Genomic DNA, 121,896 nt, shown 5'->3' on the forward strand with positions numbered 1-121,896 from the left:
GTCACACATTTTTCTTGTAAAACAAAGGAGGGCCCAGCAAAAAAAGTTTGGGAACCACTGCCCTAGAACATGATAGGTTGAATCAAGTTTGAATAATTAAGGGAACAATTAATGAACATAATAGGTTATAGAGGCGTAGCAGGGAGAGGTGTTGTGTTTATCCTTTACAGGAGATTCCAGAACCAGAGGAAAATCACGGAGGGGTTGGCGAGAATCTAGGAAGGATCAGACCGATAACAGGATAAAGTTAATTATATCTGATTGAATTTTACCGTGAGCATTTAGGGAAGTCAGGCTGTGTGAAAATATAAACGGACCCAAGATGCAGACTGCGTAGTTGTGAGCGAGCTTTAAAAACCAAAGGGGTGGAGTACCACACAAAGCAGGGGTGGCGAGAAACAGAACTGAAAATACTCTAAACTGGGAAAAACTAGAACTTAAACAACAAAACCAGAACATGAATGAGAGTACCTTTGCAGGGAGAAAGTCCAGGAAGACGGAGGAACAAACACAGGAAGACGGAGGGGAATAACACAGACGAACCAGCAACGTAAGACAGAAGACACGACTTAAAAACACTCAGAGAACACAGGGAGATTACACACAGCTGGGAGTGATTAACGTGACGAGACTAGGGAGGCAAACTGAAAACACTCACATAAGACGCAGACCTTCACAATAAAACAGGAACTTACACATGCAAGAACACAGACTAAGAAACGCGGACTAGATACAGGAACACACGGGCAGAACAGAGTAAACACTAAACAGAGGAAGAACAGAACCAACAATCACACTAAAAGAAAACACAAAACGCTGGGTCAAAAGGACCCAGGACCATGACATAAATGGTCGGGCAAGTGAAAGGTTTCATGTGGTTTGGCATAATCACTTTTGTTATACCGTAGCTTTTTTCACATGCAAGTAAAATTAATGGGATGAATTAGGAATTATGTTGTGTTTCTTGGGGAAACACAAAAAGGGGGTGAACTGTCATGTATTTAATATATTTTCTTAGTCTTATTGTATGATTATATTGTTTTATTTATTTTAATAAGAAAGGCCTTTAGAAACTAAGCTCAGACGAGACAAAACTAGGTTAAGGGTGACAAGTTGCAAAATAAAAATTAAAACCACCTGAAGCTGCACCGCCTACCTGGAGGAGATTAGGAACCGGGAGACCTGGTGCCAGGAGAATAACCTCCTCCTAAACGTCAGCAAGACTAAGGAGCTGATCGTGGACTTCACTACAAAGCAGGCGAGGAATTACAAGCCCCTCATCATCAGTGGCACGCCAGTGGAGAGAGTGGACAGTTTCCGATACCTGGGTGTCCACATCACTCAGGACCTGTCATGGTCCTGTCACAGCACCAAGCAGGACGGATGAGATCTTCAAAGAGTGGTGCGCTCGGCCGAACGCATCATTCAATCAGAGCTCCCTGACCTGCTGTCCATCTACACCAAGCGGTGCAAGTCCAAAGCTAGGAAGATTATGATGGACCTCTCCCATCCCAACAATGGACTCTTCTCACTGTTGAGGTCTGGGAAGCGCTTCTGCTCCCTTAAGGCCAAAACAGAGAGAATGAGGAGGAGCTTCTTCCCCCAGGCTATTCGGGCCCTGAACCAGGTGTAGGACTGCAGGGAACTGCATACAGGGTGATCCCTGGTTTGATATCAGTGGGCACACGAGATTGAAGAGCAGTCTCTCTTCAGTAGTGGGACCCACACGGTTTTCCTGTCATGAGGGATACACTCAGTCGCCGGCTCCTTGTTCTCAGAAAATGCTCCTATGTTCTTTTCCATCAGCTGGTCGGCCTCCACCTACATGCCCCCCAACCCCAATCTCCCCCAAAGAAGAGGATTCAGGAACTAGCTAGTGCTCATCATCAGTGGTGATGCAGTCAGCCTCTCTGACCAGATCATATAGACAGTGCTTGAAGCAGTTATGACCTTCTTGCCATATTGGCAGAATAAATGACCTGGAAGCTGTTGCACTGTCTGCACCTGTAAACTCCAGGACACGTTTACAAACAATTTTCGTTGTTATTTGCGCTGCAGCTGCAGGTTAAGGTGGAGTTACTGTGTGTGTGTTTACAAGTAGTTTTAAACCTTGTGATCCACAAAACAGCATAACAGTAAAAGAAGAATTGACTGCGTTACAGTCAATGCGGCAGCGGTGGCTTTGCTCGTGCGCGATTCATTTGCAGTTTGGACGCACGTGAACATCTCCTGCCCTGATAGCGGCTGGAGGAGGACTATCCTCCGCCTGTGAGTGCTTTGGCACGAGCGAGGTGCCCACGGCAGCACCCGCTGCTTGTTGAGAGCAACAAGCGCTTTCACGTCAAAAGTCGTCATAAATAAGTCTCCAATAACACCAGAAAAAGTCGCCAGATTTGTCGCAAGTCGCTTTTTAGAAAAAAAAAACGACGCTAAGGGGGGTTTGAAAACTCCCTAAATATAGCGACAAAATCGCTAAGTTGGAAACACTGTTTGGACTGTTTTCAGGGTATTTAAAAAAATTCAAAACAAAACAAAACCGTGCGTCACAATGGGTATTCTCTGAGTATGCGCAGAATTACGCACAGCTGTCATGTGATCCTGTGATCGAACAAAGGATCAAAGGCTCAAAGAGCGCTGACGTCAAATTCGAAGCCACGAAAGTCTATAAATAGCCCCTCTTCACCTTTGCAAACACAGTTTTACTTGGAACATTTTCAGAAACAGCGAGTAGTGTTTAGCAAACCAGAAACCTTTCAGAAAGGGACTATTTTTAAACTTAAACAATTAAGCAAATATTTTTTCTTGTCGACACTTTGCATTAAGAGTTTAAAGAAATGTCAAACGAAGCATTTAATAATTCACAGTCTGACGGAGAGATTCGAGAGGAATCACAAAGACTGTATGGGTTGATGGAGACAGAAATACCTGACCCTATGGAGCTTCAAATGAAAATTCAACAACTCCAGTTGGAGTTGAGCACCCTAAAGCTCAAAAAGAATTATTATAAAGATAATTTCCATCAGTCAAGAGATGAGCTTAAACACATGAAGGCTCAGGCTGAAAAAAATCAGACACAGGTGGAATCTCTGGAGGCTAAACTCCAGGAACAGGAAAAGAACGTTCAGACAATGCACCATGACTTTTTGGAAAAGACGGAATCTCTCACTGAGCAGAACAGTAGCATTGCTGCTCAGTTGTCTCAGATTGAACGTGAGAGAAACGAGCAAAAAAAAGAGAACGCAGATCTCAAGGACTCTTTAGAGAGACTTGAGCAGCAAGTGGGAGAAGCTCACCATGAAACAATAAAAAAAGAAGAGATAATAGAAAAACAATATAGGGAAATATTTCGGAAGACAGAACTCACAGTTGAGCTGAAAAGAGAAATTTGTACTCTTCAGCGTCAGGTGAGACAGGCACAGTCACAGGTGGAATCTCTGGAGGCTAAAATGCAGGAACAGGTTAGCACCATTCAGAGGATGTGCCGTGACTTTCACAAAAAAGAGGAATATCTCCTTAAGGAGAACAGCAGCATTGCTGCTGAGATAAACAAATTAAAAACAGCGAACACAAATCTCAAGAAATGTTTAGAAAATCTTGAGCATCAAGAAAAGACAACAGAAAGTCTGACACTGCAAATATTTTGGCTGGAAGAAAAAGTCAAAAAGCAAAGTTTCAAGATTGTTCATAACGAAGATCTCATAGATGAACTTTATGAACATCTTAAAATGAAAAGAGAAATAATTAATAATCTTAAGGATGAGCTGAGAAGGGAGGAGGAAGAAGAAATATTAGCTGCTGTTCACAACATCACTGGTGAACCTCTGCAGCTTGAGAATTTTGCTCCTGAACCCGAGGAGCTTGTTTCTCCTGTCTCAGAACCATCTCCTGACGTGGTTCCGACTAGTAGTGGTTCATGGCGTCATGGTGCCAAACGCCTACTTAAAATAGGTTTAGGTGTTGCCGCAGTAGGCCTTATTATACCTGCAGCTTACTGGGGCTTTTCAATGCTTAACAGTGATTGCCTATTTAACTCTGTCTATGGCCTCCTTGAGCCATATTGCCACCTTGGCGATGGATTAGTTCCCTTTTAAAGACTAGTAATGATGGACTGCTTTTCAGCCACAGTCCAGAAAACCATACGTTGTTCATGTTAGCTAAATGTTGCTCATGTTCTCTAACTTGTGCTCTCATTTTTCTTTTCTTTTGCCTCTCACCCCCCAACCAGTCGCGACAGATGGCTGCCCCTTCCTGAGCCTGGTTCTGTCAAAGGTTTCTTCCTGTTTAAAGGGAGTTTTTCCTTTCCACCGTGCCTAGTGCTTGCTCACAGGGGATCATTTGATTGTTGGGGTTTAATTTGTTAAAAAACATAACAAATTAGGTGAGGGGTTCACATAATAGAGAGCACAACAAAAACTACAAATTTTTAAAAAATTTGTTAGTTGCAAATCAAAATAAAGACAACAGTTTCTGAAAAACATCTCTTACGGCTCTGTTTATTTGCTTAAATGAATACTTGTATTTTTTTTCATAGAAGAATATACATTGTCTTAAGTATTTAATAATTTTAAATTTAGCCCGCGTGAGATAAACTGAGATGAGATAAACACAGACGGCTGTCGGCCTGGCGAGGGAAAGTTCCTCTTCAACCTCCAAACTGAACCCAGTTTGTTACTCGCAGCATCGCAAAATTAGACACAGCAATTTCTTAGAGTCTGGTTTAAGTCCTGAAATGACATCTCCTTACATGTCACGATTCTGGGTCAGTTTGACCCAGTATTTTGAGTTGTTATGTTTTGGTGTGTTTTTGCATTATGGATAGTTTTCTTATTCTCTTGTGGTGCTTTTGTTGGTTATGATGATGGTGATGGTGATTATTAATCTATGTTTTAGTTATTCTTGTTTAGGGATTAGTTCTTAGGTTTTGTGTTCTCATGTTTTTTGCTGGTTTAGTTCAGTGTCTAGTCTGTCTCTCTCTGTCCGTGTCTTAGTTTAGTGTGTATTGTTTCCTGTTTTATTTTGAAGGATTGTGTCTTATGTCAGTGTGTCCAGCTTCGATCCCCTGACTCGTTAGCCCCAATCTCTCCCAGCTGTGTCTCCCTCCTGTTTTCCATTCCCTGATTACTTCCCTGTGTATATTAGCCCTGTGTTTGCCCTTGCTCAGTGCTGCATCGTACCGTCGGATTATGCCTGTGTGTTTTATACTGTGTTCAGTATTTTCGTGTTCACTACCCTTGTTCAGTTCATGTTTTAATTTCTCCAGCAATAAAGCTGAGGTTTTGAGTTACAATTCTGTGTTTGATAGTGATGGGCAGATGAAGCCCCATGAAGCACTGAAGCTTTTCATCCAATTGGTTCACCCCAACGCGAAGCTTCAAGAAGCTTCATTTGCTCTAGCAGGACACCTACTGGACTTTTACGGCATCAATTTGAAGAGTGTGGCATTATGCACACAGCCTGTAAATGTCAACAACAAAAGGAGTGTGTAAAACATGTATATTGTAGTGATGGCAGTATACTGTGTATATTTATACTGGCAGTATGGAAAATGATTATTTGGAAATGCTTGAAATGGAAATGATCATTTACTGTGAGGTGAGGTGTGGTTGGGGTGTGGACAGTAGTTGTGCTTTTGTAACGTTGAGGTATGGACAGCTACACACTGAGGCTTTGAGCTTCAGTCCTGCCTGTTCACATTTTATTCTGTAAAAACTAAATTTTCACTGCTTTTACGACCTTTTTAGTGGGGAGAACATAGCTAGGATTTAATGATTTAACAAATCTTTTGAATCCTTTGTCCTCCACAATGCTAAATGGCTGTGAGTCCTCAATCACCATGCTGACCAGGTCTTCATCTATTTGAGATTGTTCTCCTCAGGAAAGACAATAAAGATAAAGCACAAATATAAATATCACACACGTAACTTATAACAGTTGTATAATATTGTTATATCATTTAGTAACATTACTGCATCCTATATTATCATTGCATTTGATGGCTCACCTGGTCTTGCTCCACAATCGGTGTTCCTCTTATTCTCATGCAAAGCTCTGTAGTGCCTAAGCATGGATGAGGTGTTGTTGTTATATCCCAGCTCCCTGGCACATAGCAAACACTTCACCTTGTACAAAAGTCAAGACAGCTCAACATAAATTGTATTGCACCATCAGTATCATGAAAATACATCTTCTGTAGAAATTTACATACCTTGTTGGGAGGAATAAGATCAAAATGTTCCCACACAGGGGAGGACATCCTCCTCTTCTTAGCTGGCTCCATTCTCTCCTGACTTTCCTCACTCTCATAAACCTCCAAACGGTCTCCAAACTCTCACTAACCGCAACTCTCCATCAAACACCCACATTTTTGAATGAAGTCTGAGGGGTTTATATCGCTGTCATATCTCGCGGCAAAGTTCGAACCACTTCATGAACCAGTCACGTGGTACAGCCGGGCAGCGAGGCTTCGGACGTCATCATTTTCAGCTCCTCCCATAAATGAAGCAAGCCTCGATACGCGCTTCGCGGAAACGCCCCCTCCATTACTCGACACACGCTCCGAAGCCTCGATACAGAACGTCCCATCACTAGTGTTTGAGTCCTGCATTTGGATCCTCATCTCCGCCTGCCCGCACACAGAGCCCTGTATTTAAAATCCAACTCTTACCTGAACTCTGCTGCCTTTCTGTCTCTCTTGCTGCCTTGTAACGCACCATCCCCCTTTTGACATTAGATAATGGTACATCAAACCTGCACTGCAGAGAGGTTGGCATGACAGGAAGTCGAGATGATAACGATAGACCAGCCTTCAAACTAAGACGCGTGATGTATAAAAGTCTTTCTACTGAGTAAAGGACAGTTAGAGTTTCCTGCTGGCACCATGCACTGTCTTCACAAGTTTCTTCTTTGTTTTCTACCATGTCTACAAGGCATCAGTGTGAACATCAAATATATCTGATTTATCTTACGGCTGTAAACGGCACACTAACTTTATCATCTTCTTTTTTTTTTAATTTACCAGAGTTTTCAACAGGAATTATTCATGGAACAAAAGCTCCGGACAACTCGATACCCTACATGGGATCAGTTCAGAATAACAAGGGTCAACATGTCTGTGGAGAATTCCTCATCACTGAAGACTTTGTGCTCACTGCTGCACACTGTGACCGGTTGTGAGTTGGATTTCCTGTTCATGAAGTTCATCCAAAAACAAACTTTTTCAAACTTGTGTTTATTGATCAGATCACTCTAAGTTATTGATAAGGCAGATGTTATTTCGAGGGAAAATAAAACACAATTAAGTGCAATAGCATCAAATAAAAATGACCTTTGACTTCTGACAGCCGTTGGTTACAGCAATGCTGACATTAACCTGCTTGTGACGATTGCCTAATGAGAAATAAAGATATCAGTTTAAAATTGTTGACATTTTTAATTCCCTCTCAATGATTACTCACACAGTGACCGCACACACTGATCATCCCAAAATAAAGATTGAGAGAAAATGAAATCCATGAAGGATACCAAAACACTGAACATGCTAATGACATCATTGAAAGCAGCATCAGTTTCATGTGATGTATTTGTAGAATAATTATATTTTTAAAAGAGTTTTTACATGAAAATGTGTTTCTATTTTTTACTTCATGTTGTGTCTCCAGTTGTGTGTGAACGTTCGATTAGTTCACAGAGTACAAACAATTCAGCCTCCACGTGCTGAAATAAACCTAAAAGAAAATCAAGTGTTTCTGGTGGCGAACCTGTTGATGAGCCGACGGTGGTGGACGTGTCTGTCATCGAACCAAAGGTCTGTAAGAAACACTGGCCTGGTCTTCCTGCCAGTGTTTCCTGTGCAGGTGGATATGGAACAACCAAAGGATTCTGTCAGGTATGTTTTCTGTGATTTCAGTGGAAACTTGTGTTCTGTTGACAAATGTATAAAAAATATATATATATAATCTGACATATTAAAATCCTCACAGGGTGAGGTAATACCAGGATGCTCTGTAGAATCCTGACCACTTTTTCATGGGAATTGATCGGCTGCTGACCGCAAGGCACTGCAGCGGGTGATATAAACAGCCCAATTATTCCACCATTTATACTGGCCTTATCTGTATTTATACATGTAAATGGTAAACGGCAAATGTACTGGTTCTTATAGAGCTACTCTTTCTACTGTTCTTTACACAACTTGTGCATTCACCCATTCGCACAAGCACATTTTTCTAGGTGCTTTCTAAGTAACATTCACACACACTCTGTGTGAATGTCAGAGATGATCTGCTCTACCACCTGAGCTACAGCCACCCCGTGTGTGTTGACAATAAACTGAAATCCTAATCCTAAAATGTGGGTCGTGTTTTGGGTCTGCCACTTGAGGATACACAGAAATAAGCCATGCTGAACAGATTTCCACATCTTTTCATCTCATCACAAATGCCTCCAAGATACCTGAAAAGCTTCTGTTTCATTTTATATGGAGAAATAAAAGCTAATATTTACAAACAGTATTTTGTTTAATGTTAAAAGAATCTGGTGGTTTGGAAGTTTAAAGTTTGAGACATTAAAGTTACACGGTTAACTACTGTAAGGAACAAAAAGACACTGTTAGAAACTCTTTCTTCAAACATATCCTTCATTTGATACATTAAATGATGCATGAATTCTACTAATTCTATTCTACTACATCAGTCATGCGTGATAAGCACTGTTGATGATTCACCAGCAGGATCGTTTTACGCTGAAATCATTTTGAAATCAGGACGGTGTGTGGCCACAAAATAAATGATTCATATCAAATGTGTTAAACCTAAAGTAAGAAGCTCATTTTGGAAATGTGAGGGGGGAGAAAGTGGAGACGTTTGACTTCAGATGTTTGGTGTAAAAACAAAGCTCTCAGGAGACTCCTCGAATACTGTAACTCTGTGAGTACAGTAATGGAGTATTTTTACTTTGTTACATCATTGATTAACATCAGTCAGCCTTTTAATATCATTTATTTAAAAAGACGTTTGTCTGTCTGTGTGCGTGATGCTCTGCGAAGCGTCCTGCATTAGAAACAATGGAAAACTATCCACATCTCTCATTTTCAGCGACTCGTTTGATTTCTGATGCAGTACGCTCATTTGGCCACACAGCGGCGCTGCTGACTTGTTAAATAGCTCAGCAGAAACATTTCAAATTATTTCATTCAGCATTCGTTTCGTGTCTCACTATGAAAAGGCCTCATGCGTGACCTCATCAGAAGCTCAAATGCCATTACAGCAGCCATAAGTGACGCCCATGTCAGGAGCGACAAGTTTCTGGTCACCTTCTGGTGTGCTGTATACAAAAGCCAGCCGGCCCTCATAGATCCAGTTAAAATTTTTATTTTATCTTAAAAGCTGGAGCTGCTTTTATTTGAACTCATTTATCACAAAAGAGAAAACACATTAATAGAGGAAAGGGGAGGACGAGTCACAGATATCCTCGGTCCTGCTATGTTTTCTGAAGCGTCTCATTCTGTGGCTTGGAGCCACTGCTGGATGAAACACGAGTCGACTTTTCAGGAATGGAAGAGAACCTGCTTTAATTTTGCAGCTGTAACTTGGAGTGTTTTACAACAATTTGCAAGCAGCTCCACAGCGACAGTCGGGCTCCCTGGCTGCATAAAAGTCACTTTTTTTTTTTTTGCCTTTTTTAGGTTGTAATTTGTACTCACACTGCTGCTTGGCTAAAGTAGCAGCTAACAGAAAAGACACACACACACACATTTTGTTGCTGTTTCTCCCTCTCATGTTAACTTTGGGCAGAAAAAACAGGCTATGTGGTCAATCAAATTTAACTTTCAGTTGATCTCCAGTGATTAACAAGGCAAAAAAAACTTTAGATAAAATGATCATAATGCAACATTTTGTTTTATTATGCTGTTAGTGGTTTGTCTTTCAGTGCACCGTTTCCTAGCTGCACTTCCTGCCGGGCTGTAGAAGGTTTGCTATAGAAACTAATAGTGTCAGTTGAATTATGATTATGGTACAAAAATTCCCTTGTCAGAGGAAACTTTCAATAAATCTGACTTTTGTCCAACAAATTACTATTTTTCATCCATCTCACCCTATCTCTAGCATCCTCCCACATCACACCAACCCTCTGTCCTCCTTCATTCACAAACCTCCTCTGAGGTTGTCTTCTTTTACTCCTGCCTGGCAGCTCCATCTTCAACATCCTTTGACAATCCTTCCTCTGCACATGTACAAACAAGCTCAACTTTGCCTCTCTAACTTTGTCTCCAAACCGCTCAACCTGAGCTGTCAATTTACTTGCAACCTCCAGCTCCTACAGTGATGGTGATAACTTTAGTTTGATCTTTTCTTACAGGTACCAGAATAATAACATGATTTTCCATTGCAGATGTAACCATGATCATTCCATACACATTGCAGTTTGTTGCTTATTCTAGAGTTGTGCTCAAGGTAATTAAAGGTTAAAAGCTACAGCCAGCGCGAGTCTGGCTGATCTATGGAGGGCAAAGGCTTTGAGCTTGGAAGGCCGCACGCGCTTACACAGCACTTATAAGATGTTATTCTTGGTGATTTTGTGCTTAGTCATGTTTTAATATGTTTTAAGTAGAAGTAGCTGATCCAGCAATATTCATTTAATATTATATACTTGATTTAGAGCAATACACACTGATGGTCTTAACAAATGAAAGAGTCCTTGTAGCTGCCATGTTGTGTCTTAGCAGGGTACAGACGGTTCCAGGAGCAGTCAGCGTCTGTCTAATATATCTATCTATATCTATCTATCTATCTATCTATCCTTCCCGAGGGCAGACGCTGACTGCTCCTGGAACCGTCTGTACCCTGCTAAGACACAACATGGCAGCTACATATATATCCACATATATATCCACAGTTCCTCCGCACACACGCGTTAGTTCCACAGCAAAATACACACAGGGGATTCTTTCGAAACTGCCACGGTTCAACGTTCCAGCGGTGAGCTGCTCAGTGCCACTGCCTTAAATAGCAGCTGGGGAAATCAGCCAGATCAGCAGCAGGTGGACACAATCACACAGGTGCGTGGGCCAAGAGCGAGAGCCCGTAACGAGCTCCACCCAGGCAGAGAGGAGGAGGAGAGACAAAGAAAACAAAAACTAACAACAACAAAACCAGGGGTCCGTTCTTCGTACCTCGCTCACCACATCCAAGATCAAATCATCGCGCTAACTTTGAGCTCGCTATTCTGGTTCTCCGAACACACCTGTTGTTGACGATTAGTATAGCTGGATGAAGTAATGTGAGATCACTGGGTGGCTTAACAGGGGCTACGCATCGATAGTAGAAACATTGATCGGCAACCCTCTGATTGGTCGGCGAAAATGTCGAAGGAGCGCGCTTGGTATTTCTCGGCAGCAGAGCAAGAACTCTTGAGTGAGGGATTTCAGGAGTTTCAGAGTTTAATTAAAACTCAAGGGAACACTGCAAAGGCTGCAAAAGCAAGGAGGGCTTGCAGAAAGTTGCTGACAAATTAAACTTGTAAGTAATTTAATAATAATAATGATAATGGAGTGGATTGATATAGCGCTTTTCAAGGCACCCAAAGCGCTTTACAATGCTACTATTCATTCACTCTCACATTCACACACTGGTGGAAGCAGCTACGGTTGTAGCCACAGCTGCCCTGGGGCAGACTGACTGAAGCCAGGCTACCATATCGCGTCATCGGCCCCTCTGGCCAACACCAGTAGGCGGTAGGGTAAATTTATTATATTATATTATATTACATTATATCCTCTTTCACATTAGAGCCACGACAGGACCCACTAGAACATGGGAACAAATAAAAGTGAAATATAAGAATATTCTACAGAATGGTAATATTTATCACTTATATTGCTTTTAGTCTCTTGGAAAGAGACCCTGAAATAATCTGTTTGTTTGTTTATAACAGCAACCAAGAAAAGGGCAGAGCAAAAAAAGACAGGTGGTGGTCCTGCACCCCCTCGTCAACAAGTTGGTTAGGTAAATAATACCCTCACGGGAAAACCGATATCTCTCTATGAGCACACTGTCGCGCTGAGCTAAAGGATCCTGTCTATCCCGCAATATACGCTGAATTCTGAGGACTCTCCTTATCAATCTTGCACCTTCCGCAATGGGTTGCTCGCGTATACGGACAGGACATGGCTGCAACAGGCTTCCCAAATCCACCTTCACTTTTATAGCCGTGGTCTCCCATCTTGATTACACAAAGTAATTTGCAATTACTACTCTGAAATATGAATTACATCTGAAATAATCAAATACATGTAATAGAATAATTAATAGTACATTTCCCTTTTTTTAGGAAATGACCTGTATGTATCTGTATGGAATCAATAAAAAGGATCAAGTGCTGCATTATCTTTAGTTACATTGATGTTATTTATTTATGGAAAAACAGTGGTCAAATATCGCTGTTGCTTTCGTATACATGAAGCGGACATGTCTGAGTGGCCGCGATCTAATCTTGTTTACATAAAGTAAACCTGCTCCCGAGCAGGTTTACGCTTACGGATCTGTTGCTATGACAGCAAGTCCCGGATGAGCTTCGGAGAACCGAACGATCCAAGATCACGCGAAATCGTCAACAATCTAATCCAGCTAACTTACTTAGCGAGGTACGAAGAACGGGCCCCTGTAGCCAGCGTGGGCCAACCAGAGAGACACGGGGACCGTGACAAGATCTTTCAGATAAGATGTGCCTACAATAAAAAACCCGTCAGCCTCCCCCACCAACAAATTGGCTGGAGAGGTGGTCAGAGACAAAGGAATGTCTTTGATCCTATAGTTTCAACTAAGATTTACAAATTTAAGTAGCACAATGACAACATTTAACAATTTGACTCCAACACAGTCTAAAAGAGCTTCATCTGCATCTGACAACAATATCAATATAACTCTTTGGAATTCTGTTTATGATCATCTGGAACTGAGAACATTTCGATACACAGACCATAATGTTCTAGACTTAGAAAAGGATATAGACCCAGAAAATAATTTCTTCTACAACATCAGCAATAACTGCTGCTGCTTCACCGATGAACAGTTTAATTATAAAAAGTGTAAGGAAGCAAATAAAGGTCCCTATATATATGAATAACAGAAATCCTTAAATATATATAATTTTGAGGACCCTGATTTTAAAAATTCAATGCGAAGATAAGTTTAGCCGCTTTTGGAAGAGGCGAACGTTTCAGTCCGATTGAGTGTTACAGACACCCGTGCACCCACGCGTCCTCGGATGAGCTGAATACTGATTCACGGAGCCGGGCCACGCAGTGACCACGGCGTGGCACATGACTTTAAATCAGAAGGCATGTGGATGTAAACGTCGTTACATGAAGAGCGTTTTAGGCACAACAGTTTCAGCTTTCAGGAGGATTATCGGCACCCGCTGCCACTTTGTGCTTAATGGACAAAAGGAGGGAACGATCAGGGTGGGGGGGCTGGTGGCAGGCAGTGGAGGTATGTGGTCAGGTCAGCTGGGATCCTGTTGGAGGATTTATTAATACATTTTCAGGTCTTGCATCTTTTGATTCTGTCCACATTTTTTGGCAGTTCTTGGGATTCGTGCTGGGGTGGTTTGCTTCCCGCTCACTTGAAAGATCAAAGTCACACAGGAACTCGGAGCACTGAGGTGCAGCGCTCTGTCTGCGTCCATTTATTATTCGGTAAACGCCTTCCACCCACGCTTCAAGAAACATCTCCAGAGATGACAGAAGAGCGGGAACTGTCTGCAATCAGTCCTCAGTCCCAGATGTTCAGTTAGGCCACAGCCTGAGCGGCCTCGGGTACGAGGGAGGAGAAGAAGGTTTTGAAGAAAACCCAGGCCGTCCAGCTGCTGGTTCATCCTGCTGTCTGTCGGCGTGCTCACCTGCCTGAGGAGACACACACACACGTCACACATCAGCCTGCAGCACTTAATTCACCCACTACAGCAAACATCAGGGCCTGTGTGCAGGTTAGAGACTCGACCTGACCCTGGTCTCTCTGCTAGCTCATTTCAAAAACATTCAGTCTTTTCTCAGTGTGCAGCATTTAGCTGGAGTTTCATCAAATGTAGGGAAAAGTGGACAAGAGAGAAAAATGATGAGTTTCTTACTGGATTCAGGTTTGGGTTCCTGTTCTGGTTCTGCTGGTTCTCGGGGGGCTGCAGCTGGTTGGGTTCTGGGACCTGCACTCTCCTTCTGAAGGGAAACCAGCCGACGGTGTGTCTGGAAAACAAGGCAGGAAATTCAGGGGTTACAAGGAAAAGCTAACTATCTATAATCCTGAAAGAAGCTCCAAAGGTTTGTAACGTCACATCGTGGTTGGATCTTCCTGCACCGTGATGCCCACATAGAGCAGCCAGTATAATGTATATAGTTACATTTTAATCTACACTCATCAATTTGTTTGCTAGAACAAATCACATCCAGCTTAAACAAACCTGGATCTGATTTTATTCTGTTTACAAAGTAGCTGTACAAGCTGTACAAACTCAGCATCAAACGGTCCATTTCAAAGAAACTGGGACGTACCATTTTGTCTGTAAAGACTTTGTGTTCGCACTCTGATGATGACGACAAGCTCCTCTATTCGTGCCTGCAACGCTCCAAGGCTGCCATCAGTTTGATCACTTTCTAAGTGAGAGGAATATTAATCAGAACACAGGATGAGTAACAGTCACCAAACTACAGTGGACTCTGTAATCACTGACTTGATGACATTCATTATATGACATCTGGAGCCTGCATGTGCTGCATTATCATTAGATAACAAGTATGTTGGTGTTCAGGTTTATAAAACCAACTAGTACGACATCATTTCAACCCAGGTTCTATCCAATTTGATGAAACGCAACAACTCTGCCATAAATTCTGCTTTTACAAGGCTTATTTTTCATTGTTTGTTGACACTGTCGTAATTCTACCTTAAGTTCTTTAATGAGGCCATGGTGGGTCCTGTTGTTATACACGAGTGCATTATATTGAGACTCACCTTCAGCCCATTTCTACACATCGGCCACCCATTGCTGCAGTGTGTCGTCTTCTACACCCAGCTCATTTCTGGTCGCATTCAGGCTCTCCACTTGTTCTCTAAGGATCCTTATGATCTAAGAATACATTAATAAATGTCATTCATATTGACATTAAAAGAGTACGGGTGTTTTTCCCCCATTACCCCACACATTAAAATGGTTTTTGAAAAGAAATCACCTTTAGATATCTCTGGCTCAAAGTGCAGCCCAGTTGTTCCACTTTCCTTTTGTTCCAGCCCAAAGCCAGGAGGGTCAGCATGTCTGTTCGCCCTGCATTTCAGTTAGTATACAAATAAGAATGAATGAGCAGGAGACTGAGTGGAATCTCACACACAGACACATACCTAATTTAGACATGTACTTCGTTGTGATGGCCGCCCTAGACAGGAAACTGTTTACTTGTTCCACCTCTTCTCCAACTGTTGAACCGGCCCCATCCTCAAACGCACCTCCCCATTTGATCTATAGAAAGGAGGTCACAATACATGACTGCTGAATTCATTCAACCTTATAACAAAATGTCTCAAACTAATCCAAAATTACAAGCTGCAGTATACCTCGCATTTCCAAGTGTGAGCCTTTGCATGCATGACGGAGAGAAAAGGACGCATTGACAAGAGGTTCCTCAGCTCAGGGCACTGCTGAGCCACCTTGGTTAAATAGGGGAAATATTTACAGGCCACATCGGAGCAAAGGAACGTAATATGTCCTGGGAAGCTAGCTGCCAACTTCCTCTGGAGAAAAAGAGGGTAAGCAAAGATCTCCCCTCGAAACATGTTCAATGCAGCTAAGAGGACTCCGTGGTGACAAACAGCTATTTCCACGCCCTCTTCATCCAACTTCCCAGTGGACTTTTTGGACGACTCCTTTGCTGCAGTCCAAGATGAAGATCCGCACAACCCTTTCCCTGGGACCTATACACCCAAAGATTTTACCATAAAAGACTCGGCATGATTAAGCCCTATCAGGGACAAACTTTTTAAAACAAATGCATAACAATTAGCTGAATTAGCCTTAAGTTACACGAGACCTCATATCTCCCCAGGACAGCACTGACAACACAAAATAAAAATCATGTTGTTGTTTTTTTTTTTTAAATACACATGGTGACAAAATTAAGTACACATTAAGATAAAGTAAAGTAAACAGTATTACGACAACACTAAGAGAAAAATAAAATAAATATCCACCCATCCATATATGTATACACACACACACACACACACACACACACACACGTATGTGTATATGGTTATGGCATTAACGTCATTTTAACAAGATTAACGCTAACAGCACTAATATACATGTGTATCTTACATGATTTGTGTGTCTCTGGATGTATTTCACAAACTCAGAATCTTCCTCATCTTTTTCAATGAAGACACCTTCAAAGTTCCCCTGCTCTGAAGTGCTGAACGAACACAGTGACAGTTGTTTGAAAAGAAACATTAAAATACATTTTTCTACAAATCCATATTTGACTTATGTACACAATGCATAACGTACCTTGCATTAGACTGAAAGCGATAAAGCTTGCGGTTTCCATCAACTGAGACGGCAAGCATGTCTGCAGTGCAGGCAGGGCAGCTAAAGCATGGCTCCTTGCACATCCTGTCCACCTCAAACTTTACAGCACTCCACTCCAAGAAACTTTTACTGAAGGCATCAGCTGATATTCGGCCAGTCTTTTACATAGAGGACATACAACAGAATATTCAAGGACAGTCATCATAAACATTGATTTACACAATTTCCTTAAACTTGGCAAATTTAGAAACTCACCCTTCCAAAATGGCTGTTCGTTCATCCAGCACTTTGACAAATGCCTTAAGTGACATCCCTGGTGCAGCCTTCTTAATGTCATAGAAAGACTGAAAGACATCCATTGAAAACAGGGTGCAGAAATTTAAGGTGCCAGGCCAATATCCACTACCCAGGATGTCCTTAACTGAGGGGGACCACATTAGGCCACAGCTGGTGCAGCTCACCACTGGCAGTGCAAGGTTATAACGGCCTTTAGAAAGGATCAGGATAAATTCAGTCATGGCTCAAAGCATTCATTTTTTTCATGTTGTTTTCAAATCGGTCTGGTAAATCCAAATGACCTTTGACAGGTGCCCACATATACTGCGGGCCGAGGGTAATTCAAACCAAGATAGCAATGCACAATTTGCAATAAAACCTCCAAACTAGGGCTGCCACAAACGATTATTTTGATAGTCGACTAGTCACCGATTATTTTTGCGATTAGTCGACTAATCAGATCATCATCCATTGGACGTAAAGCGTACAGCTTATTGCACCAGCAGCGTCTGCTCTTATATAACTATCATTAGCTTACAGCTTTAAGTGTTTAAGGTACGTGCTAACTAAAAATAAAGACAAGATGATAGTTTATTAAATTTTAATGAAATTAGCAGATTGTCTCGGTGGAGTTTAATAAACTCCTTGCTATCTAAAATATAACAGGACACCGGAGTAAATTCTCGAGCATCTCACATAGGGCTGGGTATCGTCACTGATTTCTAGAATCGATTCAATTCCGATTCACAAGGTCCCGAATCGATTCGATCCACGATTCGATTTAATTCGATTCTATTTAAATCTGGGAAATTTTGACAGTCAGAAATATTATAATTCAGATCAGTACATTTACATATTTTTGTATCAATAAAAAGGAAGCTGACACACGCAAGACTTTATCACAGGTGTGAGCGTCACAGCAGAGGCCTTTGTGTCAAAGTAGCTGAAGATAAAACAGAAAAACATGAAGGTGATTTTCCTGGCCTGGGATTTTATAAAAATATTCTGCAGTACATCAAAAACGAAAGAAAACCATTAATCAATATATGAACATTACCTCTGAAGTTACAGCGGTTTTATTAGAGACACGGTTAAGCGTTTTGCATTTTGAATAATTTTAAAAAGTTTAAATTTGTTCAGTATTGAACGGCAGAAATTAGGTTTTCTTTTCGGAAAATGTAAAAGGGAAAAAAAACAGCGGCTGACAGCGCTGTAAACAACAGTAGACTGGTGTGTAACAAGCAAGCCAATAATGAAGAAAGGGAAACTGTTCTTGAAGTACAGAGAGAGAGAGAGAGGGAGAGAGAGCTGCGCATCGCGGTGGAAGCAAAACAGTGAAAGTCAGAGTGAATTCATGACGATGTTTATGTAAAGCGTTTGGATCTTCTTTTGCTGCTGGTTCGGTCAATATTGTTTGGAGAGAGATCAAACTAACAGCTTTAGAATCGGCTCATTAAGGGCGTGAACACAAAGCGCGATTCAAAGAATCAGCGCGCTGTCGGCTTTCACCCCCACCGTGAGAAAGGCAACATCTAACTGATTCTGATCCGCGGGTCGCGCTGTGTGTTTAAGTCTATGTGCAGAATCCGTGTACCTGCTCTCATTTACTGTCTTAGCTGTTTGGTGGTTCTTGAAATTTTGTGAGATGTCACCAGAGATTCTGGCATTTCGGGCAAAATAAATTTATATTAAAAAAATCGATTCAGGATTTTAATGAATCGATTTTACGTTATCCAAGCCAGAATCGATTTTAATCGATGAATCGATTATAAAAACCCACCCCTAATCTCACACTTCTGATAATCAGCTGTCTGCTTGATGTTTATTCAGCTGTGTAAAAACTATAACTTTAATCTCAGCCAAACCGATTTACTCAGGAACAAATAAAATACTGAAAAAAGCCAAATAGCATTTGGAAGTTATCCACCAAGTGACTTCTATATCATGTTTAACCTGAGTAGCGAAATTTGCCGGGAGTCCGGTGTTCTCACGGCTCTTGAGCCTAGCCCCCGGTTAGCTATCGAGCTAGTGGGTAACAGACGTCTCCGAAAACGTAGGAGCGCTTTTGAAAATATGTGGTGTCTTGATAAACTGAGCAGATATTTGAGGCTTACACAGCTACATTCTCGCCTGAAAATATGTTAAACGTTTATTTTGTGACCCAGAAAGAATAATAAGAGTAATATTAAAACTAACTAGCTGCCGCCATTGTTGGAAACTGAGCTGGGCCGCGCTATGAATTCTGGGACACAGCTTCTTCTTCTTCTTCGGGGTTTAACGGCAGCTGGCATCCTTGTACATGCAGTGCTGCCATCTTCTGTTTCAGTCCGTTATTACACTCTTAAATCCTACTACTTATACCTGCGTCTTTTGGGATCTTACAAAGCTTCAAACGACGCGTCGACTATTAAATCAGTCGTCGACGATTTTGATAGTCGACGTAATCGTGACTAGTTGACTAATCGTGGCAGCCATACTCCAAACACATCTATTGTGTATGTAGTGTGTGACAAAAGGGCAACTTACCATTTATGGTTACAAGAGCCACAATTGCGCCGCGTGAAACCTCAACGTTACCTGCTGGGCAGCAGTGTTGGTCAAGTTACTTGAAAAAAGTAATCAGTAACTAATTACTGATTACTCCCCCCAAAAAGTAATCCCGTTACTTTACTGATTACTTATTTTCAAAAGTAATTAATTACTTAGTTACTTAGTTACTTTTTAAAAACACGATTTACAACCTGAAGAGGTGATAAAGTGATAGATCTTTCAGCCCAATTCTACTTTTTCTACATAATCCATCATACAAAATGTAATCAAATGGAAAAGTCTCTTTTTTTAACTTGTTTTATCAGTTTTAATCTTTTAACTTTATGCATCAAGCAAAACATTTAATTATATGCAACATTCTCTGACTTGAATAAATTAGTTTAACATTTAAACCTATTTTCTACACATTCCAGCACATAAAATAAAATATTTTTTGTGTTTTCACTCACTCTTTCAAACAGACGCAAGTAAAACACACCAGAAAATAAATAAATTCAAAGACTCAGCGGTCCTTTTGCTCTATTTTCACCTGTAAAGCAGGAGCAGGGTAGGCGGAGGGTTACCCTGGTGTAGGTGTGCTGCGGTCAGTTGAAGAAGCCGCGCGAGTGTCTCTGTGAGTTTCCCATTACGTCATAGCGCACTCGGTGCTTGCTCGGAAGTTTAGGGGGTTTTTCGCTGTAAAAAGAAGTTTTCTTCCCACGCACGATGGACGCTAATGTTTTTGTCACTTTTTATGGAATCAAACTCAAAGTAAGGTCAGTACTTCCACACTTTAAACGCTGCACGCTCATACTCTCTCCCGCACTCGATATATTATCCATTGTTGATCTGCACACAGCTGCTGTCACCAACGTCGCACTTGCTTACGTCACTGTCATGAGACATTCTCGCAAAAAAAATCACGGTTTTAGTAACGCAGTACTGCAGCGTTCCTACGGGAAAGTAACGGTAATCTAATTACCGATTTTGCAATAGTAATCCCTTACTTTACTCGTTACTTGAAAAAAGTAATCAGATTACAGTAACGCGTTACAAGTAACGCGTTACTGCCCATCTCTGCTGGGCAGTCACACACATGTTCTGGCCTTTGCACAGGCAACAGCCGAACTAACATTAAAACACACACAATATATATAAAAAGGAATTGGAAATTAACTGATACACAACAAATATACAATAACAGCACCCACTCATAGTACATAGCAAGAAATGCATAAGACTTAAAAACCGTACCTAAACTGTGATGAAGGCTGCAAAAACCCTCCTGTTACTGCCTCTCTGTTGTGCAGGACAAAGCGTGTGTGAACTGCAATATCACAGTCAGCACAAAGGAATGGGAGAGGCAGGCAGTCCAGACACCTCACAACTACTTGTTTGCCACACTGACACACACGGTGTGACTGTGGATCCAGAGTAGCTAACATATTATCTATAAGACAAGGCCTGGCCTCTTTCCACTTTTGCGAGGACACCATATTTCTGATCGCCCAGTGAGTAGCAGCTGACTCAGACGACGTCTCACAAGTCATGGCTGCGTCCTCTTCTCCATCCTCCAACAACTGAAGGAGCTCCTGACGAAGCACCTCAGTTCCATACACTAACAGAAAAAAAATAAAGGAAGAAACTCTTCCACAAAGTGAAAAACACTCTAGGCAGTATGTTTCTTAGGACTGCACAAAAGCCCTGCCTAACTCAACTATAACAACAAATATAAAAGTAAACAGAAATCACAACATATACAAGAAGGTAAAGTACCTTTTGTTGGGTTGACACTGGCAACATAACTAGGTTCTTCACGTGGACATTGATGCTGCTCTCTGGACACTGGGAGGAAAAAAAGAGATTGAAGAATATTTACTTACTGAAATTCTTTGGTGAAAACAAGTTGTGAGATAAAATCATTGGTTGTGTGAACACTGACCACGTGGCATGCAACTAGTACATCGACTGGTTGATGGTCTTTGAGGAATAAAATCTCCCTGTCTGTCTGTCACGTGTTTTCCAGCGCACTGGTCTTGGCTGAGGTTCACTCTGTGCATCATTCTACGCAATTAACAAGGAAAAAAGGGAACACCTAAAATACAGTCCATAAAGCAAAGATTATCAAACATCTTAAGTTAACCAACTTAATTTGACAAACTTATATATACACATATATAAAAAAAATTTCAAATAATATAACGTTTACTCCGTACAAAATATTAGACAAGCGTGTTCCCTCTTTAACAACTGTTTCCACTAAAAATATTACCTGCATATCTTGAAGGAGTTCGTCAGCAGCCTGAAGCTCTTCCTCCAGCTCGGGATCCTCTGAATCGCTCATTTTCAAGCTAAAGAGGAAAGAGATTTTTGCAGAACTCTGTGACATAAACGCATAACTAACGCAACTCAAATGATTTTCAGTCTTGGCGCTCCAGTTAACGTTAGCAATTAACGTTAGCATCATCAGTTTATAAAAAGCTAGCAGAACTCTAACGCAAAAACTGCTTTACGCACCATGTGAGGGTATTTTGCAGCACACAAGTCCTTTAACGTTTGTAATAGATTTAATCCATCATCGTTGGATTAAATGGCTAATGCTGCAGTAGCCACGTGTAGTCGTTACCTAGCAAGCATGCTGACGGTAGCTGTAGTCATTTTTAAATGCATTAAACCGTTTCGAGATCAGTCACCTCTGTTTGTTTGAAGCTTTTATGAAAAACAAACTTTGAAACACACATCAAGATCCATCCATCCATCCACCCATCCATTCGCTTCCGCTTATCCTTTTCAGGGTCGCGGGGGGCGCTGGAGCCTATCCCAGCTGACATAGGGCGAAAGGCGGGATACACCCTGGACAGGTCGCCAGTCTGTCGCAGGGCTAACACATAGGGACAGACAACCATTCACACTCACATTCACACCTAGTGGCAATTTGGATTATCCAATTAACCTATCCCCACAAGCTGCATGTCTTTGGACGGTGGGAGGAAGCCGGAGTACCCAGAGGGAACCCACGCAAACACGGGGAGAACTTGCAAACTCCACACAGAAAGACCCCAGCCTGATGGTGGAATTGAACTCAGGACCTTCTTGCTGTGCGGCAACAGTGCTAACCACCGTGCTGCCCTATTACTTTAAATATGTATTTTTTACATACCTGCATTAGAATCAATCAGTTCCGCCTCATTTTCTTATTCTTATAAATGGGTCTCTCCATTCTCCCATCATCCTTTGCTTACACAGGTTGCATCTGATTGGTTGGAGCCGAGCACATCCAAAACTAACAGGAGTGGTGGATGAATCTATAAATGTGTTTTACGTGTGAAATGAAAATAATAAACCTAACAAAGGGTTAAATCTGAGCACTTTCAGCTCGTGAATCAGTTTGGAAAACACTGTGTGATGGCCACAACATGAAGCGATTTTATTGTTGCATTATCAGTGATACTTTCATGTGTTTTTGTTGAGAAATGTTAACGATGTCCATTAAAAGAAAGCATTAAATTAGGGAGAAAAACCCGTTCGCGGAGAGGGTCCCCGGTTCTCCAGTTAGATTGTGCTTCACAGCGTCATGTTTCGCTGTGACGGGATTATTATTGGAGTAAATGGATGGCTGGAGCCTCTGCTCTAAGCGTCTCTGATCGCGCGAGCGGGTTCATATTGGAATGAATTGACAACCCACAGCGTCACATAAAAACGTGGAAGGATACCTTTAGCGTCAGCATGAGAAGTTAAGGGACGCGACAAATCATCATTATTTTACGTGTCGGGAGTGAGAACGGGTTGCTCCAAGCCACAGAATGAGACGCTTCAGAAAACATAGCAGGACCGAGGATATCTGTGACTCGTCCTCCCCTTTCCTCTATTAATGTGTTTTCTCTTTTGTGATAAATGAGTTCAAATAAAAGCAGCTCCAGCTTTTAAGATAAAATAAAAATTTTAACTGGATCTATGAGGGCCGGCTGGCTTTTGTATACAGCACACCAGAAGGTGACCAGAAACTTGTCGCTCCTGACATGGGCGTCACTTATGGCTGCTGTAATGGCATTTGAGCTTCTGATGAGGTCACGCATGAGGCCTTTTCATAGTGAGACACGAAACGAATGCTGAATGAAATAATTTGAAATGTTTCTGCTGAGCTATTTAACAAGTCAGCAGCGCCGCTGTGTGGCCAAATGAGCGTACTGCATCAGAAATCAAACGAGTCGCTGAAAATGAGAGATGTGGATAGTTTTCCATTGTTTCTAATGCAGGACGCTTCGCAGAGCATCACGCACACAGACAGACAAACGTCTTTTTAAATAAATGATATTAAAAGGCTGACTGATGTTAATCAATGATGTAACAAAGTAAAAATACTCCATTACTGTACTCACAGAGTTACAGTATTCGAGGAGTCTCCTGAGAGCTTTGTTTTTACACCAAACATCTGAAGTCAAACGTCTCCACTTTCTCCCCCCTCACATTTCCAAAATGAGCTTCTTACTTTAGGTTTAACACATTTGATATGAATCATTTATTTTGTGGCCACACACCGTCCTGATTTCAAAATGATTTCAGAGTAAAACGATCCTGCTGGTGAATCATCAACAGTGCTTATCACGCATGACTGATGTAGTAGAATAGAATTAGTAGAATTCATGCATCATTTAATGTATCAAATGAAGGATATGTTTGAAGAAAGAGTTTCTAACAGTGTCTTTTTGTTCCTTACAGTAGTTAACCGTGTAACTTTAATGTCTCAAACTTTAAACTTCCAAACCACCAGATTCTTTTAACATTAAACAAAATACTGTTTGTAAATATTAGCTTTTATTTCTCCATATAAAATGAAACAGAAGCTTTTCAGGTATCTTGGAGGCATTTGTGATGAGATGAAAAGATGTGGAAATCTGTTCAGCATGGCTTATTTCTGTGTATCCTCAAGTGGCAGACCCAAAACATGACCCACATTTTAGGATTAGGATTTTCAGTTTATTGTCAACACACACGGGGTGGCTGTAGCTCAGGTGGTAGAGCAGATCATCTCTGACATTCACACAGAGTGTGTGTGAATGTTACTTAGAAAGCACCTAGAAAAATGTGCTTGTGCAAATGGGTGAATGCACAAGTTGTGTAAAGAACAGTAGAAAGAGTAGCTCTATAAGAACCAGTACATTTGCCGTTTACCATTTACATGTATAAATACAGATAAGGCCAGTATAAATGGTGGAATAATTGGGCTGTTTATATCACCCGCTGCAGTGCCTTGCGGTCAGCAGCCGATCAATTCCCATGAAAAAGTGGTCAGGATTCTACAGAGCATCCTGGTATTACCTCACCCTGTGAGGATTTTAATATGTCAGATTATATATATATATTTTTTATACATTTGTCAACAGAACACAAGTTTCCACTGAAATCACAGAAAACATACCTGACAGAATCCTTTGGTTGTTCCATATCCACCTGCACAGGAAACACTGGCAGGAAGACCAGGCCAGTGTTTCTTACAGACCTTTGGTTCGATGACAGACACGTCCACCACCGTCGGCTCATCAACAGGTTCGCCACCTGAAACACTTGATTTTCTTTTAGGTTTATTTCAGCACGTGGAGGCTGAATTGTTTGTACTCTGTGAACTAATCGAACGTTCACACACAACTGGAGACACAACATGAAGTAAAAAATAGAAACACATTTTCATGTAAAAACTCTTTTAAAAATATAATTATTCTACAAATACATCACATGAAACTGATGCTGCTTTCAATGATGTCATTAGCATGTTCAGTGTTTTTGTATCCTTCATGGATTTCATTTTCTCTCAATCTTTATTTTGGGATGATCAGTGTGTGCGGTCACTGTGTGAGTAATCATTGAGAGGGAATTAAAAATGTCAACAATTTTAAACTGATATCTTTATTTCTCATTAGGCAATCGTCACAAGCAGGTTAATGTCAGCATTGCTGTAACCAACGGCTGTCAGAAGTCAAAGGTCATTTTTATTTGATGCTATTGCACTTAATTGTGTTTTATTTTCCCTCGAAATAACATCTGCCTTATCAATAACTTAGAGTGATCTGATCAATAAACACAAGTTTGAAAAAGTTTGTTTTTGGATGAACTTCATGAACAGGAAATCTAACTCACAACCGGTTACAGTGTGCAGCAGTGAGCACAAAGTCTTCAGTGATGAGGAATTCTCCACAGACATGTTGACCCTTGTTATTCTGAACTGATCCCATGTAGGGTATCGAGTTGTCCGGAGCTTTTGTTCCATGAATAATTCCTGTTGAAAACTCTGGTAAATTAAAAAAAAAGAAGATGATAAAGTTAGTGTGCCGTTTACAGCCGTAAGATAAATCAGATATATTTGATGTTCACACTGATGCCTTGTAGACATGGTAGAAAACAAAGAAGAAACTTGTGAAGACAGTGCATGGTGCCAGCAGGAAACTCAAACTGTCCTTTACTCAGTAGAAAGACTTTTATACATCACGCGTCTTAGTTTGAAGGCTGGTCTATCGTTATCATCTCGACTTCCTGTCATGCCAACCTCTCTGCAGTGCAGGTTTGATGTACCATTATCTAATGTCAAAAGGGGGATGGTGCGTTACAAAGCAGCGAGAGAGACAGAAAGGCAGCAGAGTTCAGGTAAGAGTTGGATTTTAAATACAGGGCTCTGTGTGCGGGCAGGCGGAGATGAGGATCCAAATGCAGGACTCAAACACAGAATTGTAACTCAAAACCTCAGCTTTATTGCTGGAGAAATTAAAACATGAACTGAACAAGGGTAGTGAACACGAAAATACTGAACACAGTATAAAACACAAAGGCATAATCCGACGGTACGATGCAGCACTGAGCAAGGGCAAACACAGGGCTAATATACACAAGGAAGTAATCAGGGAATTGAAAACAGGAGGGAGACACAGCTGGGAGAGATTGGGGCTAACGAGTCAGGGGATCGAAGCTGGACACACTGACATAAGACACAATCCTTCAAAATAAAACAGGAAACAATACACACTAAACTAAGACACGGACAGAGAGAGACAGACTAGACACTGAACTAAACCAGCAAAAAACATGAGAACACAAAACCTAAGAACTAATCCCTAAACAAGAAGAACTAAAACATAGATTAATAATCATCATCATCATAACCAACAAAAGCACCACAAGAGAATAAGAAAACTATCCATAATGCAAAAACACACCAAAACATAACAACTCAAAATACTGGGTCAAACTGACCCAGAATCGTGACAGGTAAGGAGATGTCATTTCAGGACTTAAACCAGACTCTAAGAAATTGCTGTGTCTAATTTTGCGATGCTGTGAGTAACAAACTGGGTTCAGTTTGGAGGTTGAAGAGGAACTTTCCCTCGCCAGGCCTCGACAGCCGTCTGTGTTTATCTCATCTCAGTTTATCTCATGCAGCGCAGGGCTAAATTTAAAATTATTAAATACTTAAGACAATGTATATTCTTCTATGAAAAAAAATACAAGTATTCATTTAAGCAAATAAACAGAGCCGTAAGAGATGTTTTTCAGAAACTGTTGTCTTTATTTTGATTTGCAACTAACAAATTTTTTAAAAATTTGTAGTTTTTGTTGTGCTCTCTATTATGTGAACCCCTCACCTAATTTCTTATGTTTTTTAACAAATTAAACCCCAACAATCAAATGATCCCCTGTGAGCAAGCACTAGGCACGGTGGAAAGGAAAAACTCCCTTTAAACAGGAAGAAACCTTTGACAGAACCAGGCTCAGGAAGGGGCAGCCATCTGTCGCGACTGGTTGGGGGGTGAGAGGCAAAAGAAAAGAAAAATGAGAGCACAAGTTAGCTAAATGTTGCTTATGTTGTCTGATATGAACAACGTATGGTTTTCTGGACTGTGGATGAAAAGCAGTCCATCATTACTAGTCTTTAAAAAGGGACTAATCGATCACCAAGGTGGCAATATGGCTCAACGAGGCCATAGACAGAGTTAAATAGGCAATCACTGTTAAGCACTGAAAAGCCCCAGTAACCTGCAGCTATAATAAGGCCTACTGCGGCAACACCTAAACCTATTTTAAGTAGGCGTTTGGCACCATGACGCCATGAACCACTAGTCGGAACCACGTCAGGAGATGGTTCTGAGACAGGAGAATCAAGCTCCTCAGGTTGAAGACCAAGATTCTCCTGTGTCGGAACCACGTCAGGAGGTGGTTCCAAAGCAGGAAAAAAAAGCTCCTCGGGTTCAGGAGCAAAATTCTCCTGTGTCAGGACCACAGGTGGTTCCAAGGCAGGAAAAAAAAGCTCCTCGGGTTCAGGAGCAAAATTCTCCTGTGTCAGGACCACAGGTGGTTCCAAGGCAGGAAAAAAAAGCTCCTCAGGTTCAGGAGCAAAATTCTCCAGCTGCAGAGCCTCCAGAGATTCCACCTGTGACTGTTGTTCTTGGTACTCAAGAGGCTCTAAAGTTTTCTTGAGTTCGTCTCTCTCCCTTTCAATAAGTGACAACTGAGCAGCAATGCTGCTGTTCTGTCTAAGGAGATATTCTTCCTTTTCCAGAAAGTCACGGTGCATCATTTGAACGGTGTTAACCTGTTCCTGCAATTTAGCCTCCAGAGAATCCACCCTTGACTGTTTTTCATCCAGAGCCTGTCTCATCCGACGCTGAAGAACACATATTTCTTTTTTCAGCTCAATTATTTGTTCAGTCTTGTGATCTATTTCTCTATTCTGTTTTTCTATTATCTCTTCTTTTTTTGTTATTTTGTGGTGAGCTTCTCCCACTTGGTGCTCAAGTCTCACTAACGCTTCCTTGAGATGTGCGTTCTCTTTCTTCTGTTCATTTCTCTCCCTTTCAATCTGAGACAACTCAGCAACAATGTTGCTGTTCTGCTCAAGCAGAGATGCTTCCTTTTCCTGAAATTCATGGAGCATCATCCGAAAGGTTCTAACCTCTGCTTGCAAATTTTTATTCTCTGCAACAATTAGAGCTTGGATGTTATCTGACTGTTGAGTCACTTCTTCAAGCTCAACCATGCTTTCCCTAAAGTGGACATTCCTGTCATGCACATCTCTACTCATTTGTTCACGCTCATTTTTAAAGCGATAGTAATTCTTTTTGTAATATTTCTTTTTGCGCTTTAGGGTGCTTAACTCCAACTGGAGTTCTTGTATTTTCATTTGAAGGTCCCTAGGCTCCGATATTTCTCTCTCCACTAACCCACATAGTTCGATTGATTCCGCTGGAATCGCTCTGTCAGACTGTGAATTATTGACTATTTCTCGTGACATTTCTTTAAAAGCTTAATGCAACGTGTCGAAAGAAAAATACGTGTGCTTAATTATTTAACTTTAAAATAGTCCCTTTCTGAAAGGTTTCTGGTTTGCTAAACACAACTCGCTGTTTCTGAAAATGTTCCAAGTAAAACTGTGTTTGCAAAGGTGAAGAGGGGCTATTTATAGACTTTCGTGGCAGCGAATTTGACGTCAGCGCTCTTTGAGCCTTTGATCCTTTGTTCGATCACAGGATCACATGACAGCTGTGCGTAATTCTGCGCATACTCAGAGAATACCCATTGTGACGCACGGTTTTGTTTTGTTTTGAATTTTTTTAAATACCCTGAAAACAGTCCAAACAGTGTTGCCAACTTAGCGATTTTGTCGCTATATTTAGGGAGTTTTCAAACCCCCCCTTAGCGTCGTTTTTTTTTTTTTTCTAAAAAGCGACTAGCGACAAATCTGGCGGCTTTTTCTGGTGTTATTGGAGGCTTATTTATGACGACTTTTGACGTGAAAGCGTTGTTACTCTCAACAAGCAGCGGGTGCTGCCGTGGGCACATCGCTCGTGCCAAAGCGCTCACAGGCGGAGGATAGTCCTCCTCCAGCCGCTATCAGGGCAGGAGATGTTCACGTGCGTCCAAACTGCAAATGAATCGCGCACGAGCAAAGCCGCCGCTCCCGCATTGACTGTAACGCAGTCATTTCTTCTTTTACTGTTATGCTGTTTTGTGGATCACAAGGTTTAAAACTACTTGTAAACACACACACAGTAACTCCACCCTAACCTGCAGCTGCAGCGCAAATAACAACGAAAATTGTTTGTAAACGTGTCCTGGAGTTTACAGGTGCAGACAGTGCAACAGCTTCCAGGTCATTTATTCTGCCAATATGGCAAGAAGGTCATAACTGCTTCAAGCACTGTCTATATCAGGGGTAGGCAACGCCAGGCCTCGAGGGCCGGTGTCCTGCAGGTTTTAGATCTCACCCTGGGTCAACACACCTGAATCAAATGATTAGTTCATTACCAGCCCCCTGGAGAACTTCAAGACATGTTGAGGAGGTAATTTAGCCATTTGAATCAGCTGTGTTGGTTCAAGGACACATCTAAAACCTGCAGGACACCAGCACTCGAGGCCTGGAGTTGCCTACCCCTGGTCGTACACAATGTCCATGATATTGTTTAATTATGATTTCAAATTAACAGTTTAAATCATGTGAATTGTTTTATAGACATTAAAGCTTTAATATGAAAGGAACAACTCTTTTTATCTAGCTGTAGTGTCACTTTTCAAGAAAATCTCACATGGTCAGGTGGGAGACATTTGATGAGCTGACACTGAATGACCTTTGTACCCTTCCTCAGTTCTGCACTCAGTTCTCCAACTTTTGTTATGGTTCAGTCTGGTTTGCACTTTTCTGTGAAAGGAGTAGTAAACTCTACTCTTCTAATATAGCAAATATTTTAGTCTTATACTTTAGAGTATATTAATTGGTTTTCTTTTAAGAATACACAAGAAGTAGACTGTATTGTTATATTTACATTTACCTTTGGGGCAGAAGCTTAAGCTTTTAGTCTTATATTAGTGGATCCATCTAATTTCTGACTCATTGTCCAGTTTGGGGTTGTGTTGGAGCTCTGCTCAGATTCCTAGATCAGCAGAGAAAACCATTCACACCTTTGACCAGTTTATTATCACTCTGTATATTTTATTTTATTATTTTAAATATTCTACTTATTGTTTACTCTATTTAATTTGTAAATATGTGTACACACACACACACACGTAGAAAAATATTTAGTATACACATCCAGAAATGCATATACTATTATATATTGTACATATATTTATTAGTTTCAGATGTAGCCATTAAGTTTTTGGACTGTGGGAGGAAGTCTGAGTATGCAGAGAGACCACACAGTTTTAGGGTGAACATGCAAAAGAACAAGAACATGACACTAATCACGCTTGTGTTTGCTCTGCTCTTTGTGTCCAGCTCCACTCATGAAAAGAAAAGCAGAACTAATATTACTGTTATACAGGGCCAAGTCTACCTGAGGCACAACACGCTGTCAGAGGATGCCCCCATCACCATCATATTGAAGGTAGGGATGATTTTTTTTATTTTTTTTACAGAGGACTGATCCTCACTGCAGGCATCACTGTCTGGTATGGGAACATCACACAGGCAGAGAGGAAGGCTCTGAAAAGAGTCATAAAGACTGCAGAGAGATCACAGGGACAAAACTTCCTTCCATGTAATCTGTATGTACAATGCTGCCGAAAAAGAGCAGAGGGAATTATCTGGGACTCACCATCCAGCTCACTCTCTGCTGAGACACAAAAACTGTACAAAGTGAGACACAACAGAGCGGACCGGATCATTACACACAGAACAAGGTTTTTCAACAGCTTCTTCCCCGCCACAGTCAGACTGATGGCAAAACAAAACACTGGACGCGTGAAATAATACAACACTACCTCACCTCACTTCGAATGTACAATGTGATAAATCACTGTCTGTTTAATGTACAATATGCTTACTGAAACTGATTTGAGAAACAGGTGCAATATTAGGTAAAATATTCTAAATATCAAAAGGTGCAATACTATGTGTGAAATACCCAGAATGCTATTTGGATTCTCGCCAGCAAATACGTGCATTACCACCCTCTCTGTACAGAGTTGTCATGTAGGAAATACTATTAGTAGATTGCTCTATTTTTCGCTTTATGTCTACTTTTTACTTGCTTTATTTCCACCTCTCAAAAATGTAACTTGTAACTTACCCACAGAACTTGTGAACTGTTCAGAAAATATAACCCACAGGATTTGAGAGAAAAGGGACCAGTAAGTGCAAAATGCAAACTTATTTCAGGCATTTCAGGTTTGTTCCTGCAGCACTTTCTAGAAGCACATATGTAGCCTAGGGTTGCTTACTGTGCCCATTCTTAGATGGGTCTTTAAACCACCGTAAAACTACACTCATACATGAAGAATACAAAACTCAAACGTCATTAAAAACCTAGAAAGGATATGATGCAAGGGACAAAAAGTTAAAAGGAGGGACATAAAGCAATAAACAGCAATAAACTCAAAGAAATCTTTTTGACTTTTGATCTTCACCTTCTTGCTGAGTGTTATAAGAGCACTGCTGCCTCTCATGTTTGTGCAGGACATCTGAAGCTACAGCCAGTGTTTGGCTGGCTTATCGTAGCACAGAGGAGGCCTCTACGTGCTAGTAGTGCTGATTTTCTAACACTGGAAAATAACTCAAAATGTTAGAAATATTCCAGTGTTAGAAAATCAGCACTGCTCAGTGTTAGCCATTGTTAATCTTCAAAACTGACTAGGTTACTTTTAAACATATAACACTGTCAAAAGTGTTACAGGTTTTTTTTTTGTTTTTTTGTTTTTTACAGCCACTAGGACACATTTCTCAATACTTAGGTCACTTTTGCAAAACTCTTCACACAACTCCTCTAACTGACCTTCAGCTTGGCAAAGCAGTTCATTTCACATTCAAAATGCACTACAACTACCAAAACACTTTATTCAGGTCTCAAATAAACTCATTCTTCCAGAACACTAGCAAAGGTTGACAGCCGACAAACACACTTTGTCACCCACAAAACAATGACCTAAAAAACACTAACAACATGTAGCATTACACAGTGTTTTCTTGTGTAAAACAAGGACACATCTCTGTTTATAATTTCAATATATGTTACTGGAATGAATCAGACATGTATTTATGTTTATGTTTATGTATTTTTATTTTTTTGCACTAAGTAATCCCAAAATACAAGAATTTGTATACACACCATCCACTGATACACATACAATAGTAATGCTAATCTACTCTGTCTTCTCCATTTGGCCACAGGTTCTCATCCACATCACATCTTATGTCATCTAGGGCGATACACCTAGGAAAGAATCTCCTGGCATGCCTGATCCATCCCTGGCAATCTTCTGCTGATATTTCCAGGCATCCAGCATTCATTGCATCCAGGAGGGACATTTGATCATGTGGATGATGGTGGTAAAGCTTACACCGCCATGAGGAAAAGAATTCCTCTATGGGGTTGAGGAATGGAGAGTAAGGTGGGAGGAAAAGAGACTCCATTCTGGGATGGGCTGCAAACCACTTGGTGACTGCACGGGAGTGATGAAATGCCACGTTGTCCCATACAATTATAAATGTTGGCTGATTCCTTCTCTCTGCATCCCTTTCCTCACCTAGCACAACCCGTCCATAGAGATCATGCAGGAACGCAAGGAGCCGTTCAGTGTTGTATGGCCCAATTAGTGGTCTGTGTAACAGCAGTCCATCGGTGGATATTGCTGCGCACATTGTGATGTTGGCACCCCTCTGGCCTGGGACAGTCACTGTGGCTCTCTTCCCAATCACATTCCTCCCTCGTCGCCGTGCTTTGGCCAAGTTGAAACCTGCCTCATCCACAAAGATGAAAATGTGGTGCGTTTGCCTGCCTTCAATCTCCATGACTCTCTAACATAAATCCACAAGGCAACATAAGCTGTTACAGTAGTAAATTTGTAAAAATTGTCTTTGTGTGTGTTTGGTTTTGTTCAAAAACAGATCTGTATTTTATTGTGATCTTACCTGGACATACTGGTTCCTGAGTTGCTTGACATGTTCAGAGTTCCTCTCAAAAGGCACAGTATACAACTGTTTCATCCTGACCTGATGTTTTTTCTGGACTTTAGAAATTGTTGTTATGCTTACACTGTGAATATTTGCGAAAGTAACGTTGTCTGCCAAGACTCTGTCTAATTTCAGTGAGTTTTATCCCATTGTTTCTGATGACCATATCAACAATGGCAGTTTCCTGCACATCAGTGAACATCCGTCCTCTCCCTCCTATGTGAGGTAACTGTTGAGTCCTAAGCAGAAATGCAACAAAAATTACACAAAAGCTTATTTACTTCTGAAATGTGCAAATGCCCCTGCAGAATACAAGTTACCTGTTGGTTTGCCGGAAAACTCTAACAATAGATGCCACTGTAGAGCGTTGCAGATTTGGCTGCACTCTCTGACCAGCCTCTCTCATTGAGTGACCATGATTTACTACATGATCAATTACAGTAGCTCTGATCTTATCTGAGACTACAGCTCTTGATCTTCCTCTTATTCTTCTTCCACCACGCATACCTCGCCCCCTCCCAGCCACTCTTCTTCCTCTTTCAGCCACTTCTCCATTTCTGGCTGGGTCCATGTTTACATCACAAAACAAACCTATTCAGCAGTTGTCTCCTTTTGTAATGAAATTGAAGGCGTAACACCTGTGTAGATGTTCATCTACAATGAGAATCAGCTGTTGCTGGTTAAACTGCACTTTTAGATTTAAAATATGTTTCAATAAAATATTGCTGTTGAATTTTGCTGTCTTATTCAGTTTTGCATTATGTTATTGTTTTGACCATAAGTTTAAGTTTTGAAAACAGTATGTAAGTACATGCAAAATGTCCTGTACGTACAAAGATTTTTGGCAGTTGTGTCTGAGTGAGAAAATAATTCATGAAATTTGAGAGATGTAGTCATTGAATGCATTTTGTGCCAAAACAATGATAACTGATCCTCAGTTTAGCCCACATAGACTTCTGTTGTGCTCACTGTGTGAGGAGTTTTGCAAAAGTGACGTAAGTATTGAGAAATTTGTCCTAGCGGCTATAAAAAAACTGTAATTTAACACTCAACAGTGTTGTATTTAACACTCAGAGGTGTGGACCCATATATAGACACTCTATAGTGTTAATTTAACACTGGAGATTTTGCTGTGTGCTTCCACAGCTAATTTAGAAACTTATTCTCATTCTCATGTTTGTGTGACCTGCTGCTCACCAAAAGGATCATAAAAGCAGGAAGCTTACCACACAAGAAACAGATCTGTCATGGCTACTGAATGGACTCACGCGCAGACAGTTCTTTCTCAGAGAACAAAAGGAGATTTATTTACAACAGGGATCACCTCAGTGCTATATATATGTACAGTGAGTTGGGAGGGGGGTCCAGCGCTCCAAGGAGAGAAGGAGGGGGGAAATCCACACACACGCTTCCTCTTCCACACAGTCACCGCCACAGCTCCTCCGCACACTCGCTCCAAAACTCCACACACGCTGCCACACCCGGGCATGTAGTGATGGGTCGTTCTGTATCGAGGCTTCGGAGCGTGTGTCGAGTAATGGAGGGGGCGTTTCCGCGAAGCGCGTATCGAGGCTGCAGTATACCTCGCATTTCCAAGTGTGAGCCTTTGCATGCATGACGGAGAGAAAAGGACGCATTGACAAGAGGTTCCTCAGCTCAGGGCACTGCTGAGCCACCTTGGTTAAATAGGGGGAAATATTTACAGGCCACATCGGAGCAAAGGAACGTAATATGTCCTGGGAAGCTAGCTGCCAACTTCCTCTGGAGAAAAAGAGGGTAAGCAAAGATCTCCCCTCGAAACATGTTCAATGCAGCTAAGAGGACTCCGTGGTGACAAACAGCTATTTCCACGCCCTCTTCATCCAACTTCCCAGTGGACTTTTTGGACGACTCCTTTGCTGCAGTCCAAGATGAAGATCCGCACAACCCTTTCCCTGGGACCTATACACCCAAAGATTTTAACATAAAAGACTCGGCATGATTAAGCCCTATCAGGGACAAACTTTTTAAAACAAATGCATAACAATTAGCTGAATTAGCCTTAAGTTACACGAGACCTCATATCTCCCCAGGACAGCACTGACAACACAAAATAAAAATCATGTTGTTGTTGTTGTTTTTTTTTTTTTTAAATACACATGGTGACAAAATTAAGTACACATTAAGATAAAGTAAATAGTATTACGACAACACTAAGAGAAAAATAAAATAAATATCCACCCATCCATATATGTATACACACACAGACACACACACACACACACACACACACACACACACACACACCTTTCTACAAATCCATATTTGACTTATGTACACAATGCATAACGTACCTTGCATTAGACTGAAAGCGATAAAGCTTGCGGTTTCCATCAACTGAGACGGCAAGCATGTCTGGAGTGCAGGCAGGGCAGCTAAAGCATGGCTCCTTGCACATCCTGTCCACCTCAAACTTTACAGCACTCCACTCCAAGAAACTTTTACTGAAGGCATCAGCTGATATTCGGCCAGTCTTTTACATAGAGGACATACAACAGAATATTCAAGGACAGTCATCATAAACATTGATTTACACAATTTCCTTAAACTTGGCAAATTTAGAAACTCACCCTTCCAAAATGGCTGTTCGTTCATCCAGCACTTTGACAAATGCCTTAAGTGACATCCCTGGTGCAGCCTTCTTAATGTCATAGAAAGACTGAAAGACATCCATTGAAAACAGGGTGCAGAAATTTAAGGTGCCAGGCCAATATCCACTACCCAGGATGTCCTTAACTGAGGGGGACCACATTAGGCCACAGCTGGTGCAGCTCACCACTGGCAGTGCAAGGTTATAACGGCCTTTAGAAAGGATCAGGATAAATTCAGTCATGGCTCAAAGCATTCATTTTTTTCATGTTGTTTTCAAATCGGTCTGGTAAATCCAAATGACCTTTGACAGGTGCCCACATATACTGCGGGCCGAGGGTAATTCAAACCAAGATAGCAATGCACAATTTGCAATAAAACCTCCAAACACATCTATTGTGTATGTAGTGTGTGACAAAAGGGCAACTTACCATTTATGGTTACAAGAGCCACAATTGCGCCGCGTGAAACCTCAACGTTACCTGCTGGGCAGTCACACACATGTTCTGGCCTTTGCACAGGCAACAGCCGAACTAACATTAAAACACACAATATATATATATAAAAAGGAATTGGAAATTAACTGATACACAACAAATATACAATAACAGCACCCACTCATAGTACATAGCAAGAAATGCATAAGACTTAAAAACCGTACCTAAACTGTGATGAAGGCTGCAAAAACCCTCCTGTTACTGCCTCTCTGTTGTGCAGGACAAAGCGTGTGTGAACTGCAATATCACAGTCAGCACAAAGGAATGGGAGAGGCAGGCAGTCCAGACACCTCACAACTACTTGTTTGCCACACTGACACACACGGTGTGACTGTGGATCCAGAGTAGCTAACATATTATCTATAAGACAAGGCCTGGCCTCTTTCCACTTTTGCGAGGACACCATATTTCTGATCGCCCAGTGAGTAGCAGCTGACTCAGACGACGTCTCACAAGTCATGGCTGCGTCCTCTTCTCCATCCTCCAACAACTGAAGGAGCTCCTGACGAAGCACCTCAGTTCCATACACTAACAGAAAAAAAATAAAGGAAGAAACTCTTCCACAAAGTGAAAAACACTCTAGGCAGTATGTTTCTTAGGACTGCACAAAAGCCCTGCCTAACTCAACTATAACAACAAATATAAAAGTAAACAGAAATCACAACATATACAAGAAGGTAAAGTACCTTTTGTTGGGTTGACACTGGCAACATAACTAGGTTCTTCACGTGGACATTGATGCTGCTCTCTGGACACTGGGAGGAAAAAAAGAGATTGAAGAATATTTACTTACTGAAATTCTTTGGTGAAAACAAGTTGTGAGATAAAATCATTGGTTGTGTGAACACTGACCACGTGGCATGCAACTAGTACATCGACTGGTTGATGGTCTTTGAGGAATAAAATCTCCCTGTCTGTCTGTCACGTGTTTTCCAGCGCACTGGTCTTGGCTGAGGTTCACTCTGTGCATCATTCTACGCAATTAACAAGGAAAAAAGGGAACACCTAAAATACAGTCCATAAAGCAAAGATTATCAAACATCTTAAGTTAACCAACTTAATTTGACAAACTTATATATACACATATATAAAAAAAAATTTCAAATAATATAACGTTTACTCCGTACAAAATATTAGACAAGCGTGTTCCCTCTTTAACAACTGTTTCCACTAAAAATATTACCTGCATATCTTGAAGGAGTTCGTCAGCAGCCTGAAGCTCTTCCTCCAGCTCGGGATCCTCTGAATCGCTCATTTTCAAGCTAAAGAGGAAAGAGATTTTTGCAGAACTCTGTGACATAAACGCATAACTAACGCAACTCAAATGATTTTCAGTCTTGGCGCTCCAGTTAACGTTAGCAATTAACGTTAGCATCATCAGTTTATAAAAAGCTAGCAGAACTCTAACGCAAAAACTGCTTTACGCACCATGTGAGGGTATTTTGCAGCACACAAGTCCTTTAACGTTTGTAATAGATTTAATCCATCATCGTTGGATTAAATGGCTAATGCTGCAGTAGCCACGTGTAGTCGTTACCTAGCAAGCATGCTGACGGTAGCTGTAGTCATTTTTAAATGCATTAAACCGTTTCGAGATCAGTCACCTCTGTTTGTTTGAAGCTTTTATGAAAAACAAACTTTGAAACACACATCAAGATCCATCCATCCATCCACCCATCCATTCGCTTCCGCTTATCCTTTTCAGGGTCGCGGGGGGCGCTGGAGCCTATCCCAGCTGACATAGGGCGAAAGGCGGGATACACCCTGGACAGGTCGCCAGTCTGTCGCAGGGCTAACACATAGGGACAGACAACCATTCACACTCACATTCACACCTAGTGGCAATTTGGATTATCCAATTAACCTATCCCCACAAGCTGCATGTCTTTGGACGGTGGGAGGAAGCCGGAGTACCCAGAGGGAACCCACGCAAACACGGGGAGAACTTGCAAACTCCACACAGAAAGACCCCAGCCTGATGGTGGAATTGAACTCAGGACCTTCTTGCTGTGCGGCAACAGTGCTAACCACCGTGCTGCCCTATTACTTTAAATATGTATTTTTTACATACCTGCATTAGAATCAATCAGTTCCGCCTCATTTTCTTATTCTTATAAATGGGTCTCTCCATTCTCCCATCATCCTTTGCTTACACAGGTTGCATCTGATTGGTTGGAGCCGAGCACATCCAAAACTAACAGGAGTGGTGGATGAATCTATAAATGTGTTTTACGTGTGAAATGAAAATAATAAACCTAACAAAGGATTATGTACGTTAAATCTGAGCACTTTCAGCTCGTGAATCAGTTTGGAAAACACTGTGTGATGGCCACAACATGAAGCGATTTTATTGTTGCATTATCAGTGATACTTTCATGTGTTTTTGTTGAGAAATGTTAACGATGTCCATTAAAAGAAAGCATTAAATTAGGGAGAAAAACCCGTTCGCGGAGAGGGTCCCCGGTTCTCCAGTTAGATTGTGCTTCACAGCGTCATGTTTCGCTGTGACGGGATTATTATTGGAGTAAATGGATGGCTGGAGCCTCTGCTCGAAGCGTCTCTGATCGCGCGAGCGGGTTCATATTGGAATGAATTGACAACCCACAGCGTCACATAAAAACGTGGAAGGATACCTTTAGCGTCAGCATGAGAAGTTAAGGGACGCGACAAATCATCATTATTTTACGTGTCGGGAGTGAGAACGGGTTGCTCCAAGCCACAGAATGAGACGCTTCAGAAAACATAGCAGGACCGAGGATATCTGTGACTCGTCCTCCCCTTTCCTCTATTAATGTGTTTTCTCTTTTGTGATAAATGAGTTCAAATAAAAGCAGCTCCAGCTTTTCAGATATTTTAAGATAAAATTAAAAATTTTAACTGGATCTATGAGGGCCGGCTGGCTTTTGTATACAGCACACCAGAAGGTGACCAGAAACTTGTCGCTCCTGACATGGGCGTCACTTATGGCTGCTGTAATGGCATTTGAGCTTCTGATGAGGTCACGCATGAGGCCTTTTCATAGTGAGACACGAAACGAATGCTGAATGAAATAATTTGAAATGTTTCTGCTGAGCTATTTAACAAGTCAGCAGCGCCGCTGTGTGGCCAAATGAGCGTACTGCATCAGAAATCAAACGAGTCGCTGAAAATGAGAGATGTGGATAGTTTTCCATTGTTTCTAATGCAGGACGCTTCGCAGAGCATCACGCACACAGACAGACAAACGTCTTTTTAAATAAATGATATTAAAAGGCTGACTGATGTTAATCAATGATGTAACAAAGTAAAAATACTCCATTACTGTACTCACAGAGTTACAGTATTCGAGGAGTCTCCTGAGAGCTTTGTTTTTACACCAAACATCTGAAGTCAAACGTCTCCACTTTCTCCCCCCTCACATTTCCAAAATGAGCTTCTTACTTTAGGTTTAACACATTTGATATGAATCATTTATTTTGTGGCCACACACCGTCCTGATTTCAAAATGATTTCAGAGTAAAACGATCCTGCTGGTGAATCATCAACAGTGCTTATCACGCATGACTGATGTAGTAGAATAGAATTAGTAGAATTCATGCATCATTTAATGTATCAAATGAAGGATATGTTTGAAGAAAGAGTTTCTAACAGTGTCTTTTTGTTCCTTACAGTAGTTAACCGTGTAACTTTAATGTCTCAAACTTTAAACTTCCAAACCACCAGATTCTTTTAACATTAAACAAAATACTGTTTGTAAATATTAGCTTTTATTTCTCCATATAAAATGAAACAGAAGCTTTTCAGGTATCTTGGAGGCATTTGTGATGAGATGAAAAGATGTGGAAATCTGTTCAGCATGGCTTATTTCTGTGTATCCTCAAGTGGCAGACCCAAAACATGACCCACATTTTAGGATTAGGATTTTCAGTTTATTGTCAACACACACGGGGTGGCTGTAGCTCAGGTGGTAGAGCAGATCATCTCTGACATTCACACAGAGTGTGTGTGAATGTTACTTAGAAAGCACCTAGAAAAATGTGCTTGTGCAAATGGGTGAATGCACAAGTTGTGTAAAGAACAGTAGAAAGAGTAGCTCTATAAGAACCAGTACATTTGCCGTTTACCATTTACATGTATAAATACAGATAAGGCCAGTATAAATGGTGGAATAATTGGGCTGTTTATATCACCCGCTGCAGTGCCTTGCGGTCAGCAGCCGATCAATTCCCATGAAAAAGTGGTCAGGATTCTACAGAGCATCCTGGTATTACCTCACCCTGTGAGGATTTTAATATGTCAGATTATATATATTTTTTTTTTATACATTTGTCAACAGAACACAAGTTTCCACTGAAATCACAGAAAACATACCTGACAGAATCCTTTGGTTGTTCCATATCCACCTGCACAGGAAACACTGGCAGGAAGACCAGGCCAGTGTTTCTTACAGACCTTTGGTTCAATGACAGACACGTCCACCACCGTCGGCTCATCAACAGGTTCGCCACCTGAAACACTTGATTTTCTTTTAGGTTTATTTCAGCACGTGGAGGCTGAATTGTTTGTACTCTGTGAACTAATCGAACGTTCACACACAACTGGAGACACAACATGAAGTAAAAAATAGAAACACATTTTCATGTAACCAACGGCTGTCAGAAGTCAAAGGTCATTTTTATTTGATGCTATTGCACTTAATTGTGTTTTATTTTCCCTCGAAATAACATCTGCCTTATCAATAACTTAGAGTGATCTGATCAATAAACACAAGTTTGAAAAAGTTTGTTTTTGGATGAACTTCATGAACAGGAAATCTAACTCACAACCGGTCACAGTGTGCAGCAGTGAGCACAAAGTCTTCAGTGATGAGGAATTCTCCACAGACATGCTGACCCTTGTTATTCTGAACTGATCCCATGTAGGGTATCGAGTTGTCCGGAGCTTTTGTTCCATGAATAATTCCTGTTGAAAACTCTGGTAAATTAAAAAAAAAAAGAAGATGATAAAGTTAGTGTGCCGTTTACAGCCGTAAGATAAATCAGATATATTTGATGTTCACACTGATGCCTTGTAGACATGGTAGAAAACAAAGAAGAAACTTGTGAAGACAGTGCATGGTGCCAGCAGGAAACTCAAACTGCCCTTTACTCAGTAGAAAGACTTTTATACATCACGCGTCTTAGTTTGAAGGCTGGTCTATCGTTATCATCTCGACTTCCTGTCATGCCAACCTCTCTGCAGTGCAGGTTTGATGTACCATTATCTAATGTCAAAAGGGGGATGGTGCGTTACAAAGCAGCGAGAGAGACAGAAAGGCAGGAGAGTTCAGGTAAGAGTTGGATTTTAAATACAGGGCTCTGTGTGCGGGCAGGCGGAGATGAGGATCCAAATGCAGGACTCAAACACAGAATTGTAACTCAAAACCTCAGCTTTATTGCTGGAGAAATTAAAACATGAACTGAACAAGGGTAGTGAACACGAAAATACTGAACACAGTATAAAACACAAAGGCATAATCCGACGGTACGATGCAGCACTGAGCAAGGGCAAACACAGGGCTAATATACACAGGGAAGTAATCAGGGAATGGAAAACAGGAGGGAGACACAGCTGGGAGAGATTGGGGCTAACGAGTCAGGGGATCGAAGCTGGACACACTGACATAAGACACAATCCTTCAAAATAAAACAGGAAACAATACACACTAAACTAAGACACGGACAGAGAGAGACAGACTAGACACTGAACTAAACCAGCAAAAAACATGAGAACACAAAACCTAAGAACTAATCCCTAAACAAGAAGAACTAAAACATAGATTAATAATCATCATCATCATAACCAACAAAAGCACCACAAGAGAATAAGAAAACTATCCATAATGCAAAAACACACCAAAACATAACAACTCAAAATACTGGGTCAAACTGACCCAGAATCGTGACAGGTAAGGAGATGTCATTTCAGGACTTAAACCAGACTCTAAGAAATTGCTGTGTCTAATTTTGCGATGCTGCGAGTAACAAACTGGGTTCAGTTTGGAGGTTGAAGAGGAACTTTCCCTCGCCAGGCCTCGACAGCCGTCTGTGTTTATCTCATCTCAGTTTATCTCATGCAGCGCAGGGCTAAATTTAAAATTATTAAATACTTAAGACAATGTATATTCTTCTATGAAAAAAAATACAAGTATTCATTTAAGCAAATAAACAGAGCCGTAAGAGATGTTTTTCAGAAACTGTTGTCTTTATTTTGATTTGCAACTAACAAATTTTTTAAAAATTTGTAGTTTTTGTTGTGCTCTCTATTATGTGAACCCCTCACCTAATTTCTTATGTTTTTTAACAAATTAAACCCCAACAATCAAATGATCCCCTGTGAGCAAGCACTAGGCACGGTGGAAAGGAAAAACTCCCTTTAAACAGGAAGAAACCTTTGACAGAACCAGGCTCAGGAAGGGGCAGCCATCTGTCGCGACTGGCTGGGGGGTGAGAGGCAAAAGAAAAGAAAAATGAGAGCACAAGTTAGCTAAATGTTGCATATGTTGTCTGATATGAACAACGTATGGTTTTCTGGACTGTGGATGAAAAGCAGTCCATCATTACTAGTCTTTAAAAAGGGACTAATCGATCACCAAGGTGGCAATATGGCTCAACGAGGCCATAGACAGAGTTAAATAGGCAATCACTGTTAAGCACTGAAAAGCCCCAGTAACCTGCAGCTATAATAAGGCCTACTGCGGCAACACCTAAACCTATTTTAAGTAGGCGTTTGGCACCATGACGCCATGAACCACTAGTCGGAGCCACGTCAGGAGATGGTTCTGAGACAGGAGAATCAAGCTCCTCAGGTTGAAGACCAAGATTCTCCTGTGTCGGAACCACGTCAGGAGGTGGTTCCAAAGCAGGAAAAAAAAGCTCCTCGGGTTCAGGAGCAAAATTCTCCTGTGTCAGGACCACAGGTGGTTCCAAGGCAGGAAAAAAAAGCTCCTCGGGTTCAGGAGCAAAATTCTCCTGTGTCAGGACCACAGGTGGTTCCAAGGCAGGAAAAAAAAGCTCCTCAGGTTCAGGAGCAAAATTCTCCAGCTGCAGAGCCTCCAGAGATTCCACCTGTGACTGTTGTTCTTGGTACTCAAGAGGCTCTAAAGTTTTCTTGAGTTCGTCTCTCTCCCTTTCAATAAGTGACAACTGAGCAGCAATGCTGCTGTTCTGTCTAAGGAGATATTCTTCCTTTTCCAGAAAGTCACGGTGCATCATTTGAACGGTGTTAACCTGTTCCTGCAATTTAGCCTCCAGAGAATCCACCCTTGACTGTTTTTCATCCAGAGCCTGTCTCACCCGACGCTGAAGAACACATATTTCTTTTTTCAGCTCAATTATTTGTTCAGTCTTGTGATCTATTTCTCTATTCTGTTTTTCTATTATCTCTTCTTTTTTTGTTATTTTGTGGTGAGCTTCTCCCACTTGGTGCTCAAGTCTCTCTAACTCTGCCTTGACATCACGGTGCATCGTACTAATTTGTTCTTGTATTTTCATTTGAAGGTCTCTATACGATATTTCTCTCTCCACTAACCCATATAGTTCGTTTGATTCCGCTGGAATCGCTCTGTCAGACTGTGAATTATTGACTATTTCTCGTGACATTTCTTTAAAAGCTTAATGCAACGTGTCGAAAGAAAAATACGTGTGCTTAATTATTTAACTTTAAAATAGTCCCTTTCTGAAAGGTTTCTGGTTTGCTAAACACAACTCGCTGTTTCTGAAAATGTTCCAAGTAAAACTGTGTTTGCAAAGGTGAAGAGGGGCTATTTATAGACTTTTGTGGCAGCGAATTTGACGTCAGCGCTCTTTGAGCCTTTGATCCTTTGTTTCATCACAGGATCACATGACAGCTGTGCGTAATTCTGCGCATACTCAGAGAATACCCATTGTGACGCACGGTTTTGTTTTGAATTTTTTTAAATACCCTGAAAACACTCCAAACAGTGTTGCCAACTTAGCGATTTTGTCGCTATATTTAGGGAGTTTTCAAACCCCCCTTAGCGTCGTTTTTTTTTTTTCTAAAAAGCGACTAGCGACAAATCTGGCGGCTTTTTCTGGTGTTATTGGAGGCTTATTTATGACGACTTTTGACGTGAAAGCGTTGTTACTCTCAACAAGCAGCGGGTGCTGCCGTGGGCACATCGCTCGTGCCAAAGCGCTCACAGGCGGAGGATAGTCCTCCTCCAGCCGCTATCAGGGCAGGAGATGTTCACGTGCGTCCAAACTGCAAATGAATCGCGCACGAGCAAAGCCGCCGCTCCCGCATTGACTGTAACGCAGTCATTTCTTCTTTTACTGTTATGCTGTTTTGTGGATCACAAGGTTTAAAACTACTTGTAAACACACACACAGTAACTCCACCCTAACCTGCAGCTGCAGCGCAAATAACAACGAAAATTGTTTGTAAACGTGTCCTGGAGTTTACAGGTGCAGACAGTGCAACAGCTTCCAGGTCATTTATTCTGCCAATATGGCAAGAAGGTCATAACTGCTTCAAGCACTGTCTATATCAGGGGTAGGCAACGCCAGGCCTCGAGGGCCGGTGTCCTGCAGGTTTTAGATCTCACCCTGGGTCAACACACCTGAATCAAATGATTAGTTCATTACCAGCCCCCTGGAGAACTTCAAGACATGTTGAGGAGGTAATTTAGCCATTTGAATCAGCTGTGTTGGTTCAAGGACACATCTAAAACCTGCAGGACACCAGCACTCGAGGCCTGGAGTTGCCTACCCCTGGTCGTACACAATGTCCATGATATTGTTTAATTATGATTTCAAATTAACAGTTTAAATCATGTGAATTGTTTTATAGACATTAAAGCTTTAATATGAAAGGAACAACTCTTTTTATCTAGCTGTAGTGTCACTTTTCAAGAAAATCTCACATGGTCAGGTGGGAGACATTTGATGAGCTGACACTGAATGACCTTTGTACCCTTCCTCAGTTCTGCACTCAGTTCTCCAACTTTTGTTATGGTTCAGTCTGGTTTGCACTTTTCTGTGAAAGGAGTAGTAAACTCTACTCTTCTAATATAGCAAATATTTTAGTCTTATACTTTAGAGTATATTAATTGGTTTTCTTTTAAGAATACACAAGAAGTAGACTGTATTGTTATATTTACATTTACCTTTGGGGCAGAAGCTTAAGCTTTTAGTCTTATATTAGTGGATCCATCTAATTTCTGACTCATTGTCCAGTTTGGGGTTGTGTTGGAGCTCTGCTCAGATTCCTAGATCAGCAGAGAAAACCATTCACACCTTTGACCAGTTTATTATCACTCTGTATATTTTATTTTATTATTTTAAATATTCTACTTATTGTTTACTCTATTTAATTTGTAAATATGTGTACACACACACACACACGTAGAAAAATATTTAGTATACACATCCAGAAATGCATATACTATTATATATTGTACATATATTTATTAGTTTCAGATGTAGCCATTAAGTTTTTGGACTGTGGGAGGAAGTCTGAGTATGCAGAGAGACCACACAGTTTTAGGGTGAACATGCAAAAGAACAAGAACATGACACTAATCACGCTTGTGTTTGCTCTGCTCTTTGTGTCCAGCTCCACTCATGAAAAGAAAAGCAGAACTAATATTACTGTTATACAGGGCCAAGTCTACCTGAGGCACAACACGCTGTCAGAGGATGCCCCCATCACCATCATATTGAAGGTAGGGATGATTTTTTTTATTTTTTTTACAGAGGACTGATCCTCACTGCAGGCATCACTGTCTGGTATGGGAACATCACACAGGCAGAGAGGAAGGCTCTGAAAAGAGTCATAAAGACTGCAGAGAGATCACAGGGACAAAACTTCCTTCCATGTAATCTGTATGTACAATGCTGCCGAAAAAGAGCAGAGGGAATTATCTGGGACTCACCATCCAGCTCACTCTCTGCTGAGACACAAAAACTGTACAAAGTGAGACACAACAGAGCGGACCGGATCATTACACACAGAACAAGGTTTTTCAACAGCTTCTTCCCCGCCACAGTCAGACTGATGGCAAAACAAAACACTGGACGCGTGAAATAATACAACACTACCTCACCTCACTTCGAATGTACAATGTGATAAATCACTGTCTGTTTAATGTACAATATGCTTACTGAAACTGATTTGAGAAACAGGTGCAATATTAGGTAAAATATTCTAAATATCAAAAGGTGCAATACTATGTGTGAAATACCCAGAATGCTATTTGGATTCTCGCCAGCAAATACGTGCATTACCACCCTCTCTGTACAGAGTTGTCATGTAGGAAATACTATTAGTAGATTGCTCTATTTTTCGCTTTATGTCTACTTTTTACTTGCTTTATTTCCACCTCTCAAAAATGTAACTTGTAACTTACCCACAGAACTTGTGAACTGTTCAGAAAATATAACCCACAGGATTTGAGAGAAAAGGGACCAGTAAGTGCAAAATGCAAACTTATTTCAGGCATTTCAGGTTTGTTCCTGCAGCACTTTCTAGAAGCACATATGTAGCCTAGGGTTGCTTACTGTGCCCATTCTTAGATGGGTCTTTAAACCACCGTAAAACTACACTCATACATGAAGAATACAAAACTCAAACGTCATTAAAAACCTAGAAAGGATATGATGCAAGGGACAAAAAGTTAAAAGGAGGGACATAAAGCAATAAACAGCAATAAACTCAAAGAAATCTTTTTGACTTTTGATCTTCACCTTCTTGCTGAGTGTTATAAGAGCACTGCTGCCTCTCATGTTTGTGCAGGACATCTGAAGCTACAGCCAGTGTTTGGCTGGCTTATCGTAGCACAGAGGAGGCCTCTACGTGCTAGTAGTGCTGATTTTCTAACACTGGAAAATAACTCAAAATGTTAGAAATATTCCAGTGTTAGAAAATCAGCACTGCTCAGTGTTAGCCATTGTTAATCTTCAAAACTGACTAGGTTACTTTTAAACATATAACACTGTCAAAAGTGTTACAGGTTTTTTTTTTGTTTTTTTGTTTTTTACAGCCACTAGGACACATTTCTCAATACTTAGGTCACTTTTGCAAAACTCTTCACACAACTCCTCTAACTGACCTTCAGCTTGGCAAAGCAGTTCATTTCACATTCAAAATGCACTACAACTACCAAAACACTTTATTCAGGTCTCAAATAAACTCATTCTTCCAGAACACTAGCAAAGGTTGACAGCCGACAAACACACTTTGTCACCCACAAAACAATGACCTAAAAAACACTAACAACATGTAGCATTACACAGTGTTTTCTTGTGTAAAACAAGGACACATCTCTGTTTATAATTTCAATATATGTTACTGGAATGAATCAGACATGTATTTATGTTTATGTTTATGTATTTTTATTTTTTTGCACTAAGTAATCCCAAAATACAAGAATTTGTATACACACCATCCACTGATACACATACAATAGTAATGCTAATCTACTCTGTCTTCTCCATTTGGCCACAGGTTCTCATCCACATCACATCTTATGTCATCTAGGGCGATACACCTAGGAAAGAATCTCCTGGCATGCCTGATCCATCCCTGGCAATCTTCTGCTGATATTTCCAGGCATCCAGCATTCATTGCATCCAGGAGGGACATTTGATCATGTGGATGATGGTGGTAAAGCTTACACCGCCATGAGGAAAAGAATTCCTCTATGGGGTTGAGGAATGGAGAGTAAGGTGGGAGGAAAAGAGACTCCATTCTGGGATGGGCTGCAAACCACTTGGTGACTGCACGGGAGTGATGAAATGCCACGTTGTCCCATACAATTATAAATGTTGGCTGATTCCTTCTCTCTGCATCCCTTTCCTCACCTAGCACAACCCGTCCATAGAGATCATGCAGGAACGCAAGGAGCCGTTCAGTGTTGTATGGCCCAATTAGTGGTCTGTGTAACAGCAGTCCATCGGTGGATATTGCTGCGCACATTGTGATGTTGGCACCCCTCTGGCCTGGGACAGTCACTGTGGCTCTCTTCCCAATCACATTCCTCCCTCGTCGCCGTGCTTTGGCCAAGTTGAAACCTGCCTCATCCACAAAGATGAAAATGTGGTGCGTTTGCCTGCCTTCAATCTCCATGACTCTCTAACATAAATCCACAAGGCAACATAAGCTGTTACAGTAGTAAATTTGTAAAAATTGTCTTTGTGTGTGTTTGGTTTTGTTCAAAAACAGATCTGTATTTTATTGTGATCTTACCTGGACATACTGGTTCCTGAGTTGCTTGACATGTTCAGAGTTCCTCTCAAAAGGCACAGTATACAACTGTTTCATCCTGACCTGATGTTTTTTCTGGACTTTAGAAATTGTTGTTATGCTTACACTGTGAATATTTGCGAAAGTAACGTTGTCTGCCAAGACTCTGTCTAATTTCAGTGAGTTTTATCCCATTGTTTCTGATGACCATATCAACAATGGCAGTTTCCTGCACATCAGTGAACATCCGTCCTCTCCCTCCTATGTGAGGTAACTGTTGAGTCCTAAGCAGAAATGCAACAAAAATTACACAAAAGCTTATTTACTTCTGAAATGTGCAAATGCCCCTGCAGAATACAAGTTACCTGTTGGTTTGCCGGAAAACTCTAACAATAGATGCCACTGTAGAGCGTTGCAGATTTGGCTGCACTCTCTGACCAGCCTCTCTCATTGAGTGACCATGATTTACTACATGATCAATTACAGTAGCTCTGATCTTATCTGAGACTACAGCTCTTGATCTTCCTCTTATTCTTCTTCCACCACGCATACCTCGCCCCCTCCCAGCCACTCTTCTTCCTCTTTCAGCCACTTCTCCATTTCTGGCTGGGTCCATGTTTACATCACAAAACAAACCTATTCAGCAGTTGTCTCCTTTTGTAATGAAATTGAAGGCGTAACACCTGTGTAGATGTTCATCTACAATGAGAATCAGCTGTTGCTGGTTAAACTGCACTTTTAGATTTAAAATATGTTTCAATAAAATATTGCTGTTGAATTTTGCTGTCTTATTCAGTTTTGCATTATGTTATTGTTTTGACCATAAGTTTAAGTTTTGAAAACAGTATGTAAGTACATGCAAAATGTCCTGTACGTACAAAGATTTTTGGCAGTTGTGTCTGAGTGAGAAAATAATTCATGAAATTTGAGAGATGTAGTCATTGAATGCATTTTGTGCCAAAACAATGATAACTGGTCCTCAGTTTAGCCCACATAGACTTCTGTTGTGCTCACTGTGTGAGGAGTTTTGCAAAAGTGACGTAAGTATTGAGAAATTTGTCCTAGCGGCTATAAAAAAACTGTAATTTAACACTCAACAGTGTTGTATTTAACACTCAGAGGTGTGGACCCATATATAGACACTCTATAGTGTTAATTTAACACTGGAGATTTTGCTGTGTGCTTCCACAGCCAATTTAGAAACTTATTCTCATTCTCATGTTTGTGTGACCTGCTGCTCACCAAAAGGATCATAAAAGCAGGAAGCTTACCACACAAGAAACAGATCTGTCATGGCTACTGAATGGACTCACGCGCAGACAGTTCTTTCTCAGAGAACAAAAGGAGATTTATTTACAACAGGGATCACCTCAGTGCTATATATATGTACAGTGAGTTGGGAGGGGGGTCCAGCGCTCCAAGGAGAGAAGGAGGGGGGAAATCCACACACACACTTCCTCTTCCACACAGTCACCGCCACAGCTCCTCCGCACACTCGCTCCAAAACTCCACACACGCTGCCACACCCGGGCAGGTAGTGATGGGTCGTTCTGTATCGAGGCTTCGGAGCGTGTGTCGAGTAATGGAGGGGGCGTTTCCGCGAAGCGCGTATCGAGGCTGCAGTATACCTCGCATTTCCAAGTGTGAGCCTTTGCATGCATGACGGAGAGAAAAGGACGCATTGACAAGAGGTTCCTCAGCTCAGGGCACTGCTGAGCCACCTTGGTTAAATAGGGGAAATATTTACAGGCCACATCGGAGCAAAGGAACGTAATATGTCCTGGGAAGCTAGCTGCCAACTTCCTCTGGAGAAAAAGAGGGTAAGCAAAGATCTCCCCTCGAAACATGTTCAATGCAGCTAAGAGGACTCCGTGGTGACAAACAGCTATTTCCACGCCCTCTTCATCCAACTTCCCAGTGGACTTTTTGGACGACTCCTTTGCTGCAGTCCAAGATGAAGATCCGCACAACCCTTTCCCTGGGACCTATACACCCAAAGATTTTAACATAAAAGACTCGGCATGATTAAGCCCTATCAGGGACAAACTTTTTAAAACAAATGCATAACAATTAGCTGAATTAGCCTTAAGTTACACGAGACCTCATATCTCCCCAGGACAGCACTGACAACACAAAATAAAAATCATGTTGTTGTTTTTTTTTTTTTAAATACACATGGTGACAAAATTAAGTACACATTAAGATAAAGTAAATAGTATTACGACAACACTAAGAGAAAAATAAAATAAATATCCACCCATCCATATATGTACACACACACACACACACACACACACACGTATGTGTATATGGTTATGGCATTAACGTCATTTTAACAAGATTAACGCTAACAGCACTAATATACATGTGTATCTTACATGATTTGTGTGTCTCTGGATGTATTTCACAAACTCAGAATCTTCCTCATCTTTTTCAATGAAGACACCTTCAAAGTTCCCCTGCTCTGAAGTGCTGAACGAACACAGTGACAGTTGTTTGAAAAGAAACATTAAAATACATTTTTCTACAAATCCATATTTGACTTATGTACACAATGCATAACGTACCTTGCATTAGACTGAAAGCGATAAAGCTTGCGGTTTCCATCAACTGAGACGGCAAGCATGTCTGGAGTGCAGGCAGGGCAGCTAAAGCATGGCTCCTTGCACATCCTGTCCACAAACTTTACAGCACTCCACTCCAAGAAACTTTTACTGAAGGCATCAGCTGATATTCGGCCAGTCTTTTACATAGAGGACATACAACAGAATATTCAAGGACAGTCATCATAAACATTGATTTACACAATTTCCTTAAACTTGGCAAATTTAGAAACTCACCCTTCCAAAATGGCTGTTCGTTCATCCAGCACTTCGACAAATGCCTTAAGTGACATCCCTGGTGCAGCCTTCTTAATGTCATAGAAAGACTGAAAGACATCCATTGAAAACAGGGTGCAGAAATTTAAGGTGCCAGGCCAATATCCACTACCCAGGATGTCCTTAACTGAGGGGGACCACATTAGGCCACAGCTGGTGCAGCTCACCACTGGCAGTGCAAGGTTATAACGGCCTTTAGAAAGGATCAGGATAAATTCAGTCATGGCTCAAAGCATTCATTTTTTTCATGTTGTTTTCAAATCGGTCTGGTAAATCCAAATGACCTTTGACAGGTGCCCACATATACTGCGGGCCGAGGGTAATTCAAACCAAGATAGCAATGCACAATTTGCAATAAAACCTCCAAACTAGGGCTGCCACAAACGATTATTTTGATAGTCGACTAGTCACCGATTATTTTTGCGATTAGTCGACTAATCAGATCATCATCCATTGGACGTAAAGCGTACAGCTTATTGCACCAGCAGCGTCTGCTCTTATATAACTATCATTAGCTTACAGCTTTAAGTGTTTAAGGTACGTGCTAACTAAAAATAAAGACAAGATGATAGTTTATTAAATTTTAATGAAATTAGCAGATTGTCTCGGTGGAGTTTAATAAACTCCTTGCTATCTAAAATATAACAGGACACCGGAGTAAATTCTCGAGCATCTCACATAGGGCTGGGTATCGTCACTGATTTCTAGAATCGATTCAATTCCGATTCACAAGGTCCCGAATCGATTCGATCCACGATTCGATTTAATTCGATTCTATTTAAATCTGGGAAATTTTGACAGTCAGAAATATTATAATTCAGATCAGTACATTTACATATTTTTGTATCAATAAAAAGGAAGCTGACACACGCAAGACTTTATCACAGGTGTGAGCGTCACAGCAGAGGCCTTTGTGTCAAAGTAGCTGAAGATAAAACAGAAAAACATGAAGGTGATTTTCCTGGCCTGGGATTTTATAAAAATATTCTGCAGTACATCAAAAACGAAAGAAAACCATCAATCAATATATGAACATTACCTCTGAAGTTACAGCGGTTTTATTAGAGACACGGTTAAGCGTTTTGCATTTTGAATAATTTTAAAAAGTTTAAATTTGTTCAGTATTGAACGGCAGAAATTAGGTTTTCTTTTCGGAAAATGTAAAAGGGAAAAAAAACAGCGGCTGACAGCGCTGTAAACAACAGTAGACTGGTGTGTAACAAGCAAGCCAATAATGAAGAAAGGGAAACTGTTCTTGAAGTACAGAGAGAGAGAGAGAGGGAGAGAGAGCTGCGCATCGCGGTGGAAGCAAAACAGTGAAAGTCAGAGTGAATTCATGACGATGTTTATGTAAAGCGTTTGGATCTTCTTTTGCTGCTGGTTCGGTCAATATTGTTTGGAGAGAGATCAAAATAACAGCTTTAGAATCGGCTCATTAAGGGCGTGAACACAAAGCGCGATTCAAAGAATCAGCGCGCTGTCGGCTTTCACCCCCACCGTGAGAAAGGCAACATCTAACTGATTCTGATCCGCGGGTCGCGCTGTGTGTTTAAGTCTATGTGCAGAATCCGTGTACCTGCTCTCATTTACTGTCTTAGCTGTTTGGTGGTTCTTGAAATTTTGTGAGATGTCACCAGAGATTCTGGCATTTCGGGCAAAATACATTTATATTAAAAAAATCGATTCAGGATTTTAATGAATCGATTTTACGTTATCCAAGCCAGAATCGATTTTAATCGATGAATCGATTATAAAAACCCACCCCTAATCTCACACTTCTGATAATCAGCTGTCTGCTTGATGTTTATTCAGCTGTGTAAAAACTATAACTTTAATCTCAGCCAAACCGATTTACTCAGGAACAAATAAAATACTGAAAAAAGCCAAATAGCATTTGGAAGTTATCCACCAAGTGACTTCTATATCATGTTTAACCTGAGTAGCGAAATTTGCCGGGAGTCCGGTGTTCTCACGGCTCTTGAGCCTAGCCCCCGGTTAGCTATCGAGCTAGTGGGTAACAGACGTCTCCGAAAACGTAGGAGCGCTTTTGAAAATATGTGGTGTCTTGATAAACTGAGCAGATATTTGAGGTTTACACAGCTACATTCTCGCCTGAAAATATGTTAAACGTTTATTTTGTGACCCAGAAAGAATAATAAGAGTAATATTAAAACTAACTAGCTGCCGCCATTGTTGGAAACTGAGCTGGGCCGCGCTATGAATTCTGGGACACAGCTTCTTCTTCTTCTTCGGGGTTTAACGGCAGCTGGCATCCTTGTACATGCAGTGCTGCCATCTTCTGTTTCAGTCCGTTATTACACTCTTAAATCCTACTACTTACACTGAAAAAAAGGGACTGGCCATCTCTTGGATTTATGTAAGCATCTTGCATGCATTTAACACAATTGCCTCATGTTTTAAAGTTAAATGTAACTATATAGTGTAAAAACTACATGATATGCAGAAAGGGTGTATTAAATTGTTCATATCATGTTCAGGTGACGTAAGTCAATAAGATAGCAACGTTAAATCTCGTGAAACCACGCGTGATTTCATCTCGCGGGCTTTGGATCGTGGTTTAAAAAAGGCATCCATCTCAGTCAAGTCGAGCAGCCAACTCTACGTTTTTGGTATGTCTTGATTTTTTTAATTCATTTTTACCATAATTCAGCCAAATGTAGTTAAACGTCTAGAGTGTCGCCATGTAACATGCTAAAAAAGAGCCGTTAGCTTATTTGCTGTTTTATCTGTTGTCAAAGAATTGGCGCTTTTTCATTTGAATTTGTCTTTGGCACAAGAGCCGTAATATCACATTAAACCTAATTACGAGGCACTCATAACATAATTTGGTTTTCTGTGTGAATAGATTTGTCAACTGACTCTTCAGTTACATTGTGTATTTACTGCACCGTGGTGTTAGTGAGATTTTGGACATTGAACAGCTTTAGCTAATATCATCAGCGGCATTATGCTAGCTTACATCCCTACCCCTCCTGCCCTCACCTGCTGTCCTTTTGTTTTTGTTTTTTTTTGCTGCACATTGAGAGATTACCTCTATTCTGCATTTCACCAGGAGTCAGCTGATGGATTGTGGGTTCAAGGTGTTATGGTAAGAAAGTATATTCTATTTTCGTTTCTGTAACTTAATTATAATAGGTTTTTTATAATTATTAGGTGCATGCATACTCACCCTATTAATACAACTGAGAGATCCAAAATCTGCCATAGGTTTAACTTATACCTGTATGTATTGCCAGAAAGGTGATTACTGGACTCACATTAATGCACACTTGAACTGAAATGAGGTTGTAACTTGTGGGTTGTTGGGTTGCAAATCAGAAACAAACATCTTTGGATTTTTTTTAATCCCATAAGATCTGGAAACACAGTTTTTATTCAACAAAACATTACTGATTATTAACCAAGCACAGTGCCTGCTGTTATTTCAAAATAATTTTATGTCATTTCAGATAAAATGCAGCATTCCAGTGCATCCCAACCATGCCTTTACAGTCAAGGTTTCTGACGGAGCTGAGTTTTTCTCTGACAGTCTGCTGAAAGTGTTTGCAAAGTGATCGGGGGAACAGGGCACAAAGCTAAAGGATGTAGCTGCCATAATGACAGTAAGAACTTTAAAATTCTTGAACTACAAAGTGTATATGTATTGCATTAGGTCAGTAAAAGATTTTTATGCTACATCCATTGAAACAGTCAACTATTACCTGTGAGTAATGATTCCACTAAAAGGATGCCATAATTTTCGTCATGCATTTACTGGCCCACTGAGAAAAAATTATCTTTTTTTAAAAATAAATGTTCTGGAAACTATATATCCATAAAGTTGATGTCAAACAGGAACTTTTGATATTGCTTTGTAGATGCTGGTGTTGCATGTTGACTGGTTTAAGTTTTGGTCTGGGATCATTTTCTTCTGTGCTACTGAAAAGTTCACAAATCTCTGTTTTCTTTGTTATAATAGTCAAGGATGACATTAATGCTCGGAGTCCCTCATCAAAGTGCTCCGCATCTGTGTGAAAGACAATTGCAACATCTTGGTGCAGGAGTTCATGGTGAGTGTTTTATGAGTAGATTGTGGCTTTGCAACATTTAAAAATGCATTTAGTTATCCACTTGATCCTCATTGGACCAGTTAGGACCAGTAGTCCTCTTTAATAATTTGAAGTTCACATGAGGCCTGGTAGTGAACTCGGCCGCCGGCCCTTGAGGCCCCATCCCCACCCCTGTATTAGGGGTCACATCAGTGTGAAAAAACTTTAAATTTGTCATTCTAATGAACAAAGGAAAATCCCACCAATATTTATATTAGCTTTTGTTTGAAAAAATGACCAACTGACCAACAGCTAACCAAATTGTGGGGCTGAAAGTCTAAATTCTAACATCTTCTGAGTGACATAACCTGGATTTCTGATGGGCCGGTGTCTTTCTAACAAAAACTAATGTAAAGCATTTGAAATTATGTTTTTCACCCTCTCTTAGAAACTCTGTTAGACCATGAATGGCAGCATGGCAGGCCACTCTTTGGCTATAGCTATTTACTATGTTGCTTGCATTGGTTTAAATTACTCTAACATTAGAACTGGTAGATTCAAAAGAGATGAGTTTAAAAAGGAATCTTAAAGAAATGTTTTGTGTTTAACCAGGACTTGACTGAGGCCACTGCACAGATTGAGAAAACCACAATGAACATCTGTCTCCAGAGGATGCGGCAGGCAATGACTTTTCTGATGTTGTTCTTCAAGATCTGGATAACGTGACCTTTGCAGTAGCCATGCTGTTTGGACCTTTTTTATTCCTTCAACATGAGTTACCCATCACAACTCTGCTACACTTTTGAGGTGATTCAATGGGTGGTAATGGAGTTGGATGCAACTCAGCTCTCAAGAAAAGCTCACAACTAAGACAAAACTGCTCCTGCAACGAAGCTCACTGTTATGCATGTGAGGTGACCAGCTCTAGGTGAGAGGACATTTAAATCTCACACTTGTTCTGCTGCATTTTTGAAGCTCAATTCCAGGAACAGATCGCAGGGTTCATTTTTATATACTCTGCAACTGCCATGAGGACGAGCCGTTTTTTGTTGTTGTTTGTTTTTCCTTTTGCTCTGTACAAGTTCTGTTTGTCTGTTTGGCAGCATTTTTAAATTTCTCTTTGTATTTTTTCTTTCTTTTACTAGTGAAGAGATGTAGCGTGAACAGTTATACAGTCTAAATATCCCATATGGGTCGTGTGAAATGGTATTTTCAGTTTCATTCAGTTGAAGTAAAGAACGTTGAATATTTCTAAGTGTGCTGTTTTGAACCAAGATGTCACAGTATGATCAGTGCTGTAATTTTTGACAGTCACTGTATCAATGTTATTTTTGCGTCTCTTGAATAAAGGTTTTGACCTGCAAGTGCTAATTTCTTTAGTTATTGGGGTAAAATGGGTAGTGTTAATAGGAAGGTGTTTGCCAATTCAGTAACCTAATTTAATGTTAATGGAAACTAACATTACCTCAAATTGTTTAGTTATAATTGTTGTTTAACTGAATCTTGACGTTAGAGGCCTTAAATAGAATGTTTTGTATTGTTCTTTCCCAACATTTTTCAAAAGAAACAGTCCAATTTCTTTGCTGTGATTGATTCCAGAGAACACGGAAGAACTGACATTATTTAACTGTTGATTTATATAGATTCAGTAGTGGAGTAATGTCAGTTTAATTCTTTACCTACTGTCAATGCAGTGAAATTAGACATTTTGTTTTGAAAGGTTACTGGTGGATGCCAGCAACCATCTTGGAAGAGAACAATACAATCTGTTATAAGGCCTCCATTTGAAAATTGTGTATTTGATACTAGAATATAATAGCAAAATGTAATTTGAAGATAACATGTAGTATTTAAGTGACCAAGTAGTATTGGGTAAAAGTTATTGAATCGTGTTGGGATAACGTGAGAAAATTGTGAAGGATTAAAATATTCCAAGAGCTCAAATTACTTCATCAAAACATGTTTAAGTCACATTTTATCAACACAAATTGCACAAGTTTATTGAACATGAATAAATTGTGTTAATTTAACTCAATTGTTTAAGTTGCTGCCAAAGCAAAACATCTGTGTGCAACAAATGTCCACCATTGAATTAAGTAAATCCAACAACATATTTTTTTCAGTGTATACCTGCGTCTTTTGGGATCTTACAAAGCTTCAAACGACGCGTCGACTATTAAATCAGTCGTCGACGATTTTGATAGTCGACGTAATCGTGACTAGTTGACTAATCGTGGCAGCCATACTCCAAACACATCTATTGTGTATGTAGTGTGTGACAAAAGGGCAACTTACCATTTATGGTTACAAGAGCCACAATTGCGCCGCGTGAAACCTCAACGTTACCTGCTGGGCAGTCACACACATGTTCTGGCCTTTGCACAGGCAACAGCCGAACTAACATTAAAACACACAATATATATATAAAAAGGAATTGGAAATTAACTGATACACAACAAATATACAATAACAGCACCCACTCATAGTACATAGCAAGAAATGCATAAGACTTAAAAACCGTACCTAAACTGTGATGAAGGCTGCAAAAACCCTCCTATTACTGCCTCTCTGTTGTGCAGGACAAAGCGTGTGTGAACTGCAATATCACAGTCAGCACAAAGGAATGGGAGAGGCAGGCAGTCCAGACACCTCACAACTACTTGTTTGCCACACTGACACACACGGTGTGACTGTGGATCCAGAGTAGCTAACATATTATCTATAAGACAAGGCCTGGCCTCTTTCCACTTTTGCGAGGACACCATATTTCTGATCGCCCAGTGAGTAGCAGCTGACTCAGACGACGTCTCACAAGTCATGGCTGCGTCCTCTTCTCCATCCTCCAACAACTGAAGGAGCTCCTGACGAAGCACCTCAGTTCCATACACTAACAGAAAAAAAATAAAGGAAGAAACTCTTCCACAAAGTGAAAAACACTCTAGGCAGTATGTTTCTTAGGACTGCACAAAAGCCCTGCCTAACTCAACTATAACAACAAATATAAAAGTAAACAGAAATCACAACATATACAAGAAGGTAAAGTACCTTTTGTTGGGTTGACACTGGCAACATAACTAGGTTCTTCACGTGGACATTGATGCTGCTCTCTGGACACTGGGAGGAAAAAAAGAGATTGAAGAATATTTACTTACTGAAATTCTTTGGTGAAAACAAGTTGTGAGATAAAATCATTGGTTGTGTGAACACTGACCACGTGGCATGCAACTAGTACATCGACTGGTTGATGGTCTTTGAGGAATAAAATCTCCCTGTCTGTCTGTCACGTGTTTTCCAGCGCACTGGTCTTGGCTGAGGTTCACTCTGTGCATCATTCTACGCAATTAACAAGGAAAAAAGGGAACACCTAAAATACAGTCCATAAAGCAAAGATTATCAAACATCTTAAGTTAACCAACTTAATTTGACAAACTTATATATACACATATATTAAAATAAATTTCAAATAATATAACGTTTACTCCGTACAAAATATTAGACAAGCGTGTTCCCTCTTTAACAACTGTTTCCACTAAAAATATTACCTGCATATCTTGAAGGAGTTCGTCAGCAGCCTGAAGCTCTTCCTCCAGCTCGGGATCCTCTGAATCGCTCATTTTCAAGCTAAAGAGGAAAGAGATTTTTGCAGAACTCTGTGACATAAACGCATAACTAACGCAACTCAAATGATTTTCAGTCTTGGCGCTCCAGTTAACGTTAGCAATTAACGTTAGCATCATCAGTTTATAAAAAGCTAGCAGAACTCTAATGCAAAAACTGCTTTACGCACCATGTGAGGGTATTTTGCAGCACACAAGTCCTTTAACGTTTGTAATAGATTTAATCCATCATCGTTGGATTAAATGGCTAATGCTGCAGTAGCCACGTGTAGTCGTTACCTAGCAAGCATGCTGACGGTAGCTGTAGTCATTTTTAAATGCATTAAACCGTTTCGAGATCAGTCACCTCTGTTTGTTTGAAGCTTTTATGAAAAACAAACTTTGAAACACACATCAAGATCCATCCATCCATCCACCCATCCATTCGCTTCCGCTTATCCTTTTCAGGGTCGCGGGGGGCGCTGGAGCCTATCCCAGCTGACATAGGGCGAAAGGCGGGATACACCCTGGACAGGTCGCCAGTCTGTCGCAGGGCTAACACATAGGGACAGACAACCATTCACACTCACACCTAGTGGCAATTTGGATTATCCAATTAACCTATCCCCACAAGCTGCATGTCTTTGGACGGTGGGAGGAAGCCGGAGTACCCAGAGGGAACCCACGCAAACACGGGGAGAACTTGCAAACTCCACACAGAAAGACCCCAGCCTGATGGTGGAATTGAACTCAGGACCTTCTTGCTGTGCGGCAACAGTGCTAACCACCGTGCTGCCCTATTACTTTAAATATGTATTTTTTACATACCTGCATTAGAATCAATCAGTTCCGCCTCATTTTCTTATTCTTATAAATGGGTCTCTCCATTCTCCCATCATCCTTTGCTTACACAGGTTGCATCTGATTGGTTGGAGCCGAGCACATCCAAAACTAACAGGAGTGGTGGATGAATCTATAAATGTGTTTTACGTGTGAAATGAAAATAATAAACCTAACAAAGGATTATGTACGTTAAATCTGAGCACTTTCAGCTCGTGAATCAGTTTGGAAAACACTGTGTGATGGCCACAACATGAAGCGATTTTATTGTTGCATTATCAGTGATACTTTCATGTGTTTTTGTTGAGAAATGTTAACGATGTCCATTAAAAGAAAGCATTAAATTAGGGAGAAAAACCCGTTCGCGGAGAGGGTCCCCGGTTCTCCAGTTAGATTGTGCTTCACAGCGTCATGTTTCGCTGTGACGGGATTATTATTGGAGTAAATGGATGGCTGGAGCCTCTGCTCGAAGCGTCTCTGATCGCGCGAGCGGGTTCATATTGGAATGAATTGACAACCCACAGCGTCACATAAAAACGTGGAAGGATACCTTTAGCGTCAGCATGAGAAGTTAAGGGACGCGACAAATCATCATTATTTTACGTGTCGGGAGTGAGAACGGGTTGCTCCAAGCCACAGAATGAGACGCTTCAGAAAACATAGCAGGACCGAGGATATCTGTGACTCGTCCTCCCCTTTCCTCTATTAATGTGTTTTCTCTTTTGTGATAAATGAGTTCAAATAAAAGCAGCTCCAGCTTTTAAGATAAAATAAAAATTTTAACTGGATCTATGAGGGCCGGCTGGCTTTTGTATACAGCACACCAGAAGGTGACCAGAAACTTGTCGCTCCTGACATGGGCGTCACTTATGGCTGCTGTAATGGCATTTGAGCTTCTGATGAGGTCACGCATGAGGCCTTTTCATAGTGAGACACGAAACGAATGCTGAATGAAATAATTTGAAATGTTTCTGCTGAGCTATTTAACAAGTCAGCAGCGCCGCTGTGTGGCCAAATGAGCGTACTGCATCAGAAATCAAACGAGTCGCTGAAAATGAGAGATGTGGATAGTTTTCCATTGTTTCTAATGCAGGACGCTTCGCAGAGCATCACGCACACAGACAGACAAACGTCTTTTTAAATAAATGATATTAAAAGGCTGACTGATGTTAATCAATGATGTAACAAAGTAAAAATACTCCATTACTGTACTCACAGAGTTACAGTATTCGAGGAGTCTCCTGAGAGCTTTGTTTTTACACCAAACATCTGAAGTCAAACGTCTCCACTTTCTCCCCCCTCACATTTCCAAAATGAGCTTCTTACTTTAGGTTTAACACATTTGATATGAATCATTTATTTTGTGGCCACACACCGTCCTGATTTCAAAATGATTTCAGCGTAAAACGATCCTGCTGGTGAATCATCAACAGTGCTTATCACGCATGACTGATGTAGTAGAATAGAATTAGTAGAATTCATGCATCATTTAATGTATCAAATGAAGGATATGTTTGAAGAAAGAGTTTCTAACAGTGTCTTTTTGTTCCTTACAGTAGTTAACCGTGTAACTTTAATGTCTCAAACTTTAAACTTCCAAACCACCAGATTCTTTTAACATTAAACAAAATACTGTTTGTAAATATTAGTTTTTATTTCTCCATATAAAATGAAACAGAAGCTTTTCAGGTATCTTGGAGGCATTTGTGATGAGATGAAAAGATGTGGAAATCTGTTCAGCATGGCTTATTTCTGTGTATCCTCAAGTGGCAGACCCAAAACATGACCCACATTTTAGGATTAGGATTTTCAGTTTATTGTCAACACACACGGGGTGGCTGTAGCTCAGGTGGTAGAGCAGATCATCTCTGACATTCACACAGAGTGTGTGTGAATGTTACTTAGAAAGCACCTAGAAAAATGTGCTTGTGCAAATGGGTGAATGCACAAGTTGTGTAAAGAACAGTAGAAAGAGTAGCTCTATAAGAACCAGTACATTTGCCGTTTACCATTTACATGTATAAATACAGATAAGGCCAGTATAAATGGTGGAATAATTGGGCTGTTTATATCACCCGCTGCAGTGCCTTGCGGTCAGCAGCCGATCAATTCCCATGAAAAAGTGGTCAGGATTCTACAGAGCATCCTGGTATTACCTCACCCTGTGAGGATTTTAATATGTCAGATTATATATATATATTTTTTATACATTTGTCAACAGAACACAAGTTTCCACTGAAATCACAGAAAACATACCTGACAGAATCCTTTGGTTGTTCCATATCCACCTGCACAGGAAACACTGGCAGGAAGACCAGGCCAGTGTTTCTTACAGACCTTTGGTTCGATGACAGACACGTCCACCACCGTCGGCTCATCAACAGGTTCGCCACCTGAAACACTTGATTTTCTTTTAGGTTTATTTCAGCACGTGGAGGCTGAATTGTTTGTACTCTGTGAACTAATCGAACGTTCACACACAACTGGAGACACAACATGAAGTAAAAAATAGAAACACATTTTCATGTAAAAACTCTTTTAAAAATATAATTATTCTACAAATACATCACATGAAACTGATGCTGCTTTCAATGATGTCATTAGCATGTTCAGTGTTTTTGTATCCTTCATGGATTTCATTTTCTCTCAATCTTTATTTTGGGATGATCAGTGTGTGCGGTCACTGTGTGAGTAATCATTGAGAGGGAATTAAAAATGTCAACAATTTTAAACTGATATCTTTATTTCTCATTAGGCAATCGTCACAAGCAGGTTAATGTCAGCATTGCTGTAACCAACGGCTGTCAGAAGTCAAAGGTCATTTTTATTTGATGCTATTGCACTTAATTGTGTTTTATTTTCCCTCGAAATAACATCTGCCTTATCAATAACTTAGAGTGATCTGATCAATAAACACAAGTTTGAAAAAGTTTGTTTTTGGATGAACTTCATGAACAGGAAATCTAACTCACAACCGGTCACAGTGTGCAGCAGTGAGCACAAAGTCTTCAGTGATGAGGAATTCTCCACAGACATGTTGACCCTTGTTATTCTGAACTGATCCCATGTAGGGTATCGAGTTGTCCGGAGCTTTTGTTCCATGAATAATTCCTGTTGAAAACTCTGGTAAATTAAAAAAAAAAAGAAGATGATAAAGTTAGTGTGCCGTTTACAGCCGTAAGATAAATCAGATATATTTGATGTTCACACTGATGCCTTGTAGACATGGTAGAAAACAAAGAAGAAACTTGTGAAGACAGTGCATGGTGCCAGCAGGAAACTCAAACTGTCCTTTACTCAGTAGAAAGACTTTGATACATCACGCGTCTTAGTTTGAAGGCTGGTCTATCGTTATCATCTCGACTTCCTGTTATGCCAACCTCTCTGCAGTGCAGGTTTGATTTACCATTATCTAATGTCAAAAGGGGGATGGTGCGTTACAAAGCAGCGAGAGAGACAGAAAGGCAGCAGAGTTCAGGTAAGAGTTGGATTTTAAATACAGGGCTCTGTGTGCGGGCAGGCGGAGATGAGGATCCAAATGCAGGACTCAAACACAGAATTGTAACTCAAAACCTCAGCTTTATTGCTGGAGAAATTAAAACATGAACTGAACAAGGGTAGTGAACACGAAAATACTGAACACAGTATAAAACACACAGGCATAATCCGACGGTACGATGCAGCACTGAGCAAGGGCAAACACAGGGCTAATATACACAGGGAAGTAATCAGGGAATGGAAAACAGGAGGGAGACACAGCTGGGAGAGATTGGGGCTAACGAGTCAGGGGATCGAAGCTGGACACACTGACATAAGACACAATCCTTCAAAATAAAACAGGAAACAATACACACTAAACTAAGACACGGACAGAGAGAGACAGACTAGACACTGAACTAAACCAGCAAAAAACATGAGAACACAAAACCTAAGAACTAATCCCTAAACAAGAAGAACTAAAACATAGATTAATCATCATCATCATCATAACCAACAAAAGCACCACAAGAGAATAAGAAAACTATCCATAATGCAAAAACACACCAAAACATAACAACTCAAAATACTGGGTCAAACTGACCCAGAATCGTGACAGGTAATGAGATGTCATTTCAGGACTTAAACCAGACTCTAAGAAATTGCTGTGTCTAATTTTGCGATGCTGCGAGTAACAAACTGGGTTCAGTTTGGAGGTTGAAGAGGAACTTTCCCTCGCCAGGCCTCGACAGCCGTCTGTGTTTATCTCATCTCAGTTTATCTCATGCAGCGCAGGGCTAAATTTAAAATTATTAAATACTTAAGACAATGTATATTCTTCTATGAAAAAAAATACAAGTATTCATTTAAGCAAATAAACAGAGCCGTAAGAGATGTTTTTCAGAAACTGTTGTCTTTATTTTGATTTGCAACTAACAAATTTTTTAAAAATTTGTAGTTTTTGTTGTGCTCTCTATTATGTGAACCCCTCACCTAATTTGTTATGTTTTTTAACAAATTAAACCCCAACAATCAAATGATCCCCTGTGAGCAAGCACTAGGCACGGTGGAAAGGAAAAACTCCCTTTAAACAGGAAGAAACCTTTGACAGAACCAGGCTCAGGAAGGGGCAGCCATCTGTCGCGACTGGTTGGGGGGTGAGAGGCAAAAGAAAAGAAAAATGAGAGCACAAGTTAGCTAAATGTTGCTTATGTTGTCTGATATGAACAACGTATGGTTTTCTGGACTGTGGATGAAAAGCAGTCCATCATTACTAGTCTTTAAAAAGGGACTAATCGATCACCAAGGTGGCAATATGGCTCAACGAGGCCATAGACAGAGTTAAATAGGCAATCACTGTTAAGCACTGAAAAGCCCCAGTAACCTGCAGCTATAATAAGGCCTACTGCGGCAACACCTAAACCTATTTTAAGTAGGCGTTTGGCACCATGACGCCATGAACCACTACTAGTCGGAGCCACGTCAGGAGATGGTTCTGAGACAGGAGAATCAAGCTCCTCAGGTTGAAGACCAAGATTCTCCTGTGTCGGAACCACGTCAGGAGATGGTTCCAAAGCAGGAAAAAAAAGCTCCTCGGGTTCAGGAGCAAAATTCTCCTGTGTCAGGACCACAGGTGGTTCCAAGGCAGGAAAAAAAAGCTCCTCGGGTTCAGGAGCAAAATTCTCCTGTGTCAGGACCACAGGTGGTTCCAAGGCAGGAAAAAAAAGCTCCTCGGGTTCAGGAGCAAAATTCTCCTGTGTCAGGACCACAGGTGGTTCCAAGGCAGGAAAAAAAAGCTCCTCAGGTTCAGGAGCAAGATTCTCCAGCTGCAGAGCCTCCAGAGATTCCACCTGTGACTGTTGTTCTTGGTACTCAAGAGGCTCTAAAGTTTTCTTGAGTTCGTCTCTCTCCCTTTCAATAAGTGACAACTGAGCAGCAATGCTGCTGTTCTGTCTAAGGAGATATTCTTCCTTTTCCAGAAAGTCACGGTGCATCATTTGAACGGTGTTAACCTGTTCCTGCAATTTAGCCTCCAGAGAATCCACCCTTGACTGTTTTTCATCCAGAGCCTGTCTCATCCGACGCTGAAGAACACATATTTCTTTTTTCAGCTCAATTATTTGTTCAGTCTTGTGATCTATTTCTCTATTCTGTTTTTCTATTATCTCTTCTTTTTTTGTTATTTTGTGGTGAGCTTCTCCCACTTGGTGCTCAAGTCTCTCTAACTCTTCCTTGACATCACGGTGCATCGTACTAATTTGTTCTTGTATTTTCATTTGAAGGTCTCTATCCGATATTTCTCTCTCCACTAACCCATATAGTCTTTGTGATTCCGCTGGAATCGCTCTGTCAGACTGTGAATTATTGACTATTTCTCGTGACATTTCTTTAAAAGCTTAATGCAACGTGTCGAAAGAAAAATACGTGTGCTTAATTATTTAACTTTAAAATAGTCCCTTTCTGAAAGGTTTCTGGTTTGCTAAACACAACTCGCTGTTTCTGAAAATGTTCCAAGTAAAACTGTGTTTGCAAAGGTGAAGAGGGGCTATTTATAGACTTTTGTGGCAGCGAATTTGACGTCAGCGCTCTTTGAGCCTTTGATCCTTTGTTTGGTCACAGGATCACATGACAGCTGTGCGTAATTCTGCGCATGCTCAGAGAATACCCATTGTGACGCACGGTTTTGTTTTGAATTTTTTTAAATACCCTGAAAACAGTCCAAACAGTGTTGCCAACTTAGCGATTTTGTCGCTATATTTAGGGAGTTTTCAAACCCCCCCTTAGCGTCGTTTTTTTTTTTTTCTAAAAAGCGACTTGCGACAAATCTGGCGGCTTTTTCTGGTGTTATTGGAGGCTTATTTATGACGACTTTTGACGTGAAAGCGTTGTTACTCTCAACAAGCAGCGGGTGCTTCCGTGGGCACATCGCTCGTGCCAAAGCGCTCACAGGCGGAGGATAGTCCTCCTCCAGCCGCTGTCAGGGCAGGAGATGTTCACGTGTGTCCAAACTGCAAATGAATCGCGCACGAGCAAAGCCGCCGCTCCCGCACTGACTGTAACGCAGTCAATTCTTCTTTTACTGTTATGCTGTTTTGTGGATCACAAGGTTTAAAACTACTTGTAAACACACACACATACAGTAACTCCACCCTAACCTGCAGCTGCAGCGCAAATAACAACGAAAATTGTTTGTAAACGTGTCCTGGAGTTTACAGGTGCAGACAGTGCAACAGCTTCCAGGTCATTTATTCTGCCAATATGGCAAGAAGGTAGTGATGGCCCGCTTGAAGCTGACGCTCCGGAGCGTGTGTCGAAAAAAACAACACACTGGTTCAGAAGCACTGTGTCGAGGCTTGCTTCGTTTGGCAAAAGTCACGTGACCAGTGACGTCCGAAGCTTCATTACGCACGTAACTGCTTCGGTACCTGATTCAAACGGATATAAGGAAGTGAATCATCCACGGGATTCGTGGAGTGTGTTGATGGTGACAGAGAGCGAAGAGGTGATCATTCCACTGACAGATATTATTGAAAGGGAGAGAGACGAACTCAAGAAAACTTTAGAGCCTCTTGAGTACCAAGAACAACAGTCACAGGTGGAATCTCTGGAGGCTCTGCAGGAGAACGCACAGCTTAGAAAAGACAATGCAGAACTCAAGGAAACTGTGGAGACCCATACTTGGTGGTGTAAAGTAGGCTTGGGTGTTGCCACAGTGGCCATTGTTGTTCCTACAGCTTGCTCGGCCATCTCAAACCTCTTTGGCTGAGTGAATGTCCCGCTCTGTGGGGTCATGATTATTATCAGGGGTGCACATAAGTGGTCCGCATGCGCTGTCAAAATAAAAGACGCGCACCAGATAAGAATTTGCAATGCGTGTTTGATCTCCTCAAGATCGCATGTGCACCTGCGGACCACTTATGTGCACCCCTGATAATAATCTGATCTTATAAAAATTTTTATAAAACTTTATCTTATAAATACGCTGTGCTCTCCTTTATGTTTGATTTTATTTTGCCCCTCACCCCCCAACCAGTCATGGCAGAAGACCGTTGTGAGGTTTAACCTGAGATGCTGGCGTTTCAGGCATAATAACGTTAATTTACAAATCGACAGGGGATTTTAATGAATCAATATCACTTTATTCAATTTAGCATGGATTGTAATCAGAAAGGCGATAATCAAAACCCACCCCTAATCAAGAACTTGCAAAGTAAAAACATGCTCTATGTCAGGTAGCCCTTTTGTTATTTACATTTAAAAAGAGGATTAGTGTTACTGTGCGCTGGCTGAGTCTGTTTCGTTTCTTAGAAATAGTTTCTCCTGCCCTGGAGAAAATCCACTTGCATGGAACAGAAGAGGCTGTGGAGTGCAGGAACTACACTGCAAGCTGGTAGATATGCAGGTATTCCTGGGTCCTGCAGACTATCACCTAAAAACAATAAACAAAATGATTTTCTAAACTGTGTAGCAATGTAATGTACGTATAGTGTCAAATACATTTTTGTAGTCTTCATTAGCTTTAATTCACATGGAAGTGTGGGAGCGGCGGCTTTGCTCGTGCGCGATTCATTTGCAGTTTGGACGCACGTGAACATCTCCTGCCCTGACAGCGGCTGGAGGAGGACTATCCTCCGCCTGTGAGCGCTTTGGCACGAGCGAGGTGCCCACGGCAGCACCCGCTGCTTGTTGAGAGCAACAAGCGCTTTCACGTCAAAAGTCGTCATAAATAAGCCTCCAATAACACCAGAAAAAGCCGCCAGATTTGTCGCAAGTCGCTTTTTAGAAAAAAAAAAAAAAAACGACGCTAAGGGGGGTTTGAAAACTCCCTAAATATAGCGACAAAATCGCTAAGTTGGAAACACTGTTTGGACTGTTTTCAGGGTATTTAAAAAAAATTCAAAACAAAACCGTGCGTCACAATGGGTATTCTCTGAGCATGCGCAGAATTACGCACAGCTGTCATGTGATCCTGTGACCGAACAAAGGATCAAAGGCTCAAAGAGCGCTGACGTCAAATTCGCTGCCACAAAAGTCTATAAATAGCCCCTCCTCACCTTTGCAAACACAGTTTTACTTGGAACATTTTCAGAAACAGCGAGTTGTGTTTAGCAAACCAGACCTTCAGAAAGGGACTATTTTAAAGTTAAATAATTAAGCACACGTATTTTTCTTTCGACACGTTGCATTAAGCTTTTAAAGAAATGTCACGAGAAATAGTCAATAATTCACAGTCTGACAGAGCGATTCCAGCGGAATCACAAAGACTATATGGGTTAGTGGAGAGAGAAATATCGGATAGAGACCTTCAAATGAAAATACAAGAACAAATTAGTACGATGCACCGTGATGTCAAGGCAGAGTTAGAGAGACTTGAGCACCAAGTGGGAGAAGCTCACCACAAAATAACAAAAAAAGAAGAGATAATAGAAAAACAGAATAGAGAAATAGATCACAAGACTGAACAAATAATTGAGCTGAAAAAAGAAATATGTGTTCTTCAGCGTCGGATGAGACAGGCTCTGGATGAAAAACAGTCAAGGGTGGATTCTCTGGAGGCCAAATTGCAGGAACAGGTTAACACCGTTCAAATGATGCACCGTGACTTTCTGGAAAAGGAAGAATATCTCCTTAGACAGAACAGCAGCATTGCTGCTCAGTTGTCACTTATTGAAAGGGAGAGAGACGAACTCAAGAAAACCTTAGAGCCTCTTGAGTACCAAGAACAACAGTCACAGGTGGAATCTCTGGAGGCTCTGCAGCTGGAGAATTTTGCTCCTGAACCTGAGGAGCTTTTTTTTCCTGCCTTGGAACCACCTGTGGTCCTGACACAGGAGAATTTTGCTCCTGAACCCGAGGAGCTTTTTTTTCCTGCCTTGGAACCACCTGTGGTCCTGACACAGGAGAATTTTGCTCCTGAACCCGAGGAGCTTTTTTTTCCTGCTTTGGAACCACCTCCTGACGTGGTTCCGACACAGGAGAATCTTGGTCTTCAACCTGAGGAGCTTGATTCTCCTGTCTCAGAACCATCTCCTGACGTGGCTCCGACTAGTAGTGGTTCATGGCGTCATGGTGCCAAACGCCTACTTAAAATAGGTTTAGGTGTTGCCGCAGTAGGCCTTATTATAGCTGCAGCTTACTGGGGCTTTTCAATGCTTAACAGTGATTGCCTATTTAACTCTGTCTATGGCCTCGTTGAGCCATATTGCCACCTTGGTGATCGATTAGTTCCCTTTTAAAGACTAGTAATGATGGACTGCTTTTCAGCCACAGTCCAGAAAACCATACGTTGTTCATGTTAGCTAAATGTTGCTCATGTTCTCTAACTTGTGCTCTCATTTTTCTTTTCTTTTGCCTCTCACCCCCCAACCAGTCGCGACAGATGGCTGCCCCTTCCTGAGCCTGGTTCTGTCAAAGGTTTCTTCCTGTTTAAAGGGAGTTTTTCCTTTCCACCGTGCCTAGTGCTTGCTCACAGGGGATCATTTGATTGTTGGGGTTTAATTTGTTAAAAAACATAACAAATTAGGTGAGGGGTTCACATAATAGAGAGCACAACAAAAACTACAAATTTTTAAAAAATTTGTTAGTTGCAAATCAAAATAAAGACAACAATTTCTGAAAAACATCTCTTACGGCTCTGTTTATTTGCTTAAATGAATACTTGTATTTTTTGTCATAGAAGAATATACATTGTCTTAAGTATTTAATAATTTTAAATTTAGCCCTGCGCTGCATGAGATAAACACAGACGGCTGTCGAGGCCTGGCAAGGGAAAGTTCCTCTTCAACCTCCAAACTCAACCCAGTTTGTTACTCGCAGCATCGCAAAATTAGACACAGCAATTTCTTAGAGTCTGGTTTAAGTCCTGAAATGACATCTCCTTACCTGTCACGGTTCTGGGTCAGTTTGACCCAGTATTTTGAGTTGTTATGTTTTGGTGTGTTTTTGCATTATGGATTTTTTTCTTATTCTCTTGTGGTGCTTGTGTTGGTTATGATGATGATGATGATGATTATTAATCTATGTTTTAGTTATTCTTGTTTAGGGATTAGTTCTTAGGTTTTGTGTTCTCATGTTTTTTGCTGGTTTAGTTCAGTGTCTAGTCTGTCTCTCTCTGTCCGTGTCTTAGTTTAGTGTGTATTGTTTCCTGTTTTATTTTGAAGGATTGTGTCTTATGTCAGTGTGTCCAGCTTCGATCCCCTGACTCGTTAGCCCCAATCTCTCCCAGCTGTGTCTCCCTCCTGTTTTCCATTCCCTGATTACTTCCCTGTGTATATTAGCCCTGTGTTTTCCATTGCTCAGTGTTGCGTCGTACAGGTTATATCTGTGTGTTTTTGTGTTCAGTACTTTCATGTTCAGTACCCTTGTTCAGTTCATGTTTTGTTTTCTCCAGCAATAAAGTTGAGGTTTTAAGTTACAATTTTGTGTTCGAGTCCTGCATTTGGATCCTCATCTCTGCCTGCCCGCACACAAAGCCCTGACATTTCCAGCATAGAAGCATTCACAGTCATTACACTGTATGTACACTATATGTTGAAAAAAAGAAGAAAAACAGAAAGCCAAATAAGAAATACTTCTAAGCAGTAGAAGGTTGTTGACAGTAGCAAGCTACAGGTCTCTCAATATCTTACTGTTTAACTTTTGTGTTAACTAGATTGACATTATTGAAGTCAAGGTTAAATTTTAGTAATGGTGGTTTCAAAAATAGTTTCAATGCACTGAAAGGTGATCCAGAAGTAGAAGAGTCATCAGTGAATAATGAAACTGGAGATGTCACTTCTAGAGCAGGACATCTGACTTAAGTCTAATGAACCACGTGCCATTCATTCTTCTTAAATATTTATTACAGTAGTTCATTAAAGAAAACCCGAGAGTGCGAGAGAGAGAGAATATGAACTTAAATTAAATAAATGACTCCAATAAGTAAGAAAGGAAACATTCTAAAGTCTCATTGTACTGTCGCCTCTGTCAGTGCGCCCTAGGGTGGCTGTGGCTACAATGTAGCTTGCCATCACCAGTGTGTGAATGTGTGTGTGAATGGGTGGATGACTGGATATGGAAAGCGCTTTGGGGTCCTTAGGGACTAGTAAAGCGCTATACAAATACAGGCCATTTACCATTTTTTGCATCGCACAGTTACTTTTTTTGTGACGCAATTGTGAGTAACTGTGCGTCACAATACAATATTATATGACGTAATTTTTAAAAAGTAGAACGATACAGTCCTTTTGAGTTACAGAGTCGGAACGCTTTTCTTGGTTCCGGTCGTACGGACGTTTTAGAGTGCGACACAAAGGAGTCACGCTTGCACGATATCAACACTGACAGTTGGTACAGGTTTTTGTGTGTTTGCTGTTAAGCAGTGGAGTAAACCATGGAGGTCCTGGGAGGACAGTTTAGCGACATGACCCCACTGGAGCTGGCGGCTCCTGTCAACACTGTAGCTGTGAGTATGAAGACCGGAAAGGACCGAAAGTCTAGCAGCACGAGCACAGAGATGCTAACGCTAGCGTGGAGGCTGTTAGCTCATAGAGATGCAGAGTGAAGGGGAACGTCCTGTGTCCCAGTTTGTTGTTTCTGATAGATATTGTTTCTAGTGTACAATTTGGAGAAAGTGCATAAGTATGGACACAGTTCGAATAGTTTTCGCGTTATGAATAAAAACGGACTTGTTGTTTATTTGCTCGTTTTCCCTTTTTAACAGGAAAAATGGAAGTTGTTACCAGCCTTCCTGAAGGTAACAGAACACAACAGCCCTTACACACTTTTACTAAATTTTAATGCTGCTTGATTAAAATATGTTTAAAGTATGGTAGAAACTATAATAGTGTGCTGTCATGTTTATAAAAACAGTTTGAGGTGAGCTGAGCTCTGTGAGATGGTGCGTTACCCTGCTGGAAGCAGCCATACTGTGGTTAGCACTAATGCTTAGCAAGCCTTGGTGTTTAAATGGTGCTTAGTCAACTGGGGACCGAAGTGTGAGAAGATAATGTCCCCCAACCCATTTATACCACCACAACCAGCAGCCCCATGCTTTCATGATTTTCACACCAAATTCTGAAATCAAAACTCATTAGACCAGAAAACCTTTTTCCAATCTTATATTGCTGAGTCTGTGCAAAATGTAGCCTCAGTTTCGTGTAGTGGTGTAGTAGTAATTTGACTTACTGTTTCCTTCCTATCACTCCAAAGCAGTCAGACAATAACAAGGACATCTTTATTTAAATAGTACAGGTCATTACATAGAATAGAATTCAACTTTATTGTCACTGGTCAAAGGAGCTTGCAAAGAAAAGCGTCTGGACTTCTTTAAGTTGCTTGAAGACGTTTCACCTCTCATCCGAGAAGCTTCTTCAGTTCTAAGGTCAAATGGTGGAGAGTCCCAGATATAAACCTAGTGGGAGTAACCCCCCACAGAGGGACAAAAGGACCCCCTGATGATACTCTAATCGCCTGAGCCAAGGTGTGAAACTGGGCGTGGGTCCCAATCAGCCAGGGTTTTGGGTGTGTTCATTGTGAAACCTGGCCCCACCTTATCATGCGAATTCCTGAGGTCAGATGGCCCAGGATGTGAGTGGGCGTTAAGGCGTCTGGGAAGGGATCTCAAAACTGGATTATATAAACTGGATTGTGAAGTGGCTGTTTGGTCTCTCCAAACAGCCACTTCACAAGCGCATGGCACAACACAGAAGAGCCACCTCCACAGGACAAGACTCAGCAGTCCATCTGCATCTTAAGGATAAAGGACACTCTTTCAAGGATACCAATGTTCACATTTTAGACAGAGAGGACAGATGGTTTGAAAGAGGAGTGAAAGAAGCCATCTATGTCCACTGTGAGCGACCATCTTTGAACAGAGGCGGGGGTTTACGACACCAACTCTCTGCCATCTATAATCCAGTTTTGAGATCCCTTCCCAGATGCCTTAACGCCCACTCACATTGGGCCATCTGACCTCAGGAATTCGCATGATAAGGTGGGGCCAGGTTTCACAATGAACACACCCGAAACTCTGGCCGATTGGGACCCACGCCCAGTTTCCCACCTTGGCTCAGGCGATTAGAGTATCATCAGGGGGTCCTTTTGTCCCTCTGTGGGGGGATACTCCCACTAGGTTTATATCTGGGACTCTCCACCATTTGACCTTAGAACTGAAGAAGCTTCTCGGATGAGAGGTAAAACGTCTTCAAGCAACTTAAAGAAGTCCAGACGCTTTTCTTTGCAAGCTCCTTTGACTACGATGACCTGGATGACTGAGAAATTATCGTATTTTACAGAATGATTATTTATACAGAATTACATGACAGCTGAAAAAAACCCTTTGTAGGTTTATGATGTCTTAAGGCATTAGAAACAATAAAATAAAACAACAGCATCTATTACCTGTGGGCCTGTGTGGCTAAAAAGGTTTTGAGTCTGTTTTTCAATGTACACTGAGATGTAACTGATCTTAGGTCAGCAGCGTGCTCCAAGGAACAGAGCCAGAATATCTGAAAGTACCCTCAACACACTAAGATATGATTTTGAGAACAGATCTGAAACTGATGACCTGAGATGTCTGTACTGGGTACCAAATCATCAAAAGCTTTGTGATTTCTGTGTACCTGTAAGGATTCCAAGGCTAGATTTTAAATGAGTAAGGGAAATCCAACTGATGATTTGGGGAGTCCTGAAACTAGAGCACTGCAATAAACTAACCTTCCTTGACATCCAATTTCTCAGTCAGTTTGAGATAGGGATTTTCTAACCTTTTTTTAAGTTACATAAAGCAGTTTTGGTAAGCTTATTGATGTGGTTATTTGGTCATTTTTCTTCTGATTCCTTAGCAAGATATTTTTGGCCAAAGAAAAACATTTAGTAAAAAGTGAAACATTTGAGTCCAGTATGGCCATGAAATAATGAAATATTGCCATAATGACCAAATATACCGCATACAGCGTGTCTTGTTCTTTTACCCTGTTAAAGTTTTAAGTCATGGACCTTCTTTAAATTACTTTTTTTTTGGTCATCAAATATCAAAGTATCCTCCTGTGTAATGATGAGAGAACAGTTGGTGGGTCTACATCTGTGTGAGTAATATTATTTGGGAGAGTAAACATGTATATCACGTTGTGTGTTTTGCAGGTGAAAGGTTTGGTAAAGCAGCACATCGACTCATTCAACTATTTCATTAATGTAGAGGTAAAACACGAGCATGTCTTTGTCCGTTGCTGCTTTTTCATGTACATTTGGATTTTGAGCATCGATGTCTCATTTGTTCTGCTTCTAGATCAAAAAAATTATGAAGGCAAATGAGAAAATCACAAGTGATGCTGATCCAATGTGGTACCTCAAGTAAGTCACTGTGTGCATCTACCATCACTGACTTTAACACTGCAGACATGCACAACAAGTTGTTTTTTTTATTTTTATTTTTTTTTATTAAAAGAGGAAATAATGGATTTTTAAATATTTGCAGATACCTCAATATCTATGTTGGCATGCCGGATGTGGAAGAAAGTTTCAATGTGACCAGACCAGTCTCTCCCCACGAGGTGAGAGTAGTCTGTGTTTCTGCTGTTAAGTATGAACCATTGTTTACTGTGCTTTAATTAAAGTTGAATAAAGCTTTAGAGTAATCAAATACACAGCTTTAAATTAGTTAAAATAAGTAAATTAAAAAAAAAAAAAAAAAAAATATATATATATATATATATATATATATATATATATATATATATATATATATATATATATATATATATATATATATATATATATATATATATATATATATATATATATATATATATATATATATATATATATATATATATATATATGAGCACATTAATTCTCTACACTTTGGACAGATAATCACACATTAAATACAGAGGGAACATGTGTCACTCAGGCATCTCTAGACTCAGTTGGCATTTAGTTGTAGCCCTCATAGAGGTATTTCTTAATTAATTATTTTTGTTACTTATATTTGAATGCCTACACCTCCAATACTTTCCTTTAAAGATGATGAGATATAGCTGAGAGTCATCTGTTTCATCCCAAAGTGTCGTCTCAGAGATATGACCTACTCTGCGCCCATCACGGTGGATATAGAGTACACCCGTGGCAGTCAGAGGATAATTCGCAATGCGCTGCCCATCGGAAGGTATCTTTTTTTTTTTTTTTTTTTCCCCCTCCCCTGATACAGACATATTTATGTTACATCTATATCAAATCTACAAATTTAAAACCTCTCCAGCAAAGCTCAGTAAGCCAACAAGTGCTAAAAAAAGATTTAGCTTTTGTGATTTTTAAGCTTTGTTTGCTGATAAACTGACCTCCTTCACTCATTTGTGCTGACGCATTCTGCTTTATAACAACACTGAAGCAATATTCATATTTTATTAATGAAGATAACTCTGCTTTTCTCAGGATGCCCATCATGCTGCGAAGCTCGAATTGCGTTCTCACGGGAAAGACGCCCATGGAGTTTTCAAAACTCAACGAATGTCCCCTGGATCCAGGCACGTAACCATAGCACTCTCATTTTAACTCTTTCCCCCTGAAGGGCCTCACCTGAACCCTTAATGATGAGTTTTGGCATCTCAGTATATATATATCAGTAAAATGTTTGATGACCATTTAGGGCTCTAGAGTGCGACTAATTTGGTCGCAAATATGACCAAATTTTTCAGTGGTGTGACTAAAAAAAATATTTAGTCGCACCAGTGCGACCAACTGTTCGGGTAACAAAAAAAAAATCGGCAACTCTCCGTGTGGTCAACAACAGACACACAGTATGCCCCTATCGTGGACTAAACCAATCAGAGATAGTCAGGGGCGGGACCTCTCTGATTGGCCGTGGTCCAGTTGAAAGTGCAGGTGGAAGTGGGAGGTGAGTAGCTTGAATAAAACGATATCGATTCATTAAATCCTGAATCGACTTTTAAATAGAACTGTGTTTTGCCAGAAACGCCAGATTCTCCGATTAAAGCCCACAAAACTAATTCAACAACCACCAAACAGCAAATGAGAGCAGGTACATGGATTCCACACAAAGACGTAAACACAGAGCGGACTCGACGCATCAGAATCAGCTTTCTCTTTCTCGGCTTTCTCACCTGATGGCCCGAACACGGACACACTGTCGGAGCTCACCGATTCTGATGCGTTGGGTCCGCTCTGTGTTTACGTCTTTTTGCGCTGATTCTGAGCTGCAGGTTTTGTTTTGAACCGAGCCAGCAGCAAAAGAAGCAGCAAACTACGCTTCACATTTGATAAATGTCGTCATGAATTCCCTCTTTTCACTTAAATGACCTCGGACAAGAAAGCCTAATTTCTGCTGTTCAATACTGAAGAAACTAAAACTTTTTAAAATTATGCAAAATTGGAGAATATTTTTAAGGTTATCTGCTATAAAAATCCAGGCAGAAAAATCTCCTTCATGTTTTTCTGTTTTATTCTCAGTTACTTTGACACAAAGGCATCTGCTGTGATGTTCACAATTCTGATGAAGTCTCACATGTATCAGTACTGATAAATGATCAGAATTATAATATTTCTGACTGTCTGAGGCTAAATTGAATCAAATCAGGACTTTGAGAACCAGAATCGAATGGATTATAGAAATCAGTGATGATACCCAGCCCTAGTGAGTAGCCTAGGCCTGACAGAATAATAATAATACATTTTATTTAAAAATGGCGCCTTTCAAAGCACCCAAGGACACTGTACAACAGATAAAAACACAAAAACTGGAAATATACACAATGATAAGAATAACAGATAAAAGTTAAGAGCATACAGAGGTTTAAACATAAGCAATTTTAAACAGATGAGTTTTGAGGGTGGACTTAAAAAGAGGGAATGAACTAATATTTCTGAGGTCAGGGGGTAAGGAATTCCAAAGTCAAGGGGCAGAGCAACTAAAAGCCCTGCCCCCCAATGTAATCAGACGAGCGGAAGGAACAGAGAGAGAAAGAGAAGATGAAGATCTGAGGCACCAGGATGGGAAGTTCATCTGTACTAAATCGGAGAGGTATGGTGGAGAGAGAGAATGAATAGCCTTAAATGTATAAAGGATTATTTTAAAATGGATGCGAAATTTAACCGGGAGCCAGTGAAGCTGCTTCAGGATTGGGGAGATGTGGTGGGTAGAGGAAGTCCTAGTAATAATACGGGCAGCAGAATTCTGGACACGTTGGAGCTTGTTAATGGATTTTTGTGTAAGGCCAAATAATCGTGAGTTACAGTAATCAATTCGAGAGATAACAAGATTATGGACGAGAATGGCAGTGGCATGAGGAGTGAGGAAAGGGCGGAGGCGATTGATATTACAGAGTTGAAAATATGCTGCACGTGTGACATTATTGATATGTGAATTAAAAGATAATGTGCTATCAAGAATGACACCCAAGCTTTTCACAGAGAAAGAGATAGGGACCAACGAATTATTGATAGTGAGAGAGAAATTGTTAATTCTGGATAGCAATCGTTTAGTGCCGACCAGGAGAAGTTCTGATTTATTGCTGTTGAGTTTAAGAAAGTTGGAGGAGAACCAGGAATTGAGTTCAGCTAAGCAGAGGGTGAGGGATGTGGAGGAAGAGTAGAATCAGGTTTGGTAGAGAGGTAAAGCTGGGTGTCATCGGCATAGCAGTGGAACTGAATGTTATATTTACGAAAAATATGTCAGAGTGGAAGAAGGTAAATGATGAAAGGAAGGGGCCCGAGGACAGATCCCTGGGGCACCTCAGTAGATAGAGGAGAAGGCTGAGAAGTGAAGGATTTTAATTGAATGAACTGAGTGCGGTCAGACAGGTATAAATGGTAAATGGCCTGTATTTGTATAGCGCTTTACTAGTCCCTAAGGACCCCAAAGCGCTTTACACAACCTGTCATCCACCCATTCACACACACATTCACACACTGGTGATGGCAAGCTACATTGTAGCCACAGCCACCCTGGGGCGCACTGACAGAGGCGAGGCTGCCGGACGCTGGCGCCACCGGGCCCTCTGACCACCACCAGTAGGCAACGGGTGAAGTGTCTCGCCCAAGGACACAACGACCGAGACTGTCCAAGCCGGGGCTCGAACCGGCAACCTTCCGATTACAAGGCAAACTCCCAACTCTTGAGCCACGATTGCCCCTTAAAGGTATGATTTAAACCAGGCTAATGGAGTATGAGAGAGACCAATAGAAGCTAATCTGCTAAGAAGAATGGGATGATGGTGTCAAAGGCTGCACTCAGATCAAGGAGAATAAGGATGGAGAAGAGACCAGAATCAGCTGCCATAAGAAGATCGTTTGTTATTTTTATAAGAGCAGTTTCAGTGCTATGCAGAGGACGGAAACCAGACTGGAACTGTTCGTAAAGGTTATTATCAGTAAGGTGTAGATGGACTTGTGAAGCAACTATTTTTTTCAAGAATTTTTGAGAGGAATGGTAGATGGGGTTAGGGGTTAGGGCTGTACAGGCAGTGATCACCCTCACTAATGTCTGATGCACATTCAGAAAAGTTGTACTATAAGCAGGTCTGAAATATGACAGAAACGGCTCATTACTGAAAAGAGTTTCAAGGAGTAAAGAATTAAAACTTCCTTTACACACTCTGAGAGTAATTAAGTAAAAGAAAATGACTTGTCATCAGGTTCTCCAGTTAAATTGATCCGTGTCCCTTGTTTTGTTTTCTCCACAGGGGGTTATTTCATTGTAAAAGGTCAGGAGAAAGTCATTCTGATCCAAGAACAGCTGTCCAAGAACCGAATCATTGTGGAGCAGGACAGGAAGGGTGCAGTTGGAGCATCAGTTACCAGGTACTGTAACAACCTATCCATTAGCAGCTGTTCATCCATGATTTTAAAGTCGCCTTCTTGGCAGACATGTAAAGAAAAAATCAGCTGTTTCTTTTCAGTAGCTGTCTTGTTTGACCATCTTAACCTTTTCCTTTTATTGGCTTCTTCTTTGCGATTCTGCCCAGAAGCGCAGAAGTGTGGAGACGACTCAACAGTGTGGATGCTGTGACTGGTGCTTGGTGGAAACCATAAAGTGAAGCTGCTAATTTAAGACCTGTGAAACTCTGATATATTCGTGGTCATTCCAGTTCATCAAATCTAAAAGGAAAAAATTTCCACCAGGACTGTGATCATCAGTCTTTCTTGAATTAATTCCAGGGAAAGATGCACTAATTACTAGGAATTATGCAACATTATCCTTGGAATGTTTTAGGGGAAATCCCTGGTATCTCAGGAGTGTAGCTTATGATAACATAGACTGATGGATGCTTAAAGGTCAGAAAATATTTGAGTGTCCTGTCTGTGATAGCAGATGTTGGAGGCCACGATTCTGCAGACTGGCACTTAGTTTACAGATTCTCGTACACAAGGTTCGTGGCATTATTTAAGTATGATTTAAAATAAAAGTTTAAATCACGGCAATTGTTTTATAGACATTAAAGCTTTAATAAGGAACAGCACTGTTTTATCTGGCTGTAGTGTCCTATTTCAAATCTCAGATGGTCACGTGGGAGACATTTGATGACCTGACACTGAATGACCCTTACACCCTTGCTCAGTTGCGCACTCGGTTCTCCAACTTTGCACTTCTCTTTTCTAAATGAAAAGAATACATCACTGTAGATGTTGGCTGGAGTTAAATATAAACCTTTGTTTTTTGTTTTGTTGTTGTTGTTTTTAAGATTATGCAAGAAGTAGATCTATGTATAGCTTAAGCTTTTAGTCTTATATTAGTGGATCCATCTAATTTCTGACTCATTTTCCAATTTGGGGTTGTGTTGGAGCCGGCTGTCATAGGGTGAGCTCTGCTCAGGTTCCCAGATCAGCAGAGAAAACCATTCACACCTTTGACCAGTTAATTATCACCAGTTAAGTTTTTGGACTGTGGGAGGAAGTCTGAGTATGCAGAGAGACCTCACACAGTTATAAGGTGAACATGCAAAAGAACAAGAACCTGACACTAAACATGCTCGTGTTTGCTCTGCTCTTTGTGTCCTCTCCAGCTCCACTCATGAAAAGAAAAGCAGAACTAATATTATTGTTAAACAAGGCCGTTTCTACTTGAGACACAACACGCTGTCAGAGGATGCCCCCATTGCAATCATATTTAAGGTAGGGGTGATTTTTTTTTTTTCTTTATGAGTCTGCTGAAATAAGTCCAGTAGGTGGTGCTATAGCACAGGTAAATGGTCAGAGATGAAGATGTTTGTGATGTTATTGCCTTACAGATTGAAGCAAAGACTTGTGAGTGTTTCCAAACTCTGTCTTTGTTTTTGCTACAGCTTGAAGTTGTTCCAAAGCTTAAGTTACATATATAGAGAAGTGTTTTTATATGAGATCGTGAATAGTTTTAGAACTCTAGTTTCATTAGTTGCTCGACTGATTACATTTCTTACACCACCTCAGAATGAAAATGTTAGCTGACAGCTGGTATCATGAACTTCTTTGCCCTCTGAGGAGAGACCTCTTCAAACATGTTACCTTATGATGCTGCATGCTCGCTGTGTTTTCACTGCACGTGTTTGCCGGGTAACGTCTTCCCCAGCCCTCCCTCTGTTTGGCAGCGGCTGCAGAGACGATCTGGAATCAGTTCCCACAGCTTCACATTTCCATAAGCAAATGTCAGGCAACATTATGACTCCCTCCTCACCTCACCCCTCCCTGTGAACACTCCCTGTCTCATGTACTCCCCCTTCCCGGTTAAGCTTTTATCTAAATATAACAAGATTTTTATTTTTTGTAGTTGTACAAATATTTTACACACACCGTTTACATGTCATCCACACAGGGGATGGGTGTGGAGAGTGACCAGGAGATAGTTCAGATGATCGGCACAGAGGAGAGTGTCATGGCCAGCTTCGCCCCGAGCCTGGAGGAGTGCCAGAAAGCGCAAATCTTCACACAGACTCAGGTATTTTATCAATCCAAGAGAACCAGAGCAGGCCGGTGTTATTTCAAGCTTAAACAAACACTCTGGTCAGTTTAGCCCCATTTACTCGATGTTAGATTGAAGCTTTAATTATCTTTGAATTTTGATTTCCAAAGACAATATACTGGTAATATAAGGGAAAAAAGTAATATTACAAAACTGAAGGAGCACTAAAAAGCACTGAAAGTACAGTGCTAATGTTTATGCTATAAAAGAACTACAGTTCTAAGGGTTATAAGACTTGAACTTCACCACCACTAACAAGAGAGATGTCGTAACATGCATGGGATGTACATCTTGGTTAAATCTGTGCTGTAGGTATGCTGTAACCGTAGACTATTCTCTCACCTTAACCTTAGCACAGACATGGTCCTAGCACCACCAAAGATGACCAATTGGTCACGTAGCCCAGAACCTCAGCCTGTTGTTTGTTCCCGGCTGGTTTTTGTAAATAAGCTCCCCACCTTCATATTTACAGATGTGACAAGTTAAAATCACCCAATAAAAATAAACTGTTGTTGAAAACGACACCTTTTCATGCACATCTAGAGTGGAAGTTAATTTTCTGACTGTTTATTAAACAGAAATGTTCCTCGTGCTCAAGTGAATGAAATCCTGATTCAAAAAACTGTTTAGAAAATAATAATTTTTGGGTGAGAGCACGTAAAAGTCAGTGTGAATTGCTTGGCATCTCTAATGTGCGATCATTAGCTGCGGATGTGTGCAGAGCAGGATGTTGTTTCTGTTTCTATTGGCTGTCTGCTGTCAGAAGGTATTTTCTTTGTCTCTTTGAGATCAGATGACGAAGGTTTTGTCTTACCAGCCAGTTAAGTAATGCTTTTCATGGGGATTTCATGAGGCCCACGTGTTTTTCTTTGACATCGACAGATGAATGCAATCGGCCAATTTGTTTTTCATAAAGATTATGTTGTTAGAGGAACCGCTGATGCATTGATGAGTCCACATTTGCTTCCTAGCAACCGGTCGCCACAGCTCTCGTGTTCCTCTGTCTGCCAGCCTCCGTGATGTCTTTTCATGGTATTCATTGGGTCATTGTATTGTGCACAATGAGGCCTAAATCTATATAATTAAAGGCAGATAAGGCTTAAGAAACATTGTTATCAGATTATGATAAATAATCTGGCAAAACCAAATTTGACTGTCATCTTCTTTTCTTTTTTTGAATCCGGACACTGTTGATTACATCTGATTTCTTTTTTTAAAATTTCTCTAAATTAAACAGATTTTTTTTTTTTTTACCTTTACCTTAAAGAAATATTAACAATAATTATTTTTATTTTTTATGCAGTTTTGAGGGCAAGTTGGGTGGTCCATCCTTATTAACCTTTGACCTTTGCTATAATTCTGTTGAGGACTCCAGCTGGGCGCTTACTCAGGTGTGGGTGATGTGCACATTGTTCCCTTTGTGGTTCACTTGACCTACCAAGAGTCTGATACACGATTCTCCGTTCTCTGTTTAAAAATTCAGAATGTTGATCTTTTACACAAAATATCTCCTCGAGACTGTAACATTAATTTATATTAATATTAGTGCTGTCAATAGATTAAAAAAAATTAACTAACTAATCTCACAATTTTCTGTTATTAATTGCGATTAATCTCAATTACTTTATTAATAGCCTGGCTCCAATTACATTTTTTTATTCTTTATATTTTAAGTAATTATCGTTGTTCACCGAAGTCCAGTGGTCTCCGGTGAGAGCGACATTCCTTACTTGCACAAGCTTGCTGGACTGCTGAGCCCTCTGGTCCCCATACAAAGTGTGCAGTCTCGACACAATGGTTCCTCTCGAGGGCAGATTGTAACACTCATCTCCTGATGCAGCACGAATGACTTCTCTCAGTCCATCATCTTCTACTATGCTAACTGGTCGGCAGTTTTTAGCTATCCAAACAACCAAGGAATTGGTTACCTTTTCTCTCACATTTTTTGTTATTCGTCCACAAGCACCATACTCCTGAAGCGTAGACTGGCGAGGTCCCGTAGAGGTGGATTCAGTTGGGTGTTTTGCTCTCAGGTGATACGCCAGTGATGAACTGCTTCTGTGGTACTTGAATTCAGCGTTGCAAATTGTGCATCTTACTCTCGTTTTGTCCAACAAGCCATCAGGCAACTTCTTAAAGAGAAACTTTCCACCTAAAAGTCCACCCTCGTCCATGCTTGCGTGTGTTAGCTAGTGTTAGCTAGATAGTAGCATGGTGTCACTTCTTCTTCTTCTTCTAATCATTTCTGTCAGGCCAAATGCCAGCATAGCACACTGTTGCCCCCTCCTCCAGAGGTGCTCATGAATTTAAAGGTCTTAGATTACAGGAAATTAATAAAAAAACAAAATCAGCGTTAAATTTTTTTAATGCATTAAACATTTCGCGTTGATCTTAACAATTAACGCGATAATTTTGACAGCACTAATTAATATTTATTTATATTTGTTGTTTTGGACATTTTTGTTGGTTGGAAAATTAACTGATTCTCATGGTGCGTTCCTTGTCTGACTGACAGTTGATGTAACATATACACACAGCTTTATTAGGAACACCTGCTCAACTGCTTGTTAACACAATATGGCAACAAATCAGTGAATTTAGGTTTTTAGACTTGTTCAGAATGGCTGGCTGAAGTTCAAACTGAGGATCAGAATGGGGATGAAAGTTGATTTAAGTTCCTTTGAACATGCCATGGTTGCTGGTGCCTGATGGGCTGATCTGAGTATTTCAGAAAATGCTGATCTGCTGGGATTTCTCCACACAACCATCTGTATGTATCTGAAACAATCCAGTCAGCCGCAGTTCAAGCGGCTGACTTGAACTTCTTCAAGCTGGTAGGTAGCAGTACTCAAATAACCATTCTTTATACCTAAGGTACCAGAAGAGTATGAGTGCTGCGAACTACAGCAGCTGAAGACCACACCTACTGTCAGCCAAGAACAGGAAACTAAGGCTACAGTTCACATAAGAGTCATTAGAACTCGACAATAGAAGATTAGAAAAATGTTGCCTCATTAGGCTCTCTTCCACAGTGTGTCCTTGTCCTCCTCCTGTCTTCCTCACCCCCAAATTAGTCATGTTGGTAAAAATATTTATGTTCCTCAAAAGGTTGAATCAAATGTTGTTTGGCTGCTCTGTTTCAGGCCCTGAGGTATCTTGGGAATAAAGTGCGCAGACAGCGGATGTGGGGAGGCCCCAAGAAAACAAAGATGGAAGAGGCCAGAGAGCTGTTAGCATCTCTCATTCTCACACATGTGCCTGTATGTAAACAGAATGCTCATCACGATAACTGGCATTCACACTAAAAGGTTACTCGACAAAATGTAAAGACTGTATAACTTGTGTCCAGGTGAAAGAGTTTAACTTTCGGGCTAAGTGTATTTACCTGGCCGTGATGGTCCGGCGGGTGATCCTGGCTCAAGGGGACAACAAGGTGGATGACAGAGATTACTATGGCAACAAACGTCTTGAACTGGCTGGACAGGTAAGCTTCTGTGCATCTGTCATCCTTGAGGTTTTAATGCACTGCCTTTATTTAATGCTGCATTCAGTTCTGTTTTTGTTCTTTGACTTTAAAACCAAATGAGCCAGAGTTCAGTTCAGACTATAAAGTTTTATTTAAATGATTATTGATTTTTTTTTTTTCATGTTTGTGAGCTGAAAGGTGTTTACTTCCTTTTCTTTACTCATAAAACAACTAGAAACAAAACATGCCTGATGCTTATTAATACCATACGAGCAGAAACACACCAACACTCTCGTGCTTCAGTGTGAAGGGATCACAGCACTACACCAGAGGACAGCGCCGGCTCCAGGCCTGATCTCTCACCTGCACCTTTGTTCCTGCCACCTTCTTTTAATAAGACTCTCATTATTTTCCCTCAGCTTTGTTTTTCCCTGTTTTGTTTTTGAACCCCCCTCCTTTCCCCCACTAGTATTTCAGCCTGGCTTTGTCGGGAGAGAGATATGCGGTGGCACCAAAATCCTGAGGCTGTGGAAGCATGGGGATTTTTCAGCACCGTGACAATAGAAATGCTGCCTTGACTGGAGCGATTGAGCTAATCCGCAGGCCCGGCTCTGATAATGTAATTACTGCTGTCTTAAGGCCTTTAATTTCCCCCCCCCCAACCTGCTCTGTATAAGGAGCAGGAGATGGAGGGATCGAGGGAGGGGGGAGCACAGAGCCCTGTTTCAATAAGGGGCTTACATACTAACAACGCCAGCAATCTCCTCACTCTCCAATTATGGTTCCCTGACATTCAACTAATTGGCCTGGCTGCGCAATGGAAGCTTAATTTCTTTATTAATTTCAAGCAGTGCTGCCTGTTTGTTTGGATGTATGCTAATGCACAGGTTGGGTGGGGGTTGTAAGAGAAGTTGCCTCCTGTAGACCGGACAGAGGACCACAGGGACCTGGCTTACTTGTGAGCTGGCACACCTGGCTATTACATCTGGCAGTAGATGCACGTGAACTGACACTGCGTGCCAGGAGACCTGAGATTTAAAAAAGCAAACAAAAAACATCTGCATTTTTTTGCTTCTTTTTAGCTCCTGTCTCTGCTGTTTGAAGATCTCTTTAAGAAGTTTAATGCCGAATTGAAGAAAATCGCAGACCAGATCATCCCCAAGCAGAGAGCAGCTCAGTTTGATGTGGTCAAGCACATGCGGCAGGATCAGATCACCAACGGCATGGTCAATGCGATATCCACGGTGAGAAAGTCATGGCTGCTATAGCTCAGGAGGTCGTTCCATCTCAAACAACATTTTGGAAAGTTTTCTGCTCAACCGTCTGCATGTTGCATCAAAATTTTATGGTCCAAAATTTTTGCGTATATAATGAGAATTTTAGCTTCATATGTCAGACACTTTTAAGATACATAATTTTAGAAAAGGTTCATCGCTGTCAAACCTTTTTTAATGTTTATTTTTATGTTTAAATATAAATAGCTGAAAACTATTAAAGATAAAATCTTGACATTTTCCAAGTTACAGATCCTCTAATTTGCCTGCATCCAAAAATGTCTGTTCATTGGCTAGTTAAAGTTTAAAGAACAAAAAATCCCATATTTGAGTATGCACTAATAAAAACAAACAATAAAAACCTTTAAATAGGCTATTAGTGATCATTTTAAAATGATATATAGTTAAATTTCACAGCACTGTAATACAAAACAAGTGTACATGAAATTCTTTGTCACAAAAATGGACCAAATTCATTTTCATTCATCTTTTATTTTGGGTTGATCAAATATAAAAAACTAAAATATCAGTATTAATGGTGTCCTGGTCGGCTGAGCTGTATTGCTTGCTGGCTGGACTCTCTTTAAAGTCAGTATCTGACATCAAACAGCTTGCAAAACAGTCTTGATGGATAAATAGAGCTGCAGGCCAAAAGAAACAGACGTGCAGGGGAAATGTTCATTTAACATATCAAAATGTTTATTACATTTATTAAAGATCCTTATGATAGCTTAAAAAAAACAAAACAATCAAAAACTATCAGGCGTACCGACATCATCAACCGTAGTGCCTCCAATTAAGTAGAGGTTCAGTTTGTGTTCCTATGTGAGTGTTAACTTAAAATTTTCTCATGCTGTACTTGTAATAGAAGAATAAAGTGGTCACTGATCAAACAAAAATTAGAAAGCAGGAGTTACTTAGATGGAGATTTGTAGATTTATATTAAAACAACATTAAGAGTGAAATCCTGCTTCCGCTTTCAGAATTTAAGCCAGAAATGTCTCTTTCTTAATTTGGAGTCATTGCATGAATTTTTGTAATATTAAAATGAAACATGCACCACTTATGAATAGTTGCTAATACTGGCACACTCTAGCTTCCATTTTTGGATGCTTATCAGTCATTAAAATGCATTAATGAGCAATAAAGTGTTGTGTACTAAGTAATATTTACTATGCAGTATGTAATTATTGGTGTTGATGTTTTCTTGCAACAGGGTAACTGGTCTCTGAAGAGATTCAAGATGGACCGTCAGGGAGTCACCCAGGTCCTGTCTCGTCTCTCCTACATTTCAGCTCTCGGCATGATGACCAGGATCTCCTCCCAGTTTGAGAAGACGAGGAAAGTCAGCGGACCGCGCTCCCTGCAGCCGTCACAGTGGGGAATGCTGTGTCCATCTGACACCCCTGAGGGCGAGGTGAGTGTGCTGCGGCAGCCACACCTGATGGCCCAGGAGGTTTCTCAAAGGCTAATATGCTGTGGCACATGTACTGCTATATATAGGAATCATGGTCAGCAATTTCTTTCTCACTTTAATGAGTTATTCTCATGTTATAACACTCCCTGTGATGGTTAGACAATGATCTACCTCTAAATGGGGATTGGAGGGGAGGTTACTGACACTGAGACTCTTAGAAAAACTCTTGTCTCTGTGTTTTTATGTATTTCCACAAGGATAATATTGGATTATATATGTGTATCTGTAGGCCTGTGGTCTGGTGAAGAACTTGGCTCTGATGACGCACATCACCACCGACATGGAGGACGGTCCCATCATCAAGCTGGCCTTCAACCTCGGGGTGGAAGATGTGAACCTGTTGTGTGGAGAGGAGCTCTCCTACCCGAGCGTGTTTCTCGTCTTCCTCAATGGTAAACCTCCTCCTCCGCAGTGGAGCATAATTAATAAATAAACACAGAGAGAATTAACACCGGAGGCTTTTGCTTTAGATCGTTTGAAAAGAAAGTCTTAATCCTCCCTGTTTTGAATGTGTTGCTTATGAACATGAAGGGAAAAATATTCTGTTTAGTTTACAGAAGGTAATTTTGCATTTCACTGTGAGGCTGATAATTCATTCATTTCACGACAGCAGTAGGTATTATTCTTGAGTCAAAACTTGGCCCCTTAATTACTGTATATGTTTGTCTCGCCACTGATAACTGTCAAATTATATTAGCTGCCATACCATTTAATTAGTTGGTAGCAGCAGGTGTCAAAGCCCTTCAGATTGTGTTCAGTGCAAATGTGTCCTCACACAGAGGCAGAGCACAGTGTCTCCTCTGTTCTCCAGTCATTTGTCTGTCAGACTTGATATGAACACACCCCTACAGGCAGTTAGAGCTCCGTTTCTTCCAGAGTAAGCTGCGGTGTCTTACAAATGCCGCCTTCACTCCTCCTTTGCATTTAAAGTTTGAATTTTAACCAAAATCAGCTGATGAATAATTTGTCGTGGCTTTTTTGTGTAAAAATCCCATAAATGTCCTGTTTTAGCCTCTTAGATGTCAAATGTGTCCATGTTTCTTGTTTTATATAATGGAGCTCTTCAGACAGGTGTTTATTGTACTGTGGCCATTGTTATATGGTTTACTATTCTTTGGCATTTTACTGATAATTTGACTAACTGAGAAAACAACTGGTAAATTATTGGATAAGCAAAATCCATGTGTTTATTAATGTGAACTCTAAATGTTAAACAAATGTGATGCAGCAGGTTAAACAGCTTCACACACAAACAACCAAGCAGTGATGCAATCAAGAACAATCCTACTGTCCCTAATGTGAACTGCAATATCTGTCAAAACTATGTCAAAAGATGTTGTTATTGAACAGTCTCTAATGCATAAACTACATTTAACAGTGCACTCTTTTTAGCGGGTTTACATCCAGCAAACATCTCTGCTGTGAGGGCAAAACCTTCACTCATCACAGCCACACACCTACAGACGCTACCTGGCTCGTCAGAGAGTGAAATGTAGCTCCTCAATGATGCTGGCAACTTTTCTGTCTCTACGCTGTGACAATAGTGTTGTATGCATTGTGATCCATCAGATGTTTTCAACATTGACAAACGTGCTACAAGTGACTGTGACATGAATTTGAAATAATGAAGTGAAAAAGTCACATAAAATAATCAAAGGAAGATCAATATAATGTGTTCTTCTTATCAAAGGGTTTTGTAACATCAATAAATTAAAAAAATTGGTCTTAGCCTGTTTTGGCGTGCTGTATCACAATTGCGTAACAATTGTTTGGTTGCTCTTAAAGATTACTGAATACGCAAAGTCAGAATGTGTTTAGCTCAGCACATCAGTCTTCTAACCCAAAAATATGTTTAATATTTAATGTCTATCCTCTTTATCTGTATCATGTCCACAGGTAACATCCTCGGTGTGATCCGAGACCATCAGAAGCTGATCAACACTTTCAGGTTGATGCGCAGGGCGGGTTTCATCAATGAGTTTGTGTCCATTTCCACAAACCTGAGCGACCGCTGCGTCTACATCTCATCTGATGGAGGACGACTCTGCAGGTGCGGAAGTTTAGAAAAAATAGCATAATGTGGAAATAAATGTTTGCTGAAGATCGTTACACACCAGTGTGTTTGCTTAGCGTAACATTGAGTTCTTTAGTTGTAAGAATGTTTTTCACACAGCTTTGTTTTGTTGTGTTTCCCTCTGCAGACCATACATCATCGTAAAGAAGGGAGTTCCAATGGTGAAAAACAAGCACATCGAAGACCTGTCTCAGGGCTACAGGTGAGGGTAGGAGTGCAGAGAGTGACTGCTGTTATTAAAGAAGCAGCTCTTTAAGTTACTGTTTTGTTTTTTAAACTCGCCACTTTGGCTTATTTGCTAACTTAATAAACATCAATTATACAACTGCTTGAAAAACAAAAGCCACTGGTTAGTATCGTGCATATTTGTGAAATTATGAGTGTATCCTCACACCACAATCACACCATACAGGCACTTCCCAAACAGTAGATTTTTATTAATAGTTTCTGTACTTTACTTCAGAACTTTTGAGGATTTCCTACATGAAGGCCTGGTGGAGTATCTGGATGTCAACGAGGAGAACGACTGTCAGATTGCCCTTTATGAATACATGATTAACAAGTCAGTGGCACATGATAAGCTGATTTCAGTAAAATGAAAAGATCATTCAGGTTTATGTCAAGTAAGTTATACCTGTTTTTTGGGGGTTTTTTTTAAACCTCTCTAGAGACACAACACACTTGGAGATCGAGCCCTTCACACTGCTCGGGGTGTGTGCCGGCCTCATTCCCTACCCCCACCACAACCAGTCACCCAGGAACACATACCAGTGTGCTATGGGCAAGCAGGCAATGGGTAAGAGTGGGCTGAGCAGCTAGCACACAGGTCATCAAACTGCAAGGATCTCGAATCCTTTCTCAAACATCCTCCCCACAGCTGCATGTGCACACACAAACACGGCCTCTTACAGTAATTTAATCTTACATGAACACATGAACAGTGTTCCTAAGCCTCCTAAATCTGCCGGTTCAGAGTTTGCACTTTTATTTGCACAAGTTAAAATCATACAAAAGGGCATTAGAATAACAAATGGTATAGATACAAGCAGCCTGCTGGTTCATCTCCCCCAAAACTCCACTCCTGCACCACTTCTTGTCAGAATGCATTTGTATGTGTGATTAAGTGTCTCATGTGTGTGTGTGTGTGTGAGTGTGTGAGCATGAACATCAAACATGGGGAGCTTGCGTAGGTTTTCTTTTGTGCTGTGTGTGCAGAGGCCCTTTCCCTGCCAGTCACCCAGAGTGTCATTAGCAATTCATTGTGTCTGCTCTGGCTGTGCTCGGGGGGTCAGTGTGCTCAGCTGCAAAAGACCACTGAGTGTGCACCCGGAGCTCCTTGGTAACCAGAACTTCCCCAAACGGCCCTGCTAACATTCATAAGGACTGCGGTCGCCCCCACCCCTCCACTTTACCTTCATCCGTTCCTTCCTCCCCGCCCTCCCAGTCTTTACAAAAACACTGACTGGAACTATATTTGGCCCAATATTCTCTGCCTTGTCTATTTTGTATGGACCGCTCTCATACATGTGCAAATCTGGCTGTGTGGCCCGGCCCTGTTATCACACGCAGTTTAATTGTGAAGCAGTATCATCTGACAAGTGTCAAAACCACACGGAGGCCAGACTTTAGGCCATAATATAAGAGAGGTCTAATCAGGAGGAAGTAACATCTATAATCCTCTAAAAATGGATTTATTGACAATTTTATATATTTTCTTATAGATGCCCTAAATCACTAGATTACAGACACACAGTGAGTTACATATAAGTTTTTATTAAAAATTCAGTTCTTTTTTTTTAAATTCGTGATTCTTCTCTCCAGGGACTATCGGCTACAACCAGAGAAACCGCATCGACACCCTGATGTACCTGCTGGCCTATCCTCAAAGGCCGATGGTCAAAACAAAAACCATTGAGCTGATTGATTTTGAGAAGCTGCCGGCTGGTCAGAACGCCACCGTGGCTGTGATGAGCTACAGTGGCTATGATATTGAGGACGCTCTGGTCCTCAACAAAGCCTCACTGGACAGAGGTGTGAGATCTGTCCAACTTAAAGAATTGCATAGTCGTTTTTAAGCAACAAAATACCAGAATAGGAGGTAGAAAATCTAATGTAACAGTAAATGTGTCTCCAAACAGGATTTGGACGGTGCCTTGTCTACAAAAATACAAAATGCATACTGCGGCGTTACACCAATCAGACTTTCGACAAGGTGATGGGCCCCATGTTGGATGCTGCAACACGAAAACCCATCTGGAGGCACAGCATCCTGGATGCTGATGGTATCTGCTCCCCTGGTGAGTACCAGCAGGACTGGAGCAAATCCAGCATGGTTCGCTGCTCCTTAACAGCCTCTTCTGTGGCATTCATTTTATGAGCATTATCTGTGTCATTAATAGTGGTCAGGAGTTTGTTTTTACTGATGTTTCACTCAGAGAGAAGTGAAGCCTATTTTGCAATATTTACACACACACCACTTCTTACATATCTCCATAGTTTTTCATCGATTGGAACAGTTAGAAATGTGTTATCAATATTATTAGTATGAAGAAGAAGAAAATAGGATCATACAGTACAAGTGTGGATTAATCAGGCATCTCACGTATGCCTGATTACAAGCCAGTCCATTTCATGCATGCACAGTAGCGCAGGAAAATAGTTGCTCACACACTCGCTGTGGCCATTATTGAGCTCTTCACTGTGAGTGAACACACAGTTCCCAGAGTAAATCCTGGTGGAACCACCACAAAATCGTTTTTTACAACAAACCAAATCTGGCACCTAAATCACCCTCACCAAGCTCAATATGGACATTTTAAAGGAGTTAACAAAGAGAAAGTGCCTAAAGCTGAAGCTGTCCAGAGCTTATAGCCGGCCTGCAGCCATGAGATGCATTGTAAGCCTCGGTATGAGCAAAGTATCAAAGCAGTTACAAAAAAAATTGTAGAGACGAGTGAAAAGAAACGAAGGTCCTGTTGTCTGGTGACATTATAAACATGCTGAAAAATGATGTAAGTAACTGACGTTTGTTTTGTAATGTAAATCTGTTGCATCTGCTTTTGTTTCGTTATTATGTAAAGGTAGGTGTACAGAAACTTATTTTCAATTAATCATTTGTACCTCATGTGGCAGACCCCTTTAAAAGCATCCTGTGACTTACTGCTTTTATTATGAAAATAATATTTAAGATTCAAAAAGTTGATTTTTGTTTGTATATCCTGTATTAGCAACAGAGCCCAACTTATATAAAGCTCCTATTTGCTGATATATTAATTTTCATTTGTCAGGCAATAAATTAACAGTAAAGAAGAAACAGAAAAAAACACCCTTCAACCATGTTATCGGTGTTGACTTTGCATAGTTTGTCCACTAGAGGGCACTCTGCTACTTCCCTGTTGGCAACATGCTACAAACAAAACAGCCAGTTGATCTGAGCAGAGTCAGATGGATAATGAATAAGTAAAACAAACTTATTTTTAAACCTGCATTGTAACATTATGTTGGTAAGGACACATAAGTTACTGCACATAACAAGTATGAGTATTGCTATCTGATTTTTAAGTCTGCAAATTTCAGTATCAATTCCAGTATTGGTCGGGCTCTAGCGTGCGGATCGCTTCTCAGTCGGATCCACTCCTCGTTCATCATATTTAGTTTTAAAAAAATAGCGCAGGAGACCACAAACCTTGGGGGGGGGCATGGACATCAAAGAGCTTGTTTCTATCTTTCATATACAGTTTATGGTTTTAGTAGCGATTCAAAGTCATTACCAGAACAGTAGAGACATTTTTGAAGAAAGCAGATGTAAACAAAGCTAGCAAAAACAAAACAGGTAACAAGCAATTTAAAACTGTGTTAAATACAGTTTTAAATTGAGAGCCCACATGTGAGAGCCCACATGTGTGAGCTCAAATAAGTCTGAAAACAAACTTATTTGTTTTCGTTCTTTTGCTTTTGGTCAAAGATTTGACGTTAGCACAAGTTAAAGAGAACTTAATGGCCTTTAGTCTATGTAGGCCAGTCTGTCTAAGACTCTTTGATGTGTTTTGTGTGCTTCAGGTGAGAGAGTGGAGAACAAGCAGGTGCTGGTGAACAAATCTATGCCGACTGTCACGCAGACACCACTGGAGGGCAGTACCCAGCCAGGCCAGCCCCAGTACAGAGACGTGCCCATCAGGTGAGTCAGCTCCCAGCACCACGCCCACACACATCACTGTGGAACTATTTTTTTCAGCTCTTACATCTATGTAGAGGGAAAAACGGGACTCAGTTTGAATTCTCTTGTTTTCAGTTATAAGGGGTCAACGGACTCGTACATTGAAAAGGTCTTGATCTCGTCCAATGCTGAAGACGCCTTCCTCATCAAGATCCTCCTGAGGCAGACCAGGAGACCTGAAATAGGCGACAAATTCAGCAGTCGACACGGACAGAAAGGTGCCGACCCCATGACAGCCACAATGCCTGCTCTGTGAGACCAGAGCCTAAAGATTTTGAGCTCAAAGCTGGAGGGAGAGTACAGAGGGTTAGGGTTTTCAACCTGTTGCGAGAGATTTGTAAATGCCTGGACAAAAAGAGGAAAATCTTTCACTGTGCTTGAGCATTTGTTGAGTCAAGTCCCACTAGCTGCTGTTCTGTCACTGCCCCCCTGTTCTCATCTTTCAAGAGCCTTTTCAATTAATTGGCTCTTTGTCCTGTGCCAGACTATGCAAATTTATTACACCCCAGCAGTATTCTGGTGCTACTGGGGGGAAAAAAGTGTTTATAGCCTCTATTGTTTTGCAGCGCCTCCCCTATAGAGGGCTAGTATGATGTTTTAATCAAAAAGCTAACTGGCGCCATGCATAATTTACTCTCTTCATTAACATGGTGGGCACTGGGCGGTCAGCTCGGGATGGGACAATGTCTTCTGTCTCAGATAGTGACAAGGAGAGAGGTCAGTGTGGGGTTAGCTGGAGGAGTTTTGGATGGAGACACCCAGATGTGCAGCTGATGTGGAGCTAGTTTTAATCACAATTGCCTCAAAGAGGAAAAGTAAACCTTTTTATCTACATTTTTGCTTCACTGTGGTCATCTCTCTGTAAAAACAACCATTTATTTCTTCTCTGATGAGTAATTTGAAAGGAACAAACTCATTATTTCTTCATCAATATATAAAAGTGTTTAATTAGAAGTGAATTTGGCTGCAGTGATGGATCTCCCAGCTTCTCATGACTACTCTCATAAGTCCTGGTCAGCAGAGCAGAATAAGTTAATTATTTACCGGTCACACACACATACACAGCTGTGTAGGTGGGGGAGGCGGCGGACGGGCTGTTAGTAGTAGGGGCCTATTGTGTGAGCCGCCACTGTGGAGCTGTATGAGCTGTGATGGAGGGCTCTGGACCCTTGCTGTTGTCTTGCCTTTCTCTGCTGATTTCATGCCTCTTTTATCATTTACTTTCACACAAAACAAACAACACCCAAGGATGTCTGCTGTTGGTAGTGTCTCTGTGGTGCTTTCCACCGTTTTCCAACTTCATTCTTCCTCCTCTCACTCCTCTTTTGGAGTACTTTTAACCTGATAATCAGCCTTTTTCTTAATGCCTTTTCTCTCTTTATGCTTTCTTCTGGCCCTGCCTTACCCGCCTTTTCTCTTTTCTTTTCACCTTCTTCCTGCCGTTGGATGACTTTCCTGTTAATCGCCGTACTTGTTCCTAGTCAACATCCTGTTGCAACATCCTGTAAGGCATCAGCAGTCAGCTGCGTCGCTGACTGGTCGGCTAATAGTGAATTTTTCCCACGTGCACTGATTCGTTTTCTCCTCTCGAGTTGATCCCCTCCACTTCCTCTGACTTGAACTGAAAATCATGGGTGTGTAATCCCAGTCTCCCTGTCCAGCTAAGCACCTTTCTCCACTTCCTGCTCTCCTTCACTTCACTCCTTTTTCCTTTTTTTCTTCGTTTTTTCATTTGCAAATGGACCTACAATCTGTTTACCATGGCCAAGGAAGAGTGCTTCGGCCCCTCAGTAAACATTTGCACTCACACTTAAACTCCTGGCTACCAGGGGTGCTTGTCCCCCCACATCATGCGAGTCAAAAGAGGTCCCTGTCTGTCCACATGAGTATGGAAATGTCATGCTCTGCCAGTGGTCCACACAGAGCCCCCACAGCACAAACACTATTAAGTTTGCTGAACTGGTGCTTGCAGTTAAGTCAGAAAGTCAGATTTTTTTGTCCTTAAAACCACATTAAAACTGCAGCCTACTTTTAAAACTTATCACTTTTATTTAACATTTTCTATTCAAAATATTATAAAAAGCCTATTACACATTCTGTGCAGCCAAAGTGATGTGTTAACACTAGGGATGGGTACCGGTGTCGGTTCTGACATAAACGGTAGTAACCAGACCGAAAAGCAGCGCACATTTCGGTGCTTTTTTTTCCTGAGCTGTGATACACTTCTAGCCAATCATTTTACGTTTCCGAGGATAGTAGGCGGGTCCAGGTACGTGCGTTCTTTTAGAGCAGAGCTACAGATTAAAAATGCCCAAGGTGAAGCGGTCAAAAGTCTGGCTGTACTTCACAGCAAAAGATGCAAACTCAGCAGCCTGCAACAAGTGCTTTAAGGTGATACTGTGATACAGTCAAAGGAGGTAACACCTCAAATCCGATGAAACACCTGGCGACGCATAGCGTTTTTTTTTTTTTTTTTTTTTTAAAAGCCCAGAAATGCGCCGTATTTGATAGCTTACTGTGAGACCTCACACCGAGCACATCTACTGCGGGTGTGGTGCCTGTTATCGGACCCGGATTTAGCAACACCCCCAAAAACCCGAAGAATAGAGTCCTGGCCCCTAGCCCTGCCAGTGTAGCAGAAATGATGAGGATGATGATGCAGCAGCAGCCGTTCTTCTCTGCGTGAGTAGCTTAATGTTGTTCGTGTGTAATTTACGTTGAGTAGGCTAACCACGTTATTACATTAATGCATGTAAGGTGAACTAGCAAACATCATCATAGCTACATGCGGCTGTCTTCTTGTTTGATGGCAGATACTCCCTTCACCCTGGCCAAAAAGGCTAAAATGACCAAAGAAAAAGTGGAAAACAGTTAAACATGAGAGGTTTTTGGACAAAGTTTGTGTTTTTTCCATTGTTTAAGCACTGCTTCCAACCAAGAGTGATACCATATATGCCCCATAGCTGCAGAAAAGGCTAACATTGTTATCTTTTTACAAAAAACAGCTGAACATGAGAGGTTTTTGGACCAATTTTGTGTTATCCATTCTTTAAGCACCGGTTTGAGCACTGTTTGAGCACCGGCACCGTTTCAAAAGTACCGATTTGGCACCGGTATCGGATAAAACCTAAACGATACCCATCCCTAGTTAACACTGCTGTAAAGTTAAAGTACAGCCTCGGATCCTCACATGTGGGAAGCTGATTGGTTTTCTCTTTGCCATATGTGTGCATTAATGTTTTTTGTGTGTGTGTTTGTGTGTTTCAGGTGTTTGTGGCCTCATCGTCCCACAGGAGGACATGCCGTTCTGTGACACAGGGATCTGTCCAGATATCATCATGAACCCTCATGGATATCCCTCCAGAATGACGGTGCGACACTTCACAGCTGTGGAAACTCAAATTCTGCAACATTTTTCTCTGTTGATTCATATGCCAAGTATTTTTTGCATTTTTTCCATTGTTTTGTTCAGAAATAAACCAAAGGGGAAGAAATTTAAAAAATTAAACAGTAAACAACCATAATGTCAAAAAACGGTGTGAAATATAATCTGCAGATAACGAAACGGTTGCTAAACAGTTGATTAAACGATTATTTTCTCAAAAGTTTTAAAAGACCCCAAAGGCAAAAAAGTGATACCTTTAAACATCTTGGAAGATCCAATCATTAATGATCAACCCATTCGCTGGAGCTAGAACTTATAATATATTATTCATGGTATTTTTAGGGCTATTAATTCATCACTGGCTTTGTCATTTCTGCTCCGATGTTGTAACATTTGTCAGGGAGGTTAAGTTTTCTTTTCTCTTGGTGAAAAGCTGGTTATTTGCCGTCTAATTTGAGGACGTGCTTCTGGTTTTTATTTGTGGGTTGTTGTTTTTTTTGTTTTTGTTCTTTTTGCTACGACTGGAGTCTGAGTCACGTAGGATGCTGTGGCTGTCGCTCTTTATAGGTTTGTGCCGGCTCTCCTGAGACAAAACCCTCATTATCCCCACTCCTCTTCTCTCTGGGTTATCATTGGCTTCCAGAGCACACGTCCATTGACGCCGTTAAGCAGCAATCTCACTGTTCACAAACAGATATTTGTTGCTGCGGAGACAGCTGCCAGTGAGGCCACCGCCTGTAGCGGTGTGTGTGGAAGTTTTATAAAACGTGGCCAGTACATGTGAACTGTAGGATGGTGATGAATGTGAATGACATGAGACTTGGCTCTGTTTCATACACTGTAAAAACCTGAATGATCTTTACTGCTGCTCACTCTGGTTTCCATGGAAAAGGCTCAGAAATGCTTGGCTCCAGAGGATGTTTCTGTGGCCTGGGAGTGATATGAGAGTAGGTGTTTCCCTTTGTGTGTCGGGGTCAGGGGTCCTCTGAGTGCGATCTTAGTGGAATTGTTGAACTCAGCCATCCTTGGACTGCTGTCACCAACCCTGAGGAGTACATGTGTAATCTAATCTCACCCTTAATATACACATTTAGTGCCAGGAGAGGATGTAAAGCACAAAAAGATTTGTGTAATGAACAGAGCTGCTGTTCTTTTCCTGAACTTCGTCAGGTGGGAAAGTTGATTGAACTCTTGGCTGGGAAGGCGGGGGTCCTGGATGGGCGCTTCCACTATGGCACAGCCTTCGGAGGCAGCAAGGTGAAGGATGTGTGTGAGGATCTCATCCGTTATGGATACAACTACCAGGGCAAAGACTACGTCACTTCAGGCATCACTGGGTAATTAATAGAGGATGTTTTAGGTTAATAGCCACACACAACACAATGCTGCTACACAAGTGTTTGCATTGCTACTCATGACTGTTTACAAGTCTTATTTCTCTTAATGCTGTGAAAAATTTCTCAGAGTGATGTTAACATTTTATCACCACAATATTAGTTCTTAACTCATTCACTGCCAGGGTTTTTGAGCATTTTTACTCATTTTTGAAGAGCCACAGAAAACTGTGTGTTATGATCATATAAATGCTGAACCTACCAAAATGAAGAACAGACTCTCTTCTTTCATCCAAAAAAAAAAGCTTGTTTCTACCATTTTCCATTCTTTAGTAATCAGCTGTAGAAGAGAGGTGGGTTCCACCAAAAATGCCTGTTTTGACCAAAAAAAGGGAGAAAACGAGCTTTTTGTGAAAAATACATTTCAAGCAGTCTGATATTCACTGACAAGCTGCCCGAGGTTGTATTCTAGCCCCTCCCATTGGAAAACGTAATTGACGTCTATAGACGTCAATGGCAGTGAATGAGTTAAACAGTAGCTTGAATGTTTTCATTATGCAGAAATTGCATATTGGCATAGTGGCCTCGTTAGTGCCTGTCCATCCGGCACCAGCTGTATATAAACAGTACATTTAATTTCTGTGTAAAATCTGCCGTCTGAAGGCAAGGATCACGTGTACAAATCTTTCATTGTTAGTATTTCTTTATTCAAATTTATGGACCAGCAGTCCAAAAAGAAGGCAGATTTTTGTTGGAATCATCTCATGCTCTGCTTATCCACTATTTTATTACAAAAAATGATAGATTTTATATGCTTATGTAATGTATGTGTTAGCCTGATGTGCACACAATTCCTGACCCCTGCTTTTCCCTCAGAGAACCTCTGGAGGCTTATATCTACTTTGGACCTGTGTATTACCAGAAACTGAAGCACATGGTTCTTGACAAGATGCACGCCAGAGCCCGAGGCCCCAGAGCCGTTCTCACCAGGTAGTTTCTCATCTGTGGTGACGTTGAGATTCGATTAGTGCCTATAAGTGTTGAATTAAATTCTCCGTATCCAACTGTCCTGATAACAGGCAGCCCACGGAGGGTCGCTCCAGAGATGGAGGTCTGCGTTTGGGTGAGATGGAACGTGACTGTCTGATCGGCTACGGAGCGAGCATGTTGCTCCTGGAGCGCCTCATGATTTCCAGCGACGCTTTCGAGGTGGACGTGTGTGGGCAGTGCGGGCTGTTGGGATACTCTGGGTGGTAAGCTGTTTCTGCTGGTGAAACATGTTAGGGGGCATCACAAGATCTGGTGCACATTGATACGAACTGAAAGAAGGGGAAATATTTAAGTTTACACAGTGACTAAAAAAGCTTGGTAGCTGTGTAATCCGGGTGGTCCATAAACGTCTGTTCTGTTTCCGTGTTTCAGGTGTCATTACTGTAAGTCGTCCTGCCACGTCTCCTCCCTGCGTATCCCCTACGCCTGCAAACTCCTCTTCCAGGAGCTGCAGTCCATGAATATCATCCCTCGACTCAAGCTGTCGCGCTACAACGAGTGAGCAGGACAGAGACGGGACGTGTGAGTCACAGGTTTAGAGCAAGAGTTATAAGTTGATTTGTGAATGTTTGATCGAGCGACAAACAAGCAGAAAGAAGCTGACACAGGACTATTTTTGTTGTTGGTTAAAATCTGAAAACTTTTTTCCTGTTTCTTTTTTTTAATGTTTCTTTTTTCTCTGTTTGTGTACATAATAAATAAGTTGATGTTTTTTCTTTAACTTTGACTTCTTTCATTACAAATATCAAAAGGTTGCCCTTTGAGGGCAAAATCTCCAGGATGTCACCAACTTTAAATTGTTTGTCCTGAAACATGTTTTGACCGCAAGATCTTTTGAACATCCTGACCTGGGTCATATTTCCCCACTTTTTTTTTTCTGTCTGCTTTTCTCCTGTCTAATAAATGTTAAGTAGGATTTTGAAGCTGGAAACTTTGAGATCGGCTGTAGCAGTGCAGTGTGAAGAAAACATACCCTAGAGTCAAAGAGGTCCCATAATAACTTCTTTTCAGTAGATTCACTCTTCACTGCTGATTTAATCACTTAAATTCAAAAAGATAAAAGCAGGTGCGTGCAGCTACATGCCAGATATCCAACCCAAGGACGCTATAAAGCTAAATGGTAGAATTAAGTGAGTGAATCTAATCAGTATCGTCACCTTAAATATAAACTGATCTTTGTTACCCACGAACAGTGTCCTGTATGGCTGTAAACTTTGTCACTTACTGCAAATTAACCAGTGTAACCTGCCCCAGCGTTTTCATGCAACCTTTGAATAACATGAAATTAGCACACGCATTTGTTTTTCAAGGTCTTTCTCAAAGATATCATTCAAAAGCACATCATGTATAGATCCACTATCAGATAAATATACGAAATAATAGGACAGTACATTTGAGATTTAGTTTTCTAGTGTATAAAATATCAGCAGTCGTCCCCTTTGTGCTAACTTCTTTCTCGAGTCTTTCTCTACATTTCTTGACACCAGTTTAGTTCAGAAACAGTTTCTGTGTTTTCTGATATTTGCTGAGCCGTTTGAAAAGTATTTGACCCAACACGTAAAAAAGCATTACTTCTCTAATGCTGAATTACTGTGACTGCAACTTGACACCTGCACCGTGAACACATGATGTGTGTGTGTGTAAGGCGGCCATGGGATGTCATTGTTTTTTATTACCTGAATTAACAAATTCTGTTGTGTTATGCTTTAACCTGCCTTAACTTTAAAATTAATTAACTAGGAATCAACTAAAACTAGATGTGAAAACATTTTAGTTACCTAAAATAAAAAACTTAGTTATTTGTTTTTCAAAACTTTAATGAAACAATGTTGTGAAATTAGGAGATTAACTGAAAAAAAACCCCCAAAACAACAAATTTAGATGACAATTTTGTATATGTTAGTTTTGTGAGATTTATTCTCACAGCTTGTCTGATGAGGCTTTGATGGATGTATTTATTGAGGCTTCAGATGTCTACAACACTGTGAGACTTTTTTTCCGTAAATCTTACCTCTGGTATATGTCATAAATACGATACTTAGGACAAAAACTACCCTGAAAATAATTTTTAATAACTGCTTATTTTTAGTTGTAAACAATAAAATCTGAACTGAAATGAGCAAACCCGCTCAGGAAACGAAATCAAACTAAACTGGATTAAAATGAAAAACACAATTTAAAAACTCCTTAGAAAATTCAAAGTAATAATAATAATGTTATTATAAAGTTGCTCTGTGGGAATCGTACTGAGTCTGAGAATTACCTGCCCAGGTGGCGGCCATGCAAACTCAAAACACATTAAAAATGCAACAACAAAAAATACAACGTCAGTAACATGTTATACTATACACAAACACCCTTACCTAGTGTTGCTTTAAAGATAAAGAAAGGGCTGTTTTCTGCAAGTGGTGACCACCATCCTGTCAAATCATAAAGAATCTGTAATAAAACAGAGAGATGCCTGAAATAAAAGTGAATGCACTGCATCACTGTAAATAATGTTTTCGTTATGAATTTAACCCAAGAAGTAATGAAAACAAAATAGTGTGCATTTAACACTTTGTGCATTTATACTGAGGTGTGTTGTCAAGTCTTTTTTTTTATTTGGGAAGGAGTTAAAGTACAATTTTAAGACATGTATTAACCTTTTAGAATTTACAGGTGTGAATAGTGATTACTCACAAAGCATCAGCTGATGCTTGTGTTAGTTAAACGTATAAATGAGAATCAGAGCACAGTTTTATAGTTATCAATGCAGAAATCCTGATGATTTAAAGCCTTTTCGTAGAAAGAGCAAATAGTTTGTGCTCTGATATCAGTGCATCTTTATGCAGCTGATACACGCACAGAAAATGAGCATTCAAATGTTCTAGAATTCATCTCATGGAACAATAAGTATCTTTTTATTATTATATATAATCAGCAGTGTACAGTTAATTTTTTTTTACATTTTTAACTGATTTTTGGAAGATTAATTTTGTTTGATCACAATCAAAAACACGAGTGACTGAAGTCTCTCGGTAGAGAGAGCAGGATGTCTCCTGTTTGAATTCAATACGAGTGGACAGCTGGATGCTCGATGCAGCAGCTTTGTTGACGTTACCAGGGAGAGAGCAGCTTTAAGTCATATGATTTCCTCTTTAAAGTGAAGCCCTAATGCCACCAACTTGTCGTATGTGGCGTAACCACATACCCCCTACTCCCACGTGCACACACAACTCTATTGGGGCCTTTTCACTAAACAAAGCAGAGCACATCCGTTTGTGCGGGCAGAGTGTGTGAGAATGGGATTGGTGGAAAAGGGCTCTTTTTTAGTGGCTGCACCTGTCCTATTTTACGAGGCACTAATAAGCAGATAACAGTCACTAGGCTGGGAAAAAATGAGTGAGAGCCATTGAAATTAGGCTGAAATTAATTAGGTCCTCCTCTGAAGTCCTGACTTTGTGGGCCAGCATCTAGAGCTTTGAGAGTTGAGTCAAAAATTAGATTTCCCTGACCTTTCACCCAATCCAGCAGCTCTTTCCTTCCTGTTTGAGCCCGATTTGATGCTCACCCCTGTCCTAACTAAGCGTGGCCCTGTGTCCGTCACCCTGTCCTGTGCGTCGCTGAGTGTCAGCAGTGGTGTCCACGCCTGCGCACTGCGAGTGAAAGTCCTTCTTTGCGCTCCATGGTGTGGTGAGTAATTCAGCCATAATCCGCCTTTCTCCTCTCCCCTCTTCTTTCCCCTCTCCTCTCCCCCTCTCCTGCGGTTCCATTCATATTCTAATCACAGCTTTCCCTTCTCCAGCTCTCAGGCACTCCATCAGAGCCCTCCCAGCCTCGGGTTTTGCACTTTTACTTCCCCCCCTTTGTGACCGTTCCCTCTTCTCAGAGGCATACCAAAAATAAGGTTGCAAAAAAAAAAAAAGAGGTGAGAACTCCACCAAAACATTCACACTGGTGCAGTTTCATCATGTATGGATGTGTGTTGCGCCGCAGCTCTGGAAAAGTTACCACAATAGTGCTTTGGGTGGTTTGAATGAGGAGTGAGGAGCAGCACAAATGCAGGCAACAAGTGTGTGAGGGATGTGAAGTGGGAGTTAAAACCAGAAGGAAAGGCAAGAGTGGTGGTTGTGTAGAGATGTATGTTTATTCGGAGCTCGGGGGTGTATAAAAACGTATTAAATGCCATAATGGAAGACGGGGAGGCCACAGTGTTAGGACTGCGTAGATCTAAGCCTCTTTTTTTTTTTTTTCTCTTTTTTTTTTTCGTTGGGAGGGAGCTTTTCTTATTCAAAACAGCCCCACAAAAGACTTCCAGTGAGCCTTGCCACATCCCCATCTGACTTGGGGCCATTCATCAGCCTTCCAAGCCTATCAATGACATGTCCCCATCAGGGCTCCTATAAAATCAGCCCCTTTCCCATGAAACATCAGCAAACATTTTGACGGGTCTGGCTTTCCCCCCGCTGGATTTCTGGAGTCTCTACCCCCCCGCCCCACACCCTCACCCCCTTCCTTTCCACCCTCATTCCCACCTCCCCTCCTCTCCTCCGCCAACACCACCCCTCTCTTGGGCGAACCTCAGATCCTCAACATCTCCTGTGACGGGCAGCGGTCACGGAAACACAGAGCTAGACGAGGGGAGAGCCACTGAGGAGGGAGAAACGTGCGCTAAGCCATTTTCTTGGAGGAGTCAGTGTCGTTGATGGGAAGAGGATGCATTGCGGGCTGCTGGAGGAGCCTGACATGGATTCCACAGGTCAGTCCTGTTAAACTCTGCCTGCCTTGGATATGTTGAGGAAACCCAGCTTCTATTCACATTGTATGAGTTTTCTGCTGCGCTTATGCAAGTCTGGAACTTTCTCTGCAGGCATTCGGGTGAACTGTCCGGATGCTCATTAGCTTTTTAAATTTCTGAAATTACTTACGAGGGAGTGTTTTCGGTCACACTCGCTTACGGGAAGATGCAGGAGACACTTGATTAGAGAAAAGCAGGAAATGGACCTTCAGTCTCCACAATTGGTTTCTTGCTGTTATTTTTTTTAAAGTCAAACTAGAGAACTTGTAATTATGAGAGCAGCATTTAAAAACACAAGTGTACATCACAGTGCACCTGCTTTTTAAAAAGGTTATTTACTAGGTACAAAACTGCTAAAGCAAGACATTTTTTCAGCTTTGAAACAGGTTTTTACTAAGAATTTATCACCAAATTAATTTTCTTATGGTAAGAAACTGAGTTTCTTATGGTAAAACTGAGTCCTCTCTGCAACGTTAATGACAAATCTAATTATACACACTTTCAGGCAATTTGGTTTGTTTTTTTTATGTGAGTCCTTAATTGTCATTTAGCATAGTTTTCAGGATGATGCAGTTTAGTCCCAAATGTGTGCTCATAAATGAGTGAACATCCATTTTCACTTGTTGATCAAATTTAATCCAATTATTTAGATCCCCAACTTATCTGTTCTTGTGGCAAATGAAGCTTGAGATCCGAGCCTCTGTGGAGAATTAGCTCCACTTCAGAAGATTCTCTTTTTCATTTCCAGGGTTTTTTTTAAGCTAGAGAAAGAAGCCAGTGCAGACGGGAACTGATGAGACACGATGAGGACCTGGAAATGATGTAATTTCTGTGTGATGCTATTTACCATCTGTCAGTGCTACAGTGTTATAACACTGTTAAAGAGTAAGCTATAAATATTTACGTACCAAAAAATCTTTCTCCTCTGGAGTTTTTAGTTGTTTTTTTTTCTAGACAGGATTTTAAGAGCAGTCACTCCTTTTTTTTTTTTTTTTTTTTTTTTTTTTCCTCTAGACAGGACGTGCTGAAGATTGAAGTATCCACTCTTCATCGAATCTTAACTTTTAAAAGTTTTTATTATCTTCCTCGATGCCGTGCTCAGACAGCACCAGCAGCTGGTGCTGTGAATGTTGTCACTTGCAAATGAAAAAAGGTTCAATAACTTTAATGTGGAAGGATTTCCATTTGTTGCAGAGCCTAAAAGTTTGGTTTAGTTTTGCATAAATATGTCGGTGACTTTTTCCTGATCACATCTTCGTTTTTATGCTTATAATTCAGATTCTCTGTTTACGACATGCAGTTTAGCTCTAAACTTCCTGGTAGAGAAAAAGCTGTAGCTTAAAATCCAAGCAATTTTTACACCGAATTAAAGTAAAAGAATTTTGTGAATGCCTGTCATAAAAATAGTTAAAAAATTCGATTTTTTTCCACTCTACTCGGCTGTTTCTATATGAAAGCCTTGGTGTTTTGCTGCTGCTCGCTCACAGAAAGCACACCAGTTGAGCTATTTCTAAGTAGAAATTAAAACAGGACAATGGCTTCTATTCCCCCAGACTGCTTCAGTAATGTGCACAGGCTCTTTTAAGCAAGTGTGTATGCTCGTAGTCTCCTGAGAACAATGCTGGATTCCTGCCGTCCTGGTGAAAACATGTCAAATAGAGCCAGGGCTGCGCTGCTGCCCATACAATCGATTGTTGTCAGCTCACCCTGTCACATTAGCGACATTTAAAGTGTCCTGTATAGCCAGTGATTTGCAGTGTTTATGCAAATACAGCTTTGGCTCTGTTCCACTGCAGGATGACATTAGTCACTTCACAAAAAGGGATTTTTAAATATGTGGGTTTTCTTTAGTTAAATTAAAAGTTAATTTAAAAAACAAAGAACAAAACTGAATGAAAATGTAAACTAAACATTTTTTTAAAACTTATTTGTCATTTTTTAATTTTTTAAAGTCATTTCTAAGAGCTGATCTTTGGTCTTTTTTATAGAGAGCTGGATTGAAAGATGCCTTAATGAGAGTGAGAGTAAGCGATACTCCAGCCACACGTCTCTGGGGAACATGTCCAATGATGAACGTAAGCAGGACCGACTGTACTTGCACTGAATCCTCTGTCTGCACGTAGCTTTTAAACCTCAGAAAATGTCATTTAGCCAGAGAAGAAATGATAAGTGTATGTTTGTGCCACACTTCTGTCATTTTGCTGTAATTACTTAATTAAGCCCTACGTGTGCTGTTTATTCCAGATGAAGAAAAAGAAAATAACAGAGCCTCGAAACCACATTCGACACCGGCTACGCTGGAATGGTAAGTTATTAAAAAAAATTTTCTTTTATCATTTAAAGAGAAAAGCTGCAACATGTCAAAACACAACAGCCTATTTAAAATATTAAATATATTCTCAAATTAATGTAAAACTGATGTAACCAGTCCTTTAAATCAACCACTCACAAAAGAGTCTGTTTTATTCTTTTTAAAAATTAAATAATGTGCACATCAGAGCACTTTTTTTCATTGTTTTAATCCTGTGTTGTCTTCATCCTGCAGATTCTGTTATTATTTTCAGTAAATTTGATTGATTTAGTTAATTTAAATTGTCTTAAATGTCACCCGTACACACAGATGATAAGTTTCTCTGCACATTTTAGGGAAATTTACTTTATATCTGCTAGGCAGCAACAAATAATTGCACCTGCAGCCTCAACATGCACCACAATTCATTCATATCATGTATATATACATGGAATACCAACTCCAATTGTGACAAGTGTGTTTAAAATTAGAGAATTAAAAGAGAATAATTTTATACATCAAATATCCTGTAATAATAATGAACTTTTTTTTTTTACTTTTCAAAGTGAGTCTCTTTTTATTTTGTGTCATAAGTAAATTGTTGATTTAAACAGAAGAAAATCAGTCTAAAAATGTTATAATATATACTGTATGCTCTATTAGGAAATTATCAGCAAATAGTTCTTATGCAGCTAAGTAGGTAGGGTGTTGAATCAAGAGTAAATAATCTGTCCAGCATTAGTTATGCTTGTATATTTGTAATTAAAGAACAATTTTTTAACCTAAAATAATATATTGGGTCACGTGACTGATCACAGTTTGATTGTCAGAAGACTTAAATGTAGCTGTTTTACCGAAAAGCAGTAAAAATGGATCCAATTCAAAAAACAGTTTCTAAGTAAATGAACATTTATCTTAGTTCTTACTCAGCTTCACTGAAACAGACAATCAGCCAATGCAGAGGTCTACATGCAGTACCCAGACACATACAGTACGGTATGGCATATTACCCAGCATTAAAGTGCATTTAAGAGGTAATTATTTGGAGTAATAAATGAGGTCTCAGAAGCTTGGAAAACCATGGGAAACATTAATGTTTCAGGCTAATAATGAAACTTTTGTTCTGTAAATAATAATAAAAGTAATTGCAGCAGTTTCAGGATTTAACGTGTAGTTCAACCGTTTGAAAGGTCAAATTTACTTGTACTTAATCAGTCTGTTGCGTCTTAATGGTGTTTTTTTTTATACAAAGTGGAAATAGTGCTTTCTTCTTCTGATTGTTGTTAATGAGTTACAGACATCACATTTAAGCGATTTGTTTGACGGCTGCACCAAAAACAGGATTTCTTAGGGACAGTTTTTACAAACGTGAAAAAAAAATCAGGCTGACATTGTTACCGACATTCATACCACATTCATACCGCTCTTTTTGCTTAATTCCTGCGTCTTCTGTAAACACATAGAAGATTAGCAATTAAGTGCTAATCTTATTGGTTAATTTAAAAATCTTTTCTAGATTAAAGAGAATAATACAGGGGCTGTGAAAAATTCCACTGCAATATAAAAGTGAACTAAAAAAAGGTGAACTACAAACAGAAAACAATAAAAACTACTAATTGTGATGCTGGTGTACCTCAAGGCTTAGTTTTAGGTCGTTTTGTATTTATCGTATTACCTTTTCTTAAGTTGTTAGATTTACACAAATAATATGAGGGATGAAATGTAAAAATGCACATGAGTTGTGATGTGCATTTCTTAAAAATGAGTGACTCATTCAGATATTTGAGTTCGGAAAAGCAACGCTGAAGTATTGAAGTCATTGCTTTGTTGAGCCACTGGGGGCAGAATACTTGAAACCATCTCTGAAATGCTAATTACGTCAGAAGTGTTCATGTCTCCTGTGTTGGCAAACAGTTAAGAGCACAAATGCTGCTTGTGTAAATAAGGGCAAATATTTCAATGTGAATCATTTAGAAATTATGACGCGCTCATTGTCGACGATCAAAGATTGATGAAATATGACGTCCAGTATTGGGAACACTGATAAACAGCTGTTCTGCTTTAATGTGAATTTGTCCACTGCAGCTGTTAGTGAGACGAGGTTGCAGGAAAAATGGATGTTGCAACTCCCGAGGGAGTAGCTGTTGTCTTTGTTGATGCGTTGTCATGTCTTGCATGACAACCCAATGCATGGCTGTTCCGTGAAACAGTTAGCTCTGCTGGGATGCAACAGACAGTTTGCTTTATAATAAACACTGCTACAGTGTTGTTACACTGGAAGTAAGATAATGATTACCATGATGTAGCTCTTTAATTTATATTGTGTCCTACTTCTTTCTTCTCATCTTTGAACTGAATTTGAGGCGGTACCCTAATGGCATATCTGCTTTAATCTGTCCTCTTAATAACATAAACTCTAACATCGTGCAGTTTAATATCAGATCACGGTAATTTTTAAACGCCCTGTTCGTCATAAAACCATACACGAGCTTCCAAATGTCCACCTGACATTTCCCCCTTTGTTATTCACAGGCTAGAAGAAAACTACGAGATAGCCGAAGGTGTGTGCATCCCCCGAAGTGCCCTCTATATGCATTACCTAGACTTCAGCGAAAAGCACGACACGCAGCCTGTGAACGCAGCCAGCTTTGGAAAGGTGAAATGCAAACTTGAGTAGTGATGAAGATCAGACAGTGTGGAGAGTCAACAGTCACATCTATTGTAGCTTGGGAGGAGTGTTTAATTTGTGAAATGCCTTTTCACAATTATTACTACTTTCTTAGTTTTTAGTGTTTTTAATATTCAGGTACGAAGTTAAAACTTATAGCTGATGTTGCAGATGCACCACAAATCGAAGCGGTCTTCTGCTCAGTCAGCCGCGAGCGTTACGCTGGGGCCGTTGCACGCCTGGGTCGGTTTTTGTGCGGCTGTGTTGAAGTTATATCAGATCAAAACTCAGTGTGAAGCAAAGCTCTTGCTGAACACATAATCTAGAGCCAAAGGAGATGTGCTTTGGTCTGTTCCCACAACCCCAAGAAGTTCCTCAGCCTTCCTACCCCCAGCCATCCCCTGTACCCTGGACTCCAGCCCCAACCCCCAACCCGGGCCTACCCCCGCCCCTCCACAGCTCCTGTCGGAAGATATTGAAAAAGAGAAGGGGCCTGGATTAATGTGTAATTAAAGGAAATTTGGAAGGGTGAGATGTTGCGGAATGTTAGATCAGTGGCTGGAGCAGTGTGGGGTGTCCTTTAGGAAGGCTTCATTGATTCAGGACAAAAAAACGAGAGAGGGCCCGGACTGCCTCCCTGTCTGCTCATTTATCAAGCGGGGCCTGACAGAAACTTCACAGCTTGGCCTCTTTTTTCATCCCACACAATGGAGAGCTACACTGTTTGCTAAAGTTTCTGCACCAGGAGCTGGACCGAGGAGCCAATCTCTTTGGACAAAAAAAAGAGAGAAAGAGAAAGAGAGAGGAAAGGTGGAAAGGAGGGAGTGGAAAAGGTAAAGAGGGAGAGAAGGAGTCAGGATGGGTGGGTGGAAAGATGCAGGGAGGCTGTAGATATGGGGGTAAGGGAGGGGGAGTAATACCCATGGATGTCATAAATACATAGACTCTGGAAGCTTTTCTTCTGCACGGCGCTCCCTGTGGATATGACTGCAAGACCAACTTTATTAAACACTCTCTCACCAAGAGCTAAAAATGAAGTGCAGCGTATTCTGTTGACTTCTGCGTGCTGTAAAGCCATATTGTACAATAATAACAAGTAAAATGCACACACCTGCGACATAAGGTGCTTCCTTATGTCGCCTCTTTACACCATCTTTTCTTTTTCTTTTGGTTTTATCCAACGCAGACAAAAACACATAAATATTTTGAATCTATACTTGCTAACAGTATTTCTCTCACAATAAACAGATCATAAGGCAGCAGTTTCCAGCACTGACTACCAGACGACTGGGAACAAGAGGGCAGTCAAAGTAAGATGTTTCAGGGTTTTTATGTTAGAGAAGCTGAGTCAGTTCCTCAGCTTAAAAACATTTAACCCTTGTATGGTGTACGGGTCTGTGAGACCCGTGTTCAGTTTTTTTCAAAAGAAAAATTAAACAATTAATTATTTTTTCACGTGTAAATGTGTTGTGTCTTTCCACTCACTCCACTTGATTATAACTGATTTATTTATAACATTTTATATAAAAGAAAAACGAGAAGCACATTAATTCATAAATGTGATCTAACAAAGGTAAAGGGAAAAAATTAACCATGTTTGCTGTTCATATGTCTTGTAATTGGGATGAAGTAAACATCTGTTGAGTAATTTAACATAAAATTGTTTGATAGTGTTAATTTGGAAAGCCAAAACTCTAGCGGGTCCACCAGACCCACGAACACTGGCTGAGTAACAAAAATACGAACACCACACAAGGGTTAAAAACCACATGTTTAGACTGCATTTTGTGCTTTGCTGACATCAGTGCGCCCCAGGGTGGCTGCGGCTACAATGTAGCTTGCCATCACCAGTGTGTGAATGGGTGGATGACTGGATATGTAAAGCGCTTTGGGGTCCTTAGGGACTAGTAAAGCGCTATATAAATACAGGCCATTTACCATTTACCATTTATCTTATGTTCCTGTAGTTTTCCTTTTTAAAAAATATTTTTTTGTCATGTTCTTCCTGCACAACAACCTGTAATGATTTGTTCACATGCTTTTTTAAATTAGTGGATATATTTATTTGTAAATTGTCTTTGAAAAGCAATATGAAAGAACTTATTGCTTTTCTGATAACGTACTTTTGGAAATATTCACCTAAAAAATAAAAAAACAAAAGACATGTATTCAAAAAGCAAAATTAAAATTAATCAATAAAAAAAATTAAATCACACTTTGAGTATTATTATTATTATTATTTTGTAAATAACATTTATTTAAAAAAAGACATTAGAATTTTCAAACAATATTTTATTTTATTATATATCAGCCAAGTGATCCTCAAACGTCCTTGCCATTGATCTGTCCGTCGTCTCTGCTCCTCAGGTATCACTACTATGGAATAGCGGTGAAGGAGACCTCCCAGTATTATGATGTGATGTACTCCAAAAAGGGAGCGGCGTGGGTGAACGAGACGGGGAAGAAAGAGGCCACGAAGCAGACAGTGGCGTATTCACCGCGCTCCAAACTGGGGACGCTCCTGCCAGAGTTTCCAAATGTCAAAGACCTAAATTTGCCTGCCAGCCTGCCAGAAGAAAGGGTAAACAGGAGTTTTAAAAGTCCATCCTTCCAGCGCCCCCCTCAGCCCCCTCCTCCCTTCGCCGTTGCTTGCCATCTCACCAGCTCTGCGCCCCCTCTGGCTCTTTTATCTGCCCCGGGAGCTTCAGTGGGTTTGCGTTTAGAGAAGGACCTTGAGGATTTATATGCTGGCTCCTCTCTAACTCTTAATCTTTTGGAGGAGATAATAAGATCTAGCTGTGGACAAAAGGACAGGCACTAGCTGTCCGGCTTTTAAAGGGGGGCCATGATTTTAAATGGTTTGTGTTTTGCTGATCTCTAAAGCTCGTTTTATATTACTCCGCTCAAGCCTAGGCCTGTAACATCTATTTATTGGCTCCCATGCTTTGTTCAAGATTTATCTTCTTGTTTTTGCAGCATTTTTTTTTCCCAAAGAGAAAAAAAAGCTATTAAGTTTGTTATGCAATTAGATTAATACCCTGCTGTTGCCCACAGGTGTCAACCTTCATCATGATGTACAGAACACACTGTCAGAGGATACTGGACACCGTTATTCGGGCCAACTTTGATGAGGCGAGTCCTTTTCTGTTTAAAATGACCACTTTAAAGTCTGTTTGAGCACATTCGGTGTTTGCCGCTTGTATGTTTGTAATATCACGTCGTGTGCAACGGCCACAGGTCCAGAGCTTCCTGCTGCACTTCTGGCAGGGCATGCCGCCCCACATGCTTCCTGTCCTCGGCTCCCCCACGGTGGTGAACATCGTCGGTGTCTGTGACTCCATCCTCTACAAGGCCATCTCAGGGGTGCTGATGCCCACCGTCCTGCAAGCACTGCCTGATAGGTGAGAGTGTCCCTCTACTGCAGCTCAGAGTTCACATTAATATCCTGATTTAACCTCTCTTTTTGTGGTTTTAATATCTTGTGCACAGCTTATGCAGCTACACTTTTACAGTGTGTGTCTTGTAGGGTCACGTCATTCCATCTCCGATGATTTGCAGGCACATCTTCAGTTTTAAAGTTATCAGCTGTTTGGAAACACAATTAATTTATTTACCGTGATGTGTAAAGGCGGGGTGGCTCGTTTTCTAAAGCTTCAAAGTTTCAAGTAAAGTCTCATCTGGAAGACAAAACAAGAAAGACGTGCTGAAAAAATTAAATTTGAGTCTTTTGTGAAAAAACAAATTGAACAGTCTTACTGAGGATCAGTGCTCAATCCTGAGCTCCGAAATGGTTTTGAACTCATGGTCCGCTCTTTATGTTTCGTTTTTATGGCTCTAACAGTTAATTAGTTCTTTAGTTGTGACCCTTATTAAATAAAATCACGTGTTTTGTCTCAGGTACTAAATGTGCTTCATTTTCTCCTCATCTGCACAGTTTAACTCAGGTCATTCGAAAATTTGCCAAACAGCTCGATGAGTGGCTTAAAATAGCACTTCATGACCTTCCAGAAAACCTGAGGAATATCAAATTTGAACGTAAGCATAAAATATGCCAAAGTGATTGTTTGCTTCTTAAGCACGTGTGGATTTTATAGGGTAACTTCTCAGGGATTTATTGTATTTTCTTCTCCTTTTGTATTTCAGTATCGAGGAGATTTTCGCAGATCCTAAAGCGGCAAACATCACTAAACCATCTATGTCAGGTGCCTATCGTGGTCTGAATGTTTTTAATAAAATCCATATGAAAGAACAAAGCTGATAAGGGATGTGGGTATGCTTAGATTTGTCATATTGTTGACTTATCTGTCCCAAGGCATCGCGGACTGTGATAAACAGCGCCGACATCACCTTTCAAATGCTAGAGGACTGGAGGAACGTGGACTTGAACAGCATCACCAAGCAGACACTTTACACCATGGAGGACTCGCAGGAGGAGCACAGGCAGCTTATTATCCACTGTAAGTCGCCCTGACTCACCCGGACGGGCACTTTACTATGACGTGAACGACTCGCCGAGGGACGGTCATTCCCACGGCCGGCAGAGTCAGAGCGTTAATGACGGAGAGCAAAAGGTTAAACAAGTTCAATCTGCTCTCAAACACCCTGCGGAGCATTTCCAATTCCCTGCACCCTCGCGCCTCTGCATTGGCCCGGAAGGGGTCAGAGGTCACACATACGTAGAAGCTGCTGTGTGAAGGTGAAGGTGCTGTTTGTGTTCTATGTAACGCTCCCTTCTCTCACAGTGTATCAGGAGTTTGATCGTCTGCTGGAGGAGCAGTCGCCGATCGAGGCTTACATCGAGTGGCTGGACTCGATGGTGGATCGCTGCGTCGTCAAGGTCAGACAGCTAACAGGCATTATCCCCTGTTTTTGTGTGGTTGTTTAGACACTTCAGTGTAAGCTGCACAGGTGAAAAGTGCATATTTTTTTATAATCCTCCCCTCACTGAGACACCTGTGGCTGAAAGCCCTCTTCCCTCTCTTCCCTGCAACTCTCTCTTAAACCGAGTCACTTAGGTTGCGATCCTCCCAGTTAATGATGTCTTCAAGCTTCCCATTTGCGTCCATTATGTGCCAGATATTGCCTTGTAAAATTTCCGTCTCCCCGGCAACGTCTTGGACTGCTCAGACAATAGTTCAATGGGAAGGCGTGTCCCCGGGGGCAAATTAAATAGTTGACTTGTTGACATGTTTTTCGTTCCTGAGGGTTAAGCCCCAATACGGACCCGGAGGTTAATTCTACCCCGGCGTCCCCACCCTTCCCCCCTCTTTTCTCATGGAAATGTTCTCTCTAGGTGGCGGGGAAGAGGCCCGGGAGCCTGAAGAAGGTGGCCCAGCAGTTCCTGCTTATGTGGTCGTGTTTTGGTACCAGAGTCATCCGGGATATGACCCTGCACAGCGCGCCCAGCTTCGGTGAGCTCCTCCTGCTTTTCATGCAACAGAAAACACACAGCGTTGACAGTCGTTTTATTTACTGTGTCATCCATGTAAACTGCTGAAAATAGCTCCGCTAATAATATCTTTAGTGAAATTTGAGGGTTTTTTAAGTATAAGTTTAGAGTTTCCCTCACTTGCTCATGATTTTCACATTTAAAAGCTAATATGAGCCAAATCAAACTGATATAAAGAGATGAAATGTCTCTTAATTGGGGCTAAATGCTCATTTAATGATTCCTCTGCTTGCTTAGCTTCGACTTTGAGACGAGGAGAGAGTAGGCACGAGTGAAATGGCTGCTGCTTTAACAGCTTACTGTTTGTGGTAAGCGACAAGCAGTAAAAATTAAAGAAAAGAAAATGGCTTTTCTCTCCCCTCCTCTGTCCCTGTCTGTGAATATCAAAGACACAGCTGGTTGCAGTGTTTTGATAAAGCAGGTCTCTGTGCACAAACAGCTAATTAACAAAGGTCGCCCCTCCCCTCTCCCCGATGCGTTTGCCTGTCTTTTCCCATTTTATGACCGGTCAGTGTTACACCCGGCTCCCCTCAATGGCCACAAGTGTTTATTATGCACACGGCGGCGGCAGAAGCGGCCGGCACAATGACACAATTGTGACACTCCCTCACATGCTCATCTTTCGTGCGACCCCCGGGGTCAGCTGACATATTTCTGGCACTGACTCGGTACACGGAAACAAGCGCGCTCGCTCCTTTTTAATAACAGCGGCCCTCCTGTCATGCCTGCAGGATGTGATGTCATCATCTCAATGGTTGTAATCAGTTACATGCTGGACAGATGTTTGTTTGGTTTCAGCGACTCACTGGAACTGTGCCACTCTAACTCCAGATAAATGCTTCTACTGTCTGATTGTGCTTTCTTGTATACGTCTGCAGGCTCCTTCCACCTGATCCATCTCATGTTTGACGACTATGTGCTTTACCTGCTGGAGTCCCTGCACTGCCAGGAGAGAGCCAACGACCTCATGAGGGCCATGAAAGGCGAGGGCAGCACAGGTGAGCGCTCCAGCTGTAGGTGCAGGTGGTAACCAGCAGCACAGCTGTTTGGTAAGGTGACTACATCAGTGGACATTTCCAAAACCCTGAACTTAACTTTGACTGATTGGATGATCCATAACCCTTGATGGCAAAAATCTTCCTTCAGCTAAATGATAGAAAAGCTGAAGTTGGCTTACTTTCCTCCGATTCCAATCCCTACAAATACCCAAACAAAGGCACGTTTTTATATACAGATCTCTGACTTTTAACAATCAGATCAGTGGTGTTTTTAGTTTATGCCACACCTACATCACCTCTCAGTGATGCACCTCTGCAACTTCCTCTGTAAAGGATCGTCCAATTTCACTTTTCCTCGATTGCAGATGCTTCAAAACACAGTTGGTGCACATAAAAGACAGCACGTCGCTCCTGTTTTAGCTCAGTTTCTACCTCCGAAACACAGTTGATTTTAAATGGTTTTCATTTGGTTTTAAAGCCCTCCAGGTCGGGCCTTTGCTGTTCTTGTCCCCAGGCTCTGCAGTAGTCTGCCATCCCACATAAATCCTCTCCAACCAACGTTTTAATGATTTTTTTTATTGTTGTTTCTAATATCAGGTTTAAGTTACAGGTGTTTAATTTTACACTATTTGATTTATTTCTCATATTTTGGTCATTAGTGTCATTTTTTTGCCTGGAAAACACTCTGGTTCTTTTAAATGTTCTACATAAATACAATTAACTTGAATTTAAAAAATCTGTTGAATATCTGTTAAATGAAAAAAGAACTGTTTTATTTATTTATTATTCTTAACTTCCAGCATAATTGATTTGTTTTATGTGAGAGCCACTTTTGGGTCATTTATTATGTATTATACTTTTTTTTAAACAAATGAGAATAAATTAATTTAACACTTGTTAGTCAACACTCAACATTATTATCAAGTAATATAAGGAAGCTTGTTTTCACAACTGGAAAAAAAGAAATTGTTATCATCCATAAGTAAAAATTTCCATCTGTTATCTCAAAAATTTTGACTTATTCTCAAGTTTGACTCTAGAAGTTGAACTTGAAATTTTGACATAGCTTTGCCTGGAAACCTTAGACATACGTTTGCGCGTACCCAGGGAGATTTGCACCCTAAATGTTGTGGTGACTGTCCAGAAAAGCCTCCGAAACACCAGCAGAGGTAGTTTATTCTTACCTGTCCAGGAATTCACTGTTGTAAGGTGTTCCTGTTCATTTCTCTCAATTTTAAATGTTTTTTTAATCTTATATATTATAGAATAAAATGTATACACTTGTTTGCAGTGACCTTGTATTGATGAATCTTTTAGAATGAGCCTGTTTTCTGCCACACAAAAAGACTTTGTTGTCTAACTGAAGATTTGTTCTGGCTCTTTAACATAGCATCCCTCTTTGCATTAAACTGTCTAACCGCCTGTTTCCTCCCGACACCTTCAGCAGAGAGAGAGGAGGAATTTACGCTGACAGAAACCGCCCCTGCCTCGCCGTCTCCGGGATCCTACTCTCCCGCTCGGTCAGTCCACTCTGTGGGCGTCTCCTCGGCCAGCTCCCCCACAGCAGCCGTGTCCCCGGAGTACACCGGAGTACCTGCCACGACAGGTGAGACAGGACTCGCGTACAAAAAGCCCAGAATAAGCAGAGTTTAACGTAGTTCCTCTGCGCCAAAGCGTCTGTCTCTGTGTCTATATATGTGTCTACCAGGCGCTGTTCAGTCATATACCTGGTCCCTTACATACACAGTGACAACAGCAGGCGGAGCCGCTCCAGAGGCCGGGCAGCAGCTGTCCTGTATGAGGAGCAGCGCTCCCGTACCCCCTCCATCTTCTGCCCACAGGATGCCAGTCTACAGGGAGGAGCATGGGTGATTACAAAACTATTGATCATTGCAGTATTAAAATACATTCTCAATTTATTTTTTGGATTCATTATATTTACTAAATTTCGACTGTTTAACTCCATTTTAGGTACACTGGTAGCTACAACTATGGCAGTTACGCCAACCAGCATCCTCACTCCATCCAGAGCCAGTACCCGAGTTTGGCCCACGAGCCGACGATCCCAGCCCCGCTGCACTACTCCGCCTACCACCGTACATCTGCACAGGTCAGGCTCTGATGCTCAGGAATGGGGTGTGGTAGCAGATCAGATGAATTCAGGTTTTATATTAATCTAAGGACCTGTTAATGCTAAATAATAAAAGTATTAGGTTTTAATAATGAAAGAAAATAAATGAAACACTTGGGAAGACATTTGTTAGATTCCAAAGATTAAAAAAAACCCTCTGACTGTTTGGATGATCTGAAATCCTGGATTGCATCTATGCAGTGATAGGACACTTTTAGACTTTCACAGCGTGGAGGTAAAACTATGATTTAAACTGTATAAAGTAACTCAAGTAAGTAGCTAAGTAAGTCATAAGTATCAGTATGAAAATACTGGGGTTTAATACCTTGTGTGATGCCTAACTGCTACTTAAACTTTATGCATTATATGAGGCTGATACTACGTGTTAAAAAATATGTAGCATCTGATAAACTAAATGTGAGGATGAACTGACTGAGTTGTCCTTTTAGGGGAATAAATAGATTTAAATATGATGCTATTTTAAAAAAAAAAAGAAAAAGAAAAGAAAGGTTATTAGAATGAGATTGAGCCGCTGATGTTACCGAGTGAGTTTTACTCGTTTGGTGGCAATTTCCTGTCAAGGGTCCTCCAGCCTCTGCTGCCTTTATAGAGGGAGGAGATCAGCTGGGCCTCAGCGCTCGCAGTGTTTCTAAAAGTCCCTGAATCACCCTCTCCACACAGCGGAAGCAGACAGTGAAAGGTGGCTCGGCCGGGGCCAAGAGGGGGGCCTTGCTCTGTTACTTCTCTTTCCAGCTCTCAATAGTCTCTTCATCTGTCTGAGCCAGTGGCCACGGAGCAGGGCAAGGGGGCGTTTATTAAAATATTGTTATTCAATGGTCTCTTTTCTGCTTGTGAACAAGAGGCAGCTGAGCCGCCTGTTCTGCACTGACTGTCTTTTTCCATGCCGTGATCCCTCATAATGGCTTCGACTGTCGTGTTTATATTTAGTTAAAAAAAGGGGAAAGGGTCTACTTCCACATTTTTTTTTTTTTTTTAGCCCCGTCTGAGCTTAAATAGGGCACAATGCCTGCACTTTGTCACTGCGAGAGGTTGGACATGGAGCTGAAACGGTCTGAAAACTTTGCCGGATCCCCATCTGTCCAAAATATTTTTGTCAACAGGCAGATTTGGTCTGTTTGAGGTCAGTCACCACAGGCAACAGATCACACACATGCACGCACACACAAGGAGGGAGAGAGAAAAAGCACTTTTTTGGGTGAAACCCTCATTTTCTTAAGTGGCTTAATTTTCTATTTTGACCACTGTGCCACAACTTGTGAAGCAATTTCCCATGACAGGAAATTACCAGCAGCAGGGTCAGTTCAAACCCAATATTTTATGCTTAATACAGCATCAAATGAGATATCGGCCGGGTCGTGGTCACCTTTCAGGACCACGAGACCTGTGGAAAAGGGAATTTTAAGGTTCGTATCACTCTGGCAGCGCAAAGAGGGCAGCATTTAAATGACTTGCTGTCAGGAAGAGAGTTAGATCAGGTATCCTAACATAAAGGATGGAAAAAGATAAAATCCACGCAACAGCTCCTCTAATGCTCGCCATCACTTGGGGTTGACTGATATAGTTTACCAGTTAGAAGATTGGTGGTCTTCTTCGGGCCTTGGACAAGATACCAAACCCTGAGTTGCCCCTGATGGTTCCAGCGAAGAGTGACTAACTAGAAAAAAGCACTTTGAATAGCAGTCAAAGCCGAACAGCACCATAGAAGTACTGCTCCATCTTCTACTTAACTTATCCCCCTCCTTTTCCTCTCCACAGTACCAGCTCAACAGCCAGATGTCCCGAATGGAGCCGTGCCTGATGGGCAGCACTCCTCGGTTGCACCCCACGCCTGTTGCCCCCCGGTGGCCAGATGTGTCACCAGGTAACAGCTGTTACACCAGCCCGCCTATGCATTCGTCCCGCTATGCCACCTCTGGGGATATGTACTCACCTCTGGGCCCACGCAGGAACTCAGAGTACGAACACTCGCAACATTTCCCCGGCTTTGCCTACATCAACGGGGAGGCCACCACCGGCTGGGCCAAATAGCCTTAAATCTGAGAGCTGTGAACACTTTCCAATCAAGCGCATGAAAAAAAAAAAAGGGAACGGAGAGTAAAATGCGCCAGCGTAAGGTAAAACGAATCACGGCGTGGATGTTCTGACAATTTTAAAACACGCATTACATCAATCACATCCAATGATTGGCTGCAACTTGTGGGGAGGTTTATTAAAGTTTCTTCAGCAGTCGACAGAAGAAAAACAAAATAAGATTGCAGCAAAATCATTATGAGAGTGCAATGCTGCTGCCAAGCTGTGCCTTCGATTTAAGGAATGTACACCTCTGCCAGAGTTTCCCTCATCCACGAGGTCGGGCGCACACACGGTCCCACCAACCCGCCTGCCCCTCCGTCAGTGATGTCCAGCGACTGACGGCTCTGCGTGCTCTAAGCTGTACAATCTCAGTCTCCTCTTGTTGCTCAGCAGTATCCTGTCGTGAGCCCTCTGCAGCAGATGCTTGCACTGCAGCTCGATGATGATGATGGACTGCACTGCCTTAACGTTCTCCTGGGATACTTAACATCACAGGTGACCGATACAAACTCAAGAAAGACCTTGATGGGTGTGTTAAGGTTTCTTCATCTTGGATACTTTTTTAAAAAAAAAGATGAACAATGTGACTTAGAAAGAAAAAAAGTGTATTCTGTCGCAAGCCTTTTTGCTGTTTTTCTGTGACTATATATCTATACACACACACACACACACAAACACACACATATATATAAATATATATATATAGTATGTATTTTCTGTAACTTTGTAACATGGTGTATCCTTTATTTTCGATGTTACAATTGGTACTTTGTTCTCTGTTTTGTATCGCTAGTAAAGACGCATTAACCTAGGGTTGTGTGTTCTATATAATGCACTCAAAGCTACTGAGGACCTATTACCCTATGGGTATTTATAAAAAGGGAAAAATATCAAAGTGTACAGTAACATGAAGTCTAGTCACTTTTCTGTAAATAAAAGCACTGGAAACCATCCGTGGTGACTGTTAGACTATCACAGTTAAAACTGGTGTGTATGTGTGAAATATGTTGACACATAAATTTAAAACCGTGAGACATTCTTGTCAAATGTCTTTTTTTTTTTCTTTTTTTTTTAATCTCTTTTTTTCTGGAGGGAAGGGGGGTGGGGGGTGTCAATGCATTGTGGTACCTACTGAACGATCACAGCATCAGCGCTGGAGTAAAGTCTCGAGTTAGCCTCTTTCTAAACTGTTTTACATCGTATTCATTTAAATTAAATCATCTCCTGCCCAAATACATTAATCTTGTAACTGCTATTGTGTTGTTTTTGAAATTCTCTCATTCCTCTTTATCCATATGTCACATTTCTAATCCGTGTGCTGCTGCAGAAGTAGAAATGTTTCCTGAATTGGATTTTCCTTCTCGCTGTCCATGCACCGACACAGTGGGGGGCTGGGCGAGTAGCAGAAAGGCCACACTGCAGAATGGGTTACATTTCTAAGGACTGAATGTCCCTGCTGTGCTGGGGTCATTGCACTTCAGTCCCGTAACCTTTGACCTCTGACCCCTGTCCAGTTTGTATTTATTAGGGCGTAGATCCTCTGTGTTATATCTGATTCCCAACAAGAAACTTTGAATAAAGAAAACTTCTTTAAAGACACAAAAACAAAAACCACCAAATATAAATATATAAATATATATATATATCATCGATTTAATCAGCTGACCTGAGTGTCAATATCAATATCCGCTGGAAATTTCAGACTGAGATCTGCGATCCTATCAGCTGTGAGAAATGTGCTGCCACAGGAGGTTTCATCTTTGATATCACCAAAGCACCACTTACA

The 121,896-nt window shown here is 40.9% G+C and overlaps 7 protein-coding genes and 3 long non-coding RNA genes across 29 annotated transcripts; 5 read left to right on the top strand and 5 right to left on the bottom strand.

Annotated features, from left to right (window-relative positions):
• Nucleotides 1-2,816: 2,816 nt before the first annotated feature.
• LOC147324493 (uncharacterized) lies at nucleotides 2,817-43,564 on the top strand. The gene is made up of 3 exons (XM_086302721.1): nucleotides 2,817-3,890; nucleotides 27,499-27,714; nucleotides 43,223-43,564. Exons 1-3 carry the CDS (start codon nucleotides 2,835-2,837, stop codon nucleotides 43,562-43,564), a joined length of 1,614 nt encoding a protein of 537 aa, XP_086158847.1. The 5' UTR covers nucleotides 2,817-2,834.
• Nucleotides 11,605-19,903, bottom strand: LOC147324494 (uncharacterized). Of its 2 annotated transcripts, none has more exons than XM_086298325.1 (10): nucleotides 16,825-19,903; nucleotides 16,549-16,727; nucleotides 16,360-16,453; nucleotides 15,600-15,956; nucleotides 15,404-15,504; nucleotides 15,221-15,312; nucleotides 15,003-15,117; nucleotides 14,543-14,640; nucleotides 14,125-14,236; nucleotides 11,605-13,900 (listed from the first exon to the last, which is right to left on the bottom strand). In XM_086298325.1, the coding sequence occupies exons 2-7, from the start codon at nucleotides 16,650-16,652 to the stop codon at nucleotides 15,101-15,103; spliced, it is 765 nt and encodes a 254-aa protein (XP_086154451.1). In that variant the 5' UTR covers nucleotides 16,653-16,727; nucleotides 16,825-19,903; the 3' UTR covers nucleotides 11,605-13,900; nucleotides 14,125-14,236; nucleotides 14,543-14,640; nucleotides 15,003-15,100. The 2 variants fall into 2 exon arrangements, with proteins under 2 accessions (XP_086154451.1, XP_086154450.1); XM_086298324.1 differs by having other exon boundaries at nucleotides 14,543-14,644; nucleotides 15,387-15,504; nucleotides 16,825-19,861.
• LOC147324495 (uncharacterized) lies at nucleotides 20,450-22,721 on the bottom strand. Of its 6 annotated transcripts, none has more exons than XR_015130176.1 (4): nucleotides 21,647-21,863; nucleotides 21,317-21,438; nucleotides 20,629-21,219; nucleotides 20,450-20,502 (listed from the first exon to the last, which is right to left on the bottom strand). It is a non-coding gene; the product is annotated as an uncharacterized LOC147324495 (long non-coding RNA). The 6 variants fall into 6 exon arrangements; XR_015130177.1 differs by lacking the exon at nucleotides 20,450-20,502 and adding an exon at nucleotides 22,535-22,721 and having other exon boundaries at nucleotides 20,539-21,219; nucleotides 21,647-21,725; XR_015130174.1 differs by lacking the exon at nucleotides 20,450-20,502 and adding an exon at nucleotides 21,892-22,721 and having other exon boundaries at nucleotides 20,539-21,219; nucleotides 21,647-21,725.
• Nucleotides 34,596-39,134, bottom strand: LOC147324496 (uncharacterized). 9 transcript variants are annotated; one of them, XR_015130171.1, is made up of 8 exons: nucleotides 38,504-39,134; nucleotides 37,616-37,694; nucleotides 37,285-37,437; nucleotides 36,597-37,187; nucleotides 36,367-36,468; nucleotides 35,917-36,148; nucleotides 35,641-35,819; nucleotides 34,596-35,248 (listed from the first exon to the last, which is right to left on the bottom strand). It is a non-coding gene; the product is annotated as an uncharacterized LOC147324496 (long non-coding RNA). The 9 variants fall into 9 exon arrangements; XR_015130169.1 differs by having other exon boundaries at nucleotides 37,861-39,134; XR_015130167.1 differs by having other exon boundaries at nucleotides 37,285-37,406; nucleotides 38,504-39,133.
• A 6,417-nt stretch (nucleotides 43,565-49,981) lies between the features above and the next one.
• On the bottom strand, nucleotides 49,982-60,640 carry LOC147324497 (uncharacterized). Of its 3 annotated transcripts, XM_086298327.1 has the most exons (8): nucleotides 59,125-60,640; nucleotides 58,794-58,915; nucleotides 58,628-58,696; nucleotides 57,878-58,469; nucleotides 51,495-51,583; nucleotides 51,222-51,397; nucleotides 51,033-51,126; nucleotides 49,982-50,639 (listed from the first exon to the last, which is right to left on the bottom strand). In XM_086298327.1, the coding sequence occupies exons 6-8, from the start codon at nucleotides 51,323-51,325 to the stop codon at nucleotides 50,031-50,033; spliced, it is 807 nt and encodes a 268-aa protein (XP_086154453.1). In that variant the 5' UTR covers nucleotides 51,326-51,397; nucleotides 51,495-51,583; nucleotides 57,878-58,469; nucleotides 58,628-58,696; nucleotides 58,794-58,915; nucleotides 59,125-60,640; the 3' UTR covers nucleotides 49,982-50,030. The 3 variants fall into 3 exon arrangements, with proteins under 3 accessions (XP_086154453.1, XP_086154452.1, XP_086154454.1); XM_086298326.1 differs by having other exon boundaries at nucleotides 57,878-58,696; XM_086298328.1 differs by lacking the exons at nucleotides 57,878-58,469; nucleotides 58,628-58,696; nucleotides 58,794-58,915; nucleotides 59,125-60,640 and having other exon boundaries at nucleotides 51,495-54,170.
• LOC147324498 (uncharacterized) lies at nucleotides 53,882-56,946 on the top strand. Its single transcript, XR_015130179.1, has 5 exons — nucleotides 53,882-54,163; nucleotides 54,607-54,642; nucleotides 55,004-55,156; nucleotides 55,513-55,603; nucleotides 56,195-56,946. It is a non-coding gene; the product is annotated as an uncharacterized LOC147324498 (long non-coding RNA).
• A 3,751-nt stretch (nucleotides 60,641-64,391) lies between the features above and the next one.
• On the bottom strand, nucleotides 64,392-66,170 carry LOC147324499 (uncharacterized). The gene has a single exon (XM_086298316.1). The coding sequence runs from the start codon at nucleotides 65,877-65,879 to the stop codon at nucleotides 64,776-64,778; it is 1,104 nt and encodes a 367-aa protein (XP_086154442.1). The 5' UTR covers nucleotides 65,880-66,170; the 3' UTR covers nucleotides 64,392-64,775.
• Nucleotides 66,171-68,549: 2,379 nt separating this feature from the next.
• LOC147324500 (uncharacterized) lies at nucleotides 68,550-70,125 on the top strand. Its single transcript, XM_086298318.1, has one exon. It carries the CDS (start codon nucleotides 68,697-68,699, stop codon nucleotides 69,729-69,731), a length of 1,035 nt encoding a protein of 344 aa, XP_086154444.1. The 5' UTR covers nucleotides 68,550-68,696; the 3' UTR covers nucleotides 69,732-70,125.
• Nucleotides 70,126-71,736: 1,611 nt separating this feature from the next.
• polr3b (polymerase (RNA) III (DNA directed) polypeptide B) lies at nucleotides 71,737-104,124 on the top strand. 2 transcript variants are annotated; one of them, XM_086298307.1, is made up of 29 exons: nucleotides 71,737-71,938; nucleotides 72,197-72,229; nucleotides 74,617-74,673; nucleotides 74,762-74,826; nucleotides 74,951-75,026; nucleotides 75,540-75,640; nucleotides 75,907-75,998; nucleotides 79,173-79,290; nucleotides 80,493-80,601; nucleotides 81,278-81,400; nucleotides 84,568-84,684; nucleotides 84,774-84,908; nucleotides 85,973-86,134; nucleotides 87,381-87,581; nucleotides 87,871-88,033; nucleotides 89,538-89,691; nucleotides 89,843-89,917; nucleotides 90,179-90,277; nucleotides 90,384-90,511; nucleotides 91,537-91,746; nucleotides 91,854-92,012; nucleotides 93,775-93,892; nucleotides 94,007-94,149; nucleotides 97,199-97,302; nucleotides 98,487-98,653; nucleotides 99,527-99,640; nucleotides 99,730-99,903; nucleotides 100,073-103,375; nucleotides 103,488-104,124. In XM_086298307.1, exons 1-28 carry the CDS (start codon nucleotides 71,867-71,869, stop codon nucleotides 100,200-100,202), a joined length of 3,399 nt encoding a protein of 1,132 aa, XP_086154433.1. In that variant the 5' UTR covers nucleotides 71,737-71,866; the 3' UTR covers nucleotides 100,203-103,375; nucleotides 103,488-104,124. The 2 variants fall into 2 exon arrangements, with proteins under 2 accessions (XP_086154433.1, XP_086154434.1); XM_086298308.1 differs by lacking the exons at nucleotides 71,737-71,938; nucleotides 103,488-104,124 and adding an exon at nucleotides 72,015-72,114 and having other exon boundaries at nucleotides 100,073-100,557.
• A 66-nt stretch (nucleotides 104,125-104,190) lies between these two features.
• rfx4 (regulatory factor X, 4) lies at nucleotides 104,191-121,502 on the top strand. 3 transcript variants are annotated; one of them, XM_086298310.1, is made up of 18 exons: nucleotides 104,191-104,441; nucleotides 106,469-106,555; nucleotides 106,725-106,785; nucleotides 109,303-109,426; nucleotides 110,687-110,748; nucleotides 111,806-112,019; nucleotides 112,493-112,570; nucleotides 112,676-112,839; nucleotides 113,373-113,473; nucleotides 113,582-113,640; nucleotides 113,751-113,895; nucleotides 114,181-114,275; nucleotides 114,732-114,849; nucleotides 115,766-115,885; nucleotides 117,333-117,491; nucleotides 117,594-117,753; nucleotides 117,857-117,995; nucleotides 119,793-121,502. In XM_086298310.1, exons 1-18 carry the CDS (start codon nucleotides 104,399-104,401, stop codon nucleotides 120,063-120,065), a joined length of 2,202 nt encoding a protein of 733 aa, XP_086154436.1. In that variant the 5' UTR covers nucleotides 104,191-104,398; the 3' UTR covers nucleotides 120,066-121,502. The 3 variants fall into 3 exon arrangements, with proteins under 3 accessions (XP_086154436.1, XP_086154435.1, XP_086154437.1); XM_086298309.1 differs by having other exon boundaries at nucleotides 104,194-104,441; nucleotides 117,330-117,491; nucleotides 119,793-121,501; XM_086298311.1 differs by having other exon boundaries at nucleotides 104,195-104,441; nucleotides 117,330-117,491; nucleotides 117,633-117,753; nucleotides 119,793-121,501.
• Nucleotides 121,503-121,896: the final 394 nt, after the last annotated feature.

This window comes from Aulonocara sp. 'chitande type north' Nkhata Bay, linkage group LG7 (assembly GCF_057382095.1).
Source record: "Aulonocara sp. 'chitande type north' Nkhata Bay isolate Kocher_YH1m ecotype deep benthic linkage group LG7, A_spYH_male_GT1.1, whole genome shotgun sequence".
In the NCBI taxonomy this organism is placed as follows: Eukaryota; Metazoa; Chordata; class Actinopteri; order Cichliformes; family Cichlidae; genus Aulonocara; species Aulonocara sp. 'chitande type north' Nkhata Bay.

Coding starts and splice junctions, on each gene's coding strand:
- LOC147324493 (XM_086302721.1), top strand. CDS start 2,835: ATGTCAAACGAAGCATTTAATAATTCACAGTCTGACGGAGAGATTCGA. Junction 3,891..27,498: donor TCTCAGAACCATCTCCTGAC/GTGGTTCCGACT, acceptor CCACGTCAGGAG/ATGGTTCTGAGACAGGAGAA. Junction 27,715..43,222: donor CTGTGTCAGGACCACAGGTG/GTTCCAAGGCAG, acceptor GAGCCACGTCAG/GAGATGGTTCTGAGACAGGA.
- LOC147324499 (XM_086298316.1), bottom strand. CDS start 65,879: ATGTCACGAGAAATAGTCAATAATTCACAGTCTGACAGAGCGATTCCA.
- polr3b (XM_086298307.1), top strand. CDS start 71,867: ATGGAGGTCCTGGGAGGACAGTTTAGCGACATGACCCCACTGGAGCTG. Junction 91,747..91,853: donor CAAAGCCTCACTGGACAGAG/GTGTGAGATCTG, acceptor GTCTCCAAACAG/GATTTGGACGGTGCCTTGTC. Junction 97,303..98,486: donor GATATCCCTCCAGAATGACG/GTGCGACACTTC, acceptor GAACTTCGTCAG/GTGGGAAAGTTGATTGAACT.
- LOC147324494 (XM_086298324.1), bottom strand. CDS start 16,652: ATGTGCAAGGAGCCATGCTTTAGCTGCCCTGCCTGCACTGCAGACATG. Junction 15,957..16,359: donor TCCAGAGACACACAAATCAT/GTAAGATACACA, acceptor TTGGGTGTATAG/GTCCCAGGGAAAGGGTTGTG. Junction 15,313..15,386: donor GAAGTACATGTCTAAATTAG/GTATGTGTCTGT, acceptor ACTGAAATGCAG/GGCGAACAGACATGCTGACC.
- rfx4 (XM_086298309.1), top strand. CDS start 104,399: ATGCATTGCGGGCTGCTGGAGGAGCCTGACATGGATTCCACAG. Junction 113,474..113,581: donor GAGGAATATCAAATTTGAAC/GTAAGCATAAAA, acceptor TTTGTATTTCAG/TATCGAGGAGATTTTCGCAG. Junction 114,850..115,765: donor GCACAGCGCGCCCAGCTTCG/GTGAGCTCCTCC, acceptor ATACGTCTGCAG/GCTCCTTCCACCTGATCCAT.
- LOC147324497 (XM_086298327.1), bottom strand. CDS start 51,325: ATGTGCAAGGAGCCATGCTTTAGCTGCCCTGCCTGCACTCCAGACATG. Junction 51,127..51,221: donor CGCTTTCAGTCTAATGCAAG/GTACGTTATGCA, acceptor GTGTTCGTTCAG/CACTTCAGAGCAGGGGAACT. Junction 50,640..51,032: donor TCCAGAGACACACAAATCAT/GTAAGATACACA, acceptor TTGGGTGTATAG/GTCCCAGGGAAAGGGTTGTG.
- LOC147324500 (XM_086298318.1), top strand. CDS start 68,697: ATGTCACGAGAAATAGTCAATAATTCACAGTCTGACAGAGCGATTCCA.